General features: G+C 44.7%; 6 protein-coding genes and 1 non-coding gene across 7 annotated transcripts in view; 2 read left to right on the top strand and 5 right to left on the bottom strand.

Annotated features, from left to right (window-relative positions):
* The window catches only part of LOC138952668 (protein FAM98A-like), a 46,875-nt gene extending 26,842 nt beyond the window's left edge, over positions 1-20,033 (top strand). The window contains exons 8-11 of the mRNA XM_070324366.1: positions 292-391; positions 1,970-2,046; positions 15,997-16,099; positions 16,774-20,033. Coding sequence (XP_070180467.1) covers positions 292-391; positions 1,970-2,046; positions 15,997-16,099; positions 16,774-17,198 — 705 coding nt within the window. The 3' untranslated portion in view covers positions 17,199-20,033. The remainder of the gene's footprint in view (positions 1-291; positions 392-1,969; positions 2,047-15,996; positions 16,100-16,773) is intronic.
* Positions 20,034-23,605: 3,572 nt separating this feature from the next.
* LOC138952667 (nuclear RNA export factor 1-like) lies at positions 23,606-59,495 on the bottom strand. Its single transcript, XM_070324365.1, has 12 exons — positions 59,356-59,495; positions 58,554-58,752; positions 57,735-57,906; positions 57,302-57,493; positions 56,624-56,854; positions 54,842-55,059; positions 48,059-48,095; positions 47,030-47,336; positions 45,778-45,896; positions 34,195-34,237; positions 25,793-26,141; positions 23,606-25,390 (listed from the first exon to the last, which is right to left on the bottom strand). Exons 1-12 carry the CDS (start codon positions 59,417-59,419, stop codon positions 25,291-25,293), a joined length of 2,031 nt encoding a protein of 676 aa, XP_070180466.1. The 5' UTR covers positions 59,420-59,495; the 3' UTR covers positions 23,606-25,290.
* A 177-nt stretch (positions 59,496-59,672) lies between these two features.
* Positions 59,673-69,258, top strand: LOC138952669 (ADP-ribosylation factor 6-like). Its single transcript, XM_070324367.1, has 3 exons — positions 59,673-60,092; positions 67,423-67,554; positions 67,965-69,258. Exons 1-3 carry the CDS (start codon positions 59,819-59,821, stop codon positions 68,123-68,125), a joined length of 567 nt encoding a protein of 188 aa, XP_070180468.1. The 5' UTR covers positions 59,673-59,818; the 3' UTR covers positions 68,126-69,258.
* Positions 69,259-69,613: 355 nt separating this feature from the next.
* On the bottom strand, positions 69,614-125,021 carry LOC138952665 (DNA helicase MCM8-like). The gene is made up of 28 exons (XM_070324364.1): positions 124,907-125,021; positions 122,725-122,903; positions 122,114-122,245; positions 121,096-121,178; positions 119,972-120,032; positions 119,671-119,759; positions 119,135-119,300; positions 118,573-118,673; positions 117,144-117,185; positions 114,788-114,873; positions 114,204-114,286; positions 113,095-113,386; positions 101,023-101,053; positions 100,475-100,537; positions 100,105-100,173; positions 98,013-98,090; positions 96,244-96,384; positions 95,730-95,773; positions 95,225-95,311; positions 93,333-93,396; positions 92,051-92,106; positions 90,154-90,190; positions 87,879-87,989; positions 86,639-86,704; positions 85,197-85,366; positions 84,320-84,404; positions 83,833-83,922; positions 69,614-71,684 (listed from the first exon to the last, which is right to left on the bottom strand). The coding sequence occupies exons 2-28, from the start codon at positions 122,882-122,884 to the stop codon at positions 71,571-71,573; spliced, it is 2,601 nt and encodes an 866-aa protein (XP_070180465.1). The 5' UTR covers positions 122,885-122,903; positions 124,907-125,021; the 3' UTR covers positions 69,614-71,570.
* Positions 78,252-78,370, bottom strand: LOC138953990 (5S ribosomal RNA). Its single transcript, XR_011451661.1, has one exon. It is a non-coding gene; the product is annotated as a 5S ribosomal RNA (ribosomal RNA).
* Positions 81,334-83,255, bottom strand: LOC138953399 (P2X purinoceptor 7-like). The gene is made up of 4 exons (XM_070325198.1): positions 83,082-83,255; positions 82,729-82,824; positions 82,314-82,451; positions 81,334-81,573 (listed from the first exon to the last, which is right to left on the bottom strand). The coding sequence occupies exons 1-4, from the start codon at positions 83,234-83,236 to the stop codon at positions 81,411-81,413; spliced, it is 552 nt and encodes a 183-aa protein (XP_070181299.1). The 5' UTR covers positions 83,237-83,255; the 3' UTR covers positions 81,334-81,410.
* A 15,530-nt stretch (positions 125,022-140,551) lies between the features above and the next one.
* Positions 140,552-144,179, bottom strand: part of LOC138952399 (cleavage and polyadenylation specificity factor subunit 2-like) — a 357,958-nt gene continuing 354,330 nt past the window's right edge. The window contains exon 21 of the mRNA XM_070324066.1: positions 140,552-140,946. Coding sequence (XP_070180167.1) covers positions 140,857-140,946 — 90 coding nt within the window. The 3' untranslated portion in view covers positions 140,552-140,856. The remainder of the gene's footprint in view (positions 140,947-144,179) is intronic.

Raw genomic sequence — 144,179 nt, 5'->3', positions numbered from 1 at the left:
GCCAGTTTGAAACAATGTCTGTTGAAGTTGAACAGTTGTTGACAAGCCTTGCTGACAGGTGTTGATGTTGGTGACACTGTGTGTTGTGTTGTATGTTAGTGACACTGTGTGTTGTGTTGTATGTTGGTGACACTGTGTGTTGTGTTGTATGTTAGTGACACTGTGTGTTGTGTTCTATGTTAGTGACACTGTGTTTTGTGTTGTATGTCAGTGACACTGTGTGTTGTGTTGATGTCAGTGACACTGTGTGTTGTGTTGATGTCAGTGACACTGTGTGTTGTGTTGGTGCAGGGCAACCAGAATAAGATTGCCAAGGTGTACCAACCAGTCCGCGAGACGCTGACAGCAAAGTCCAAGATTGGTGTGGCAGAGATCCTGGCTGCTAGGGACGGTGAGAAACTTCACTCATTTTACCCTAATTTTTTTCTTGACTCAGAATTCAAAGTTTAAAGTGCTGTTTTGGGTTTCTTGTTAGTCATAGCAAGTGTATTTATAAGGCCTTGTATACCCACCTAACACCTGAATGAGGAGTTGATTGTTACAAATGTATGCAATCAAAACCAGTGAAATCCCTCTGTTTATTAAATTGTATATTCATAATTCATGTGACGGAGATTTCTGTGTTTTGTTGGCTTTGCCTGATGATGACCCTTTCACGCATGTGGTTTCTACAATCTCACACTCAAACACACATGTCTACACACCCAGTCATACACTCTCACAGACTTTCGGGATTAGAACACGCAACCAGACAATTACAACAGCAGGAAAACACAGTAACGTTTAAAATGTTCACTATTGAAAGAAAAAACAACATAACACAAACCAGTTCAATATGACATTAAAGATTGAAACCCTCTCACCATTGTTGAGAATATCAGTCCAGCAAATACACAAGAACAAAATGATAGAATACATGTACATGTAGCAGGCATGGGAATTGAAAAAAGTAAAAAAGGCTGAAAATTAGTCAGGAATAGCAAAGTCGACGGCGCAAAGCGCCTAGCCTTACTAGGGGGGTCCGGGGGCATGCTCCCCCAGAATTTTTTTTTCTCTCCAAAGAACCCAAATGGTGCAATTTGGTGTCATCTGAGCTCCAAGTTGCCATTGAATTCAGTTTTTAGAACCTTTTTTGCCTCCCCCACTTATTTTTTCGGCGGACACTTTTGCTTTTTCGGCGGACCAAAAACATATTTCGGCAGAAATTTGCCTTTCGGCGGACAATTCCCATGCCTGATGTACACACAATAAATGGGAAATTTACTGGTGCCGGAGAAAAAAAAACCACCCAAACTCCACTATAACGAAGTCCCTTAAGACCATCTAATTCCCCCCCCCCCCCCCCCCCCCCCTCACTCCCAGCTTTCTCAGATTTTCTGTTCATAAGGTTCAATGATATAAAGTAAATTTTAAGACGCTGTTTCAAGACATGATTGTCCCAGATTTGTTCAGGTCTTACAATAGGAATTCGGGCGGGAATGTAGCTCAGTCGGTAGCGCGCTGGATTTGTATCCAGTTGGCCGCTGTCAGCGTGAGTTCGTCCCCACGTTCGGCGAGAGATTTATTTCTCAGAGTCAACTTTGTGTGCAGACTCTCCTCGGTGTCTGAACACCCCCGTGTGTACACGCAAGCACAAGACCAAGTGCGCACAAAAAAGATCCTGTAATCCATGTCAGAGTTTGGTGGGTTATGGAAACACGAAAATACCCAGCATGCTTCCTCCGAAAGCGGCGTATGGCTGCCTAAATGGCGGGGTAAAAAACGGTCATACACGTAAAATTCCACTCGTGCAAAAAACACGAGTGTACGTGGGAGTTTCAGCCCACGAACGCAGAAGAAGAAGAAGAAGACAATAGGAATTCCACTGTATCTATGTAAAACCTTCAAAACTACTTATCCTTCCCCCATTCCCAGCCCAGCCCAGCCCTGCCCAAGTGTGATGTTAATGGGGAGTGTGGTGTGTGTGCAGACTTGACGCGCATCCAGAAGACCAGCTCCGGGGACAGCAGGAAGGAGTGTACCATCAACAAGATCCTCATCGGGCGGGTGAGTTGCTTCCCCTCACACTGTCACATCTCTCTACCTCACCTTGCTCTTCTAGGCCACACCACAAATGTCATTACTTTATTTGTGTGTGTTTTTTAAGCAGTCATTATGTTGAATAGCACACCCAAGTTCAGACACTTGACCAGAAAGTCCTCATCAGACACTTGACCAGAAAGTCCTCATCAGACACTTGACCAAAAAGTCCTCATGAGACACTTGACCAGAAAGTCCTCATCATACACTTGACCAAAAAGTCCTCATCAGACACTTGACCAGAAAGTCCTCATCAGACACTTGACCAAAAAGTCCTCATCAGACACTTGACCAGAAAGTCCTCATCAGACACTTGACCAGAAAGTCCTCATCAGACACTTGACCAAAAAGTCCTCATCAGACACTTGACCAAAAAGTCCTCATCAGACACTTGACCAAAAAGTCCTCATCAGACACTTGACCAAAAAGTCCTCATCAGACACTTGACCAGAAAGTCCTCATCAGACACGTGACCAAAAAGTCCTCATCAGACACTTGACCAAAAAGTCCTCATCAGACACTTGACCAAAAAGTCCTCATCAGACACTTGACCAAAAAGTCCTCATCAGACACTTGACCAAAAAGTCCTCATCAGACACTTGACCAAAAAGTCCTCATCAGACACTTGACCAGAAAGTCCTCATCAGACACTTGACCAGAAAGTCCTCATCAGACACTTGACCAAAAAGTCCTCATCAGACACTTGACCAGAAAGTCCTCATCAGACACTTAACCAAAAAGTCCTCATCAGACACTTGACCAGAAAGTCCTCATCAGACACTTGACCAGAAAGTCCTCATCAGACACTTGACCAGAAAGTCCTCATCAGACACTTGACCAGAAAGTCCTCATCAGACACTTGACCAAAAAGTCCTCATCAGACACTTGACCAGAAACAAAATGTGTAGATGTGGAAATCACAAAACAGAGAGACTGCTAACGTTCCAACATTCAGAATAAAAAGATAAAAAAACAAAAATGAAAGAATATCAAAACATTCTTGTTTTTTGATTGCGTATATGTTTTGTTGTTTCTTTATGAAGCTTGGTGTAGAGAGTTGTAGAGCCATTGCAGACACAAAAATGTTGACATCAGTTTGACTCATGACTGCATCTTGCAGCGAGCAATACGTAGTGCAGACAGGGTCATATTCAATATAAAGATTATTGCTAATGTCAGACATGGGATTCAGAAAAAGTGATAATTAAGGAAAAAGAAGGTGGGGGACTGGGGGCCGCAGAAGGCCCCCAGTAGGGTCCAGGGGCGATGCCCCTGGTCGGGGTCTGGGGGCAAAGCCCCCAGAAGCTGAAGGTTTTTAGTGTTTTAGACACACAAAAATGGCCCTGAAATGCATATTTCAGCTTAATCATAGCCCCCCCCCCCCCCCCCTTTCTCTTCCTTCCCATGTTTCTCAAATTAATTTTACGCTAAGACTCAAAATAAGGAGGAGAAAGAGAGAGAGAGAGAGAGAGAGAGAGAGAGAGAGAGAGAGGCGGGGGGTGTGGGGGGAGGGGGTGGTGGCGTGTGACGGTGTGGTTTCAATGTTCTTACCTTGTCGGTGCCAAACGACCCCAGTGACTGATTACCCGACTGGGTTTTCAGGATAGTCAGGTGCTTGTTGCTTTTCAAGTGGCTTTTGAGGGCAATCTTTCCATTGGAGCCGTAGTTGATAACATTAACATCGTTGCACAAAGTGCACTGAACTTTTCCCGGCAAGTTGATTTTAGCAAAAGCATCGCCAACTTTCAGTTTCACGTCTTGTGTCTTCTGGCCTTTCTCGTATTTCCAGCTCAATGATACAACTTCAGCGAGCCAGTCGAATCTCCAGAGATTTTTCTTGTACTTCTGCTGGTCAATTTCCCGGGCTAGAACGGTTTCGTCTCGCTTTAGCTTCCTCATCATTTTGGCAGGTGGCTCGAAGCGATGTAAAAATGGCGCCGAATCATTCTCATACGGTATGCTTATACTGAATCCCCGATAGCTACGTTGAAACGGTGACTGTAGGAGACAAAGAGCGCGTTCCCATACGGATCGACCAGCAACAGTCTGACCGTTTTAGGAACCAACCGTTCAAGAATAGTATGGAATGGAGCGTCGCGATCAGCGGACCGGCCGAAAAACTTGGGTCTATACCTACATATACCCCAAAATTTTCTCAGCGGATTTGCACGAATCTCAAGAATGATCCCTGGAGCCTAAAAATTTACGGAATTCCGTAAATTTACGGAAGAATCCCATGTCTGTAATGTGTATGTTGGTGCTTAGTAGATTTCTAAGTGATGGAACATAGGCATCAGTCTAGGTGATGGAACAGAGGCATCAGTCTAAGTGATGGAACAGAGGCATCAGTCTAGGTGATGGAACAGAGGCATCAGTCTAGGTGATGGAACAGAGGCATCAGTCTAAGTGATGGAACAGAGGCATCAGTCTAGGTGATGGAACATAGGCATCAGTCTAGGTGATGGAACAGAGGCATCAGTCTAAGTGATGGAACAGAGGCATCAGTCTAGGTGATGGAACATAGGCATCAGCCTAGGTGATGGAACAGAGGCATCAGTCTAAGTGATGGAACAGAGGCATCAGTCTAGGTGATGGAACATAGTGTCACGTTTCAATATATCACTTAAGGTGATTATGAACCGGTTAATTACTACTAATTAACTAACCACACCACGATCCACTCTCGCAGTCATACAATTAAATAGAGTCAACAAAAGTATAAGTTTCAGACGCCTGTTTATGTATAAACTCGCCACCTCCCTCGAGCCTTCACTCAAAATATGTTCCTTTTACGTTCTCAACACGTAAAAAACCCGTGGTCACTGACAAAATGCCAGTAGTATATAGAAAATTATAGTAACACGCTGAACCCGTGTAAATACAGTCAAAATGAGAATGTTCTGTTCAAAAAGCTCTAGTTCATGCAGGTGTCACACACCCCACGTTGTCACTACTCCAAGGTAATCACAGATAAGAAAAGACAACGGTGGTCAACGGGGTGCGTAAGACATGGTGCACTTAGCTTTCTTTCTGTATGCTGGTTAGCCGGTATGCTGGTTAGCCGGGTTGCTGGTTAGCCGGTTTGCTGGTTAGCCGGTTCGCTGGTTAGCCGGTCTGCTGGTTAGCCGGTTAGCGTAGTTTCCTCAGGTCCCAGCTCCAACGTCTGCAGCTAGCAGTGTCCCGTCAAAGGCAGCCGTGCAGCGGTTACAGGAAACCGAAAGAAACGAACGAAGGCTGCAAACAGAAAGCATCGGTGCACTAAACATGTCAGCTACCCCTCACCCACCACCTTAAAACATGTCATCTTTAAATATCTCATCGAGCACGTGGGCCTGCACAAAACGGACTTTTTACAACAACAAAACAGCCATTTTCCGTCCTTCTCTCCCTATCTGCAAAAACCATATACAGATTAGTATTTTAGCGTCACAGAGAGTAAATTATGCGCTAACCTGGAAAGAACAACAGAGAGTATTTCATTCCCCAACACAGACTCATCAACAGCGTTAAATAATGATTTATTACCTCAAAAGCCTATGATTGTACTCTCAATGGAAGCAAAGTCCGCCTCCTCCCTGGAACAGCCTCTGTTCGTCAACAGTGACCAAAAACCTCCAGAACCCCTTGTCGAATCCTTATGCGAAAGCCATCGCCGACGAAGGAAAGTTGACGACTTGTCCTCAGCAAAGTACTGGCAGTGAGACAGGAAAAACTAGTGGAAGCTCCCCTAGAGTGCCGAATACAATATTCGGTGAAAAACCATCATACTCTAGAAACTGTGTATTAGATCCTTCCCCTTCTGCCGCTGGGTGTCAAGTGCCCCGTGCTTGTGTCTCTCTCAGACAACCTAGCCAATAACACGTGACTGACCTTGTCACAAAACCAGTCCAGCTATACACAATTCTGCCTCCCAAGCAGAAAAAAGACACGAGAAACTTAATCCCTGAAAATCCCGTGCGCGCTGTCAGCGAAAAACCGTCAGCCCTGTGACAGCAAAAAACCCCACTGTGAAACTCGTGCGCTACAAAACATCCGTGCTGATTGAGCACTGTCAGCAAACTCTGCTGTAGCCCAATATCACGTACAGGCGCTTTCTATCATAATCGACCAAGAACAGGCACTCCACTGAGTGACACTTTCTTGGTCTCTGTCACCCGATCGTGACACACCTCCCCTCTTCAAGACGAAACCTCGGTTTCGCTCACAGTCATGTTCTCCTCTCCAGCCCGAGAGAGAAAGTCAGCTCCAACATTGTTGGCGCCCGGAATGACGCGTACCGTGAATTGGTACGGTTGGAGAATCAACGCCCAGCGCATAAGTCTGGCGTTTGCCAACCTTGCAACCTGAAGATATTGCAGAGGTTGATGGTCTGTTTCCAGACAGAAAGGTCGTCCTCAAGAACGAGCAACCCCTCGTTTCACCCCTGATGACTGCAACCTTCTCTGTCTTCTTGTCTTTGTTCTTCTGGTCTTTGTTCTTCTCCCCGTAGGCTGTCCTCTCTATGTAGGCGCGCAGCAGGTTGGCATGGTACAGGCGTGCTTTCCCGTTCATGACGAGCCGGTAGTCGTTCTGGCCCACCTTCGCTGTCACCTCAAAAGGTCCTTGCCACTGCAGTTGTAGCTTGTTGTGTTTGACAGGTAGAAGTAGCAACACCCGTTCTCCAATCTTGAAGCTGCGCGGCCGTGCCTTGCGGTCGAATCCTCGCGCGTAACGCTGTGCTGCTCTTCCCAGGTTCTCTTGAGCCAGTTTGCAGGTCTCTTCAATCCTGTTCCTGAGTTCTACGATGTAGGTCGCTGTCGTCTGCACCTCCTCGTCAGCTTCTTCGTCTGTCCAAGCCTGACGCAGGATAGCCATGGGACCGCGTACCTGTCTGCCGTACAACAGCTCGAATGGGGAAAAGCCCAAGCTCTCCTGAGGAACCTCGCGGTATGCAAAAAGCAATGCTGGGATGTACCTGTCCCACGTGCGTGGTTTCTCCTGAGCTAGTTTCCTCAGCATGGTCTTCAAGGTGCCATTGAACCTCTCCACCAGTCCGTTGCACTGAGCATGGTAAGGAGTGGTGAAGTGCTGCTCCAGTGATAGCAGTCGTGCTGCCTCCGCCATCACTCCTCCCGTGAACTGCGTGCCTCTGTCGGTGAGTACCTCTGATGGAATTCCCAGCCGGGACCACATAGTAACCAGAGCCTCAGCTACTCGCGTGGCTTCAATCGATTTCAGAGGGATCGCCTCTGGGTATCGAGTAGCGTAGTCCACCATGGTCAAAATGTATCTGTTTCCGTCCTCAGACGCAGGCAAGATGGGCCCGATGATGTCCACTGCCACCCGACGAAAGGGTTCGTCGATGAGCGGCATCTTCTCTAAGGGGACCTTCCTCACCCTTCCTTTGGCAACCACCTTCTGGCACTTATCGCAGGACGCGCAGAAACGTCGGACATCCGTGCAGATGCCTGGCCAGTAAAAGTGGCGCCAGACACGATCCGTGGTCTTCTTGGTGCCAAGATGACCTCCCAGAATCGAGTCGTGTGCCGTTGCCATGACACCCTCGCGAAACTCGCGAGGCACGACAACCTGTTTGAATGCACCTTCCTTGTTGCTGAACTCACGGTAGAGCAACTTCTTGTCCCTGAGGAACTTTGACCTCCCATGCTTCCCGCTCAGCTTCACCTTCCCCGACTTCGCGTGCTCCCGAGGAGTCGCTAATGTCGGATCAGATGCCTGAGCCTTCGCGAGAAGCGCGGGGGTCACGTTCCCCAGGGCAGCTCGTGCAGCAGGTAGGGGTTTGAGAGGTTTGTCCTCTCGCTCCGCCTGTGCCCGCGTGAGCACTGAAATGACGTCGGGAGACCGATAAACGGGAACCTCCCTGGTGACGCCGTCCACAAACTGAACCCGGTTTCCGATGAGCAGGTCGCATGGAGGATCGTCCATGACGACGGCCACAATGGTCCCCGTGAACAACGGTGTTACGACCTTGATCACTGCCGTGTTCAAGTCGTAAGCGTGAGATGCCTCGGCCATTCTCACTCTGATGCTGTCTCCTGTGTAGGCCATAGCTGGAACTAGACTCGCCCGAACCACTATCATGTCCGCCCCTGTGTCCCGCAGACCTTCGCCCTTCACTCCGTTAACGTAGACGTTGCAGTGGGGCTGGAAATGTTTCCTGGAGCACGGAACGCAGAGTTGTGGAATTGTGCATGAGCTCGTGACGTCCCTTAGCTCCTCACTGCCAACAAAGTGTACGCCCTTCTGGTCAGCCTGTCTCCTGTGGCAGTCCTTCTTCACGTGGCCCCGCTTGTTGCAGTAGTAACACTGGATGTCAGATCTGGAACTTGATCCCTTGTGTCCCTGATCGTCCTTCCCGTCCTTGGGTCCTGAAGAACCTGAATTTCCCGATTTTCCCGGCCGTGAGCCTGAAGATTTGCCGGAGATCGCCTGGGCGTCCTCGTGTACTCTGATCCAGTCGGCTGCCTCCTGAGTAGTCTTAGGCTGGTGCTCCTGCACGAAGGTCACCACCTCAGGTCGCAGGCTGGACATCAGTTGTTCCATGACTATGAGGTCGGCAAGGTCGTCGACGGTCCAGTTCTTCTCGGCCATCTCCACCCAGCGCCGCAGGTAGAGATTAAGGCGTGCCACAAACTGATGGCTCAGCTCGCCGCTCAGTCTCTTGCTGTTACGCAGACGTCGTCTGTAGGCTTCCGCAGTCAGGTTGAAGCGCTGGAGTAACGCCTTCTTTAGTGCCTGATAGTCTCTCGCCTCGTCGTCATCCAAAGCGTTGTAGAGCTGCAAAGCACGTCCTTTCAGGCAGGTGCTAAGGCGGCTAGCCCACGTGGCCTCTTCCCACTTCTGGTCAGATGCAATGCGCTCAAACCGGCGTAAAAAGTCGTCGAGCTCGTCCTTGTCATCGTCGAACGTCGGCAGTCTCGTACGGTCGGCAACAAACGTCGGCGCGCTAGCCTGAGTAAGCGTACCTTTCTCGGCCTGTAGCCTAGCCAGTTCTAGCTGGAGATCGCGATCCGCCTGCTCTTTCTCTTTCCGTTCCTGTCTGTCACGTTCGGCCTGTCGTTCGGCCTGTCGTTCCTGTCTCTCAAGCTCGTCTTTCTTATCCTGACGGTCACGTTCGGCCTGTCGTTCTCTTTCTTGTCTGTCAAGTTCGTCTTTCTCTTTCTTGTCCTGTCGGTCACGTTCGGCCTGTCGTTCGGCCTGTCGTTCCCTTTCTTGTCTGTCTCGTTCATCTTTCTCTTTCCGTTCTTGTCTGTCACGTTCGTCTTGTCGTTCCTGTCTCTCACGTTCGGCCTGTCGTTCTTGTCTGTCAAGCTCTTCTTTTCTCGTCTGTCGCTCTATGTCTTCCTTACGTTCTAACTCCTTGCGCTTAAGCAAACTACGCGCTCTAACGCGTGCGTCTCGCTCTGTCTGTTCCTCGCTACCAGGAGTCTCAAAAGTTATTCTCCTCGTAGGAGATCCCCCTGTAGCCATGGTTAGTTTTAGCAAAGCTTTATTACCAAAGTAAGTCTAACGCAGCTATAGCTAGAACACGCGGTGATGAAAGCGATGGATACAAAAATCCAGCAACCGGAAAATGCAGAAGAAAAATCCAAACGGTGTAGAACAAATCGCGTAGCCTACTTTATGGCTGCTTTTTGCGGTGAAACAAAGTGTTTCCCACAGCCGTGGCCTACTTTATCGGCTGCTTTTTGCGGTGAAACAGAGTGTCTCCCACAGCCTTGGTTAGGACAGAAGTCCTCGGACCCTTCCCCCCCAAAATTCCAACAAAGTCAAAATATGGAGAAAAATCCAAGTAAAACAAGACGGTAGAAATGTAACCTGTTACAGAATACGAAACAACAATGTAGAGAAAACTGAGTAAAACGAATAACAAATCCGCTAACCCCGCTCGGCTCTCTGCAACGGAAAACTCTGAACGTACAACAACAAAGATTCACAAACAAAGGAAAGGGAGGTAATCACAGTTAGCGCATACAATAACTCACAAATTACAATTTACATTTCCTGCAAGATGTGAATCGCTTAAGGTGTGGTATATGATCAAAACTACACAAAAAAGGGTAGCACCAAGCAGAAAATAAGTCGAGCACTGACGAGATTATCTGCTCTTAGTTATCCTTAATTGGTGGGTCTTTATCAGTTGGAAATTAACTGAGTAGATCCCGGCTTGGCCCCCATGTGTCACGTTTCAATATATCACTTAAGGTGATTATGAACCGGTTAATTACTACTAATTAACTAACCACACCACGATCCACTCTCGCAGTCATACAATTAAATAGAGTCAACAAAAGTATAAGTTTCAGACGCCTGTTTATGTATAAACTCGCCACCTCCCTCGAGCCTTCACTCAAAATATGTTCCTTTTACGTTCTCAACACGTAAAAAACCCGTGGTCACTGACAAAATGCCAGTAGTATATAGAAAATTATAGTAACACGCTGAACCCGTGTAAATACAGTCAAAATGAGAATGTTCTGTTCAAAAAGCTCTAGTTCATGCAGGTGTCACACACCCCACGTTGTCACTACTCCAAGGTAATCACAGATAAGAAAAGACAACGGTGGTCAACGGGGTGCGTAAGACATGGTGCACTTAGCTTTCTTTCTGTATGCTGGTTAGCCGGTATGCTGGTTAGCCGGGTTGCTGGTTAGCCGGTTTGCTGGTTAGCCGGTTCGCTGGTTAGCCGGTTAGCGTAGTTTCCTCAGGTCCCAGCTCCAACGTCTGCAGCTAGCAGTGTCCCGTCAAAGGCAGCCGTGCAGCGGTTACAGGAAACCGAAAGAAACGAACGAAGGCTGCAAACAGAAAGCATCGGTGCACTAAACATGTCAGCTACCCCTCACCCACCACCTTAAAACATGTCATCTTTAAATATCTCATCGAGCACGTGGGCCTGCACAAAACGGACTTTTTACAACAACAAAACAGCCATTTTCCGTCCTTCTCTCCCTATCTGCAAAAACCATATACAGATTAGTATTTTAGCGTCACAGAGAGTAAATTATGCGCTAACCTGGAAAGAACAACAGAGAGTATTTCATTCCCCAACACAGACTCATCAACAGCGTTAAATAATGATTTATTACCTCAAAAGCCTATGATTGTACTCTCAATGGAAGCAAAGTCCGCCTCCTCCCTGGAACAGCCTCTGTTCGTCAACAGTGACCAAAAACCTCCAGAACCCCTTGTCGAATCCTTATGCGAAAGCCATCGCCGACGAAGGAAAGTTGACGACTTGTCCTCAGCAAAGTACTGGCAGTGAGACAGGAAAAACTAGTGGAAGCTCCCCTAGAGTGCCGAATACAATATTCGGTGAAAAACCATCATACTCTAGAAACTGTGTATTAGATCCTTCCCCTTCTGCCGCTGGGTGTCAAGTGCCCCGTGCTTGTGTCTCTCTCAGACAACCTAGCCAATAACACGTGACTGACCTTGTCACAAAACCAGTCCAGCTATACACAATTCTGCCTCCCAAGCAGAAAAAAGACACGAGAAACTTAATCCCTGAAAATCCCGTGCGCGCTGTCAGCGAAAAACCGTCAGCCCTGTGACAGCAAAAACCCCCACTGTGAAACTCGTGCGCTACAAAACATCCGTGCTGATTGAGCACTGTCAGCAAACTCTGCTGTAGCCCAATATCACGTACAGGCGCTTTCTATCATAATCGACCAAGAACAGGCACTCCACTGAGTGACACTTTCTTGGTCTCTGTCACCCGATCGTGACACATAGGCATCAGTCTAGGTGATGGAACAGAGGCATCAGTCTAGGTGATGGAACAGAGGCATCAGTCTAAGTGATGGAACAGAGGCATCAGTCTAAGTGATGGAACATAGGCATCAGTCTAGGTGATGGAACAGAGGCATCAGTCTAAGTGATGGAACAGAGGCATCAGTCTAGGTGATGGAACATAGGCATCAGTCTAGGTGATGGAACAGAGGCATCAGTCTAAGTGATGGAACAGAGGCATCAGTCTAGGTGATGGAACAGAGGCATCAGTCTAGGTGATGGAACATAGGCATCAGTCTAGGTGATGGAACATAGGCATCAGTCTAGGTGATGGAACATAGGCATCAGTCTAGGTGATAGAACATAGGCATCAGCCTAGGTGATGGAACAGAGGCATCAGTCTAAGTGATGGAACAGAGGCATCAGTCTAGGTGATGGAACATAGGCATCAGTCTAGGTGATGGAACAGAGGCATCAGTCTAGGTGATGGAACAGAGGCATCAGTCTAAGTGATGGAACAGAGGCATCAGTCTAAGTGATGGAACATAGGCATCAGTCTAGGTGATGGAACAGAGGCATCAGTCTAAGTGATGGAACAGAGGCATCAGTCTAGGTGATGGAACATAGGCATCAGTCTAGGTGATGGAACAGAGGCATCAGTCTAAGTGATGGAACAGAGGCATCAGTCTAGGTGATGGAACAGAGGCATCAGTCTAGGTGATGGAACATAGGCATCAGTCTAGGTGATGGAACATAGGCATCAGTCTAGGTGATGGAACAGAGGCATCAGTCTAGGTGATGGAACAGAGGCATCAGTCTAGGTGATGGAACAGAGGCATCAGTCCCTGCTACATGCTGTGCACAGACAGCTGGCATTTAGTTTCTGGATATACCAGACACAGAGCTTTAGCTCTTTTAAGGTCAGATGTCTTCAGGGATAGCCAAATCGCACAAATTCATCTCGCGAGCCTGGAGAGTAACTTTAGTGAGTCTGAATGGTGCCTGTAAACGATGTTGGTAACACCTGTGATGTGTGTTGTACAGATGCCTGTAAGTGATGTTGGTAACACCCGTGATGTGTGTTGTACAGGTGCCTGTAAGCGATGTTGGTAACACCCGTGATGTGTGTTGTACAGGTGCCTGTAAGTGATGTTGGTAACACCCGTGATGTGTGTTGTACAGGTGCCTGTAAGCGATGTGTGTATGTTGGTAACACCCGTGATGTGTGTTGTACAGGTGCCTGTAAGTGATGTTGGTAACACCCGTGATGTGTGTTGTACAGGTGCCTGTAAGCGATGTGTGTATGTTGGTAACACCCGTGATGTGTGTTGTACAGGTGCCTGTAAGCGATGTTGGTAACACCCGTGATGTGTGTTGTACAGGTGCCTGTAAGCGATGTTGGTAACACCCGTGATGTGTGTTGTACAGGTGCCTGTAAGCGATGTTGGTAACACCTGTGATGTGTGTTGTACAGGTGCCTGTAAGCGATGTGTGTATGTTGGTAACACCCGTGATGTGTGTTGTACAGGTGCCTGTAAGCGATGTTGGTAACACCCGTGATGTGTGTTGTACAGGTGCCTGTAAGCGATGTTGGTAACACCCGTGATGTGTGTTGTACAGGTGCCTGTAAGCGATGTTGGTAACACCCGTGATGTGTGTTGTACAGGTGCCTGTAAGCGATGTTGGTAACACCTGTGATGTGTGTTGTACAGGTGCCTGTAAGCGATGTTGGTAACACCCGTGATGTGTGTTGTACAGGTGCCCGTAAGTGATGTTGGTAACACCTGTGATGTGTGTTGTACAGGTGCCTGTAAGTGATGTTGGTAACACCCGTGATGTGTGTTGTACAGATGCCTGTAAGCGATGTGTGTATGTTGGTAACACCCGTGATGTGTGTTGTACAGGTGCCTGTAAGCGATGTGTGTATGTTGGTAACACCTGTGATGTGTGTTGTACAGGTGCCTGTAAGTGATGTGTGTATGTTGGTAACACCTGTGATGTGTGTTGTACAGGTGCCTGTAAGTGATGTGTGTATGTTGGGAACACCTGTGATGTGTGTTGTACAGGTGTCTGTAAGCGATGTGTGTATGTTGGTAACACCCGTGATGTGTGTTGTACAGGTGCCTGTAAGCGATGTGTGTATGTTGGTAACACCCGTGATGTGTGTTGTACAGGTGCCTGTAAGCGATGTGTGTATGTTGGTAACACCCGTGATGTGTGTTGTATAGGTGCCTGTAAGCGATGTTGGTAACACCCGTGATGTGTGTTGTACAGGTGCCTGTAAGCGATGTCGGTAACACCCGTGATGTGTGTTGTACAGGTGCCTGTAAGCGATGTTGGTAACACCTGTGATGTGTGTTGTACAGGTGCCTGTAAGTGATGTTGGTAACACCTGTGATGTGTGTTGTACAGGTGCCTGTAAGCGATGTTGGTAACACCCGTGATGTGTGTTGTACAGGTGCCTGTAAGTGATGTTGGTAACACCCGTGATGTGTGTTGTACAGGTGCCTGTAAGCGATGTTGGTAACACCTGTGATGTGTGTTGTACAGGTGCCTGTAAGTGATGTTGGTAACACCCGTGATGTGTGTTGTACAGGTGCCTGTATGCGATGTGTGTATGTTGGTAACACCTGTGATGTGTGTTGTACAGGTGTCTGTAAGCGATGTGTGTATGTTGGTAACACCCGTGATGTGTGTTGTACAGGTGCCTGTAAGTGATGTGTGTATGTTGGTAACACCTGTGATGTGTGTTGTACAGGTGCCTGTAAGCGATGTGTGTATGTTGGTAACACCTGTGATGTGTGTTGTACAGGTGCCTGTAAGTGATGTGTGTATGTTGGTAACACCTGTGATGTGTGTTGTACAGGTGCCTGTAAGTGATGTGTGTATGTTGGTAACACCCATGATGTGTGTTGTACAGGTGTCTGTAAGTGATGTGTGTATGTTGGTAACACCCGTGATGTGTGTTGTACAGGTGCCTGTAAGCGATGTGTGTATGTTGGTAACACCTGTGATGTGTGTTGTACAGGTGTCTGTAAGCGATGTGTGTATGTTGGTAACACCTGTGATGTGTGTTGTACAGGTGTCTGTAAGTGATGTGTGTATGTTGGTAACACCTGTGATGTGTGTTGTACAGGTGCCTGTAAGTGATGTGTGTATGTTGGTAACACCTGTGATGTGTGTTGTACAGGTGTCTGTAAGCGATGTGTGTATGTTGGTAACACCCGTGATGTGTGTTGTACAGGTGCCTGTAAGCGATGTGTGTATGTTGGTAACACCTGTGATGTGTGTTGTACAGGTGCCTGTAAGTGATGTGTGTATGTTGGTAACACCCGTGATGTGTGTTGTACAGGTGCCTGTAAGCGATGTTGGTAACACCCGTGATGTGTGTTGTACAGGTGCCTGTAAGCGATGTGTGTATGTTGGTAACACCCGTGATGTGTGTTGTACAGGTGCCTGTAAGTGATGTGTGTATGTTGATAACACCCGTGATGTGTGTTGTACAGGTGCCTGTAAGCGATGTTGGTAACACCCGTGATGTGTGTTGTACAGGTGCCTGTAAGCGATGTGTGTATGTTGGTAACACCCGTGATGTGTGTTGTACAGGTGCCTGTAAGCGATGTTGGTAACACCCGTGATGTGTGTTGTACAGGTGCCTGTAAGCGATGTTGGTAACACCTGTGATGTGTGTTGTACAGGTGCCTGTAAGTGATGTTGGTAACACCTGTGATGTGTGTTGTACAGGTGCCTGTAAGCGATGTTGGTAACACCCGTGATGTGTGTTGTACAGGTGCCTGTAAGCGATGTTGGTAACACCTGTGATGTGTGTTGTACAGGTGCCTGTAAGTGATGTTGGTAACACCTGTGATGTGTGTTGTACAGGTGCCTGTAAGCGATGTTGGTAACACCCGTGATGTGTGTATGTTGGTAACACCCGTGATGTGTGTATGTTGGTAACACCCGTGATGTGTGTATGTTGGTAACACCCGTGATGTGTGTATGTTGGTAACACCCGTGATGTGTGTATGTTGGTAACACCCGTGATGTGTGTATGTTGGTAACACCCGTGATGTGTGTATGTTGGTAACACCCGTGATGTGTGTATGTTGGTAACACCCGTGATGTGTGTATGTTGGTAACACCCGTGATGTGTGTATGTTGGTAACACCCGTGATGTGTGTTGTACAGGTGCCTGATCGAGGAGGTCGAGCCTGGGAACTGGAGCCCCCGCCCCCCGAGATGCCGTTCTTCATGAAGCGCGACAACGCCCCACAGGGACACCGGCCTCAGAGTCAGTACTGTCCACACAACATATTGCTACTGTTCCTCTTTTCTGCTGCCGTTGTCTGTCCTGTTTCTTGTTGCAATCTCTTTTTGTGCGTATATGATAAGTGGCAGTCACTGCAGCATGAAAAATATTGTCACTGCTTTCTTTGTTTCCTATGAATGTTAGCAAAATTTATTCTTTATTCTTTACCAAGAACACGACAGAGAAGGAAAGATAAGATAGAAGAAAGGAGAGATGAGATAGGATAAAAGTAAACATGTGTATTCACGCGTGTTGTGACTTAAACATTCAATTGTGCTCTTTTCCATCCAGCCCTCAGAGAGGGACAGAAAGAAAGATGGAAAGAATGTGAGCAATTGAACTGTCACTGTCACTGTGCTCATAGACTGAGTTTTTAAGACAGAAAGAGTATGCATTATGCATGCAATACAAACTTGGTGTAAAGGAATCAAGTATGCAAACCCCCCACCCCCACTCCCACCCCCCCCCCCCCACCACTACAAAGGAAAGTATGTCATATGTTTGCTCATCTTCTTTCAGGTTAGAGGAAGTACATGATAAAAAGTTTTATTCAGAAAAAAAGAAAGAGGGCTGTTTTGATAAGCAGTGAAATTGAGTGTGTTGGGGTGTCGGTGGTGATGCTGCCTGCAGTACAATGCATGCATTCCTTTTTTCAGGTGGTCGAGGTGGTGGCGGTGATTTTCGTGGTGGAGGTCACGACAGGGGTCGTGGAGGTCAAGACAGGGGTCGTGGAGGTTATGACAGAGGTCGTGGAGATCGTGGAGGAGGTCGCGTGCAGGGCGGCTGGGGAAATGCCAATACTCAGAGCTACGGCACCAGCTGGGACCAAGGCGGAGGCGGCTACGGGAGAGGGGGAAGAGGAGGCGGCTATCGGGGTGGTGGTGGCGGCGGCTATCAAGGGGGCGGTGGCGGCTATCAAGGGGGCGGGGGACATCAAGGGGGTGGTGGCTATCAGGGAGGCGGTTACCAGGGTGGGGGTCAAGACGGCAGTTATCAGGGTGGGGGCGGTGGTTACCAGGGGGGAGGAGGGGGGCAAAGAGGGGGAGGAAGGGGGAGAGGGGCGCGTGGGGCTAGGAGATGATGATGATGATAATCACTTCTGTGTTATTGACAATGATGTTATGTTTTGTGTGTGTAACTTATGGGCATCGAGTGCTTGCCTTGATGCATGTTGGACAAGAGAAACCTAGGCTGTGTGCGTAGGTATAACTTGTTGATAGATTTGTGAAATTGACCATGTTTGCTCGAGATGCTTCCATGCGTGTATGTTGCTTGTCGTTGCCAGCTGGGCAGATGTCTGGGTATTTCATACATGTGCTGGAGAAAGAGCACCTTTGCTTGTTATTTTAATGACAATGTTCCCCCAACCCACTGCAGTTCTCTGGTCAGGACATTTCCTAGTTGGTCAAGTCCCATCATCTGTATTCTAACCTCTTGCTCTGTGCAGTGGAACCCCTTCACAATTTTTGGAAAAGCAGTGTCTTAAAAAGGAGGGAGTTTTAAAATGGGGGTAAATTTACAGCAGTTATGAACAGGAAAAGGAAGCGAGTTTTAAATTTGGGGGGTTTGAAAAGGGGGTTTCACTGTAGTAAGGGTTGTGAGACGGTACAAAGCCTACCACAAAGCCATGCGTCAGTAGTTAGGGTTGTGAGACGGTACAAAGCCTACCACAAAGCCATGCGTCAGTAGTTAGGGTTGTGAGACGGTACAAAGCCTACCACAAAGCCATGCGTCAGTAGTTAGGGTTGTGAGACAGTACAAAGCCTACCACAAAGCCATGCGTCAGTAGTTAGGGTTGTGAGACAGTACAAAGCCTACCACAAAGCCATGCGTCAGTAGTTAGGGTTGTGAGACAGTACAAAGCCTACCACAAAGCCATGCGTCGGTAGTTAGGGTTGTGAGACAGTACAAAGCCTACCACAAAGCCATGCGTCAGTAGTTAGGGTTGTGAGACAGTACAAAGCCTACCACAAAGCCATGCGTCAGTAGTTAGGGTTGTGAGACAGTACAAAGCCTACCACAAAGCCATGCGTCAGTAGTTAGGGTTGTGAGACAGTACAAAGCCTACCACAAAGCCATGCGTCAGTAGTTAGGGTTGTGAGACAGTACAAAGCCTACCACAAAGCCATGCGTCGGTAGTTAGGGTTGTGAGACATACAGTACAAAGCCTTCCACAAAGCCTTGCGTCAGTAGTTAGGGTTGTGAGACATACAGTACAAAGCCTTCCACAAAGCCATGCGTCAGTAGTTAGGGTTGTGAGACAGTACAAAGCCTACCACAAAGCCATGCGTCAGTAGTTAGGGTTGTGAGACATACAGTACAAAGCACAAAGCCATGCGTCAGTAGTTAGGGTTGTGAGACATACAGTACAAAGCCTACCACAAAGCCATGCGTCAGTAGTTAGGGTTGTGAGACAGTTGAAAGTGAACAGCGTTTCACAGTTGATCGAGTTCCCATTCTACCCTCTTGTTCTACTAACGTGTTGCCAGTAGTTAGGGTTGTGAGAGAGCTGAAAGTGGACAGCGTTTCACAGTTGATCAAGTCCCCATGTCTGCATTCTATACACTTATTGCCAGTAGTTCAGGTTGTGCGCCAGTTTCAAGATGGCATTGCTTGCTGTTTGAAGATGGCACAGTGAAACCCACAGAGGGTCAAGTTTGTCCGCAAATCATAACTTTTAGAAAAAGAAGAGTTTTATTTTCTCTTACGTGTGCAATAAGAATCATTACTGTTACCTACCTCATTGTAGCCAGGCACTGCAAAGTGTAACAGTCAGATGAAGAAGAAAAGTGGTGTCTGTCCTGTAGTGTGGGGACAGGAGGCAGTGGACACACCAACATCATTATATTTGCGACAGCGCCTTGTTTTTTGTGTGTGCACCGTCACGTTTGATTGCTTCACACCGTCAGTTTGAGGCTCATTTTTGGGACAACAGTGTATGGGAATGAATATAGAGCACAGGTACTTTAACTTTGAATGACATGTCTTTTTATGTAGAAATACAGGGCCAGGTTAAGCTTTAGATGGCGACACTCCTTTTCCTGCATATTTTGTGAAGATGTCTTCACTGCTATCTGTCCATTTTAGTGCTGTCTTTGCACAAACAGTGCTGATGTCGTTCTGATAGTCTGAATGAATGACATACATGTACATCTGAGGTACAGGTTTCTGTACTAAATGTTTGTCTAGTTACCCTGTCGAGGTACCATGTGTGTTGAGGTACCATTATTGTGTGTTGAGTGTACCGCCCTACCCGGTTCAGTTTTCTGTGTGAAATGTATGACATAATGATTGGATAGTCTATGTGCTTATTGGTCACAAATGTACCATTAGTAGATACATTGTGCAAAATGTTTGGGTAAAAGAGCTGTCCTATGGTGTTAACCCACGATTTGTAGAAATGTAAAAACATTTGACAAATCGTATTCTGCAAAGTAATGCATCCTTTTCCTCCTCACTTTGGTTGGTACATGCCTTACACATTACAAGGCAAGTTATTTGCCAGCTTGGAATATGCATATTGTTTAAATTTTGTTGTTGTCTGAATGACTTTGGTTTTGCCGACCTTTTGATATGTAGACAGCTTTAGGGAAAGACTGAAATATTTGTGCTGATACTGCGTACATATGTAGATGTTCATGTAGAAAATGAATTCCCTGCTTGTTCAAGATCATTGCTGAAATTGTTGGATAAACTGAGTGTGTCAGGGGGGATAACTTCTTTCTTTGTATCAAGATGTAGTATCAAGATGTAGTGTCAAGATGAGATCTTGGTTGTTACCCCTTGTATTCACATCTCGGCAAATGAACAAAAATAATAAATAAAAGTTATAAATTGTCTTTGGCATCTCTTCTGTACCCCGACATGAACGAAGCTATTATGAACAAATTACAAGCTCATTCCCGGAGGGACTACATGTGTGTGTTGGTTACAAATTGTGTGTGTGTGATATTTTTCTTCAAACTTTTTCACTTTTCTTCTTTGTTTCACTTGTTTATTCTCGGAGCCGATTTCGCCAAATACCGTACTTTCGTTTGCCTGGTTGTTTTGATTGATTGACACGATCCGATTATATTTTTTTCGACGGCGGCTAATATTGGGACGTAATCATGTGCCAAAATACTGGATCGGCTTCAGGATGGGCTTGTGAAGAAAAGTAGTCTAGGAATTTTTCTCGTCGTATTTTTTTCCCACTGACCGTACTGAGCGTATTCTCGACAATCATGCGTACAAAATACGGCGAAATCGTATGGGTTCCCAGGTCTGTACATGTCATGATTGTAACCTTTGTTAAAATAAACTTATGTTTAAACCAATGGAAATTATCATAGTTTACACAATTTTGTGCCATACTATCACAGGTTGAACATTACAATTCACTACTTGACCACAGCAATGGGAGCCTCCACCACGGAAAATGAGGACAAATCATGTCCATTCCTTTACTCTCATTTATCCCTGATCACAAGTTTAATGGGTGAAGAAGCCCTTTCTCTTGAGAATTGTAAATGTAACGTCTTGTTTTGTATTGTCAATAATAAATGTTTGTTTTTTTATTCTGAATTTTAGAATATTAGCAGTCGATCTGATTTTGGATTCTTGAGAGAAAAAAAATTGTCAAAAAAAGAAAAGAAATATAGACTTTTTATCGTAGATGCTGCTTTAAAGCAAATAGATGGCTAAATCTCAAAAGTTAACGCATCTGACTATACAATGGTACAAGAACATTTTGACAGAGATGGGAGTTGGGAGCCTGACACTTGATCAACAAAACTTGTGCAAAGACCTTAACATGCTACATTCTCCAGACGTTAAAAACAAGCAACCCTTTCAACTGTCATTATGCATCAAAGTGTTGACACCAGTTGCACCCATTCAAAACAAGCAACCCTTTCAACTGTCATTATGCATCAAAGTGTTGACACCAGTTGCACCCATTCAAAACAAGCAACCCTTTCAACTGTCATTATGCATCAAAGTGTTGACACCAGTTGCACCCATTCAAAACAAGCAACCCTTTCAACTGTCATTATGCATCAAAGTGTTGACACCAGTTGCACCCATTCAAAACAAGCAACCCTTTCAACTGTCATTATGCATCAAAGTGTTGACACCAGTTGCACCCATTCAAAACAAGCAACCCTTTCAACTGTCATTATGCATCAAAGTGTTGACACCAGTTGCACCCATTCAAAACAAGCAACCCTTTCAACTGTCATTATGCATCAAAGTGTTGACACCAGTTGCACCCATTCAAAACAAGCAACCCTTTCAACTGTCAATATGCATCAAAGTGTTGACACCAGTTGCACCCATTCAAAACAAGCAACCCTTTCAACTGTCATTATGCATCAAAGTGTTGACACCAGTTGCACCCATTCAAAACAAGCAACCCTTTCAACTGTCAATATGCATCAAAGTGTTGACACCAGTTGCACCCATTCAAAACAAGCAACCCTTTCAACTGTCATTATGCATCAAAGTGTTGACACCAGTTGCACCCATTCAAAACAAGCAACCCTTTCAACTGTCATTATGCATCAAAGTGTTGACACCAGTTGCACCCATTCAAAACAAGCAACCCTTTCAACTGTCATTATGCATCAAAGTGTTGACACCAGTTGCACCCATTCAAAACAAGCAACCCTTTCAACTGTCAATATGCATCAAAGTGTTGACACCAGTTGCACCCATTCAAAACAAGCAACCCTTTCAACTGTCATTATGCATCAAAGTGTTGACACCAGTTGCACCCATTCAAAACAAGCAACCCTTTCAACTGTCAATATGCATCAAAGTGTTGACACCAGTTGCACCCATTCAAAACAACTCTTTCAACTGTCATTATGCATCAAAGTGTTGACACCAGTTGCACCCATTCAAAACAAGCAACCCTTTCAACTGTCATTATGCATCAAAGTGTTGACACCAGTTGCACCCATTTAAAACAAGCAACCGTTTCAACTGTCATTATGCATCAAAGTGTTGACACCAGTTGCACCCATTTAAAACAAGCAACACTTTCAACTGTCATTATGCATCAAAGTGTTGACACCAGTTGCACCCATTGACAACAAGCAACCCTTTCAACTGTCAGTATGCATCAAAGTGTTGACACCAGTTGCACCCATTGAAAACAAGCAACCCTTTCAACTGTCATTATGCATCAAAGTGTTGGCACCAGTTGCACCCATTCAAAACAAGCAACCCTTTCAACTGTCATTATGCATCAAAGTGTTGACACCAGTTGCACCCATTGAAAACAAGCAACCCTTTCAACTGTCATTATGCATCAAAGTGTTGACACCAGTTGCACCCATTCAAAACAAGCAACCCTTTCAACTGTCATTATGCATCAAAGTGTTGACACCAGTTGCACCCATTCAAAACAAGCAACCCTTTCAACTGTCATTATGCATCAAAGTGTTGACACCAGTTGCACCCATTCAAAACAAGCAACCCTTTCAACTGTCATTATGCATCAAAGTGTTGACACCAGATGCACCCATTGAAAACAAGCAACCCTTTCAACTGTCATTATGCATCAAAGTGTTGACACCAGTTGCACCCATTCAAAACTAAAAACAAGAAAGCTGGTTTCTTTCTACACACTGACAAAATGTAAACTACGAAACAAGGCCAGCAAACAAACACAAAGGAAAGAAAAGCAGTTGTTCAAGACAAGCACTTGAGCAGACTGGAAGCGACTACATGTGCAAGCAAGCAACAAAACAACAAGGAAATACTGCTGTTGAGCATTGCTTAGTCATAACAGTGACCCTGAACCAAACTTTCTAACCAACTGAGGATCATGAAAAGCCATACTTGTGCACAGTTTGAAAGATCTAGCTGCAATATTTTCTGAAAACAAAACTTTTGTTCAGGAATTTTTCTGGTTTAACCTTTTAGCTGCTATTTGACACTGATGTGATCTTGACAGACAATTTTTTTCAAGTAAACCTGTGACCTTGAAATCTGATGAGGATCAACCACATTTTGGTTATAATGTGAAAGTCATCAACCCATGGAAGCATGCAGTTTCAAAACAAGCTTTGAAAGTGTTGTAAGAAATTAAACATTTTTGATGGTTAACCCAAACTTAACACTGCTGTGACGTTGACATCTGAAGAGGGTTAATTCAGCTTTCCGGTTCTTAACCCAAAGCAGACTTGCAGTGACCTTGAAATTCATCAAGGGAGAACCAGACCTTAACCATGACTGGAGGTATTCGAACCCTGGAAATGCGTTAAGTAGCAAAACCCTCACGTTAAAGAACTAAAAATAATTTTTATTTATTTAAGTGGCACTAAAACCTACTAAAACTTTGTCATGCAACTTTCTAAGTGTCTTGAGGTCAATAGCAAGTCTTTCCACCTACAGATGAATAACACAGCTACATTCTATGACTCGGGGGGGGGGGGGGGGGGGGGAATACACAGCGAGTACAAACTGTCCATCCAACTTTCAGAGAATTGAAACAAATGGCACTTTGACTTTCGTGCTTCATGCCAACAATGCATTCACACTTTCATTTTATTAATATCATCAAATCAAACACATTCGAACGCACACGTATACATCTTCTAAAACAATTTCAAATAGAACAGCAAATGCTTTTGCAACTCTCCCTCGTTATATGCAATATAAATGAGAAACAAATCATACGTAACTCTAGCTCAATGAACAGTCAAGAAAATAATAATTTCCTTCTAATTGTCTGAAATTAAAATCCACTATGACCTTGACATTAGACCAGGTCAACCACTGCCATGTCTAGAGGTCATCAAACCGTGGAAGTGTGTGATGTTACAAAGATCTTGCTTCAAAACTATTCAAGAAAATTAGTTCTCCAGTTTGTTTTAGTTTTTTTTAATCTTCAGCTCAGCCCCTCTGTGACCTTGAAACTTGATGAGGGTTTAACATCCTTGGGTTAAATCTGGAGGTCATCAAACACTGACAGTGTGTACATTTTCAAAAGTCTAGCTTCCAAAACTTAGAAAAAATGACCTAACGACACCTTTCTGACCTTGAAATGTTTGGGAAAATGGTAATTTTTTCTTTTTTCGTTGCCCAAACATGACCCCACTGTGACCTTAAAATTTGATGAAGATGAAGTAATCAATCCGTGGAAATGTGTGAAGTTTTGAAAGATGTTTCTTCAAAACCGTTTTTAAATAATTGAGACTTTTTTAAATATTTCGTTTGACCCCAAACGTGACCCCACTATTACCTTGAGATTAAATAATGGTAAACAGAATTTTGAAGATGATTAAAATCTACCAATGTGTGAAATTTGGAGGCTCCAAAATATCTTTGTTATACATTGTATTTGTGTACTGCTCATTACAAAAACTATCCTGATTACTTGGGTGAGTCAAAAAGCATGTCATAGGAGCTATACACCTATAAGTCAGTTTCTCTTCACTTTCACATGTACATCACTTTGTAATATGTAAGTTGAATGAAAACATACTGTTAACATAAAAATGTTAACATTGACAAAAATCATGCGTCTCACAAGAACACAGTATCCAAGTCCAATCCTACTTGACCTATGTATGGATATGGTGGTCGACAGCTCAATGTTAAAGAGATCATCTGACCAGAAAACCCCTGTCAAACACTCACTGTCTGCTGTGCCAAGTTTTGTTGTCAATTTGACCTGAAAGCGTCCAAGGGAAAATGGCCATAAAGTAAATGAAACACATGAGCAATACATGTAGCTCGTTTGAAATGCTCCCTAGTTACTGTCATCAAATGCTCCCTAGTTACTATCATCAAATGAATAGTGGACCTCAATTAGTCAAATCCATTAAGTTCACCTGCCTAGCACGTACCTTGCAAGTGTGTTGTACCACATGTCCCGTTTTCCCCAAACGTTGTGATAAATCTATAAGTGCTATTGACAACAATGTGCGATTCATAACAATGTGCGATTCATAACCCTATTCACAATCTGGAAACACAATGTTTTTTTCTTTCACACTAGCGTTACGCTCACAATTTGTGCAAGCTGCTGTTGACTCGGAAGCAAACACTTTGACGAGAGTTTCCTTCCAAACAGTCAACAAGCAAGGCATTACACTGTATCACAGAAGAATTGCGAGTCAAGTCTTGGCCTGTACTGGGCGTGTGGCGACGGTGATTCCTGTGGAAGTCTTGAGAAGAATGGTTCACTTGGCAAAGGCTTCAGGGGGAACCTTGCCTTCAGCCTGAAGGTTGAGGAACATCTGACCGGCCTTCACGTAGTCCCAGGCGTTGTCCTCCAGGCACCTGCACAACCACCATCAACAAGCATTTCAATCATTATTACATACATCAACAAGCATTTCAATCATTATTACATACACTTTTCATTTTCAACAAACTGTGATGCAGAGTTTCAGTATGGATTAAGGATTAAAATGCATGCTGAAAAAATGAAAAGGTTTCCCCAGTTACTTCACACAAAACGCAGGTTAAAACAAACTAATAATGAAAACACAAGCTTTTCTGCCTGGTTTTCTGCCCATGCAGTGTATAAAATAAACCACTGGGTCATTCTCTCTGCACCAGTCACTGGAAATATATTTGTCATCTTGAGATGTTGACTCCTACATGGGACATACTGCATGATAATAATGTGAGCGCAAGTCCAAATTGCTGCAGCAGGAAGAAAGACAGCGAGGTGGTTACCTGAAGGAGTAGATGGGGTTCATGTTGGACTCCTGGCAGAAGGCGAGCACCATCTGTTGACGTTGGGGCGGCAAGCTGTCCAGCTGTTGTTGGGGGGAGGACTCAGGGAGGGGGGAGGGGACAGGGACGGGGGAGGGGACAGCGCTGGTGCCGGGCACCGGGGGGTTGGAGGAGACGGGGCTGGAGGAAGGGGTGGGGCCGGTGCTCTTGAAGGCAGCGCGCTGTTGTTGCGGGGAGGCGTTGGTGATGGTGAGGCAGTCGTTGGTCACCAGGACACCGCCCGCTGCCGGCACCGCCGTGAAGCACCGGCTGAACGCACGGATCGGGGGCTTGTCCGCCTTGTTGTCAGCTGTACACACAATGAATGACACACTGTAACTATTGCTTGTCATGTTTTAATTCACAGTCAATACTGAACACACAACACAGTCACCTATTGTTTTTTCATGTCTTCAGTCACAGGCAATACTGAACTGTCAATAATAGCTTATGCTATTTGGGTCTTGTTCTGTGTCAAATGTTATATTTGGATCAAAAATTGACACATATTAATCAAAAGGTAAGGAAAGCAGCAAAGCACAGTAACTGACTTGCTCCATGTCCCAATTGTGCTATGTTGGAGGATGATAACACCAAAACATAATGAAACTTGGTCTCTCATTCACTTTTCTGCTGTCACTACATTCTAGAGTCTGTCTAAATCAACTTTAACAATACATGTACTTGCTTACTGCTGTCACCACATTCTAGAGTCTGTCTAAATCAACTTTAACAATACATGTACTTGCTTACTGCTGTCACCACATTCTAGAGTCTGTCTAAATCAACTTTAACAATACATGTACTTGTTTACTGCTGTCACCACATTCTAGAGTCTGTCTAAATCAACTTTAACAATACATGTACTTGCTTACTGCTGTCACCACATTCTAGAGTCTGTCTAAATCAACTTTAACAATACATGTACTTGCTTACTGCTGTCACCACATTCTAGAGTCTGTCTAAATCAACTTTAACAATACATGTACTTGTTTACTGCTGTCACCACATTCTAGAGTCTGTCTAAATCAACTTTAACAATACATGTACTTGCTTACTGCTGTCACCACATTCTAGAGTCTGTCTAAATCAACTTTAACAATACATGTACTTGCTTACTGCTGTCACCACATTCTAGAGTCTGTCTAAATCAACTTTAACAATACATGTACTTGTTTACTGCTGTCACCACATTCTAGAGTCTGTCTAAATCAACTTTAACAATACATGTACTTGCTTACTGCTGTCACCACATTCTAGAGTCTGTCTAAATCAACTTTAACAATACATGTACTTGCTTACTGCTGTCACCACATTCTAGAGTCTGTCTAAATCAACTTTAACAATACATGTACTTGTTTACTGCTGTCACCACATTCTAGAGTCTGTCTAAATCAACTTTAACAATACATGTACTTGCTTACTGCTGTCACCACATTCTAGAGTCTGTCTAAATCAACTTTAACAATACATGTACTTGCTTACTGCTGTCACCACATTCTAGAGTCTGTCTAAATCAACTTTAACAATACATGTACTTGCTTACTGCTGTCACCACATTCTAGAGTCTGTCTAAATCAACTTTAACAATACATGTACTTGTTTACTGCTGTCACCACATTCTAGAGTCTGTCTAAATCAACTTTAACAATACATGTACTTGTTTACTGCTGTCACCACATTCTAGAGTCTGTCTAAATCAACTTTAACAATACATGTACTTGCTTACTGCTGTCACCACATTCTAGAGTCTGTCTAAATCAACTTTAACAATACATGTACTTGTTTACTGCTGTCACCACATTCTAGAGTCTGTCTAAATCAACTTTAACAATACATGTACTTGCTTACTGCTGTCACCACATTCTAGAGTCTGTCTAAATCAACTTTAACAATACATGTACTTGCTTACTGCTGTCACCACATTCTAGAGTCTGTCTAAATCAACTTTAACAATACATGTACTTGTTTACTGCTGTCACCACATTCTAGAGTCTGTCTAAATCAACTTTAACAATACATGTACTTGCTTACTGCTGTCACCACATTCTAGAGTCTGTCTAAATCAACTTTAACAATACATGTACTTGCTTACTGCTGTCACCACATTCTAGAGTCTGTCTAAATCAACTTTAACAATACATGTACTTGTTTACTGCTGTCACCACATTCTAGAGTCTGTCTAAATCAACTTTAACAATACATGTACTTGCTTACTGCTGTCACCACATTCTAGAGTCTGTCTAAATCAACTTTAACAATACATGTACTTGCTTACTGCTGTCACCACATTCTAGAGTCTGTCTAAATCAACTTTAACAATACATGTACTTGCTTACTGCTGTCACCACATTCTAGAGTCTGTCTAAATCAACTTTAACAATACATGTACTTGTTTACTGCTGTCACCACATTCTAGAGTCTGTCTAAATCAACTTTAACAATACATGTACTTGCTTACTGCTGTCACCACATTCTAGAGTCTGTCTAAATCAACTTTAACAATACATGTACTTGTTTACTGCTGTCACCACATTCTAGAGTCTGTCTAAATCAACTTTAACAATACATGTACTTGCTTACTGCTGTCACCACATTCTAGAGTCTGTCTAAATCAACTTTAACAATACATGTACTTGTTTACTGCTGTCACCACATTCTAGAGTCTGTCTAAATCAACTTTAACAATACATGTACTTGCTTACTGCTGTCACCACATTCTAGAGTCTGTCTAAATCAACTTTAACAATACATGTACTTGCTTACTGCTGTCACCACATTCTAGAGTCTGTCTAAATCAACTTTAACAATACATGTACTTGCTTACTGCTGTCACCACATTCTAGAGTCTGTCTAAATCAACTTTAACAATACATGTACTTGCTTACTGCTGTCACCACATTCTAGAGTCTGTCTAAATCAACTTTAACAATACATGTACTTGCTTACTGCTGTCACCACATTCTAGAGTCTGTCTAAATCAACTTTAACAATACATGTACTTGCTTACTGCTGTCACCACATTCTAGAGTCTGTCTAAATCAACTTTAACAATACATGTACTTGCTTACTGCTGTCACCACATTCTAGAGTCTGTCTAAATCAACTTTAACAATACATGTACTTGCTTACTGCTGTCACCACATTCTAGAGTCTGTCTAAATCAACTTTAACAATACATGTACTTGTTTACTGCTGTCACCACATTCTAGAGTCTGTCTAAATCAACTTTAACAATACATGTACTTGCTTACTGCTGTCACCACATTCTAGAGTCTGTCTAAATCAACTTTAACAATACATGTACTTGCTTACTGCTGTCACCACATTCTAGAGTCTGTCTAAATCAACTTTAACAATACATGTACTTGTTTACTGCTGTCACCACATTCTAGAGTCTGTCTAAATCAACTTTAACAATACATGTACTTGCTTACTGCTGTCACCACATTCTAGAGTCTGTCTAAATCAACTTTAACAATACATGTACTTGCTTACTGCTGTCACCACATTCTAGAGTCTGTCTAAATCAACTTTAACAATACATGTACTTGTTTACTGCTGTCACCACATTCTAGAGTCTGTCTAAATCAACTTTAACAATACATGTACTTGCTTACTGCTGTCACCACATTCTAGAGTCTGTCTAAATCAACTTTAACAATACATGTACTTGCTTACTGCTGTCACCACATTCTAGAGTCTGTCTAAATCAACTTTAACAATACATGTACTTGTTTACTGCTGTCACCACATTCTAGAGTCTGTCTAAATCAACTTTAACAATACATGTACTTGCTTACTGCTGTCACCACATTCTAGAGTCTGTCTAAATCAACTTTAACAATACATGTACTTGCTTACTGCTGTCACCACATTCTAGAGTCTGTCTAAATCAACTTTAACAATACATGTACTTGCTTACTGCTGTCACCACATTCTAGAGTCTGTCTAAATCAACTTTAACAATACATGTACTTGTTTACTGCTGTCACCACATTCTAGAGTCTGTCTAAATCAACTTTAACAATACATGTACTTGTTTACTGCTGTCACCACATTCTAGAGTCTGTCTAAATCAACTTTAACAATACATGTACTTGCTTACTGCTGTCACCACATTCTAGAGTCTGTCTAAATCAACTTTAACAATACATGTACTTGTTTACTGCTGTCACCACATTCTAGAGTCTGTCTAAATCAACTTTAACAATACATGTACTTGCTTACTGCTGTCACCACATTCTAGAGTCTGTCTAAATCAACTTTAACAATACATGTACTTGCTTACTGCTGTCACCACATTCTAGAGTCTGTCTAAATCAACTTTAACAATACATGTACTTGTTTACTGCTGTCACCACATTCTAGAGTCTGTCTAAATCAACTTTAACAATACATGTACTTGCTTACTGCTGTCACCACATTCTAGAGTCTGTCTAAATCAACTTTAACAATACATGTACTTGCTTACTGCTGTCACCACATTCTAGAGTCTGTCTAAATCAACTTTAACAATACATGTACTTGTTTACTGCTGTCACCACATTCTAGAGTCTGTCTAAATCAACTTTAACAATACATGTACTTGCTTACTGCTGTCACCACATTCTAGAGTCTGTCTAAATCAACTTTAACAATACATGTACTTGCTTACTGCTGTCACCACATTCTAGAGTCTGTCTAAATCAACTTTAACAATACATGTACTTGCTTACTGCTGTCACCACATTCTAGAGTCTGTCTAAATCAACTTTAACAATACATGTACTTGTTTACTGCTGTCACCACATTCTAGAGTCTGTCTAAATCAACTTTAACAATACATGTACTTGCTTACTGCTGTCACCACATTCTAGAGTCTGTCTAAATCAACTTTAACAATACATGTACTTGTTTACTGCTGTCACCACATTCTAGAGTCTGTCTAAATCAACTTTAACAATACATGTACTTGCTTACTGCTGTCACCACATTCTAGAGTCTGTCTAAATCAACTTTAACAATACATGTACTTGTTTACTGCTGTCACCACATTCTAGAGTCTGTCTAAATCAACTTTAACAATACATGTACTTGCTTACTGCTGTCACCACATTCTAGAGTCTGTCTAAATCAACTTTAACAATACATGTACTTGCTTACTGCTGTCACCACATTCTAGAGTCTGTCTAAATCAACTTTAACAATACATGTACTTGCTTACTGCTGTCACCACATTCTAGAGTCTGTCTAAATCAACTTTAACAATACATGTACTTGCTTACTGCTGTCACCACATTCTAGAGTCTGTCTAAATCAACTTTAACAATACATGTACTTGCTTACTGCTGTCACCACATTCTAGAGTCTGTCTAAATCAACTTTAACAATACATGTACTTGCTTACTGCTGTCACCACATTCTAGAGTCTGTCTAAATCAACTTTAACAATACATGTACTTGCTTACTGCTGTCACCACATTCTAGAGTCTGTCTAAATCAACTTTAACAATACATGTACTTGCTTACTGCTGTCACCACATTCTAGAGTCTGTCTAAATCAACTTTAACAATACATGTACTTGCTTACTGCTGTCACCACATTCTAGAGTCTGTCTAAATCAACTTTAACAATACATGTACTTGCTTACTGCTGTCACCACATTCTAGAGTCTGTCTAAATCAACTTTAACAATACATGTACTTGTTTACTGCTGTCACCACATTCTAGAGTCTGTCTAAATCAACTTTAACAATACATGTACTTGTTTACTGCTGTCACCACATTCTAGAGTCTGTCTAAATCAACTTTAACAATACATGTACTTGTTTACTGCTGTCACCACATTCTAGAGTCTGTCTAAATCAACTTTAACAATACATGTACTTGTTTACTGCTGTCACCACATTCTAGAGTCTGTCTAAATCAACTTTAACAATACATGTACTTGTTTACTGCTGTCACCACATTCTAGAGTCTGTCTAAATCAACTTTAACAATACATGTACTTGTTTACTGCTGTCACCACATTCTAGAGTCTGTCTAAATCAACTTTAACAATACATGTACTTGCTTACTGCTGTCACCACATTCTAGAGTCTGTCTAAATCAACTTTAACAATACATGTACTTGCTTACTGCTGTCACCACATTCTAGAGTCTGTCTAAATCAACTTTAACAATACATGTACTTGCTTACTGCTGTCACCACATTCTAGAGTCTGTCTAAATCAACTTTAACAATACATGTACTTGCTTACTGCTGTCACCACATTCTAGAGTCTGTCTAAATCAACTTTAACAATACATGTACTTGCTTACTGCTGTCACCACATTCTAGAGTCTGTCTAAATCAACTTTAACAATACATGTACTTGCTTACTGCTGTCACCACATTCTAGAGTCTGTCTAAATCAACTTTAACAATACATGTACTTGCTTACTGCTGTCACCACATTCTAGAGTCTGTCTAAATCAACTTTAACAATACATGTACTTGCTTACTGCTGTCACCACATTCTAGAGTCTGTCTAAATCAACTTTAACAATACATGTACTTGCTTACTGCTGTCACCACATTCTAGAGTCTGTCTAAATCAACTTTAACAATACATGTACTTGTTTACTGCTGTCACCACATTCTAGAGTCTGTCTAAATCAACTTTAACAATACATGTACTTGCTTACTGCTGTCACCACATTCTAGAGTCTGTCTAAATCAACTTTAACAATACATGTACTTGCTTACTGCTGTCACCACATTCTAGAGTCTGTCTAAATCAACTTTAACAATACATGTACTTGCTTACTGCTGTCACCACATTCTAGAGTCTGTCTAAATCAACTTTAACAATACATGTACTTGCTTACTGCTGTCACCACATTCTAGAGTCTGTCTAAATCAACTTTAACAATACATGTACTTGCTTACTGCTGTCACCACATTCTAGAGTCTGTCTAAATCAACTTTAACAATACATGTACTTGCTTACTGCTGTCACCACATTCTAGAGTCTGTCTAAATCAACTTTAACAATACATGTACTTGCTTACTGCTGTCACCACATTCTAGAGTCTGTCTAAATCAACTTTAACAATACATGTACTTGCTTACTGCTGTCACCACATTCTAGAGTCTGTCTAAATCAACTTTAACAATACATGTACTTGCTTACTGCTGTCACCACATTCTAGAGTCTGTCTAAATCAACTTTAACAATACATGTACTTGTTTACTGCTGTCACCACATTCTAGAGTCTGTCTAAATCAACTTTAACAATACATGTACTTGCTTACTGCTGTCACCACATTCTAGAGTCTGTCTAAATCAACTTTAACAATACATGTACTTGCTTACTGCTGTCACCACATTCTAGAGTCTGTCTAAATCAACTTTAACAATACATGTACTTGCTTACTGCTGTCACCACATTCTAGAGTCTGTCTAAATCAACTTTAACAATACATGTACTTGCTTACTGCTGTCACCACATTCTAGAGTCTGTCTAAATCAACTTTAACAATACATGTACTTGCTTACTGCTGTCACCACATTCTAGAGTCTGTCTAAATCAACTTTAACAATACATGTACTTGCTTACTGCTGTCACCACATTCTAGAGTCTGTCTAAATCAACTTTAACAATACATGTACTTGCTTACTGCTGTCACCACATTCTAGAGTCTGTCTAAATCAACTTTAACAATACATGTACTTGCTTACTGCTGTCACCACATTCTAGAGTCTGTCTAAATCAACTTTAACAATACATGTACTTGCTTACTCCTCATCTGTCTTTGGCTCGAAGTAACTGACAGGACTGGCTAACACTGACAACTAAGGGCTTGAAGTAACTGACAGGACTGGCTAACACTGACAACTAAGGGCTTGAAGTAACTGACAGGACTGGCTAACACTGACAACTAAGGGCTTGAAGTAACTGACAGGACTGGCTAACACTGACAACTAAGGGCTTGAAGTAACTGACAGGACTGGCTAACACTGACAACTAAGGGCTTGAAGTAACTGACAGGACTGGCTAACACTGACAACTAAGGGCTTGAAGTAACTGACAGGACTGGCTAACACTGACAACTAAGGGCTTGAAGTAACTGACAGGACTGGCTAACACTGACAACTAAGGGCTTGAAGTAACTGACAGGACTGGCTAACACTGACAACTAAGGGCTTGAAGTAACTGACAGGACTGGCTAACACTGACAACTAAGGGCTTGAAGTAACTGACAGGACTGGCTAACACTGACAACTAAGGGCTCGAAGTAACTGACAGGACTGGCTAACACTGACAACTATACACACTCCTAATGCCTGGCCAGTTAACCAATACTGTGTCAAGTGCAACAACAATAGATACTTACACTCTTTGAACAGGCCATTGACCACAAAACTCAGGACAGTGCTCTGGAAAAGATCAAACACACTTGTTAACACACAAAACTCAGGATAGTGCTCTGGAAAAGATCAAACACACTTGTTAACACACAAAACTAGGACAGTGCTCTGGAAAAGATCAAACACACTTGTTAACACACAAAACTAGGACAGTGCACTGGAAAAGATCAAACACACTTGTTAACACACAAAACTAGGACAGTGCTCTGGAAAAGATCAAACACACTTGTTAACACACAAAACTAGGACAGTGCACTGGAAAAGATCAAACACACTTGTTAACACACAAAACTAGGACAGTGCTCTGGAAAAGATCAAACACACTTGTTAACACACAAAACTAGGACAGTGCTCTGGAAAAGATCAAAGACACTTGTTAACACACAAAACTAGGACAGTGCTCTGGAAAAGATGAAACACACTTGTTAACACACAAAACTAGGACAGTGCTCTGGAAAAGATGAAACACACTTGTTAACACACAAAACTAGGACAGTGCACTGGAAAAGATGAAACACACTTGTTAACACACAAAACTAGGACAGTGCTCTGGAAAAGATCAAACACACTTGTTAACACACAAAACTAGGACAGTGCTCTGGAAAAGATCAAACACACTTGTTAACACACAAAACTAGGACAGTGCACTGGAAAAGATCAAACACACTTGTTAACACACAAAACTAGGACAGTGCTCTGGAAAAGATCAAACACACTTGTTAACACACAAAACTAGGACAGTGCTCTGGAAAAGATCAAACACACTTGTTAACACACAAAACTAGGACAGTGCTCTGGAAAAGATCAAACACACTTGTTAACACACAAAACTAGGACAGTGCTCTGGAAAAGATCAAACACACTTGTTAACACACAAAACTAGGACAGTGCTCTGGAAAAGATCAAACACACTTGTTAACACACAAAACTAGGACAGTGCACTGGAAAAGATCAAACACTTGTTAACACACATAACATTGTAAAACAATCAATGTGCCAGCAGAGAAAGTTGTACACAGGAAGTTCCCTAGGCAGACATGCCTACCCCAAAATGTATAAAAGGGGAACACAAAATGTGAAAATCAGGAACATGCCTCAGAAAAGAGGAACATCTGAGTATTCAAGCTGAGCGCAGCGAAGCGTGTTGGTGAAGGCGCGTAGCGCCCGAACATGCTAGGGGGGTCACACACGGCCAGGTCGTCGTATATTAGGCGCGTAGCGCCCGAACATGCTAGGGGGGTCACACACGGCCAGGTCGTCGTATATTTCTCACAGAAATGCTGAATCCAATTCTTCTTCTTCTTGTCAACCCTTTTCTTTTTAGCAGCCGGCTTTCTTTTCTGAACTTGTTCCTCCTCGCGATCATCAGTTTCATTGTCACTTTCTGACAGCACGCGCTTTTTAGAAGTACTCGCCATTTTGAAGTCTCGATTCGAACAAGGAGAAAGGCTTGATTGGAACAAGGGCCGGAAGTTATCGTTCGTTAATTTCCGTCAGTGTAATTCTCGGCTGCTGATTGGCTCCCAAACTTCGGCAATTTCCAGATGGAAAGTAAGGTACGTGAAAGTGACCAAAACTCGTCATTTTTATTTTTTCCGGAACGCTTTGGGAAAAACTCGGAATTATCGTAACAAAGTCTTTTTTTCATGATTTTCCGGAACAAATACGGCTATTCCGTATGGGTAGGCATGTCTGCATTCAGCAAAAAACCCATCTAGGCCATGATAAAAATCACACATCTTTAACAATGATCTCGTACAAGCATGGAACTAATTCTCTGCATGTACGCAGCAACAAAAGAAACATTTACATCTTTCTCTGAAGCTGTCTTATGTTAATTACAGATTAAATCAAAAGGTTTGCAAAACCATTGTAAGTGGTTGAAATGAAAAGGAAACAATAGCCATACAACAAGCTGGCAAATGCCTTGTACAACACCCCTTTTAAGACTGCCTCCTTTTTACAATCAGTCAAGTTTTGACTAAATGTTTTAACATAGAGGGGGGAATCGAGACGAGGGTCGTGGTGTATGTGTGTCTGTCTGTCTGTCTGTGTGTGTGTGTAGAGCGATTCAGACTAAACTACTGGGCCGATCTTTATGAAATTTGACATGAGAGTTCCTGGGTATGATATCCCCGGACGTTTTTTTCATTTTTTCGATATACCTTTGATGACGTCATATCCGACTTTTCGTAAAAGTTGAGGCGGCACTGTCACACCCTCATTTTTCAATTAAATTGATTGAAATTTTGGCAAAGCAATCTTCGACGAAGGCCGGGGTTTGGTATTGCATTTCAGCTGGGTGGCTTAAAAACTAATGAGTGAGTTTGGTCATTAAAAATCGGAAACTTGTAATTAAAATAATTTTTTTATTAAACGATCCAAAAACAATTTCATCTTATTCTTCGTCATTTTCTGATTCCAAAAACATATAGATATGTTATATTTGGATTAAAAACAAGCTCTGAAAATAAAAAAATAAAAAATTATGATCAAAATTAAATTTCCGAAATCGATTCAAAAACTATTTCATCTTATTCCTTGTCGGTTCCTGATTCCAAAAACATATAGATATGATATGTTTGGATTAAAAACACGCTCAGAAAGTTAAAACGAAGAGAGGTACAGTAAAGCGTGCTATGAAGCACAGCGCAATCGCTACCGCGCCAAACAGGCTCGTCACTTTCACTGCCTTTTGCACTAGCGGCGGACTACGTTCAGTTTCATTCTGTGAGTTCCACAGCTTGACTAAATGTAGTAATTTCGCCTTACGCGACTTGTTAACACCTTGTTTTCTCACACTTTCTCTTCATAACCTCAGGAATCCAGATTACATCCCTTTGAACTTCGGTGGCACAATTTTACAAGAAACTGAAAGTCATAAACATCTTGGTATTATTATTCAGAATAACGGTAAGTGGGAGTTACATATTAAATCTGTTATAGCAAAATGCCGTACGCTAGTAGCTTGCTTACGATCTTATAAATATAGACTAGGCAGAAAAGCTTTAGAAACAATGTATAAATCCTTCATATTGCCACATTTTGATTATGCTGATGTTCTCTGGGACAACTGCCCTAAGGAGTTAGCCACCGAGCTCGAAAGTATTCACTTAGATGCAATTCGAACCATTGTTGGAGCAGTCCGCGGTACAAGCCATCAAAAATTGTACGATGAGTCAGGCTTTATTTCATTACTAGAGAGGCGAAAACGTCATAAATTGATATTATTTCACAAGATCGTTCACCGCAAGGTGCCAAACTACTTATTAGCGATATTGCCACCATTGATATCAACTAATAACCCATATCACCGGCGCAGACCTCTAGACAGGAAAGTTCCATCGTTTAAAACTGAATTATATAGAAACTCATTTCTCCCATCTACTACACAACTCTGGAATTCTTTACCAGACTATATAAAACTTAGTGATTCCCTAAGTGAATTTAAGCACTTTTTGTCAAAAAATGTATTTTTTACAAGTAAAATGACTATTTCTAAGAATACTCACCTCAATTTAACTAATAGGAGTTACCTTACTTACGAGTGCTAGACTGAGAAGCGTCCTATGTTACCAGTACTAGACTGTAAACAAGGTCGCTAACTCTAGATTTCCGTCGGTATACCATTTAGGGGAGTAGTCTCCCTTTGTTGGTAGTACCTCTCTGCGCATGTGCCAATGCCCATAATCCCCAGTTTCAATTCGAAGCTATTAAGTCAATAGCGGGGTTGGTGGGAGGGTCTCTGGTTAAATTGAGGTGAGTATTCTTAGAAATAGTCATTTTACTTGTAAAAAATACATATTTCTTTCGAATACATCACCTCAATTTAACTAATAGGAGAATAGATAACAGGCTGGAGGGTTGACTTTCGATCGGTAATCTAGTGTCACCTCACCCGACTCAGCCCATTTGTCCGGAATCCCCCCTGTAAAATCGGGGGAAGAAAAGGATAGATCATCGGACTGAGAAGCAAGAAATCCTGAGTCGGGCGAGTGGCAAGTTGCATTGTTGCCACTGTGTCAACTTGCTCCAGAAAGGGACAATCGAAAGAAAGTCCCACCTGTCAATGTAGAGCTGGTTTCTACTCGATGGTCGTTACTATTCCTCTGATCACTTGTCTTTATCAATGTTGGGTTATGGTTATGACTTGCCATTATGCGCCTTGAGCGACCCAACTTCCCAGCAACGTAAAGTTCTGCAGGCGGATCAGGTGAACGACCTAAAAGACGAGGAATGGTCAGAGATAACAATTCCTCTAATACCTTGAACTTATCACCAAGGTGCGTCTCTGCGACTGATCCTCCATTTAAGGGAGATTGACAGAGTTTCCAGAGATCCTCTAGAATTCTGGTCTGAGGCACCACTTTCCATGGCAAACAATTGTGCCAGTCGCATGAATGAATATATATATCCTCTCTGAATTTACCTCTCTAATGAGGATGGTAGGCACAGATACCAGTGTAAATTCAGGCTGACTTAGCTGTTCCTCCTGCGTGACAGGAAGTAAGCGCAAGTGCGCTCAGCAGTACGGTCACTGTCTGCACCTTACCTGTGCCTGTCTCAACGCATGTGGGGGCTATAAGCCTACCCTTAATGGTTATAGGTACCATTTGTCCTAGAATAGCCAGTGAAAGACAGCCAGCTGTATTGCCTTTACCCAAGGGGAAAACCTGCTTCTTACTTTGAAATTCCACACTTATAGCGTGAGGGGGTCCCCAGTGACCATGGGCATCTCTGAGCCCTTATTGGCTGAATGACCGCTCTTGTCTTACTCAAGAGGGTGCCATGCCTGGCATGCAACTCACTGAGAGGTCCCATTTGTGATTTCAGCAGGACCGTTTTCTGGCTTGATCAGCCAGGTCCTTGATCTAGGTTTTCTGTAAACATGGTTGTAGGTGGCATCTGCTGGGTTGTCTGCCCAGCATAGGTTTTGTGGGTTCTGGGACACTCCAGATTTCTGTAGAGCTCACAAGTTCTTAGATGACTATGCAGTGATGTTCTCCGGCCTATGGCCGAAGGTGCACTATCTTGGGCTGATGCAAAGTTCTGCCCCCTGGTAGTTGAACTCACAAAGATGTCTTATGTTGTGATCTCAGTAGTACTTCTGCCTAGATCACCCAAGTCCATATCTGGATTTTCAGTAGGCGTGGCTGTGGGCGGCAAGTGTTGCATTGTCTGACCAGCATAGCTTTGTGAGCTCTGGGGCACTTCAGCTGTTTGTGGAGCTGAGCTCTAGGGTGACTATGCAGAGTTGTTTTCAGGCCCCTGCCTGAGGCAGGAGGTGTACTCTCTTGGTCTGATGCATAGTTCTGACTTGACAAAGGTCTTAGTCAGCACCCGAGTTGCCACGTTTCTCGCCCAAAAACGACGCGTAGCCGTAGACTGGGAGTGAGTGAGATAGGCTGGTGTGGTATTCCTGGCTCCAGCTAGGATCTCACTGTGTCTCTACCTCAGGCTCTTCGAGCGAGGGAGAAAAGGCTGGTGTGGTATTCCTGGCTCCAGCTAGGATCTCACTGTGTCTCTACCTCAAGCTCTTAGAGTGACACAACTTATACTCACCCAATAACCTTGTGTCACCGTAGACTGGGAGCGAGGGAGATAGCCTTGTGTGGTATTCCTAGCTCCTGCTAGGATCTCACTGTGTCTCTTTCCTCCAGCTCCTTTAGCTTTTGAGTCCAGGCATTTTAGAGCGCCAGTTGTAAGAGGCAAACGAAGCTTGTCCAATTCAAGGTTCGGTTGGAAGGGGTGGCTGAGCCTTCCCAAATCCAAGTGTGTCTGTGGCCGTACCCAATACCCCTAAAGGTAGAGGAAGCTCTTCTTGTTCCAGGAAAATTTGACTCAATGATGGAGGGACGTATGGTTTACCCAGTCCAAGATGTCTGGCAGCACTAATCAATCCGCATGGGCTGAGAGGTCCTCCTTGATCTATGAAATCTGGCCCATGGATCTCATAGTGCGGATGGCTGGCCAGACCTCAGACTATCTCTCAGTGTCCTTCCTGGAAAGTCCATGGAAAAACGGGCGGAGTCACCTCGGGAGACATTCCCTCTTTAGTCAAGTCTGTCCGTCTCTGAAGCATGACGTAGGTTGAGTGCTGTCCCTGTTGAAGGGTTTTGCCTTGACTTGGTTTGTTTGTTTGCTTAACGCCCAGCCGACCACGAAGCGTCATATCAGGGCGGTTCTTGACTTGGTCCAAGGATGATAACCATGAGGTTTTGTAGCCTAAGGACTGCCTGACCCTGGGGTAGGTTGTCTTCCAAAAGCTGCTGATCATCTCAGGGGCACCTGTCCAGTGATCTTAAACGGCCCATCCCTTCTCTAGGACGTCTACTGTCGTCTCTCCTGTTGATGCTTCTGCCAGAGTTGTTACCATTATCAGTCGAGATGTGACCTGTTACAGGTGTCGGACATCCTCTGTTGAGTGTCGACTGTGCAATCTGACATTTCTATCATCATCCCCTGGCTGATGCGGGTGTCAGATGACATTCAGGAAGAAGGGGCAACTCTTACAAGTTGTTACGCTGAGTCCGTCCACAGGTCATGAAAGCATTCTGTACTTGACGATCTCAGAGCACTTCTTCCCCCGTCTCTGCGTTATCTCCAACAGCTCCCCGCCTTGTGATGTAGCCTGAACATGCTCACCCGTGTTGCCCGACGCTTGTATGGCAAGATTCTTGGGCCTGTTACCCTGTTGAACAAGCTCCACTCCAAGTGTGAGTGATCTTCAGAGTCGTTTCCTCAGGCAAATGTATTGAGACACTTTGATTCCTCTTATCTTGGTACGCAGTGTCTGTCTTGTAGCTGTGTATCCGAAGGAGACATCTAGAGACCTCAAGAGCTTGCAGTATGCATGGAAACTGATGTGACTACTATACCCTGTTCAGTTGTCCACCGCTGTTTGACTGGTGATCTGTATGCAGATTGCAGGTGCCATCTTGTTACTGGTAGGGCGGCTCCCCGGTGTGAAGGTTGTAGCCTCTAACCATTAGCTCTCCATTCCAGGTGATGAAGATAACTAGGAGGCTCTAGGCATTCTCCTCACACTCCCAGACTTCTGTGTAGCCGGGCACTGCTGAATATGGTCAGGCCTGAAGTGTTGGTCTAGTTCCAAGAGCGTTAAACATTAGGTCTTCCTCAGTCCGTCAGGAGGTGGTAGACAGGCAATGGGGGGCGGGAGCTGTCCTTCTGGTGCTGAAGCATCGCTACAGGCAGTTTGCAGCACTGAATACTGGTAGTCAAAATGCATGAAGCCACCATCATGATGGGGAACCCTGGCAAAGATAGTGGTGGGAGGGGCCCAGTCCTGTCAACAGCCGTGTTTCGGGGTCACCTCAAGGGAGAGGTTGCAGACGAGGCTGTAGCTACCTCAGGGAGATTCTACTCATGTTACGCCCAGTGGACGTCTTGCCTGACAGCTGGAGGGTCTGTCATAAGCTGTCGCAACGATCCAGGGAGTTATCAGGGCGAAAAGGAAGCCTGTCTCTTCCTGTGCTTACTGGAGGTATTCCCCCAGAGCGCCCGACATTGTCTGTTTGGTAATGTCTACGTATATATAAATACATGTCAATATGACTTAATTCCCCCTCGTACTGATAACGGCATGGATGTGCCAAGAGTTTATCCAGTACCTTTCTCATGAGAGTAGCCGCTCTGTCTAGGAGGCATAGTTAATTGTGTGTTGTAACAACATCCGTTTAGCAAATATGTTATAATTTCCATAATATGAAATGATAAACATTGTATCCCTTGTATGAACCTGACTAGAGCCAGTGTTATTTAAGGGCGGCCTCTTATTGTTAGGTCCTGTTGTCTACTTCTGAGAACCTAGTCGTAGGATTAGGTGACAACAGTAGAGATGTGGCCTTGTTAAAGGTCAAAGGCTTAGGTTTTGCCTACGAACCAGGAATAAGTAGAGGCATGACAACATTATAGGAAGCTCCCCTGTGAGTACAGTACAAGTACCTGCCATATCCGGTCACCCATTAGTCATTGCAAAGGTGACCGCAAATATCAGGTGGCCGTTCATTACAGGCCCCCTCCTCCTCCAAAAAAACACGATCAAGTTTTCATGAAGAAAAGAAAGCGATCATCCACGAGCCGCCGATTCATTGTCTCTGTTAGTTTTGCTTTCGTTTATACATCTTAATTATTTGCGTGTTTAACTCGATCGTCTTGGCTAAGCTATTGTTTCGTATGTTTCTATGTGTGTTGTTTGGATTATTATATATGTATTTGAGTGTCAGATAAACAAGTGTTTCAAACTCACATCAGCTGTGATCGATCCGGAAGTGACTGCCGTAAATGTACATGTATGCGCATGTCTGTATTTACAGTTTGCGCATGCGTAAGTATTCATGTCGTCTGCTCGTGCTGTGCCGTCTGTGCACACAACACACACACACACACACACACACACACACACACACACCACAGGCGCTCGCCCGCGAAAGTGACAAGTGGCCGTTAAGTGGCCGCTCCTGTCGAGTAAGAGGGGCACCTTAGGGCAAAAATCAGTGACCGTTGACCGCGTCAGACAGGTTAACGGCCATTAAGAGTCAATTATAGAAGGAAAACTCATTAGTCATGGGAAAGCTGGCCGCTCCGGGTAGGTTCACGCCCACGAAAGGGCCGGAAATGGAAGGGACTACTGTATTATTCAGAGCCTTGCTCGATCTTGCATGTTGTGAAAACTCAGGTGAGTGTAATACTCATGTGTTAACAACCAAGTTTAGTCATGCCCCTAAGGCATGGTTTCAACTGTATATTATTCATAACATGTCATTCAAGTGTAATGTACATCAATTGTGCACTGGAACAGAACATAAGTATAAATATATATGTGTGCAGTCTGTTCTATTTGAAGAGCTGTCTCCTGGCACAGTGGTATGAACAGATTTTAGCTGAGTGTAAATCTCAAAGTGTAAACACTTGAGTTTATCCATACGTTTAATCTTTTACCACTCAGATAGCTGATTTAAACACTCTTCATAAAAATGGAATTTGCAAGATCAGCTGACTTTTTTGATACCCTTTGCTAAGAAAAGGAATATATCCCAATAAAGATGTCCCATCCTGTGTTTGCATACACTTTACTTCTTCCTTGTCAATTTAAAAAAAATTTTTTTTTTTTTTTTTTTTTATAATTTAATATATATTTATATATATATAATGTGTATGTATGCACGCATACAAGTTAATCAAGTTAAGCTGGCAAGGAAAGTATTCTTTATCCAATTTGAAGAAGTACCACCACATGGTCTCTGTGAGTCCACCATGATCATCTGATAAAAATACCAAAACCATAATCTGCCAACCGCAGAAAACATCGTTTCCCAGAAACATAGGAGAGAGAATTACTTGCCTTTCTCTGAGAGTAAAGGAAGTTCCCTCCGTAATATTCCCGGAGGCGCATATCTCAATCTCAGTGTTTGGTTTTCTTTCCAAGTGGGCGAGGTTTGTTGTTGTTATTCTTCGATACAACCCGCTTTCAGTTCTATCAGCGTTCAAGCGTACTGCGGTCCGTATCTACGCTGCCCGCAAAAGTCATCGCAGTTTGTAATGACCGAAGTATTCATACGCCATATGTAACATTCGCGGGCGCTCTGTGCCTTCAGATCAATCAGCGTTCAAGCGTACTGCGTTCCGTATCTACGCTGCCCGCAAGAGTCATCGCAGTTTGTAATGACAGAAGTATTCATACGCCGTATGTAACCTTCGCGGGCGCTCGGTACTTTGTACGCCTAAAAATTCGGATCAGAAATGCGCTTCCGGTCGGGATAACGCGCATGGTAAACCTCGCTGTAGTCGATAAAAAGCTGTTAAAACGCAAAAAACTTCCGGGTAATTTCGAAGTTGAAGGTCTTGTTCGTATTCCTACATTGATGTGTAGGGTGACCTGCCGTTGCTTTCCATTGAAAGCGGCAAGGTAAGTTATCGTTCGCGGAGTTCTATTGCGCCAATGAAACCGGTCCAACCGCTGTAAATATCTGTTCGACATTCGTAACGACTGAGTAAAGAATAGTTGTCGTTCAATTGCATGTTCACTAGTTAAAAAAGACAAGTAACGGAGCCTGTTAGGCTCTGTGTGTCAACAAGGTATCATTGATGATTGAAGTACCTTCTACTTATGACCAAGTAACTTTGTTACATTTTAAGCCGTTTCACTTTCATTTTCACGGTTCGTTACGTTGTTCAACGTGATGAATCATTGAATGTATACGGGCGTAGTAATCGCCCTTAAAAAGGAAAGCCCAAACCGTGATTGAAGGTGAATGTTGTAGTTCCTGTGAAGGAAGTCTTCTTAGACGGGAAAGGTCTAAATACACGTCTAGCTCCCCGTAGCAAGAAATTGAAACTGGGGATTATGGGCATTGGCACATGCGCAGAGAGGTACTACCAACAAAGGGAGACTACTCCCCTAAATGGTATACCGACGGAAATCTAGAGTTAGCGACCTTGTTTACAGTCTAGTACTGGTAACATAGGACGCTTCTCAGTCTAGCACTCGTAAGTAAGGTAACTCCTATTAGTTAAATTGAGGTGATGTATTCGAAAGAAATACGATTTAAGTCCGCCGTGTTATTTTTATTCTGGAGATCGCATGTCACAAATAATTCACTGTAAGCTCAGGTTATATATAAGTGATCTCAATAACGATCTAGTGAGACGTCACGTTGCTACAGATGCATCTTGTGACTGTGGATTCCCGTCCGAATCCGTACAACACTTCATATTCGATTGTCCAAATTATCGCGAAGCACGTCAGGAAACTATACATACCCTCCCTAATCACACAATTCACCTCCCCCACCTTTTAAACGGAGACAGACAGTATTCTTTAGATTTGAACAGGAAAATTTTTTCCACCGTACACTCGTTCATTGAACGTTCAGGCCGCTTTGGGTAAGTCAGAATAAATGCTCTACAAGCCGGACAACAACTTAAACTTCTGCACATCTCCTACCCATCCCTCTTCTTTTATTCATCTTCTTTCCCTCCTTCCTTCCTTTACTATCTTTCTTTATAATCATTATGCAACGTTCATTACGTTATTAATGGATTTGGTTTATTGAGACAAATTTTTCACCCGTTACCGCCTTATGTTGTAATGTCATGCAGGAACACCACTATAAGCTTCTAGCTTGTTGCTGTTTCTGTGAACTTTGTATACATGTCATGATTGTAACCTTTGTTAAAATAAACTTATGTTTAAACCATAACCTCAGGCGTTTACAACTATTTTAGGATTTGCGCCCTATAGATACCCTTATTATTATTATTATTATAACCTCAGTAAAATTACCCATATTTTAAAACACTCCTTTTTTAAGACCGGATTTTCTCCGATTTGTGTAGAGGGGGTTCCACTGTATCACAATGTACAAAGGTCAAGAGGGGGTCACTGTATCACAATGTACAAGGGTCAAGAGGGGGTCACTGTATCACAATGTACAAGGGTCAAGAGGGGGTCACTGTATCACAATGTACAAGGGTCAAGAGGGGGTCACTGTATCACAATGTACAAGGGTCAAGAGGGGGTCACTGACCGACACGAGGTTGACATCTACGACGAAGGAGTTAGCGTCGTGCGTTGTTCTGGGCAGCGTGCTCAGCTCAGACACAACCTGCAGCTTCCCCTTCTTCAGAAGCCGGTCCTTGATGCGACCTGCACACGTAAACCACACTCAGCTCAGACACAACCTGCAGCTTCCCCTTCTTCAGAAGCCGGTCCTTGATGCGACCTGCACACGTAAACCACACTCAGCTCAGACACAACCTGCAGCTTCCCCTTCTTCAGAAGCCGGTCCTTGATGCGACCTGCACACGTAAACCACACTCACTTCATTGTTCACCGCACACACTATCATCTTTTCTTACCTTTCTTTTCCCCCGGATCTTAAATATACATTCACAAAGAGATCAAATAAAAAAGATCAAATAGCAAAACACAATGAAGTAAAAAACAATTTCAGTCCCAAAAGCTTTAGCTCCGTATCACTGCCAATCTGACAGTCAAACATTCTTTGAAAACAAACTGAAAAGCAACACTGCTGAGCCTGAAACTTTTCACTCAAGTGCACTGAAGCTAAGGACAGTGTCATTTATTTCAACCTGGAAAGAGAATACATGCAACTACAAATTAACCACTTTGAGTTTTATCATCCCCATGTTTGCTTTAGCTTTACAGTGCAGATGTGGACAGGTGAGAGACAGGTGAGAGACAGGTGAGAGAGTGGGGAGAGACACCACTACAAAAGAACTACTGTGAGTCTTAATCATCCCTATGTTTGTTTCAGCTTTATAGTATGAGAGACAGGTGAGAGAGTGGAGAGAGACACCACTACAAATGAACTACTGTGAGTCTTAATCATCCCTATGTTTGTTTCAGCTTTATAGTATGAGAGACAGGTGAGAGAGTGGAGAGAGACACCACTACAAATGAACTACTGTGAGTCTTAATCATCCCTATGTTTGTTTCAGCTTTATAGTATGAGAGACAGGTGAGAGAGTGGAGAGAGACACCACTACAAATGAACTACTGTGAGTCTTAATCATCCCTATGTTTGTTTCAGCTTTATAGTATGAGAGACAGGTGAGAGAGTGGGGAGAGACACCACTACAAATGAACTACTGTGAGTCTTAATCATCCCTATGTTTGTTTCAGCTTTATAGTATGAGAGACAGGTGAGAGAGTGGGGAGAGACACCACTACAAATGAACTACTGTGAGTCTTAATCATCCCTATGTTTGTTTCAGCTTTATAGTATGAGAGACAGGTCAGAGTGTGGAGAGAGGTACCTTTATCGCGCTCATCTCTGCCTCTGATTCTGAGGTCGTTCCTACTGATGGAGAGATAGTCGGCCAGCGAGGGCTGCTTGTTCTCGATGGCAGGGTTGGAGGCAACGGAGAGGGAGAAGATGGCGTTGTCGTGGTAAGCGTCGATGAGCGGCTGGCGGTTGTCACAGTCGTAGATGGTGTAGTACTCCTTGAGGAAGCGCACCACCAGCTCCTGAACCTCCGCGTTGACAAAATACGAGCCCTGCGACACCGGCACCACAGCCGTGCTCACGTCAAACGTGATGGGGGGAGGCAACTCCTTGCCGTCCTGTAGAGAAAACAACGTCACAGTTACTGCCACGCCAACCTGCTTTCCTCCAAGTCAAGGTACCACTTGCATCGTAAGGTAAAGTTAACCATAGCGCATGTTGTGTGACCTGTTCAGCAAGTCAAGGCACCACTTGCATGGTAAGGTAAAGTTAACCATAGCGCATGTTGTGTGACCTGTTCACCAAGTCAAGGTACCACTTGCATGGTAAGGTAAAGTTAACCATAGCGCATGTTATGTGACCTGTTCACCAAGTCATGGTACCACTTGCATCGTAAGGTAAAGTTAACCATAGCGCATGTTATGTGACCTGTTCACCAAGTCAAGGTACCACTTGCATCGTAAGGTAAAGTTAACCATAGCGCATGTTGTGTGACCTGTTCACCAAGTCAAGGCACCACTTGCATCGTAAGGTAAAGTTAACCATAGCGCATGTTGTGTGACCTGTTCACCAAGTCAAGGCACCACTTGCATCGTAAGGTAAAGTTAACCATAGCGCATGTTGTGTGACCTTCACCTCTTGCTCTTACTTCACCTTTCAATTCGGTTTTTCATTTTCTTTAGGTATGTGTATGAGGTTGCCCCCCACCCTTCCCCCATTTCATTTTGGCATTTGTTTTCTGTTGCAAGAAAAGCCTGTCTATTCAACGTAAGCAGAATGAAGTGTTGCAATGTACAGAGGCCAGTGGGCCCCATGGTAACCAGAAGAAAGGGTAACTCACCAGCTTGACCACCTTGGGGAAGCGTTTCCTGACAGCACTGGAACACAGTCACCACGTCGTCACAGGGACAGAAGCACAAGGCAGCAAAACATTGGTCAACCATAAACAACTACACCAAAAATGCCACATACTGCAAGCAGTACCGTTCTCAAATCCTTCCTGCCACAGCCATGCATTCAACATCCTCCCACTGTCGCTCTATAGACCAGTCATGGCTTCTTTCAAACACCACAACCATACATCTTTACATTACTCATGCTTAATTATTAAGGTAACCTGGTAAAAGCCTCCCTTCTTCAGACGCAAGACGTACCTGAATGAAGTCGGCAGGTGAGTGTGAAGTAAAGGGCACAGCGAGACAGACAGAAACAAGTGTGGCAGCAGACAAGGTGAGTGACAGCAGACAAGGTGAGTGACAGCAGACAAGGTGAGTGACAGCAGGCAGACAGCCAGGCTGACAGTGACAGCACCACAGTCACAGCTTGCACTGCCTGTAGCATGGCTGCTAACCTGGGCTGGCGGCACTGCCTGTAGCATGGCTGCTAACCTGGGCTGGCGGCACTGCCTGTAGCATGGCTGCTAACCTGGGCTGGCGGCACTGCCTGTAGCATGGCTGCTAACCTGGGCTGGCGGCACTGCAGGGAACACACTGGAGCTCTATGCAAGCAGCTTGGACACAGACTGATGCGTAGACAGCCAGAGGCTAACAGCAACCTCCTCTCACGCGCAATAGGCCACGTAGACAGCCAGAGGCTAACAACAACCTCCTCTCACGCGCAATAGGCCACACACACATGACACCTGCTCTGAGGTCTTACAAGAAATGAAGAAGAAGTTCTTTCTTTCTTTATTTGGTGTTTAACGTCGTTTTCAACTGTTCAAGGTTATATCGCAACGGGAAGAAGAAGTTGCCAAGCTTGGAAGTGCAGCCTCTAACAATATCACACTGAGATGAGGCACGACTCTCGTCAAATTACAAATTGACTAGCCTCAGCCTAACTCTGACTTCCTCTTCCATGAGTTATCATGAGACAACCCACAAACCTCACCTGACTGACAAGATCAAACTGACACGGACATCAACTTTCCCATGCAATTGCAGCCTCAGACTCAAAGAATCAGTTTCTGCCAAGATCACAATTTCTGTTGCTAGTATGCTAACCCGCGTTCAAATGCAGTTCTGCTTCACGCTCAACTTTGAGCACTGAAGTGGGGCTTGAGAAAGAAGCAAGAAGCGGGAGAGTTGTTACAGACAGCAACATACGTGTAGTAGTGACAAGATGAAAAGAGGAACGGTACAGTTGACATTATTGAGTACAGAGTGGATAGCACTCCCACAAGTGACAAAAGGAGCCTTTAAAGAGAAAAGGAGTAAAGGTGGGTGGGGAAGGATGGGCCACAAACCTCACTAACTTCCTATGAAAGTCTTCTATAAAAGGGAAACTTGACTATCACACAAACACAGATGAAATTAACTGCATTTAAAAAGCAATCAGACCTGACAACGCTGAACAAATCAGCCCTCACAGTGCTAGAGCAAATGGTTTTGGGTATGCCGCCCAACTTTCCTCTTACAATTTGACACAACAAAAAACTTTCACCTTGCATAGGTTTGCATAAAAGCATGTTGTCAAAACTTTAAACTAGGCTACACTGACAGGAACCAGTCTTTAAGCAGATTGAAATTATACATGCACACACACAAATATGCTGACGTACGCACTCACAACTATGCAGACACACACATGGACCCCTCTTCCCAGAAGTCAATCATGACGTTTAAAATATTCAAGTACCAGTGATGCTACCCAAACAATAAAACTGTAAGAGCACATTTGCTTCATTCATGTACAGCCAACATGTTGCCAAGCTTTTCAAACAATCCTTCCCTCCGCTCAACCCACTTCAAATGTCACCAAGTCTAATTGGAGTAACAAGGATACAGTGGAACCCCCTTTTAAGACCATCCTTTTTCACATGTCCTGTTCAACATCGAACGCAGAAGAAGAAGAAGATGTCCTCTTCATAACCTGTGTAAATTGACCTCCATTTTAAAACTCCCTTCTTTTTAAGACCTCATTTTCTCAGATTTTGCAAGGTCTTAAAACGGGGGTTCCACTGACACACACACTCATGTCTCAACACCAGGTGTCATGACAAGGAGTGCAGTGGGCGCCACAAGCCACACACTTTACAATCAGCTTGTGCCTGCTGTTTGCCCAGGTCATGGTAAGCATTCCACACCATCCTCACTCTCAGGCCTTTGTGCTTCAGCGCACTAGCACCGCTTATGTGCGTTGGTCGCAAGATAGTTTTTGAAAGACCATGTTACCAGCATTCCTAAATGCCGTTAAGCAAGTTATTGGCAAACCAATTTATAGAAAAATAAGAGAAAAAAAACCAGTCCAAAATAATAGCAAACTACAGCCATGTAAACATTTTCTAATTATCCTTATACAGCACCCCGTCACAATGCGTTGTGCTTTTATGTTTTCTTTCTCTACCTTCAGCTGTGACGAATTTATCAATAAACTTAACACTGCACCCCGTCACAATGCGTTGTGCTTTATGTTTTCTTTCTATACCTTCTACAGCCATGTAAACCTTTTCTGAACTTCTTATAGAACACACATCACAATGCGTTGTGCTTCTGTCTATACAACCTACAGATATATAAATATTATCTGACTATCTTAAACAGCACCCCGTCACAATGCGTTGTGCTTCTGTCCATACAAACTACAGCCATGTAAACGTTTTCTAATTATTTTATACAGCACACGTCAACATTTTCTAATTATCTTTTATGGCACCCCATCACAATGCGTTGTGCTTTACATTTTCCTTTTACACTACCATCTACAGACATGAAAACCTTTTCTGAACATATTATACAGCACACGTCACAATGTGTTGTGCTTCTGTCTATACAACCTACAGCCCTGTAAATAGTTTCTAATTATCCTATAAAGCACACGTCACAATGTGTTACAAGTGCCTCTGTCTATACCGCCTGTACAAATTCTAATTATCAGATGCAGCACCCCGTCATAATGCGTTGTGCTTTATGTTTTCTTTATATACCAAATACAGACATGCAAACATTTTCTGAATATATTATACAGCACATGTGACAATGCGTTGTGCTTCTGTCTATACAACCTACAGCTATGTAATCATGTTCTAATTATGTCATACAGCACCCCGTCACAATGCGTTGTGCTTCTGTCTATACAACCTACAGCTATGTAATCATGTTCTAATTATGTCATACAGCACCCCGTCACAATGCGTTGTGCTTTTCTTCTCTGGCATATATTCCACAATGTACATACAACTTCTCTGCTTTCTGTCATAAAATGCAGCACACTGATGCAATAAATTGCGCGTCTGTGTTTTCTTTTTTTTCTTCCTCCTAATTATTTATCTAAGCACAGCGTCACAATGCTTTGTGCTTGATCTTTCTTTCATTTCTTCATTATCACTATCTGCATCCCATTATGAAGCGTCACATGTTCAATGTGATGGTGAAGCATCGAACAGAAAACACAATCTGTAACCCTTTCCATATATTGTAAGGCAATAATCTAACAAAAGCTTGACAATACAAACTGATATGTCTTTCCTAGGTTAATTAGATCATGATCAAACAACTATGATTAAAATCACTTGAGCACAATGTATACTGTTCCCTATATGACTTATCAAGCTCAGTACCACAATTGGCCTAACCAATCAAGGACAAAAGATAATGACAAAAACAAAGTGACTATCTACTGCATGTCAGGTTTGCTTTCATTCTTTTCAAAGTCCTAACTAAACTGCATGGGACTTTTTGCAAACCTAACATGGTCCCAGTCTTGTCCAATCAATACAATAATGCATTGTGCTTCACAAAATACCCGAGACGTTTATCAACGTACAACTAAATAAAACAGGAAATAACACCCTTCCTAAAACTGTCACAACACAATAAATGATCAAGTTGCACCCTGACGCAATGCGTTTTGCATTCTGTGCGGCAGTATGCCAGCGAACAAAGCCACATGTACGTGTTTGTCACCAGCCTGCTTCAGTGCACCTGCACTCAGTGGTTCAATCATTGTCAACATCAACAAAAACAGAAAATAGGGACCAAAGTAAGAATGACAAACAAAAATAAAAAGTAAACTGGGATTCCAAGAAGTGTGGAAGTGACCAAGACTTCAAGTAGACTTCTCAGCCAGAAGGTCAAGTGACTGTCACAACACTGATCTTTTGCTGTCAAGCCAGCCCAGCTCCTCTTTTTTACTAATATTTTTTCCCATTTAAGTTTGTCATTGTGGATTTGGAAATGTGGATGTGAATGGGGGGTGGGGTTGAGTCGGGGTTGGACACACTGAAAACTGACCTAAAATTCAAACCAACAAACGAAATTCATGAGGAAGATATACTTGTGGCTTTCGGGTATCACTTTTCTCAGGCAATGGTGATACCTCTGAACCCATGTTGAGGCCAGCCCTACATCCCTACTGCTATGTGTCCAATGTCCAGAATGATTGAACCATCTCCAGTGCCTGTTGGTGCCAGCTTGTCAGCATGGTGACCACACACACTGACACAGTATGTGCGCATGATGTGTGCCAGACCCCCGAGGCGGTCAGTGTTCCGTGTCCCTGTTAGGCCGTCACCTCACTTGGTGTGAGGGATCAAACCCGTCGTTGGTAACACTCACACTCTGGATGCTTGAACACTTCCCATCACCAGGCCACCACTACCATGATCCAGTGTTTCAATTACAACACACAACCAGTTTATATACCGCATCAAATCAAGCAAAATCGGTTCAGATAGCTGTTATCTACTTCTTCATAAATCCCTCAACAGTCAAATGTAATTTATCTCCCCTAGGCCCCCCCCCCCCCCGGGAACACATACACTCACATTTACAGCCAAACACACTGACAGACACACACACTCACACACAATCAGACATACAACGGAACATCTGTTGGTCTGATACTCATGGAAGGAACGTCACATACCTACAGAGCTCAACCCATCCGGTTTCCTCCAGTGTGTGATGTTACTTCCATGTGTCACAAGCACAATCATGCTGCTTGTTCTCTTATTTCACTGATCAAATTGTGTGAAAATGTACACAACTCATTCTCTGGTCCACATTTTATCCCCCACCCTGCCAATCCTTTCTGCACAAACCAGGGCAAGATCTTTCTTTCTTTATTTGGTGTTTAACGTCGTTTTCAACCGTTCAAGGTTATATCGCGACGGGAAACCAGGGCAAGATGGCATCAACTCAAAATGGAATCCGTCTTCTGGGAAATATCCCTTTCTGCTTCTGTATTAAAATATTTTATTGATCACCAAAATCATATGCTATAGAACTGTGGTACTGGCAGAGAGAAAACGGACGATAAACTAATGTATATATAAATATTAAAAAATTTAAATAAAGAAAGACGGAAAAAAGAATAAAATAAAATAAAATATGTGTATATTTTGTCCTCATGAACATATTAAGGGCACCACAGTGGACGCCAGAAAAACATATCGTCAAAAGAAAAAAAGAAGAAGAGGTATCGGACTAGCCGGCAACAAGCACCAGAGGCCAAGAGAAGTCTAAGACACCACAGACCAACGCATCCTGCTATAATTAAATAGACTCCATCAAATTCAACTTTCAATTCTGCATTGGAGTAAATGCTCCAAGCTTTGACTCCTTATTGCATGGGTGCAACATGGAAAATTCCAAAAACCTGCAAAAGTTGGGGTCCAGGGGCCTGGGGTACAGGGGCAGCGCCCCGTTGGGGGGGTCTGGGTGGTTAAGCTGAAGCTTTTTTAGTATTTAAAATGCCAAAAAAAACCTTCCTCCGTGACAGGAGAGCGCAAAAACTACGATCGGCAAACGAAAGAGAATCGGTGAATGTTGACCGATTTTAACGCGTTTTTTTTTATTATCGTCAACTTTTCAAAAATTGGCACTGCCGGCAGCCGATGAAACCAAAAACCGGCTGCCGGCGTGTAGCCGGCAGAGTTGCACCCATGTTATTGTAGCAAAGCAAAGGCCTTCCTTAATGGAGACTGAAGTCTTTTAGTGAAAATCAGTGCCAATACTTTATGCAGCAAGCTTCGTGAAGTGGACTTTGCCCAGTTCATATCCGTGTTGACAAACAGCACTGTCAAGTTGAGCATAGAAGACCTGAGCTAAAAACCCAGCATACAAGCTAAACACATGAGACTGGCCAGAAAAAGACAAGGACTAGTAAGACGGCCGAGGAAAGGGATGAGTGTTGCCAGGTAAAGCAGCATCAGATGTCAGTGCAGTGATGTGGAAGCAGAGAGCGAGGAAGCAACCGTGATCATCAGCCTTCCTCACCGCCCCCAGCTCCCAGCCTGCTGCTCACACAACCACACAGCAACAGTACACCAGTTACAACCCCCTACACTTCTTCATTTACACAATAACAACCTCCTCTACAATCTCTTACCACAGCAGCGTGCTTTTGAAATTAATGTTCCTGAAAGTGCCTTTTCTTTTTAAAAAGTCGATTGTCTTTTGTAATGACTGACGAACATGGCATAAAAACGGGGATCCCCCCTACTCTGTTTGATAGTTCTCTCAATGTTGCTGTGAAAGTTGGTAGTGCACAATATAACAGGGGAGTACATGGCTCTCCTCCCTTCCTTTACCCTGGCCCCACTGTAATAGCTCTCAACCCAACAGGTAACTGTCAAATTTGTTCTGTCGACTCCACCTTTGATCAAGTTATGGGCGGACAATACCTGACATATTCAGTCTGGCCGTGGATCCTGTCGCAGAGCGGGTTTTTGTCGAGCACCAGCTCCGTCAGTTGCCAGCCCTTCAGCTTGTCCAGCTCCTCCACGGCCCTCAGCTGGTTCTTGCTCAGGTCCAGCGACACAACGTTGGGCGCCCGCTGAACCATCTCCTGCACCGAGCTCAGCGACAACATGCGGTTGCTGCTCAGGTTCAAACCCACCAGCTGAAACAACAGGCGCCACAAATATGTTATCACGTGTAAGACACCTGTGTGTAAAAACATTTCAACCGATGAAACAACAGGCGCCACAAATATGGTATCACCTGTGTGTAAAAACAGCTCAACAGATGAAATAACAGGCGCTACAAATATGTTATTTCATTTGAGAAACCTGTGTGTAAAAACAGCTCAACAGATGAAACAACAGGCGCCACAAATATGTTATCATGTATGAAAAAGCTGTGCGTAAAAACACCTCAGGCACCACAAGTGTTAGCATGTCTTTGGTATTTGGATCATATCGTCCTGTGAGCTTACCATCATGTATTTGGATCATATCGTCCTGTGAGCTTACCATCATGTATTTGGTATTTGGATCATATCGTCCTGTGAGCTTACCATCATGTATTTGGTATTTGGATCATATCGTCCTGTGAGGTTACCATCATGTATTTGGTATTTGGATCATATTGTCCTGTGAGCTTACCATCATGTATTTGGTATTTGGATCATATCGTCCTGTGAGCTTACCATCATGTATTTGGTATTTGGATCATATCGTCCTGTGAGCTTACCATCATGTATTTGGTATTTGGATCATATTGTCCTGTGAGCTTACCATCATGTATTTGGTATTTGGATCATATCGTCCTGTGAGCTTACCATCATGTATTTGGTATTTGGATCATATCGTCCTGTGAGCTTACCATCATGTATTTGGTATTTGGATCATATCGTCCTGTGAGCTTACCATCATGTATTTGGTATTTGGATCATATCGTCCTGTGAGCTTACCATCATGTATTTGGTATTTGGATCATATCGTCCTGTGAGCTTACCATCATGTATTTGGTATTTGGATCATATCGTCCTGTGAGCTTACCATCATGTATTTGGTATTTGGATCATATCGTCCTGTGAGCTTACCATCATGTCAATTTGGGTTGCTTTCTCACTGGGGAAAGGGAGCTACCATACAGTACCACACTACCCACATTTTTCTCTTTTTTTTCTGCATGCGTGTATGAAAGACTTGTGAGAAAGAAAAGCTCAACAGCTGAAACAAGCAGCACATATATATACTGGTCAGAAGACTTGCAGTATGACCACTGTCTCCACCCAGAGCTAATGACAACAACAGCAGTGTCAAGTCATTTGACCCTTTAACAAAGCCCTACCCTACTAAGTCAGCTGACTTCAGGTACCTGTAGAGAACAAACCAGCCGCACAATCTGGTGCGTTGAACCTTAAAACGACAGCCTCTGAAAATCCCACATTACCTGAAAGGACCTACGCTTGTTTGCATATTGAACCTAATGGTCTGACCCCAGCAATACAAGTATATATATATATATAGCCTATCAAGTGGTGAGCGAACCGACCTCTGGTATATTCTGCTGGATGATCTGACACCAAGCTATACAAGTATATCCTATCAATGATCTGACACCAAGCTATACAAGTATATCCTATCAAGTGGTGGGGGAACTGACCTCTGGTATATTCTGCTTGATGATCTGACACCAAGTTATACAAATATATCCCATCAAGTGATGAGGTAACTGACCTCTGGTATATTCTGCTGGATGATCTTGGCGACGCACGTGGCGATGACAGGCCTGTTGAGGGGCAGGTAGAGTCCCTCCTGCTGCAGGGCGCGGTCCTCGTACAGCGACGTCAGGTCCAGCGTCTTGATCGAGGGGTCGTAGCGAGCGCTCATCACAACCTTCAGCTTGTCCAAGTTCTCCTCATTCATCACCGGGAAGGGGGGGCTACTCATGTTCACATTGATGATCAGCTGTACACACACAAACACTACATTGATCATCAGCTGTACAAGCACACAAACACTGGGGCTCACTGCATACACAGAGTACATCCACTCCAGGTAAACACTGGTGAAAGTTTGGATGTTGCAAGACACATTTCACAATCCATTCTTTGTCGAGTACAATCCCAATTGTAAAATGTCATTCCCATTATTTTTCTGTTGTCACTCAAAATTCTAAGCGATCTTCAAATATTGACTTATGCTTCGATCGTTTACCTCATGACAAATCTATTTCCAATAAATGTAATCACCCTCCTCCTCGACCTCTAAGTTTAAGCAAGTAAAAGGAAAAAACTACCAAGCTACATTGTGCAAATTCTAAAAAGAAAAGATAAGGCAGATTCAATCACCTAAACCCTCTCCCACCGTCAGAGAAACCCTCCTACAGTAAAGTAGAATGACCAAGACACACACCTTAAAGTTGGATCCGGGCAGCGTGATTCTGCGGCTGACGCCCCGCATGAGGTTTGCCACATCACGGTCGTCCAGATAGAAGACGGCCATCTCCCCCTTGTAGCCAAACTGAATGGGGCGGAAGTTGCCTGGAGCGTGGTTGCCTAGCAGCGTCAGCAGTGTTGCCTTGTCCGTCTCTTTGGCATGGGGGATCTGAAAGCACATCACACTTTCATACAATGCATACAATGTGTAAAAACCATGTTCCTGATCTTATGCTTTTTTGGGTCAATCAAATGTATCCTGCAATTAGAAAGTACCGTCAAAGCATCAACGCTGAACCATTAGTTCTTTTCAGATGGAAAACATTGTTGTTTTACATGCTTTAGGTTCAGGCTATGTATTAGGAAGAACACAGACAGTTCCCAAGATAAAAAAGATATGAGAATCTTACGGAGACTTTGTACCAAGTCTTGCTTCCAGGGTGTGAGTGTGAGGAGGGCAGGAGAGGTCGAGTGGACGGCTTTCCCCCGGCACCACCGCGCTGACTGTTGTCTCTGGGGTACCTATGGTACTGGTCGCCTCGCTTGCCACGCCGTGATTTGGGGCGACCACCATACGGGTTACTGCGCAACAAGGAACAACACAAATCACTGTGGCAGTGTAACTCAAGTACTGGAACGACAGCTTGGGAAATACAAGCATGTGATGTTAGTGTATGTAACCGCAAAACAAAAGCTTCTGTGCTACCTTTCAATGTTCAAAACTACACTTGCGAATGCAGTCACTTGACAGCAAAGAAGGATAATGGCAAGCTTTTACGGCAGCAAGACTTCCTCCTTCATTCAACACAACTGTCTCCATTTCATATAACATTGCAGCAAACACTTTAACAGAAACACAGAATGTTCAAAACATGAACTTCATTTGGGTGGAAAATACATCATGCGGTGATGTACACAGTGTCATTGAAAAGTGCTACAAACATAAACTTTGGAAAATCTTTCAAGTTTGAAAGCAAGCTCTCATTGATAAACATTGATGATCACAATTAAAACGAAATGCCCTGACAAAAGCAATACCTAGTACCTGAGATACTACAATGTTCCCGACTTCTAGTTCTTCCCCCTGAATAATTACTGAAAAATGTATTTATAACTCTAGCAACAACAAAAATCTCACTGTGATTTTGAGGTATAACTATAATTATGCATAAAATTGATTATAAGATTTATAACTTTAAGTAAAGGTATTATGAAACAAGGACACTTACAATCTTGGTTGAGAACCATGAGCGTGCTCAGCATCCCCGCCCATCATGACGTCCCCCTCTGTGTCCACAGGTCCGCCAGCCTGGTTCTTGTAGCCTCCGCCCTGCCCCCTGCCGCGGTACGAACCTCGACTCCACGACTTGTTGTTGAACTTGCGACGGTTGTTGCCTCGCCCTCGCGGAGCCCAGCGGTCATCATGATCTGCAGCCATAACATGCAGTGAAACTTTTGTCACTATCAGCACAGCAAAATATCTTGTAGATGTTGTCCAACCAATACACATGAATTTCTCAAATAGATGCTCCCGTCTTTATCTAGGCTAGGAGGAGTAGGACATTACTAGTAATTAATATGCACAATGAATCATTCCTTAAAATTAACTAATCGAAGGTTGCAAGAGCTTTAAATATCAAATGGGGGTTTCATTTAGTTTTAACGATACTCTCTTCAATTTCAGACCAGGATGTGGTTTTCTGTTTCTTTCAGTTTCACTTTCAGAATTCCGCATGCAGGGAAAATCAGCAAGCACATCGATTCAACGATTGATTGAAAGATTCTCAAAATACTTCTAAGAAATGACGTTACTTCTACAACATTGCCGGTTCATATTACTAGTTAGTTACTATTGAAATTCCCGATTTCTTTTTCTGGACTTGACACTTCATCCACAAAATTGACCACGAACTCAGTCAGATCTACTTAGGTCTTATCTTTCTGATAGACTGTCAGTTGTCAGGAACGACATATTAAGAAGTTTAATCACGACTTGGTTGTTTTCAAATTCCAAATTTCTTCATAATATACCTCCAAATGAGCGGGATCCATCTCTACCAGTTGTAATGGCAAATTCGTTGGCAGAACGCTGCATGTCCGCGTGATTTCTTGAAGTTCAATCAAAATGGCGATGGACAATAGTAATCATAACTCCCTTCTAAAAGAGTGAGCAAAGGAATGACACCTCGTCTCCCCTCCCCCGAAAAAATATGTCGGTCCACTTTCATTCACAAGAGTTTCTAGTCGCGTGACTTGTTATAATTTAGAATAGTACCTCACAAAAATCTCCACCTTTTTTTTCTGCAATGATTACTTTAGAAAGCAAAAACGAGAGACGCAATGGCTTCTCCCTCCATAACTGGAGTTAACTCCCTTGAACACCATTGCGTCTGCTGCTGCTATGGATGGCAAGCACACAATAATTATGAGGACATGTTTTTGGTGAAAAACTGACGAAGAGGGCACAGAGTACAGTTCTTTTTGTAATAATGGTATGGGTGCATACGTCTGTGGAGTGAGCAGCGGTCTAGATGTATCTGAAAACTGCGTCAAAATCCTGGTGTTGGGTTTTAGTAGTGTGGGAAAGACTTATGTGGTGTACTCTTGGTCTTTGGGGGTGAGCAACATGGTGAAAACGTTGCCTACTGATGCTGCTATGTTCAACGTGGAGAAAATCTATGGGCCAACATCAGCTCTTCCCATGTACATGTGGGACATCAGCGGAAAGATGATCCACAGGCGCCGGAGTTATTACTTGGGAACACAAGGTATAAATCGAAAATTTTATTGTAAATTTTCATTTAATAAATATACCTACCCGAATCACATGTAGCATTGACACAATCGGAGATGCTAGGTTCTGAAAAGGCTAACCGTCTAAGGGAAGCAACCCCAACCACAAAAAGTGTAAACGTAGCCTTGGTAATGACTCCGACAGGACAACGCTGGAGTCTCGCCACTCTACAAAGAAGGCTCCTTACACAGCGACAGCACCTCCAAAGCCAAGATACTGCTACAACAGTTCCAGTCCGTCTTCACGAAGCGTGATGACTCTCCTCCACCAGAGTTGAAAGGCACCCCAGTCCCCCCGCTTGAGAAGATTACCATCACTACCGAAGGTGTTGCAAAACTCCTGAGGAACCTCAAGCTCAACAAAGCATCGGGACCAGACGGCATACCAAACCGCATCTTGAAGACGTGCGCTGACTCCATTGCCCCACCCCTGACGGCGATATTCACCACCTCCATCGAGTCAGGCGAGCTCCCGAAAGACTGGCTATCAGCGAACATATCCTCTGTCTACAAGAAGGGAGATAGGAACAAAGCTGAAAACTACCGCCCAGTATCCCTGACCTCGGTCGCCTGTAAGCTCCTTGAGCACATCATCTGCCACCATCTTCACAAGCACTTCGAACAACATGGAGTGCTATCCAGCCGCAACCATGGGTTCAGGACCGGCCACTCATGTGAAACCCAGCTGCTCACCACCATGCAGGACATTCTGTCATCCCATGATGCTGGCCACCAAACTGACGTCGCCATCCTTGATTTCAGCAAGGCCTTCGACACTGTCCCGCACAAGAAACTACTCCACAAGCTGGCCCACTACGGTGTGCGGGGAAGTGTCCACAACTGGCTGACCAGTTTCCTGACCAAGCGGAAGATGAGGGTTGTACTGGAGGGCGAGGCATCTGAAGAGGTAGAGGTCGAGTCCGGCGTCCCGCAAGGCACAGTGCTGGGTCCGTTGTTGTTCCTGTGCCATATCAACGACCTCCCAGACTCAGTCCAGTCGTCTGTCAGACTTTTTGCGGATGACTGTCTCCTCTACCGCCAGATCCGCACCTTTCAGGACCACCTTACGCTACAGGCAGACCTAAAGAGCTTGGAAGAGTGGGCAAACCAGTGGGGGATGAGGTTCAACGCTAAGAAGTGCTACGTCCTCTCCACCAGATCCACATCCCACTACTTCTACAGCCTCGGAGACACCATCCTCCAACAGGTCGAACAGAACCCGTACCTCGGCATACAGATCTCAGCCGACCTGAAGTGGGGCCCCCACATCACCAGTCTCTGCAAGAGGGCAGGATCTATCCTGGGCTTCTTACGCCGGAACCTCCGGAACTGCCCACGTGAGTGCCGTCGCCTTGCCTACATCACTCTTGTCAGGTCCACCCTTGAGTACGGGGCGGTGGTCTGGGACCCCTACTACAAACAAGACGTTGAGAGACTCGAACGCATCCAACGCCTAGCCGCTAGGTTCATCATGAAAGACTACGTGTCCAAGGACCCAGGCTGCGTCACCAAGATGCTAGAGTACCTCCAACTCCCTACACTCCAGGAACGCCGTCAGCAACTTCGCCTGACGATGCTGTTCAAAATCATCAATGGACTTGTACCTGCCTTACCCCCTGACTCCTTCCTCACCCCGGTGAGCGTATCTCGGCGCCGAGTCAAGCCTAAAGCCTACGAGGGGTATGAGAGCCAAAACATCCTCCAGAGACAGGCAACCAACAACAGCCGCTGTTTCAAAGCTCCTACCTCAAAGACTGATCAATACAGGAACTCGTTCTTTATAAAGACAGTGATCGAGTGGAACAATTTGAGCGAAGCCACCGTCACCCTGACCACGCCCAGCGCCTTCTCATCGGCGTTAGGGGGGCAGAAACCAGTGTGAGAGCCTCAGTAGTTTTTATCCAGTTTTTAACATTGTAACATAGCATTTTTTAACTGTGCTTGAAAAGCCTACATTCTAGGGCAAACGGACTAAAACCGCAAGTACAGCAGCAAGAAGACCAGCTGGAGTTGTACACTATATCCACCTTGTGTACAGTGAACTTTTAAGACTCTTTTAGATGCGCACACCCAAAAAAAACGTCACGTTGATAGTCGTCGTCGGCTTCTGTGGCGCACCCGCCAACCACCAACCCAGGCGGGTTATCCAGATCCAGATCCAGATCCAGATCCAGAATGACCATACACCCGGGGAGTTACCTCCCATCGTGCATGCCATGTCACTACTGCTACTGAACACGTGGTTCATATCATTCGACCTAAAGAATAAATTCTCCAAATCAAAAGCGGGGTTGGCGGGAGGGAATATACTATGTGATTCGGGTAGGTATATTTATTAAATGAAAATTTACAATAAAATTTTCGATTAAATTACATATTCCTACTCCGAATCACATGTAGCAGATTACAAAAACAAGGCGGTGGGAAAGAAAAATCTAACTCACTCAAAAAACCTTGCCAAAAACCTGGACCGCTGCCAAAGAATCAGGGCGGTCCCAGTGGGAAAGAAAATCTAACCCACTCAAAAGCCTTTGCCAGGGCTGGCCCACTGCCAACAGGCAGTGAGGGAACCAAGGAAAGTCCTGATTGACAGCCGAGAAGTATCTCAGGCAAAGCGAAAGAGACAACCTCAGAGATCCAGAAAGCTGTGCTCAGCACTTCTTCCAATCTCCTAGCCGTAAAAAACAGCACAGGAATAGACCCAAGCCTTGGATTAATAACCCTGGCGAGCCAAGGGAAAGACAAGCTCCCCCCCCCCCCTTTTCTGGAAGGAAATGCTAATGTCCTGAGAAGATCCGTGCGTAAGGTTGTCCCCTCAACTGAGAAGGACGAACCCCCGCGGTGACCTTAAGACAACCATGCCAAAGTCTGCAAACCTTGGGATGTAGTAAAGCCCAAAAGGCTTGTGAGAAAGAAGTCAGCTCAAAATAAGAGTGACCAATCCCCACGAAAGAGCGAGAGAGAGACATCCAAGCACTAAGTACCAGAGTCCACCTCGAAGAGAAAACTCACAAATAGAAGGTCGCCAGTTATCCCCTACCAGTCCCTGCGAACGCAGGGAGAGAGGTAGCACCCGACAGCAGCCACTTACGACTGTGCGTAAGCTACCGGAAGTGAGGACCCACGGTGGTCAAAAACCGATGTGACTGGCAACCATAAACAAAATGGCTAAAAGCCAGAATGTTCCCAAAACAGTCTGCTTGACGGTAATCGAGAGTGAATCAAAAACCGAAAGCAGAAAACCAAGACTGGTAAACGTAAACCGTGAAGCCAGCCAGCCATAAGACTCCCGAAACCAGAGTTCTCAGGGAAAAAACAGGCAGTTAACTTCCTAGCCAAATCAAGAGCCTACCTGAGTTTGGCCAGAAACCCAGAGCGCGTCTGTCCCTGTCTGAAGACAGAGTCCAACGCGGAGAAAAACGGACAACCGCCCTAGACAAAGTTGCCTTTTGTAGCCGGGCGACTGTAAGGAAACCCGACCCGACAGACGTCATCCGGACTCGCCTCATACTAAGATGAGGAAGAAGAGAGGAAAGGCCCAAGACTGAAGTCACAGGAACCGAACCTTAACTAAACCTCTGCCCGAAGGAGAAGAGTAGCCAAAACCTGAGAGAGGGGAGGAAAGCCACAAAGAACTACTCCTCAAACATCCATTGTCCAAGACAATGCCCCCTCAGGAAAACCTGAATGTAACTTCCGAGGCCAACTCAAGTGAACCTTAAGTTTGGACGAAACACCAGAACGCGTCTGATCACTAGAGAAAGACAGAGTCCGACTCGATGAAAGACAACAAGGACCAAAGTCCGAACGTTTGTGGCCAAACAGGGGTAACCTGAAGCCAGAGAACCCCACAAGCCACAAGAAACGGGAAGGCAACAACCACCATCGCCGCAACGTGGAATGGCTGTTGCCCGGCCAAGGCTGCCTATTGGCTGCCAGCTTAGCTTAACCAGAGGAATGAGCATGCTTCTGCTAAGCATGTTTCTGAGTATGCTAGCCCTACCTTCCTTCAACCTTTGTAAAGCAGTCAGAGACCTGGTGATCTCTACTCGACTGAATCTCTACTGCAGGCCAAGTTTAAGCGACTCTCTTTGACTGTTCAGGGAACTGAGAATGCGAAAGAAACGAGTCCCTCCGACACCCGCCGTACGAGCGTAGAGAAGGAAGGGCAGCCTCATCTGCTCCATGCTCACCCAAGCAAGGGCTGGCCAACAGAGTAGAGAAAGGAGGCAAGTTCCAAAGGCTGAATAAGCAAGAAGGAACAAAAGGTGAAGCCCGTGTAGCCGAAGCCAGCCAAGGCTGAGCATGTTCCGGAACTGAACCATAGTAGAAACCGCGGCAGAACCAAAACACTAGAGATACCACCTTCGGGAGGAGATGGCCTAGCCAAAACCTGCAAACCGTGGTACCTACAAAAGGTGACTAAGGAACCGGAAGTAGAAAAACATCCTATCTTCACGGAACGGAAGTCCGACATCGACAACAAGGAAGCCACCAATGTCGATGCACCCAAGGGAAATCCTGAGCCGAAGCTTGAGCTGCGACGGAAATCCAGAACGTGTTCGATTGCTGACTAAAGACTGAGAAACAGAATAGCTCAGCTACGAACGTAAACCGAAGTCACAGTTGCTGGTGGTAAACTGATGAATGAGATGACCGGAAACCGGAAAACCATCCAACCGGAAAAAGACCTGACTTATCCCCCTACTGACGGTCGTGAATAGGGGAAACGTCCAGGGCCACCCGAACTGACTAGGCAGTAAACGCAACACCCAACAGGTAAAGTGAAGACTGCCCCGGCTGAGGCTAAAAGCCTAAATGCCCGTAGGCCAGCCGCTGTTCCTCACCCACCGACCTCCGAAGGAGTGTCAGGGAGAGGAGAAGTGTATCCGAACAGAGCCGGAAATGCAGCAGACAAAACCGCGAAAAACGGAAGCGAAAGATGCATAGAGTAGACTGAGGCCGGAAGCCCAAACGCCCGTAGGCCAGTCCTCTGTCAACTCCAGTCAAAACCGCAACGTGTACTTGAAATGGAGGACTTATGCTTCCAGTAAAACCGGAAACACCACGCCGACAACGGCTGCCGCACTGGTGAAACACAAATGCCCACGACGGAACAAGAGTGAGACAGAACAGAAGAGGACTGGGGCCGGAACCCGAACGCCCGTAGGCCAGTCCTCGGTCAACCCCAGACAAGCCACTACGTGCGCTTGTGATGGAGAACCTATGCTTCCAGACAGGAAGTGTAGGAGGCCGAAGCCCCGCCCGGGAAAACCTTCGACGTGACCTCTGCCGCAGCTTAGAGGACAGCGTTAAGCCTTTTTCCCAATAACCAGCACGTGTGGAATCGCTGACGACAGACTGAATGTCCGACACGACCGGCGAAAAAACCGAAGTCCACGTACTGGTGGAAGGCCGGTGAAACGGCATAACCGGAAAACCGGAAATCCGTCCCCCCCGACGTCGTCCTAACTCATGCCTCGATCAGGCTAAGAGAGAAAAGACGGCAAGTCTGCAGCTGCAGGAACCGGAACGGCAGTCGACGCGACAACCGAAGGTTGAAACGCTGACTACATCGGCCAGAGCTGAGACACCACCTGCCCGAAGGGCTGGCGTTGCTCCTCAGCTACCGACATCCGGGAGGAAGTGGAAGCGAAAGGAGCAGTAAATCCGGGCGGAGCCGGAAAGCACCAGACGAGACCGCGAAAAGCGGAAGCGCCGAATGCGAGGACGGAGGCCGGAAGCCCGAATGCCCTAAAGGCAACGTCCGGTCAACCCCAGAAACGACCACAGCGGGTGCGTACGTCAGAGGACCTATGCTTCCAGCGAGTGCCGGAAGCGCAGCGCCAGAAACGGCTACCGCCATTGCTCCGCCACACAATGGTCTTCGAGGAAGCCAGGGTGTGACTGAACAGAGGACGAATGCCCGGGGGGCAACGTCCGGTCAACCCCGGAAACGACCACAGCGGGTGCGTACGTCAGAGGACCTATGCTTCCAGCGAGTGCCGGAAGCGCAGCGCCGGAAACGGCTACCGCCACTGCTCCGCCACACAATGGTCTTCGAGGAAACCAGGGTGCGACTGAACAGAGGACGAATGCCCGGGGGGCAACGTCCGGTCAACCCCGGAAACGACCACAGCGGGTGCGCACATCGGGGGACCTGGTCAACCCCGGAAACGACCACAGCGGGTGCGTACATCGGGGGACCTATGCTTCCGGCGAGTGCCGGAAGCGCAGCAGTCGGAAACGGCTAGACAACTCCGGAAACGACCCCAGCGGGTGCGTACGTCGGAGAAGTAGCCGGAACCAACTGCCGCCATTGCTCAGCCACACAATGGTCTTCAGTGAAGCCAGGGTGCGACCGAACAGGGGTTTGCGGGTCGTGAACCCGCCGAAAAGAGCTGTGTCCCAGCAGGGACTGTCCGACGGCCTCACGAGGGCCTGTGGACCAGCTCGACTTACTTGAATCGCCCACCACAGCGGTAGAAGACGAAGAAGCAAAACATCCGCCCTAGACAACGTCTCGGCCGGAAGCGTCAAAGAAGCCTACAAGGTGACGTCGCCCACAGACAGCGGGACCAACGGAAGACGCAGGCTTGGAACGCGAAAAATCAACAACCTGCTCCCTCGAAAGCTGTAAGGTCGAATGATATGAACCACGTGTTCAGTAGCAGTAGTGACATGGCATGCACGATGGGAGGTAACTCCCCGGGTGTATGGTCATTACCAAGGCTACGTTTACACTTTTTGTGGTTGGGGTTGCTTCCCTTAGACGGTTAGCCTTTTCAGAACCTAGCATCTCCGATTGTGTCAATGCTACATGTGATTCGGAGTAGGAATATGTAATTTAATAAGTTGTTTCCCTTGGAACATAAAGTAAACTGAGTGACAATTATGTTGTGGTCACCCAACCTTTTGGGTTTTTTGCCTTCTGGAAGAGAGGGGGCACAGCAAGACGCCAATAACAGTAGCAGGCATCACAGTGAAGATTCTGCTCCAAAGTGGAAAAAAAGGATGCCATGCTTTTACTAGCTTTACAATGGCAACCTTGCTTTGTGATTTGTGTCTAAAAAACCATGTTGAAACCATTGTTACCTTGAAGGAAACGTGGCCATGTATTGAGAAAGATCAAACATGACCTGGTAAATCAGGTCTGGAAAACAGAAACTATACACCAAACTGGAATATAAACAGACAAAAGATGAGAAAAATCCCATATCCTACACAATTTGGTAAATTGTAATGAAATATTTTCATGTCATTCCAAACACTGACTGTTTCTAAAGAGTGCTGGTGTTTGTGCAGGCCTGGTGTATGTGGTGGATGCAGTGAATGGAAACGCCATGGACGCTTTGGCCGACCTGCAGTCATTGGTGACAGACAGAGACCTGAGTGGTCTGCCCCTGATGGTTCTGGTTAACAAAGCCACTGATGGAGGTAAGATCGCTTTGTTAATGTTATATGACAGGTTAAAATAGGTTTAAATAATGTCTCAAAATTACGGGAAAAGAATCTGAAACAGTAAAAGCAAGAGAAAGTTTTCTGACAGTATTTGTTAGACAGCCAAAGCAGCTTAAAAGAAAACTGCAAAGCACATATAGGGTACAGAATTCAGATAAGATATTTGTCCTGAAAAAGGGTATTCGTTTGCTGCGTTTTGTTTTTGTAAAGTACTCGACCTCCAGAATTAAAGTATCCCTTTTAAGTGAGGTGATGCAATATTGTGCATGTATTTGAAGAAATGGGAAAAAAAGTGAAGTAGAGATAGAGTTTTGAGGAACTTCGAAATTTAACTTGTACAAATTTAACATACGTGAATCCTGAATCTGTTTTGTTGGCTGTTTCAGAAACGCTGTCAGCAGAAGGTCTGAAGCCTCAGCTACAGCAGCATGTGTCTCTGCCCCCCAAATGGGCCGTGTGTGACGTGCACATGTTCTCCCAGCGAGATCTCACAGACGCTCTCTTGCAACTGGAAGAAATGATCTGTGATACTGGACCTGCAGCTTAACCCTAGCCGTGTCTTTCTTAGTGTAGTGCTAGACAAGGAAAAGCTCTGAGTAGCTGGTGCTGACTCAAGGATTATGATATTAACACCAACGTACACCTTCCTGTTCCAAACAGGTTTAACTGACTTTTACATTTTTGGCTTAGACACAGAAATATGTGTGAGCTCTGAATGTTTCAATAAGTCAGAGGTTCACCTACATTAGAAAAAAAAACACAACTTAATAAGCAGCTTGGACAGTTGAAGAAATATTGCTTTAACCAGTGGAAGTTTTTATAAAAATCAAATAAGGGTTAGGCTTATTTCAAATATCTCAATCTCGACGGGAAGCTGTCAGGCTTTTTATGCATAGTACATGCTAAAAATACAAATGGTGCCCGTAAAATTCTGGAGAGTTTTGTGATAATAATAATAATAATAATAATAATAATAATAATAAATGAGCATTTATACAGCGCAACATCATAACTTTACAATTATGCTCTTTGCGCTTGACACATTTAAAATTAAAACACAGTCATACAAGCATTTACATGATAGTTTACAGAGGGAAATGGCTGTCTTTAGAAACAAAATCAGAAACCTTCACTTTGTTAATTTTAGGTTCTGAGAGAAATACAAAGTGAGCCATGCAGAGGAGCTGGTTGGTACTGGTGAAAAATAACATGCAGTGAAAGTTGTGACCAAGAAATGGATGATAGGCCTTACTTCACATCTCAGGCACTTTGGTAAAGCTACATATCTACACTCGGCTTTCGCACTTCCTGTGTGACCGCTACCTATTTATTGTTTAGTACATTGACACTGACCGACATGCACCAACGCATGTGCTTTCTAAACGGTGAAACCTTTTCATGCGTTTGTAATAATGTTCAAATGTATGTATTCGTTCATTCCGTCCCGAGCTTGATGTATTACGATAGCTTGTCTGTTCTGTGGTACAAACCTTTTGTCAGGAAACGTTTTCTTTGGTTTACTTGTGTATGGTTGTTATCTCGTTTTATGTCACATTTTGTGATGATTTTAATCAAACAAAAAACTTTGCTGTTACCTTGATTATGTAAATAACCTTCAATTCTTTTCTGCACATAAATATAGAGAAACAAAATGTGGCTTGTGTCTTTGACCACAACATTGTGTTCATTATCCATTGCAGTTTTGCTTTAATGTAGGCACATCATTTGAGTCACGTAACGGCTTATCCAGCAATCATTGCATTAATGACCCATACACACGGCCAACTATTTTCAAAAGACAGTATATTCTGCCCACACGCACATATAAACTCTCTTATGCAGACTTTGTTAACATGATGTCAGTGTACAGTCGTTAGGTTTGAAAACCGCCACTGCTGCTAAATGCTCCTTTTCCTTGGTGGCTAAAACATGGTGAGAGCACAGTGAGCTACCGCTGTGACTGCAGGGATAGAAAGTCAAGGAAAAAACAACCCACAAAGAACACCAAGAGAACAAAATGTCAGGAAGAAAGAAACAATGAAATAAAGTTTATTTACAAATAACAATGAAATAATGTTAATTTACAAGTTACATGAAAACAGTATCAAACAAGTCGCGTAAGGCGAAAATACAACATTTAGTCAAGCTCAGTCGAACTCACAGAATGAAACTGAATGCATTGCATTTTTTCCGCAAGACCGTACACTCGTAGCATCGTCTGTCCACCGCTCGTGGCAAAGGCAGTGAAATTAACAACCCAGAAAAGCGCGGTAGCGGTTGCGCTGAGGAGGATAGCACGCTTTTCTATATCTCTATTCTTTTTAACTTTCTGAACGTGTTTTTAATCCAAACATATCATATCTATGTTTTTGGAATCAGGAACGTACAAGAAATAAGATAAAAATGTTTTTAAATCAATTTCGGAAATTTAATTTTAATCATAATGCTTATATTTTTAATTTTCAGAGCTTGTTTTTAATCCGAATATAACATATTTATATGTTTTTGGAATCAGAAAATGATGAAGAATACAATAAACGTAATTTTGGATCGTTTTATAAAAAAATAATTTTAATTACAATTTTCAGATTTTTAATGACCAAAGTCATTAATTAATTTTTAAGCCTCCAAGCTGAAATGCAATACCAAAGTCCGGCCTTCGTCGAAGATTGCTTGGCCAAAATTTCAATCAATTTTATTGAAAAATGAGGGTGTGACAGTGCCGCCTCAACTTTTACAAAATGCCGGATATGACGTCATCAAAGATATTTATCTAAAAAATAAAAAAAACGTCTGGGGATATCATACCCAGGAACTCTCATGAAAAATTTCATGAAGATCGGTCCAGTAGTTTACTCTGAATCGCTCAACACACACAGACACAGACACACACACGACCCTCGTCTCGATTCCCCCTCTATGTTAAAACATTTACCGGGTAGTCAAAACTTGACTAAATGTAAAAAGACAGAATATGGAAAGAAAGACATATAACAGAATTTTGAATTTTATCATGAATCTTGCTACAACAACCAGTTGCTGATTTACATTTTTTTTCCAGATGTTTTGATCATTTTTCCAATATAATACTGGAAACATCTGGTTAAAGGCACAGTAAGCCTCCCGTAAACCATCACAGATACTGTCAGGCTTTTACACACAGTACAAACACCCTTTCGTTTAAACACTCACCGAACGGGAACATCATAGGTGCCCTACGTAAAGAGCGAGCAATTTTTAAAGAATGAATTTTGCGGATTGTCTCTCAGACAATCGAACCGTGGTGCGTTTTGGCGCTAGACCTAACTTTTAAAATCTAAATAATAAATTGACAGCTTGTTACACAAACATTCTTAAATCATAAAAGAATTCTTTTTTCATCAAGACAAGATCAGTACAATTCAAAGTTTTGAAAGTTTGAAAAAAGAAAAGCCCGGAAGCAGGGTCACGCAAGGTCGTGGTTCTCGTAGCAGACGGTTTATGCCTATCGCCAGTTCCTCTGAACAGTCAAAAGCCATTGCTAGAGTTCTTGTGAACTACAGTATACAGCTGTTTGTTTCGTGCATAGTTAGAGGTACATAATAACGTGCTATTGCAGATAAGCTCACATCGAGTCGCATTCAAATTACTGACGACTACATTGTGAAAAAGGGAAACTGGATCACACGGGTTCACGATGGTTCAGGGGTAAGATAAACCACGCAAAAATAAATTCTTTGAAAATTGCTCGCTCTTTACGGAGAGCACCTAGGATGTTCTCAAGCAGTGAGTGTTTAAATGAAAGGGTGTTTGTACTGTGTGTAAAAGCCTGACAGTATCTGTGGTGGTTTACGGGAGGCTTACTGTGCCTTTAACAAGACTCCTATTCCCCATATCTGTGGAAGAATCTGGCCTCGACCCAAACTCTGCTTTTCTCCACAGGCTATGAGCACAGCTAGAATGGTATGGCAGTAACAGTGCCCTGCAGTTTCCCAGCCCCACAGTAGATGGTGTCAGTATCCAAAGGTCTGGAGCTGGTAGACCTTAGTCCCCTTCTTCAGCAGGAAGCCCTGGTTGTTGAGTGACGTGATGAAACCGTCAAAGTCCATCATCTGCAGCCCGATGTCCTGTACGCAACGTAACGTCAGTTAAGGACAAAAACACACAGGGAAACGAATCTCGGATAAAGCACAGCCTAAAAACTAAGCACCCCTTCCTATCATTCTGAACGTAACAATCTCACGAAACCTGAAGCAGCAGCCAATGTATCATTTTACAAAGATTGTCCACTGAGTTTGTTTGCTGGCTTTTCTTGTTGTTGTGTTTTTGGATTGCATTCTGTTCCTTGCTGGAAGTTACAAAGCTTGGGTCCTGGTTTGCATGTCCCTTTCAATGGATGGAGTTGCCTCAACAGTCAACACACAGAGCAATGGTGCCAAGGTCAGACAATCAACACACACAATCCTAATAATAATAATAATAATAATAATAAATAACTTGTCTATAGCGCGTCCCATCAATTGCTGAATTGGCTCCAGGCGCTTTACAATTTCAATTCTAAAACAAATGAGCAAATATTTAACCAGCATGCAAATTCGAAATGGGTCCATAGTTCTTTAAACACTGTGTCCATAGTTCTTTAAACACTGTGTCCATAGTTCTTTAAACACTGTGTCCATAGTTCTTTAAACACTGTGTCCATAGTTCTTTAAACACTGTGTCCATAGTTCTTTAAACTGTAAGGCTTCTTTTTAAGCCTACTGTCTATATGATACTTACCGAGACAGTACTATTCTTGCACATTATCTATTATAGGCCGAAAAAATTGGACAAAACGCTGAGTGGGTACAATTATCTCCCATAACCATGCGCCACCGTGGATCCCAAGCACTGTCCGAGTGCTTCCCCCTTACAGGATGTAGGTGGCGCGTCCTCTTTCTTTATGAGCTGCAGACCCTCAAAAAGCCCATAACATATCAAGAGGGGAGGCGGGAGGGAAACTCTAATAGTACTGTCTCGGTAAGTATCATATAGACAGTAGGCTTAAAAAGAAGCCTTACAGTCAATATAACACTTACCTCGACAGTACTATTCTTGCACAGAATACCAGAGTGGTGTGAGGGTGATATGTAGAGTATTAAACTCCTTAATCAAAATCACTTAAATCCAAGGATTAAGATACCCAGGCAATTTTCGAACAGTACTACCGTAAAAGAAAATATACCCAAGAAACATACCTTAGACTGACGTGACCATGCTAGCAACCACTGCTGTGTGGTGAACTCAATGTCAAAGTCCAGGCCACTCAAAGCTTGAATACCACTGAGTCTACGGCAAGTGGCTAAAGCGATGAGGAACAATTAGTCTTAAAAATCAGCAACTTGATACTGATGCCTGCCAGGGGTTCAAACTCATTGCTACGCAGGAGTTTGAGGACCAGAAAGACATCCCCCTTGGGAAATGAAACCCGAGGTTTAGACACCGCTGCATTGCTAATACCCGAAAGGACATTAGCGATGAGGGAGGACCTGATCAAGTGTTCAGTTCTGCGACCAGTAGCGGCCGCAATCGTGGAAGCGATGGCAGATCTGTATCCAAGAAGAGTCTTAGAAGAAAGACTCTTCTTTTGATACACTTCCACCAGGAAGTTGGCCAAGTCCTGTGTTGAGGGATAAAGCGGCTTTATCCCCTTGGACAAGGCGAAGGTGGCCCAAGCTCTCCAGCGTAAGTCGTAGAGCTGATTAGTTGATCGCCTCTTAGCGTTCAAGGAAAACTCTACTGAACTCTTGTGCAATCCTAGTGCAAGCAGTTTGGAGCGCACAAGAGCCATGCGGTCAAGCACAGACTCTCTGGACGTGGATGAGGGAGGCATGATCGAGGCTGGAGCAGACCTCCCCCGTCCAGATCCAGAGGTAGAGGGTCTACGTGGGTGAGACCGCAAAGATCTGGAAACCACGGAGCTGTTGGCCAGTAAGGCGCGACCAAAATCAGTCTTGGTCGTTCCTGCAGATATTTTGCCAGCACCCTCGGAATCAGAGATGTCGGGGGATAGGCGTAAGCATCGAGGAGCCTCCACAAGAGAGTGAATGCGTCCAAGTGGAACGCATTCATGTCTCGAAAGGGGCTGACGTACCTGGGAAGCCGAGCGCTGAATCGAGTTACGAACAGATCGATCAGAGGACGGTCCCACCTTGCCCACAGACGCTGTAGAACGTTGTGAGCGATGGTCCATTCTGTGGAGAGAACCTGATCGCCCCGACTGAGAATGTCGGCCAGGGCGTTCAGTTTCCCCGGAACGAACTGGACTGACATCCGGACCTGATTGGTCTGGCACCAGAGCAGAATCTCCTCCGCCAACAGGGAGAGGGACCGAGAATTGGTGCCCCCCTGGTGGCGAAGGTAAGCTAAGCATGTGGTGTTGTTGTCCCCGTTGAAAATCAGAGGGGCCAAGGACAGGCCGAATGGGAGGGCCCGAAACTCGAACACCGTGCCCTCCCAAACGAACCGGAGCAGATGTCGGTACCCCGGGGCCACCAGGATGTGGAAGTAAGCATCCTGGAGGTCCCAGACATGGCCCAATCGTTTGGCCGGATGGCCAACCGGACCGACGAAGGGGTTTCCATCTTGAACTTGCACCTGTGAAGGTACAAGTTCAAGGTGGAGAGGTCCAACACCGGCCTGAACCGGCCGTCCTTTTTGGGGACGGTGAACAGGCGGGAGCAGAACCCCAGAGAAGGCTGAGAAAGGGGGTAGACCGCCTTCTTCTCGACCAACGAGTTCACCTCGTCCTGAAGAGCCTGCCATCTGGCAGGCTCTCGAGGAGGGGGGAACGTCCAAGGTAGAGCGGACAATGGAGGTTGTGACGACAGCGGTAGAGAAAACCCCGACCACACCACCCTCAAGAAAAACTGGTTGGAGACCAGTCTGCCCCACATGCCGCGGGCCCGAAAAAAGGGAACCGACGGACGAAAGAGGGGCAACTTGAGGGGGCGTCAACGTAGGGCCGGGACTCACTGAAAATTCTGCTGGCGGGCAGGCGCAGGCTTGCGACCACCCCCCCTGGTGGTGCTGCTTCCCCTTACCTGTCTGAGCACCCTTCCTCTTGCTTGGGAACGCAACAGGCGCCTAAGAGGAGGAAGAAGGAGGCAGTGAAACTGGCTTCTTCTTCTTCTTCTGAGGCTGGGAGCTGGAGGTGACTGTAGCACTTCTCTTACTCCCCGCCGCCGTCGCCGAAGCAGCGAGGCCAACCATCAGAGAATCAGTGTTCCTCTGGCGTGTGGACTCCACCACAGAACGAACAGTGTCCGGATGAAAGAGGGAAGAAGGCTGAGGAAACGTGTTCCTCAGACTCTTCCTCATATCCGGAGGCACTATAGAAGTAGGCAGAAAATGATCACGGAACAGGGCCAATAAAGTGGACCCGTGTTCCAATGGCCAATTCTGCCGCAGACGTCACGCACGATCGCACGGCATGCAAAGCCCGATCCACTCGAACCGTGTCAAGGACCCGAGTGGAATCGGACTCTGCCCGATCGGGAGGGTCCAACAGTGTGGACAGCGTGCTCATCCATGTCAAGGCCTGTGATTGGGCCTCGACTGTGGAAGAAACGGTGGCCTCAAGATTGTGGAACGAAGCAGAGCTCAGTTCCACCTTCTTGACCGAAGGCACCTCCCCAACGAACACATCACCGTCAGCCCCACCCTAAACACTCGAAGTCTGGAAAGGGAGAGTTCGAGAGTCAAAGGGAAAAGGGAGGGACGAAACAGATTGGACACGAGGAAACAGTGGAGGTGCGCCTCCCGAAGGAAAGCATGGCACTGAACCCGCGTCCTCCCGAGGAACATAGGTCGCGTTTGCACGTGAATCTGTACTCCTCAGGCGATGTGCTGCCGCTTCCACCGTGGCACTTAGACTAGGGTGGAACGCGAATTGCCGGCGGCCGGATCGTTCATAAAACGAGCCGCCGGCAGACGCGGCGTGAGCCTCCCGCGCCCGGGCCGAAGCGGACTCAAAGGACGAGAGGGCGTCTCAGGGAAGGACGTCCTGAAACTGTTCAAACGTCCTTCTAGCTGTGCGAGGACGAGCCTCCTGCCTCTCGTCCTCAGACCCCGGGTCCACGTCCTGTGTGTCAACACTAGACGACAGACGCTTAAGAGAGGCATCCGTGACGTCAAGACGCCGCGTGATGTCTGTCATGTACTGTTGGAAAGTACGAAGCATAGCTTCGGAAGTTCCATCAGAAACCGGCAAGGGTAGAGGTTCAGTGTTAACCTCAGGGCGACCCTGATCCTCCTCCCTATCGTCCTCCGACTCACTCTCCTCTTCACTTCCCGACAACTCCTCAAAAGCAGGAGTGTAGGGAGCTTGAGGGGGAAGAGCCGAAAGCGATGAAGCAGGCTGTGAAGAAACGCCCACAGAAGCAAGAGGCCGCGAAGACCCCTGCCCCAAAGACGAAACGTCTCCAGCAGCCGAAGGGGGAGAAAAACAACAACCCTGCGACTGTTGGGTCAGCCCAGCCAACGAACCCCCGCCATTTATAGACTGAACAGGAACCCATCGGGTCTGATCAGAAAAGAAATGGTCCGGTCCGGTCGGGGGTGCCGATCCGGTCCGGTAGGGTGGTCCGGTCCGGTGCCGTACCATCCGGAGGTCCCGTTCAGCACCGAACCATCGTACCCACAGAAGTGTTCGGGTGGTTAGGTCCGGACGTGGACATACCGTACCATCCGGACCCGTAGGTCCGGTGGTCCGGTATGGTCCGGTTCGGTGCCAGACCATCCAGACCAACAGAGGTGGTCGGGTGGTCCCGCACCGGACCATCCGGACCCGTAGGTCCGGACCCGTAGGTCCGGTACCATCCGGAGGTCCTGTTCGGCACCGAACCATCCGTACGCACAGAAGTGTTCGGGTGGTTCGGTCCGGGCGTGGACGTACCGTACCATCCGGACCCGTAGGTCCGGTTCGGTGCCAGACCATCCGGACCAACAGAGGTGGTCGGGTGGTCCGGACCGGTCCGGTAGGGTGGTCCGGTGTTCCGGTCCGGTGTTCCGGTCCGGTCCCGTACCATCCGGAGGTCCCGTTCGGTACCGAACCATCCGTACCCACAGAAGTGTTCGGGTGGCTCGGTCCGGACGTGGACACACCGTACCATCCGGACCCGTAAGTCCGGTATGGTCCGGTTCGGTGCCAGACCATCCGGACCAACAGAGGTGGTCGGGTGGTCCGGTCCGGACCGGACCACCGGTCCAGCACCGGACCATCCGGACCCGTAGGTCCGGTCCGGTCCCGCACCATCCGGAGGTCCCGTTCGGCACCGAACCACCCGTACCCACAGAAGTGTTCGGGTGGCTCGGTCCGGACGTGGACATACCGTACCATCCGGACCCGTAGGTCCGGTTCGGTGCCAGACCATCCGGACCAACAGAGGTGGTCGGGTGGTCCGGACCGATCCGGTAGGGTGGTCCGGTGTTCCGGTCCTGTGGTCCGGTCCCATACCATCCGGGGGTCCCGTACGGCACCGAACCATCCGTACCCACTGAAGTGTTCGGTCCGGACGTGGACCTACCGTACCATCCGGACCCGTAGGTCCGGTGGTCCGGTATGGTCCGGTATGGTCCGGTTCGGTGACAGACCATCCGGACCAACAGAGGTGGTCGGGTGGTCCGGTACCGGACCATCCGAACCCGTAGATTCGGTCCGGTCCCGTACCATCCGGAGGTCCCGTTCGGTACCGAACCATCCGTACCCACAGAAGTGTTTGGGTGGCTCGGTCCGGACGTGGACATACCGTACCATCCGGACCCGTAGGTCCGGCATGGTCCGGTTCGGTGCCAGACCACCCGGACCAACAGAGGTGGTCGAGTGGTCCGGTCCCGACCGGACCACTGGTCCGGTACCGTACCCTCCGGACCCGTAGGTCCGGTGTGTTCCGGTTCGGTGCCAGACCACCCAGACCAACAGAGGTGGTCGGGTGGTCCGGTCCCGACCGAACCACTGGTCCCGTACCGTACCATCCGGACCCGTAGGTCCGGGGGGTCCGGCAAGGGCCAGAGGTACTGTCCCGCACCGGACCCTAAGGTCCGGTACGGTCCCGTACCATGGGTCCCGTCCGGACCAAACCCGGAGGTCAAGTCCAGTCGGGACCCGTGGGTCCGGTTCGATCCCGACCCGTAAGCCTGGAACGTTCCGGACCCTTGGTCCGGACCATCCGTCACCCGAACACCAGACGCTAAGGAATGGCGTGGGGTCAAGACGGTCCGGTCGGAGGTGTCGGTCTGAGCAACAGAAACAATGTTCCCGTCGCCCTGACCATTCGACAGAAGTACCACGTTCTGTCGAACACCTCCACGTCCAGTAACTAGTCGGCCGGAGCGTTTCAAGAGGGACAGCCACCAGTCACACGGACGTCAGAGGGAACCGTAGTAGCAGTGGTCGTAGGCACGAAGCCTGAAACCCCTGCCCCCACAGGACCGCCCTGAACGGGGTCAATTCGCATCCCAACCCCAGCGGGGAGGGAATTCAGAGACCCCGTCATCTCCTCCGATCTCCCCCCCCAGGAGGCCGAAACTACTGTCAAAACAGCAGCAGACGACCCAGCGAGGGAGTTCAGAGGAGGACCCGTGTCCCTCCTGGCTTCCACAGCGGTGGAAACCGAGGAGGGCACAGGAGAGGCACCGGAAAAGGAAGATTTTAATGCCAACTGCACCCGGTGTTCCCAGGCGGTCACCCATCCAAGTACTAACCGGGCCCGACGTTGCTTAACTTCGGTGGTCGGACGAGAACCGGTGTTTTCAACGTGGTATGGCCGTTGGCTGTCAAAACCTGAGTCTCTCCAGTAGCCCCTAGATCGGATTCACCAACCCCCAAAGAGGGTTGGGAATCGACCTGCCCCCGGATTCGAGCCAGGGGGGAGAAGGAAACCTTCCCCCCAGGCTTGAAACCGGGAGGAGCTGAAGCCTGAGACTGAGGGCCGGACAACGGCGTCGAAGGGGGGGAAGCCTGTTCCACTGAAGGAGAAGGAGAAAGAAGCTTTTTCTTTCCCCTCGACCTTCCCCGAACCTTCGACGGCGCAGCCCCGCCCGAAGTCCCAGGCTCAAGCCCAGCCTGTTTGAGCAAGCTCGCATTGAGCTTGCTCAAACAGGCTTTCTCCGCCCTCCCTCGCCGCAAACGCAAAGCGTTTGGGGAGGGAGAGTCGGAGCGCCGAAAGATCCCCTTCTCCGTGCGTAAAACATGACGCTGGGCGCCCGGAGAAGGGTTGCCCCCGGCAGACTCTGGTTCCGTAGAACCAGAGCCCAAAACAGGACGAGACATCCTACCTCGCCCTGTACGTACCCTTAAAGACCGAGAATTAACAAAATTCAAAGAAAATTTAGGTCAATACTCAAGTGAATGCGGCGAAACGAGAAGCAGACGACCGGTCACCACGAAGTAGGACGGGAGGCACGCCGAGTCCGCCACACAAAAACGGAGGCACAAGTTGAAGGAAACACAACGTAGCCTCAAGCCAGAAGTGGAATAACACACAATAATCCAACAGGTGATAGTCCACACAGAAAAGGAGCCTCTTAGTCCAAAATAATCCGGGAGCGTAGCAGAAACACAGCCGGTCTGACACGCGCGAAAAAAGAAAGAGGACGCGCCACCTACATCCTGTAAGGGGGAAGCACTCGGACAGTGCTTGGGATCCACGGTGGCGCATGGTTATGGGAGATAATTGTACCCACTCAGCGTTTTGTCCAATTTTTTCGGCCTATAATAGATAATGTGCAAGAATAGTACTGTCGAGGTAAGTGTTATATTGACACTGTGTCCATAGTTCTTTAAACACTGTGTCCATAGTTCTTTAAAGTGCATCTAAACCCAAATTTTCAAACAAAAACTCTTATTACCAATGCAAACATACACTCATATGTGTTCCATCCCCACCACTCAAAAGGCCCAAAGACGCGAGTAGCTCACGCAGCGAGTGGGAAAACCCCGTCAAAGCTACCAGCGTGCCAGCCTTCTGCTGAAACAAAACGATGATGCTAAAAATAGATTTTCTCCACTGATGACGTAGTAAGGGGAGCAGCCGCCACAGCTGCGAGCACTTGGTCTTGGATCAAGCTGCCAGTGGTGTTGTTTACGGCTGTAATATTACCTCGGCAAACAAGCAAGGAATAATTAAAGTACTCAGGGGTTTTCTAAAGCCCCTCACTGACATAAGGAGAGCTTTGATTAACTTTGTGAAAACTTCCAGAAAAGATTTTTCACAACCAAAAGACAACCAAGTTGTATGCGGACAGCATTTTGCCGACGATGCATTTGCAGACGAGTTCACAGCACCCTTGTTCGAATTCGAACTCGGTTATCGTCCAAAACGGAGGTAGAAGGAGGATGCTGTCCCGTCAGTGATGCCACTAACGTGCATCGATGTTCAGAAGAGATTGAATGCAGCAAAAAAAGACAGTGGAGACGGTTGACGTAGAATCCAACCGGAGAAAGAGGCGACAGAAACGAGAAGTTATGAAGGCAAGTGCGGCTCGATTTGTTTGTGTACCCCAAACACACCTCCTTCTCATATACTTGGGAATGTACTGCAGGTAAACAATGCTCTTCTCTAAAGATGGGTGAAAGTATGAGATAGACAGAGAGGGTGAGGGAGAATCAGAGACAGGAGGGAAGAAATGGTACATTATTTATAATATATGAGGTTATACATGTATAAATGTATACAAGTTTTGAATTTGAAAGTCATTGATTCAGTGCCTTTGAATTGTTGTCGTGTTTTCAGGCTGTTCCTTGCAGCTCTGCATTACAATGAAAATGGGGACATAGGTGATGCGCTTGATGAACGAGGAAGGAAATCCACATGTGATAATGTATATGAACATCTAGGGTTGTTTTCAGTATTGTTGATAACATGTTTTGTTTGATTAAGGGTATTCAGCTGGTATTTCCTTGTTTTTCACTACCTTTTTTTATTCATGTTTTTGATATGCCTTGACCGACGAGGTAATTTTATAGACGAAAAGGAATCGGTGTTTTATTTGTATAACTGTGTTTTAATTTTAAATGTTTCAAGCGCAAAAAGCATAATTGTAAAGTTATGATGTTTCGCTATATAAATGCTCATTTATTATTATATTATTATTATTATTCCCAAAAGCAAAGAAAGGAGAGTACAGTGTGAGAAAGTCCAAAGGGCCACCAACTTACGGTAAGTTACACGCAGGGTAACTACAGACTGCTGTTTTTTAGCACACACACACAAGTAAAGATACTAATCTTTTCTCATACTCATATTTTTGTTCAGAATTCTGGAAATGTGCACAGTATGTAAACACACACACACACACACACACACAACTGCAGAGGGGAAAAGGCACAGAGAGAAAGATTACATTTACAGACTATCAATATTTTCCCAGTTGGGTATCCCCTATAACTGCAGCATTCTTCTTAGTTTATGCATTTCTGCAAGCATAAAAACTGAACTTGGTTCAGTACTGATAATGTCTTTTCACGACTATCTCATCCTGAGCTATTCATCGTTACATTTACAGGTTACGTGTCAAGACTGTGTCAACATCTCTGAGAAGCTGACCGAGAATCCAGGGGACTCACAAACTTCTCTCCCTGCGAAATTTCGTGACATACCTGACTCTTTGGCCGCTGCATACCACCACCCATTCAGAGAAAAAGCTGCTGCTACCTACAGTACAAAATACTCTAATTAACTGATCCCACATTTTCCCACCGCTGTTGACATCAACCACATACAGAACAAAATTCACTTGAATGGGATTACTGTTTTATTTTATAAGTGATGCATTTTATTCTAATTAAAACATACATTTTCATTTTACTATTTTCATGGAAGCTCGGGCCACTCAAATCCTCTGTAAGTATCCTCGGAAGGAAATGCATTTCTGATGGCCCGTACCGCACATGAAGGTAGAGGTATCCTGACTTTCCTCCCCAGCACACCATGACACCACCTCACCAACTGTCGGTATCCTATGTAGCGGTTCTTCCTGGAAAATAAAAAAAAGAATCTGTGACATTAGGGTTTGTTGTGTACTCCAGCAGAGGGTTCTTAAAAATTGTGTGGAGAGTGGAGGGAGGAACACTTGTTCCTTGTGTATACAGGATTGACTAATGAGGGAATGGCTTGTTTCATGGTTGTGTGTGCGTGTATGTGTGATATTGTCTTTCATGACAAGATCCCTGTAAATCTTTAATGTTACCTCACTTCTATGTTTATAAACTAATAAAGATATTTCCAAAAATGGTGTTTTCTTTCCAGCATTAAGTTTATCTTGTTTCACACAAAGAGTATAAACACTGATTCACTTGTGGACTTCAGTGTAGAAAGATCTCAGGATACAATTTTCATTTTTACTGTTGATACTGATGAGTGTTGTGTATACTATTTCTGCACATGTTTGTTTGTTTTATAATTTGATTGTTGTTGTCCTTGTTTTTGTAATTGACCAACTTCCAACTTTGTCATTTATTAAGAGACGAAGATCAAGGATTGCTTTACACCTGCTAATTTAAACAAACAATCTTCTGTCACCTTCTTCTTCAGGCGTGTGAATGAATGGATGAATATGTTTGTATGTCATGTGGAACAAACCTAGAAGTGTCTGCCACAACATTTTAGAATTTCCAGAATAGTTTTTACAATGTCACAAGTAGAAATAACGTTAATCCCAACTCATGAAATTAAAAAGCACATGTTTGGTAAAGAAAGATAAGATTTGTCACTTACTCCTCAAGAGTAGCCTGGAAAGTGCCATGCTCCTGTCGGTACTGGTAATATGCTGTCTCCAGCACATCTGTGTTCAGGCAGACGCTTTGAAAGGCTGGGAGCTGCGTGATGCATGTAATGCCAGGGTCTTTGAGAGGTCTGCAAATATAACACTATTGTTATAACTTATTTTTAACTATAAATTAAGTATAAGAATTAAACTTCTAAACGCCACGATGAAGTTTAAAGGCTTTACAGACTAGTACATGTACTAGTAATGAATAGCCATTAACCTCTACATCTATATATATATGTTAAATTTACAAAAGAGTCACACCTTCCCTTTGCTCTTTTCATAACATGTTATAATAAAATTAAATAATGATAGCCTCATTCTTCCAAACCAATAACATGCCAAGTGAAAAGATATACATACCTGCGACTGTTCAGCTTCTCCATGATTTTAGTAGACTCAGTGCAGCAGTTGCATTCCTCCACTTTCTCCATCACCACACAGTTGCCACATTCACACCTGAAAGTAGCACAAACTTCACTTGAATCATTCGTCTCCATTCTTCGACTAAGTATTGTGAATGTGCACATGTGGGAAGTATTCTTAGATTTCACTTGAAAGAAACAATAAGATTAATTCCAAAAATGTAACTTGCCACTGCTCTCTTCAGAAAGAAAAAAACACCGCTAGAAACGTAAACAATGAGACTTTCGCCTTCGTATCATCGTATGACTTACCGAGTCAATCTACACGGTAAACGTGAATTCGTTACTCACCAGTCTGTGTTCCCAAGGAGATATACGCCGTTTTTGTCAGCAAAATGATTATTTTCCTCCACATTCCTCTCATGTTCTTGTGCTGGAGGCTCGAACTGATACAGTACAACGCGATTGTTGTTCCACAAGTTGCCTGCACCACGAGTGTCCGCCATTTCGGTCTGTTCCCCTCAGTACGTCACAAGTTACCAGCTGGCGCTTCGGTAGTTCTCGGGTTTTCTCGGCAAAGTCCGGATTAGCAAATTTAGCTCGCATGTCGGTGGGCGTTTCCTTGCGAACGACTAAGCTCTGAGCGGTTTCAGTGCCGAAAAATGCCATAACTGGAAACCCTATTCACACACTCAAAACTTTGTTTGGAGGGTTTAGACGCACTTTAAACACTGGGTCCATAGTTCTTTAAACACTGTGTCCATAGTTCTTTAAACACTGGGTCCATAGTTCTTTAAACACTGTGTCCATAGTTCTTTAAACACTGTGTCCATAGTTCTTTAAACACTGTGTCCATAGTTCTTTAAACACTGTCTAGGCCTGGCTTTTTCAGGTGCCAAGGTCAGACACTCAACAGGCAGTGTTATTATAATGCACATGCATGCACCTCCTTTTCTCCGAAGCCAGTCACTGAGTAAGGACCTTTCAAATGAACAGGCCACACTGACAAGGAACTCCCATGACAGCAAAGTGTTAAATCATGGTACATAAATCGTCAAGGCAGAGAGATATGTTCCTACTACAAAATAAAGAGACTACTCACATTTGCAATCTGTCGCATCTGTTGCACGGTGAAGATGGAGTTGTAGGTCTGTTCTGCCACCCGCTGCAAGGCTGCCACAAACTTCTTGGGCTGTGGGTGCAAAAAGAAACAATTCATTATACTTGAGTTCCTGTTCAAGTGGTGTGTCATCTTGTCTTTTGACAAAGAGAGAGAGTTAGCTCAAATCAGACTAAGGCTTAGATTACATGCTGTCAGAGTTGAGAGAATTGTTAAGTTTGTATTATAACTATCGGTTATATTCCTTCCATGTTCACTATTGTATTGCTAAATGTAGAGCTGTGTAGCGGTAGGAATTCTCATACTATTTTTATTTTGGTTTTGTGTTGTGATTGTGCTCTATCAAAATGTCCCCAGCTGTAAAGAAACATGCTCAGAAGGCACACTCCTTGCCATGATTGTGTGCTGTAACATATCTGCAACAGCCCCCTGCTCCCCAAGTGAAATTACAAGCTGTCCCTTGTCTCACCTTTGATCGTCCACTCATACCAGAGCCGTGCTGTGACCGCTGGAAATCCAGCACTCCGAACTGGTCAGTGAACACGTCCACCATGCTGCAACACAAAGCAACACACATTGGTTAGTCTCACCATATCAACCATACTGCAACACAAAGCAACACACATTGGTTAGTCTCACCATATCAACCATACTGCAACACAAAGCAACACACATTGGTTAGTCTCACCATAGCAACCATACTGCAACACAGTGCAACACATTGCTGTCACACTGTCAGTCATTGGTCTCTACATTGCTGTCACACTGTCAGTCATTGGTCTCTACATTGCTGTCACACTGTCAGTCATTGGTCTCTACATTGCTGTCACACTGTCAGTCATTGGTCTCTACATTGCTGTCACACTGTCAGTGATTGGTCTCTACATTGCTGTCACACTGTCAGTGATTGGTCTCTACATTGCTGTCACACTGTCAGTCATTGGTCTCTACATTGCTGTCACACTGTCAGTCATTGGTCTCTACATTGCTGTCACACTGTCAGTCATTGGTCTCTACATTGCTGTCACACTGTCAGTCATTGGTCTCTACATTGCTGTCACACTGTCAGTCATTGGTCTCTACATTGCTTTATCAGCACATTTGACTTTTTGCGCCTTCCGTTACCATTTTCAGCACTCATAATTTACAAGCACTTTGTTATTAGATTCCAATGAGACAGCCTGTCTTTCTGTCATTTGTTTATCCAAGACTAGAAATGATGTCATAAATGACAGCACAGGCACCACTGCTTGTGTGTAACCTCCAAAAAGGCAAAATACATGTTGACATGTGTTACTAGAATACTAAACTCATTCCTTCAGACAGTTGTGTCTGTGACCTGTTACCTGTACTTCATGATGTCGATGACGTCCTGTGCATCACTAGGGGTGGCCACTTCCCTCAGCTCCAGCCTGGCGCGTGCCTCCGTCAGGCGTATCAGAGACTCCAGCTGTCGCGTGGTGATGGGCGTGCTGTCCTTGCTGTGGTGCTGTCGCCGTAGTGACAGGTAGAAACTCTAAACACACACACACACAATGCAACGTGTCAGGAACACAAATTATCATCATTACTTGGTGTCACAACTCAATTTGCCCTTCCCCGCCTATGCATCTCCTTTTCTGGAAAACACAAGATGTTTCGCCTTTTCATTCTAATTAAAAAAATAGAAGGAGACGGAAGGTTTAGGATCCTTGTTTCTTTATAATTTCAGACATAAATATTTATTAATTTTTACATCCTTGATGCACTTCCCAGCAGTGAACTGTGCATGATAGCACTGACCACAGTGCATACAGTGTGACAGGGGAGGCTACCGCTCCTTTCACAGCAGACTCTGCACCCGAGTTGTTGGCCTTTAGGTCAACACCCGTGGTTTGTGGAAATCTGTTTGTGATGGGGTCTGGTGGTTTCCGATTGTCTGTATGTGCATGGAAACCTTCGGGTTTGCATAACAGTTTTTATAGGGGTAAGAAATTAGCCCTAACATTTTCAATCCTGTTTGACTGCACTTCGCTTCCCGAGGTGATCGTTGTTTCGGCACACGGTTACATCTGGCGCTGCGAGCAGGATTGGGACTCGGCATGATATGTTCAGGTAATGGCATAATATGACCACTGAACATTTTCGTGCTGTTCCCATTCTGCGAACTTGGGATGGACAGTGGTTCCCCGGTTCGGAACTTCGGGACGAAGTTCATTTCAAACGGGGGCGATTGTGACAGGGGAGGCTACCGCTCCTTTCACAGCAGACTCTGCACCCGAGTTGTTGGCCTTTAGGTCAACACCCGTGGTTTGTGGAAATCTGTTTGTGATGGGGTCTGGTGGTTTCTGATTGTCTGTATGTTCATGGAAACCTTCGGGTTTGCATAACAGTTTTTATAGGGCTAAAAAATTAGCCCTAACATTTTCAATCCTGATTGATTGCACTTCGCTTCCCGAGGTGATCGTTGTGTTTTGGCACACGGTTACATTGACCACAGTGCATACAGAGTAAGACCCTTCCCAGCTGTGAACTGTGCAGGATACACTGACCACAGTGCATACAGAGTAAGACCCTTCCCAGCAGTGAACTGTGCAGGACACACTGACCACAGTGCATACAGTGTAAGTCCCTTCCCAGCAGTGAACTGTGCAGGATACACTGACCACAGTGCATACAGAGTAAGACCCTTCCCAGCTGTGAACTGTGCAGGATACACTGACCACAGTGCATACAGAGTAAGACCCTTCCCAGCAGTGAACTGTGCAGGACACACTGACCACAGTGCATACAGTGTAAGTCCCTTCACCTGCAGGACTTTGGCAGCATCAGGACCAATCTTGGGATGCACGTACTTCCTGGCGTATCCAATGTACTGCAACAAATCACAAGTACAAAGTAAAGTGAACATGCTGCACTGAGACAAACATGATGAATCTTGATGTGTTATATTGTTGCACCCAGTATCACTGCATACTTGACAGTATCCCTGTATTTGTGAAGGTATCTGTTTTTATGCTGGCACAATGCTTGTTGATCTCTTGCTTGTGTCTTTCATCCAGCTCCATTTTGTTTTTACATTCCTGTCTGTAAAAGGTTTTATTGTAGGGACTGGTTTTGGCTACATTTTGAGAAAAAACCAAAACCCACCAACCACCCATAGCCAGGCAACAAAGAGTGGAACACACACACCCCCACACACCTGACACCCACACACACCTGACACCCACCTGACACCCACACACACCTGACACCCACACACCTGACACCCTCACACCTGACACCAACACACCTGACACCAACACACCCACTCACCTGATACACTTACACCTGACACCCACACACCTGACACACTCATACCTGACACCACACACCCACACCTGACACCCACACACCTGGCACCCACACACCTGACACACTCACACCTGACACCCACACACCTGACACCCACACACCTGACACACTCACACCTGACACCACACACCTGACACACTCACACCTGACACCCACACACCTGACACACTCACACACCTGACACACTCACACCTGACACCCACACACCTGACACACTCACACCTGACACCCACACACCTGACACCCACACCTGACACCACACACCTGACACACTCACACCTGACACCCACACACCTGACACACTCACACACCTGACACCCTCACACCTGACACCCACACACCTGACACCCACACACCTGACACACTCACACCTGACACCACACACCTGACACACTCACACCTGACACCCACACACCTGACACACTCACACCCCTGACACCCACACACCTGAAACCCTCACACCTGACACCCACACACCTGACACACTCACACCTGACACTCACCCCTGACACCCACACACCTGACACACACCTGACACCCACACACCTGGCACCCACACACCTGACACACTCACACCTGACACCCACACACCTGACACCCACACACCTGACACACTCACACCTGACACTCACCCCTGACACCCACACACCTGACACACACCTGACACCCACACACTCCTGTGTCACCCTACACACCTTGCGTAAGAGTGGTGCAGGAATGGGGTCAAAGGACTCTCCCTGTCGCACTTTGAGTCGCTCGCTCAGTGGACGCTCAGCCTCCCACTGAGCCTGGGAAGTATTGGGTGTCTGCAATACACAACACAGCATTGTCCCTGACATTCACAACACTCCACAGTATGTGCATATGCCCCTCAAATGTTAGAATATGCTAAAACATCATCCTAAAGTTTCAATTACCTTAATCAAGATGGATACACATCACACACACACACACATCACACATCACACACACACAGAACAAAAAGTGAAAACAGTCAAGCCCAGACAATGCAAGAAGAGAGGGGACATAATCTTAATGAGTTGTTCTTCAGTACTGGTGACAGAAAGGGGGAAAAGTGGTCAAAATTCAAATCTCTAGTTTTGTTTTTGAAATATAGCTTTTCATAAAGCAGAAATACTGTAGTATCTGATGTACATAAGAAAAAATCACTGGTTCACATGGTTCTTACATAATCTAACTTTTAAAGCTGGTTCTTGTGTGTCTGTGTGTATGTTTGTATGATGACAATAGGACCCGAAACGGCTGCACGGACTGAGACAGGAATTGCAGAGAATGTTCTTTGCCACTCGAGTCGTGTCATAGGGTACTTTTCGAATAGTTAAAAAACGGCGGAAAACATTATATACCCTGTGAGCTATCGAGGATCCTCCCCGTCTGGGCTGTCGAAACATGGGGAGATACACTCGAACTCGAAGCACATTTAGCGAAGTTAGTTGCCAAATCATCAAAGATCAACATTTCACTACACGGATCGATGCACACAGTCGAAATAGATGTGACTTTCACACGACCGAAGACTACTTACTAGCAGACGACAAGATCTAAATATCTAGATCAGTGAGAGGAATCCGTTGAAGAACAGTTACTCCGCTTATTCGTCTTCAGTTAAGCTTATTTCCCCTGCCATAAGTTTCCTTGCAGATCTGCAGTCGCGTAGTGAAATGAACTAGTGTCATCGGAAGATTCTTCTCAGTCAATGATCAAAGCACAGTAAGTTCTATGCTGACAAAAGTCACTTTCGGACAACACGACCATTGACTTCATTTATGAGCCCAAAGGTAACACTATCGACAAGAATGTACGTATTTGACATTAAATGAAACATTCATAGACAGTTTCCAACTCACTAGATCTGCCAAAGAGCCGTCATTCGTGAAAAAACGATGATTTTAATCAGACAGGTATCGGAAACAAGTCGATCTTGGTCACCTGCGTTATTCCTTCCGACGCGACGTGACGGCGCCACATTTGTTTGTTTATGGCTGTTTATCGCGAAACAACACAGTTGAAATTTGTGTGTAAAATACCACAAATGTGTGGTGAATCAGTTCGTCATCTGCGTTTCGATGGTAATTCAGTCAGATTGGAGTTACTTTGAATCGAAGGCCAGGGTAACCTGCGTTATTTGTGTGACGGCGTGAACAAATTTGATTGCAATATTTTATACAGAAAGTAAATTTCAATGATTCTGGCTCAGACTTGTAGATCTGTTATGCAGTGTTTTGGTAGTGTATCTGCTTTTCTGCTATGAAGCTCATTTGGAGTGATACGCTGATCGAAGTGGGGTACCCTAAGTGGGACATCAGCCGTATGCAGATTACGCCTCAGAACACTCTCGCATTTCACAAAGACAACAATAATTTGCAACATTTCAAGAACTGCATCAGTTTTATTAGATACTATTTCAACAAAAACAGCACAAACACGACTATTATCAACAACACAGAACGGGAGGTAAGTCTTCAAAGACGCACCAAGTGTGCGTTCCCATTTTTGGACGCCATTTTTGCTAGCATTTTCACAGTAAATCTTAATATTTCCATATCTATTGAATGATTTTGGTATTTTCTTTGATTGTGCTGATTCTCCTATCTCTCTGGCATGTACTGGGTGCTTTGTGACCAGTTTCTCCCCTAGACTGTATTGAAAAATGCGTCCGTGTGAGCTGACCCCCACTTGTGACCAGTAGCAAAGAACAACTCACATACAAAAATAGGAACTACAGAGTTATCAGTTTCCATGGTCATCAAATGTTTTTAACATCATGCTGAGGACTTCAAAGTTGATCTTTCAATCATGCTCTCCGTCATAAACTATTGCTCGTAAAAATGATACACAGAGTCCAATTTACACGATGAACTACTTGCAGCTTGACAGACTGACATACTGACTTGGCATATTGTCATGTTCCCTTTTAGCACAGATAAAACACACAAAAGCTGTGCTCACCAGGTCATTGCGGGTCACAGCGGCACCGGCCATCAGACTGAAACAGAGTGAATTTGCGTTTTGGTATCATATTGATAGTACTTCAGTCTTCATAGCTAAGTTGCATGGGTGGGACTGAAAAATGTCATGAGTCCTCAACCTCCACCGAACCCAAAAAAATCAAAACATTAAAAAAGAGAGAGAGAAAAAAAAGAGGCCATAATTGAAACAGGATTTCCGGCATATACCGGAAGAATCCCACCCATGTAAGTTGGTTCTGTCACTGAGCATTTATCGTTTTTTGCTGTAGCTGCATGTGTGTTCAACCATGTTTGCATCTTCACATGAATTTATATGTGAGTGTGCACCTGCGTTTTTACTTTATAGAATTTCGTTTTTGTGTGTGCCAATTACCACAGACAGAATAGCCATACAGCAGTCCCTCTCATCAACGGACACCCTTGGGCCATAGCAAACCTGTCCGTACATTGCAGGTGGCCGGTCACGGGAGGGGTGACCACACCACCCCCTCCCCCATACACTCACACAGACACACACACATGTTTGAGTCTATGCTAACCACTTCTTGTGGTTACTAAACGATAACATCCAACTCCTAATATTTTGTTAAACGTTCTGCAAAAAATGATTTGTATGAATGGTGTTGAAAAGAAGAGATAAAAATAAATCCTCAAGGCAGTGAACGCACTCACCATGCACTGACATCATACGAAAGCAGCCACACAAACACAGCACAGAGGCAGGTGTGCAGATGCTTTGTGAGAATAAGCGTTGAAAACCAGTTTGAATAAAAACCAGCAGATAGAGCCGCATGTCATAATCATTCTTCTTGTCTGGCTTTATTGACTGCATGCCGATCTTGTGGCAGTGACTTTTACTCTTCAGTGGGAAATACACAGTACACAACACCACTCTCACTCTCCCTCACTGACTACCCCAAGCCCAGACAACTGTGAACTGATCCTTGGAAATTGTTTGGAAGAGTACACATCTCTATTTCTCTCCAATGCTCTTCCTGCTGACATGCAGTGACACTGGACACCCCACTGAGTTTAGCCAGCTACCCCCCCCCTCTCTCTCTCCCTCCCTCCCCCCAGCCATGTACTATTTGGTGCTGTGGCCAGAGAGGTGTCACCGGCTAATTGAGGCCAGCTGCACTGTTCACTCAAAGCAAAACCAGTTGACTGTGTCTAACTTTTGACAAAGCAAGACAACTGAAGGGTTCACAGATTAGGCAACCGACTCACTGGTCAAGGCTGCGGGGAACAAGAGTATCTTGTCAATGAAAGAGGTTACACACAGACACGCGATGCTGAGAACGGTGGCCGATTTTTCACTCTCTTTCTCGGAGGGCCTTTATCGACTGTGGCTTCTGTTGCTTACGTCCAACAGACAAGAATAAAGAGCATAGTGCAGTTTCATGTTGGCATCTTCGCATTTGAAAGCAAGAAAGTGCGTGTACTCCACTCCTGACCCAAATTAACCCCCTCCTGATGGGTACACGTGCACCCAAGTTAACAGAGACTGTCATCACGCCTTTGCAGCTGTGACCTTTGTACCAAGAGCCGGACTGCTCTGTTATCGATATTGGTGTGGTGAAAATTTGACGATGGTCTGTCCGTACTTTGCAGGTATGACCTGCTGTTGGGACCGAAAATTAGTGTCCGTGTCCGGGAGCAAATATAGAAGGAAAACACTCCGTGCCGAGCAAATGTGTCCGTACATGTCAGGTGGCCGCTCACGCCGGGGGCCGTACATTGCAGGGACTGCTGTATAACCATTACATGTTCCAAGACATTTAAAGAAAATATTTAATTCCATAAATATCACACCAACAACTAACTGAGGTGGAATGACACTCTACATGCATAGAAAGACACTGCACAAGTGTACCTACCCTTTGCGACCAGCATGTAAAGCCATCACATGCTCTGACAGCAGGCAGTCCATTTCCTCAACAGGGAGTTGACAAAAAACAAGTTGTTAACTAAGTACACACACTTTACACACAAGCATACATCATTGACATAAAGTACACACACTTTACACACAAGCATACATCATTGACATAAGTAGCAAAACAAACAGAGAGAAAGAGAAATATTGAGAGAGAGTGTGTCATTTCTGTTAAGAGCACCAAACTTTGAAAATAAAAGAGAATGGGCTACGACAGAGATGATACAATGTCAAATGTTTGGAAGAAACCAAATGTACATATCATTTATCCCCGAGTACGCTAGTACTTGGGCTCAGCAGACTTTAATCGTGTGTCTGTGTGTGTGTGAGTCTGTGTGTCTGTCTGTCTGTCTTTCTCCACTTAACAGCTTATTGCTGGGAAGCTACTGGGCGCAATTCGTTCAAAAGTTGATACACTAACTTGATAATAGGTCCGATTGATCGTATTAAAACTTCATAATATTACCTGGGACCTAAATGCGAAATAATCCACAAAAACGACTCTTGGCGGTGGGCGCAATTCGCGGTGGGATAGAACTGCTGTTCGGCTAATAGAACAGCCAGCGACACCAGGCTTTGCGTGCGTGTGCCACTTCGCGTGCTTGCGCGACCTGAACGAGCAAAGTTAGCACCCTAGGCATTTGAGTTCACTGGCAACATTGTCAGAGTTGGTGGCTTGGTGGAAAGCACGTCCGCCTATGGCCAAAGTGATCCGGGTTCGATTCCCGGCATGGGCGATCTATTTTTTTATATTTTTTTTTTATTAAATTCTTGTTTACTATTGTTTATTATGAACGTTTTAATGTTTTATTTTACTCTAATAATTTTTTTAATTGTGTAAAATATTTTTTTTTTCTTTTTTAAATCCACGTGCACAAGACAAAAACTTTCATACTGGGGGAGCGAGCCAGTCTGAAGAGTACTCGGGTCCAGCGCGAGCGTTTTTTATTAATTACGTATTCAAGTGACTAATATTATAATCCGTCTTCAAAGTAGTTTTTGTGAAAATATAAACTGACCACTTTTACAACCTTTCTAGCATAGAATTTTAAGGAACTGCAGTTGCTAACAACACTGTTTTCTACACTTTATGCTTGCAAAATGGGAATCTTGATAAAGGCAGAAGCTTTTTTGTTTAACCCTTAGAGAGTTGATTCAGAACTGGCATGTGACCCAAAAACTGGCAGGGGTCAAAGTGTGTATGTTATGGATATGACACTGACCTCGTCTGGCCGGTCCAGCATGATGAAGACCAGGTCAAAGCGAGACAGCAGGGCACTGCCCATCCTGAACACACAACACTTATAACATGATGAAGACCAGGTCAAAGCGAGACAGCAGGGCACTGCCCATCCTGAACACACAACACTTATAACATGATGAAGACCAGGTCAAAGCGAGACAGCAGGGCACTGCCCATCCTAAACACACAACACTTATAACATGATGAAGACCAGGTCAAAGCGAGACAGCAGGGCACTGCCCATCCTGAACACACAACACTTATAACATGATGAAGACCAGGTCAAAGCGAGACAGCAGGGCACTGCCCATCCTCAACACACAACACTTATAACATGATGAAGACCAGGTCAAAGCGAGACAGCAGGGCACTGCCCATCCTAAACACACAACACTTATAACATGATGAAGACCAGGTCAAAGCGAGACAGCAGGGCACTGCCCATCCTAAACACACAACACTTATAACATGATGAAGACCAGGTCAAAGCGAGACAGCAGGGCACTGCCCATCCTGAACACACAACACTTATAACATGATGAAGACCAGGTCAAAGCCAGACAGCAGGGCACTGCCCATCCTGAACACACAACACTTATAACATGAAGACCAGGTCAAAGCGAGACAGCAGGGCACTGCCCATCCTGAACACACAACACTTATAACATGATGAAGACCAGGTCAAAGCGAGACAGCAGGGCACTGCCCATCCTCAACACACAACACTTATAACATGATGAAGACCAGGTCAAAGCCAGACAGCAGGGCACTGCCCATCCTGAACACACAACACTTATAACATGATGAAGACCAGGTCAAAGCCAGACAGCAGGGCACTGCCCATCCTGAACACACAACACTTATAACATGATGAAGACCAGGTCAAAGCGAGACAGCAGGGCACTGCCCATCCTGAACACACAACACTTATAACATGATGAAGACCAGGTCAAAGCCAGACAGCAGGGCACTGCCCATCCTGAACACACAACACTTATAACATGATGAAGACCAGGTCAAAGCCAGACAGCAGGGCACTGCCCATCCTGAACACACAACACTTATAACATGATGAAGACCAGGTCAAAGCGAGACAGCAGGGCACTGCCCAACCTCAACACACAACACTTATAACATGATGAAGACCAGGTCAAAGCGAGACAGCAGGGCACTGCCCATCCTGAACACACAACACTTATAACATGATGAAGACCAGGTCAAAGCGAGACAGCAGGGCACTGCCCATCCTAAACACACAACACTTATAGCATGATGAAGACCAGGTCAAAGCGAGACAGCAGGGCACTGCCCATCCTGAACACACAACACTTATAACATGATGAAGACTAGGTCAAAGCGAGACAGCAGGGCACTGCCCATCCTGAACACACAACACTTATAACATGATGAAGACCAGGTCAAAGCGAGACAGCAGGGCACTGCCCATCCTAAACACACAAAAGCACAACACTTATAACAGTCAATATACCAACAGTGATATTATCACAACACTAACGACACTCAACATACCAACACTGATGTTATCTAACTTTTATTAACCCGTTTGCTGCCAGTAAATATTTGTATACAAAGCATTACCTGTATCTACCAGAATTGATAACTTACAATGTGCCCTTCATGTACAAATGATTCCATTCTGAGCGCTTTGTTGCCCCTTTTTACATGTTACCCAGGGTTAAACATGCTTTAACAAGCTTCATTCTTTATTTTTACAAAGACTTTTGCACAAATGAGACTCATCAAAATTCCATGAAATTCTTCCACCATACATATGTATTGGACTGATAGTTAGGAATACAAAATCAAGACCAACATATGGGTGAAGACAGACAGTGGTTGACGGCCACTTACTTGAGGTTCTCGGACACGGTCTTGCCCTTGTTGTAATGGCCGCCAACTGGATTGGCCGCTGCCAGGATGGACGTACGCGCTGGCAGGCTACAACACCACAATAGTCTCTGTGTTAACTGCACATTTTACATGTGGGTTTTGTTTCATGCAAAAATACTACAAAAGAAATCGCAAACAGGTCAGCCGTAATGCTGTTTACAAAACCTAAGCCATTGCTGTTACATGTATTACTTTGTAGTTCAAATGGTCGTCGTTACCAAGTGACAGGTTTCTGTGGGTGATATTCTCATTGTTGTTTAGGTAAATACAAGTTTTCAAAACATCTGGCGCAATCATTGTGCAAACAAATTCCTTGTGTGTCTTTAAAGATCCGATGTAAGTTGTCAAACAAACTTCTTCCTGATGACCTCATCCTCTCTCGCTATGTTTCTAGTTGCGTATCTAACACCATTTTGCAGGTAGTTCAGAAGTGAAACGCAAATAGATGTTGGCTAAGTCAACTTGCCTGCAAACAATTCCTGCTTTGGCAATGCTGATGCTTTGTTGTTCCTGCAAACATAAACAGATTGGATTTCAATTCAATTTCTCTGATCATGACAACTCTTAAGGTGACATCCTAGAAACCTACATACTGAATATTAACTCTTTTCCCTCAAACTCAAACATAAAACTTCATAAGCAAACAGCAAAGCTATCAACCCCCATGACCATGTCTGCTGGCAATGCTTGTTGCAGGCACTGCGATAGTCATCCTGCGAGAAGCAACAGCCTTGGGTTGTAAGCATTACATACATTTATCTTTTTTCAGCAGAGATACACAGACAGAAAAAAAGGTGAAACATTTCATGGCAAGGCTTCTAGCTGGTTTCACACCTTGCCAAACTCATTGAATGAAGCAAAAGCCTGAGCTAGCAGCTCAACATTCATATAACCAGCTCTTTTTTCAGCAGAAATGTAAACATGCATATACACAAACAGACAGAACAGACAGAACAGACAGAACAGACAGACAGACATACCATGGCCTCTAGCAGTGCTTGATGCTGGTTGCCCATCTTGTCAAACTCGTCGATACAACAACAGCCCTGGTCGGCCAGCACCAAAGCGCCAGCCTCCAGGGCAAAGTCTCCCCCGGAACCAGCGTCCCTGGTCAGGGTCACCTGTCACACAAACAACAGGAAGGCTTGGCTAACCAGTACAAACAACAGGAAGGCTTGGCTAACCAGTACAAACAACAGGAAGGCTTGGCTAACCAGTACAAACAACAGGAAGGCTTGGCTAACCAGTACAAACAACAGGAAGGCTTGGCTAACCAGTACAAACAACAGGAAGGCTTGGCTAACCAGTACAAACAACAGGAAGGCTTGGCTAACCAGTACAAACAACAGGAAGGCTTGGCTAACCAGTACAAACAACAGGAAGGCTTGGCTAACCAGTACAAACAACAGGAAGGCTTGGCTAACCAGTACAAACAACAGGAAGGCTTGGCTAACCAGTACAAACAACAGGAAGGCTTGGCTAACCAGTACAAACAACAGGAAGGCTTGGCTAACCAGTACAAACAACAGGAAGGCTTGGCTAACCAGTACAAACAACAGGAAGGCTTGGCTAACCAGTACAAACAACAGGAAGGCTTGGCTAACCAGTACAAACAACAGGAAGGCTTGGCTAACCAGTACAAACAACAGGAAGGCTTGGCTAACCAGTACAAACAACAGGAAGGCTTGGCTAACCAGTACAAACAACAGGAAGGCTTGGCTAACCAGTACAAACAACAGGAAGGCTTGGCTAACCAGTACAAACAACAGGAAGGCTTGGCTAACCAGTACAAACAACAGGAAGGCTTGGCTAACCAGTACAAACAACAGGAAGGCTTGGCTAACCAGTACAAACAACAGGAAGGCTTGGCTAACCAGTACAAACAACAGGAAGGCTTGGCTAACCAGTACAAACAACAGGAAGGCTTGGCTAACCAGTACAAACAACAGGAAGGCTTGGCTAACCAGTACAAACAACAGGAAGGCTTGGCTAACCAGTACAAACAACAGGAAGGCTTGGCTAACCAGTACAAACAACAGGAAGGCTTGGCTAACCAGTACAAACAACAGGAAGGCTTGGCTAACCAGTACAAACAACAGGAAGGCTTGGCTAACCAGTACAAACAACAGGAAGGCTTGGCTAACCAGTACAAACAACAGGAAGGCTTGGCTAACCAGTACAAACAACAGGAAGGCTTGGCTAACCAGTACAAACAACAGGAAGGCTTGGCTAACCAGTACAAACAAACAAACAGACAACATTGAAGGCAAATGTTTAACCTGACAAACCGCTACACAGCCCTGAAAGTTGCGAGTATTTTACTCGCCATGGCGAGTAGAAACATGTAACAGGCGAGTAGAAATGTTCATCTACTTGCCAAATGCAAGTAAAGTTGCTGAAACAAATTGATGATTTGCCTAGTAAAGTTTGCTCTCTGGCTAGTACATTTTTAGAATCACCAGCCAAAGGCTAGTGCACCATTTTTTGGACTTTCAGGGCTGGGACAGACAAACAGGATAAAGACTCAAGATGTGAAAGACACACAGACCTTTCATTATTATCGGAAAATTAAATGTTTTGATCAGAAAGAGTTATAACTAAGGTATTGCCTCTCCAGCCAAGGTAGCTACACAACACAGTAGCTTTTATGGCAGGCTGTTATAGCTAGCCCATGCAGTGTTTTGTGCTTCATGTCACTAACCATCCCAGTGCCATGCAAGTAGGAGAGTATGATGAAAGCAGTACTGACCGTCAAGCCTGAGGTGGTGGTGGTGTTGCCGCACACGTACACACTGCGCGGGGCGATGCACGACGCTGCCTGCAGCATCTTCACACAAATATAACACGTTGCAAATGTCAAACAACACTTCACACACAGATAACATGTTGCAAATGTCAAACAAAACTTCAAAATCACAAACTCAAAGCTCTAAACAAAATACATCATCCAGACCTATTTACCCTAAACCCGAGGCAAGAGTACTTTCCCAAAAAGTTGAGTGTATTTTTCAAAAAGTTGGTGTACTTTGCAAGCAAAGCCATATGGGCTAGGGAAAAGGTACGCGTGGGTGCAAACGTGTTTGTGTAAGAATAGCATGTCTTGTGAACACCTTCAGAATGTAACTCCTTCCAATACAACAGGGATAAAACAATTTTATTTACCTGTCAGTTTGTAGCATTATAACCAGTGTCTTCCAAACAGATTGATAATGAAAAGATGAAGTTCGTGAAATAACATCTGCGGTTGACAGTGGCAAGTTCATTTTTACAATCATCTCAGAAAACATTGCTTCAGCACGGACTACAGCCTTTTCTTCTGGCAGGATTTGCTTTGCGGGAATGAACTTCATAATTCCTTGGCAGCTTTCAGCGGATTTCTTTGCAGCAACCTTGTCCAGGTGAGTTTTGGAACTGCAGTGTCGTTCGATGTCATATTTCCCAGCATGGGCAACGGAGAAATCTGATTTACAATACTTGCAGTGTGCATGACTTTTTCCCACAGTAGACTCCACAATTCCTGGCTCTTTCTTATATTTCTCCAAGATAATCTGCTGCTTCTGCTGTTTAGACTTGGTACAGTCATCCGAAACTGGCACATTTTTCCGCTTCATTTTGCCACGATTGTCCAGACGATCGCACGTGCCAACAACTGAACGAGGTTTCTACAGCTGAAGACTCGCTGTCAGGGTTATCTCCCTTAGACCGAAACCGGTATCAGTTGTACCATCCCGTAATCAGCACACCAACACCAGAAAACGTATTCTAGATTTTTTCTTAGTCGTATTTTGTGCGTGTGTTGCGTATTGTCGTACCGATAATAATTAGGCGTACAAAATACACCCAAATCGTACTATAAACAGGTCTGATCATCCCCTGTCATTTGTAATGTTACACACAGGAAACTCTTTTTTTTTGTTTAGATTTTGACCACCCCCCCCCCAAGTTAAGACCCTCCTAACACTTAACTTGCCCCCTTTGGCCAAGCTTTCTCTGATTTTCCACCAGTAAGACCTATTATTGTACCTCTATTTTAAGAATCACTCTCTCATATTTGCTGAGGAGGGTTTAACGTTCAATTCACAAGCTGATCCCAATGAAGATGCTTGGATGTTGTGCTGACCAAAGACTGATAAGAGTGAAGCTTAGCACGGCTACACACCAACACTCCTGCTTATAGTTATAACAACAACTACACAGCACTTTTCACTGGCTGACCCCTACTTGTAACAACAACTACACAGCAACACTCAGTGAGTGACCCCTACTTGTAACAACTACACAGCACTTTTCACTGGCTGACCCCTACTTGTAACAACAACTACACAGCAACACTCAGTGAGTGACCCCTACTTGTAACAACAACTACACAGCACTTTTCACTGGCTGACCCCTACTTGTAACAACTACACAGCAACACTCAGTGAGTGACCCCTGCTTGTAACAACAACTACACATCACTTTTCACTGGCTGACCCGTACTTGTAACAACAACTACACAGCAACACTCAGTGAGTGACCCCTACTTGTAACAACTACACAGCACTTTTCACTGGCTGACCCCTACTTGTAACAACAACTACACAGCAACACTCAGTGAGTGACCCCTGCTTGTAACAACAACTACACAGCACTTTTCACTGGCTGACCCCTACTTGTAACAACAACTACACAGCAACACTCAGTGAGTGACCCCTGCTTGTAACAACAACTACACAGCAACACTCAGTGAGTGACCCCTGCTTGTAACAACAACTACACATCACTTTTCACTGGCTGACCCGTACTTGTAACAACAACTACACAGCAACACTCAGTGAGTGACCCCTGCTTGTACCACTGACCTGACTCTTGCCCAGCCCGGGGTCACCCACCACCAGAATGTGGGGGTCGCCTCTCACCGGGATGCGGTTCTGAAATCAAATGCAATCATTACATTCATGGTGGTTGTTGACCACTAAACGTTTTAATTTAAACCACTTTGTTCTAAGATCACTGACATTTTTGATGTTGTTGTTGTCAACCCCCTAAATCAGGTTGATTTTGAACCTGAATTAAGCCCTCGGTGCAAATCACAACCTATTATAAGAGTACTCATGAAGTAAATGTGCATTTTGAAGAAAGGAAGCGTTTTTTCTCAAAGGTACTTGAAGTGTTTATTGTGTGTCGTGTAGCCGTTTGAACAAAAACCATGTTTCCAAACGAGACACTGACCTTATCATTGGCGAACTTCTGGCTGCTGCCAAAGAGACCCAGGACCAGCCCTGCTTTCACCAGCTGCAACATAAGGATAACGAAAAGATTTTATATAGTCCTGCGAGTTGACTCGCATGGAAATTCGAACAGCTTTCTCTCTGGGAAAAGCGAGTTGCCATACAGTACAGAGATACCCTTTTTTTCTCTCCTTTTTCCGGCATGCGTGTATGCATGTTTCCAAGCCATGAGACTTTCGCTGTGAACTCTGGTTCTTAGCTTTTATGCAATATGCAGACACTTGGCAAGGATCAAGTACAGATATATCTAAAGAAGCGCAGCAGACAGGGATACTTGTCCTGCTGCAAGCAGAAAACATGTTTCATTAGTGATTACCCCGACTGTAACGTCAGGAGAATTCAGAGAGAGGAATCCAAAGTAGATGTTGCATCAAGGCATGCAGACAAGCTTCTTTCAAAACATATAACTTACTTAAAGGCATCACACAAAACACACTACTTTCACAATGACTCACGACTTCTCACATAACACTTGCAGGTGCCACTTACCTCATGGCCATAGATAGCTGGGCACAGAGACCTGGAACAACAAGTTGTACAGTTGTTGAGTGTTTCAAGGACAAGAAGTTTCCATGTTAAATAGGTCCGCTGCAAAAATGCCTCAGTGTAATGCAGTAATGGACGCATTGTATGTCAACACTTTTTTTCCCTCCACAAAACATTGGAAGTAAGAAAGACAAGCGCACAGTAAGAAAGACAGGCACACAGTAAGAAAGACAAGCGCACAGTAAGAAAGACAAGCGCACAGTAAGAAAGACAAGCGCACAGTAAGAAAGACAAGCGCACAGTAAGAAAGACAGGCACACAGTAAGAAAGACAAGCGCACAGTAAGAAAGACAAGCACACAGTAAGAAAGACAAGCGCACAGTAAGAAAGACAGGCACACAGTAAGAAAGACAGGCACACAGTAAGAAAGACAGGCACACAGTAAGAAAGACAAGCGCACAGTAAGAAAGACAGGCACACAGTAAGAAAGACAATCGCACAGTAAGAAAGACAGGCACACAGTAAGAAAGACAAGCGCACAGTAAGAAAGACAGGCACACAGTAAGAAAGACAGGCACACAGTAAGAAAGACAGGCACACAGTAAGAAAGACAGGCACACAGTAAGAAAGACAGGCACACAGTAAGAAAGACAATCGCACAGTAAGAAAGACAAGCGCACAGTAAGAAAGACAGGCACACAGTAAGAAAGACAGGCACACAGTAAGAAAGACAATCGCACAGTAAGAAAGACTAGCGCACAGTAAGAAAGACAGGCACACAGTAAGAAAGACAGGCACACAGTAAGAAAGACAATCGCACAGTAAGAAAGACAAGCACACAGTAAGAAAGACTAGCGCACAGTAAGAAAGACTAGCGCACAGTAAGAAAGACAAGCGCACAGTAAGAAAGACAGGCACACAGTAAGAAAGACAATCGCACAGTAAGAAAGACAGGCACACAGTAAGAAAGACAAGCGCACAGTAAGAAAGACAGGCACACAGTAAGAAAGACAGGCACACAGTAAGAAAGACAGGCACACAGTAAGAAAGACAGGCACACAGTAAGAAAGACAGGCACACAGTAAGAAAGACAATCGCACAGTAAGAAAGACAAGCGCACAGTAAGAAAGACAGGCACACAGTAAGAAAGACAGGCACACAGTAAGAAAGACAATCGCACAGTAAGAAAGACTAGCGCACAGTAAGAAAGACAGGCACACAGTAAGAAAGACAGGCACACAGTAAGAAAGACAATCGCACAGTAAGAAAGACTAGCGCACAGTAAGAAAGACAGGCACACAGTAAGAAAGACAATCGCACAGTAAGAAAGACAAGCGCACAGTAAGAAAGACAGGCACACAGTAAGAAAGACAGGCACACAGTAAGAAAGACAATCGCACAGTAAGAAAGACAGGCACACAGTAAGAAAGACAGGCACACAGTAAGAAAGACAATCGCACAGTAAGAAAGACAAGCGCACAGTAAGAAAGACAGGCACACAGTAAGAAAGACAGGCACACAGTAAGAAAGACAATCGCACAGTAAGAAAGACAGGCACACAGTAAGAAAGACAGGCACACAGTAAGAAAGACAGGCACACAGTAAGAAAGACAGGCACACAGTAAGAAAGACAAGCGCACAGTAAGAAAGACAAGCGCACAGTAAGAAAGACAGGCACACAGTAAGAAAGACAGGCACACAGTAAGAAAGACAATCGCACAGTAAGAAAGACAGGCACACAGTAAGAAAGACAGGCACACAGTAAGAAAGACAGGCACACAGTAAGAAAGACAGGCACACAGTAAGAAAGACAGGCACACAGTAAGAAAGACAGGCACACAGTAAGAAAGACAATCGCACAGTAAGAAAGACAAGCGCACAGTAAGAAAGACAAGCGCACAGTAAGAAAGACAAGCGCACAGTAAGAAAGACTAGCGCACAGTAAGAAAGACAGGCACACAGTAAGAAAGACAAGCGCACAGTAAGAAAGACAAGCGCACAGTAAGAAAGACAAGCGCACAGTAAGAAAGACAAGCGCACAGTAAGAAAGACAATCGCACAGTAAGAAAGACTAGCGCACAGTAAGAAAGACAAGCGCACAGTAAGAAAGACAATCGCACAGTAAGAAAGACAGGCACACAGTAAGAAAGACAGGCACACAGTAAGAAAGACAATCGCACAGTAAGAAAGACAGGCACACAGTAAGAAAGACAGGCACACAGTAAGAAAGACAGGCACACAGTAAGAAAGACAGGCACACAGTAAGAAAGACAAGCGCACAGTAAGAAAGACAAGCGCACAGTAAGAAAGACAAGCGCACAGTAAGAAAGACAAGCGCACAGTAAGAAAGACAGGCACACAGTAAGAAAGACAATCGCACAGTAAGAAAGACAAGCGCACAGTAAGAAAGACAGGCACACAGTAAGAAAGACAAGCACACAGTAAGAAAGACAAGCACACAGTAAGAAAGACAAGCGCACAGTAAGAAAGACAAGCGCACAGTAAGAAAGACAAGCACACAGTAAGAAAGACTAGCGCACAGTAAGAAAGACAAGCGCACAGTAAGAAAGACAGGCACACAGTAAGAAAGACAATCGCACAGTAAGAAAGACAGGCGCACAGTAAGAAAGACAAGCGCACAGTAAGAAAGACTAGCGCACAGTAAGAAAGACTAGCGCACAGTAAGAAAGACAAGCGCACAGTAAGAAAGACAGGCACACAGTAAGAAAGACAATCGCACAGTAAGAAAGACAAGCGCACAGTAAGAAAGACAAGCGCACAGTAAGAAAGACAAGCGCACAGTAAGAAAGACAAGCGCACAGTAAGAAAGACTAGCGCACAGTAAGAAAGACAAGCGCACAGTAAGAAAGACTAGCGCACAGTAAGAAAGACAAGCGCACAGTAAGAAAGACAAGCGCACAGTAAGAAAGACAAGCGCACAGTAAGAAACACAAGCGCACAGTAAGAAAGACAAGCGCACAGTAAGAAAGACAAGCGCACAGTAAGAAAGACAAGCGCACAGTAAGAAAGACAAGCGCACAGTAAGAAAGACTAGCGCACAGTAAGAAAGACAAGCGCACAGTAAGAAAGACTGGCACACAGTAAGAAAGACAATCGCACAGTAAGAAAGACAATCGCACAGTAAGAAAGACAATCGCACAGTAAGAAAGACAAGCGCACAGTAAGAAAGACAATCGCACAGTAAGAAAGACAATCGCACAGTAAGAAAGACAAGCGCACAGTAAGAAAGACAATCGCACAGTAAGAAAGACAATCGCACAGTAAGAAAGACTAGCGCACAGTAAGAAAGACTAGCGCACAGTAAGAAAGACTAGCACACAGTAAGAAAGACAAGCGCACAGTAAGAAAGACAGGCACACAGTAAGAAAGACTAGCGCACAGTAAGAAAGACAAGCGCACAGTAAGAAAGACAATCGCACAGTAAGAAAGACAATCGCACAGTAAGAAAGACAGGCACACAGTAAGAAAGACAAGCGCACAGTAAGAAAGACAATCGCACAGTAAGAAAGACAGGCACACAGTAAGAAAGACAAGCGCACAGTAAGAAAGACAGGCACACAGTAAGAAAGACAGGCACACAGTAAGAAAGACAGGCACACAGTAAGAAAGACAGGCACACAGTAAGAAAGACAGGCACACAGTAAGAAAGACAATCGCACAGTAAGAAAGACAAGCGCACAGTAAGAAAGACAGGCACACAGTAAGAAAGACAGGCACACAGTAAGAAAGACAATCGCACAGTAAGAAAGACTAGCGCACAGTAAGAAAGACAGGCACACAGTAAGAAAGACAGGCACACAGTAAGAAAGACAATCGCACAGTAAGAAAGACTAGCGCACAGTAAGAAAGACAGGCACACAGTAAGAAAGACAATCGCACAGTAAGAAAGACAAGCGCACAGTAAGAAAGACAGGCACACAGTAAGAAAGACAGGCACACAGTAAGAAAGACAATCGCACAGTAAGAAAGACAGGCACACAGTAAGAAAGACAGGCACACAGTAAGAAAGACAATCGCACAGTAAGAAAGACAAGCGCACAGTAAGAAAGACAGGCACACAGTAAGAAAGACAGGCACACAGTAAGAAAGACAAGCGCACAGTAAGAAAGACAGGCACACAGTAAGAAAGACTAGCGCACAGTAAGAAAGACAAGCGCACAGTAAGAAAGACAAGCGCACAGTAAGAAAGACAAGCGCACAGTAAGAAAGACAAGCGCACAGTAAGAAAGACAGGCGCACAGTAAGAAAGACAGGCACACAGTAAGAAAGACAATCGCACAGTAAGAAAGACAGGCGCACAGTAAGAAAGACAAGCGCACAGTAAGAAAGACAGGCACACAGTAAGAAAGACAGGCACACAGTAAGAAAGACAGGCACACAGTAAGAAAGACAAGCGCACAGTAAGAAAGACAATCGCACAGTAAGAAAGACAAGCGCACAGTAAGAAAGACAAGCGCACAGTAAGAAAGACAAGCGCACAGTAAGAAAGACTAGCGCACAGTAAGAAAGACAGGCACACAGTAAGAAAGACAAGCGCACAGTAAGAAAGACAAGCGCACAGTAAGAAAGACAAGCGCACAGTAAGAAAGACAAGCGCACAGTAAGAAAGACAAGCGCACAGTAAGAAAGACTAGCGCACAGTAAGAAAGACAAGCGCACAGTAAGAAAGACAAGCGCACAGTAAGAAAGACAGGCACACAGTAAGAAAGACAGGCACACAGTAAGAAAGACAATCGCACAGTAAGAAAGACAGGCACACAGTAAGAAAGACAGGCACACAGTAAGAAAGACAAGCGCACAGTAAGAAAGACAGGCGCACAGTAAGAAAGACAGGCGCACAGTAAGAAAGACAAGCGCACAGTAAGAAAGACAAGCGCACAGTAAGAAAGACAAGCGCACAGTAAGAAAGACAGGCACACAGTAAGAAAGACAAGCGCACAGTAAGAAAGACAAGCGCACAGTAAGAAAGACAGGCACACAGTAAGAAAGACTAGCGCACAGTAAGAAAGACAAGCGCACAGTAAGAAAGACAAGCGCACAGTAAGAAAGACAAGCGCACAGTAAGAAAGACAAGCGCACAGTAAGAAAGACTAGCGCACAGTAAGAAAGACAAGCGCACAGTAAGAAAGACAGGCACACAGTAAGAAAGACAATCGCACAGTAAGAAAGACTAGCGCACAGTAAGAAAGACAAGCGCACAGTAAGAAAGACTAGCGAACAGTAAGAAAGACTAGCGCACAGTAAGAAAGACAAGCGCACAGTAAGAAAGACAGGCACACAGTAAGAAAGACAAGCGCACAGTAAGAAAGACAAGCGCACAGTAAGAAAGACAAGCGCACAGTAAGAAAGACAAGCGCACAGTAAGAAAGACAAGCGCACAGTAAGAAAGACTAGCGCACAGTAAGAAAGACAAGCGCACAGTAAGAAAGACAAGCGCACAGTAAGAAAGACAAGCGCACAGTAAGAAAGACAAGCGCACAGTAAGAAAGACAAGCGCACAGTAAGAAAGACAAGCGCACAGTAAGAAAGACAAGCGCACAGTAAGAAAGACAAGCGCACAGTAAGAAAGACAAGCGCACAGTAAGAAAGACAAGCGCACAGTAAGAAAGACTAGCGCACAGTAAGAAAGACAAGCGCACAGTAAGAAAGACAGGCACACAGTAAGAAAGACAATCGCACAGTAAGAAAGACAATCGCACAGTAAGAAAGACAATCGCACAGTAAGAAAGACAAGCGCACAGTAAGAAAGACAAGCGCACAGTAAGAAAGACAATCGCACAGTAAGAAAGACAAGCGCACAGTAAGAAAGACAATCGCACAGTAAGAAAGACAATCGCACAGTAAGAAAGACAAGCGCACAGTAAGAAAGACAAGCGCACAGTAAGAAAGACAGGCGCACAGTAAGAAAGACAAGCGCACAGTAAGAAAGACAGGCACACAGTAAGAAAGACAAGCACACAGTAAGAAAGACAAGCACACAGTAAGAAAGACAAGCGCACAGTAAGAAAGACAAGCGCACAGTAAGAAAGACAGGCACACAGTAAGAAAGACAAGCGCACAGTAAGAAAGACAGGCGCACAGTAAGAAAGACAAGCACACAGTAAGAAAGACAAGCGCACAGTAAGAAAGACAAGCGCACAGTAAGAAAGACAGGCACACAGTAAGAAAGACAATCGCACAGTAAGAAAGACTAGCGCACAGTAAGAAAGACAGGCACACAGTAAGAAAGACAGGCACACAGTAAGAAAGACAGGCACACAGTAAGAAAGACAAGCGCACAGTAAGAAAGACAAGCGCACAGTAAGAAAGAAAAGCGCACAGTAAGAAAGACAGGCGCACAGTAAGAAAGACAAGCGCACAGTAAGAAAGACAGGCACACAGTAAGAAAGACTAGCGCACAGTAAGAAAGACAAGCGCACAGTAAGAAAGACAAGCGCACAGTAAGAAAGACAAGCACACAGTAAGAAAGACAAGCGCACAGTAAGAAAGACAAGCGCACAGTAAGAAAGACAGGCACACAGTAAGAAAGACAAGCGCACAGTAAGAAAGACAAGCGCACAGTAAGAAAGACAAGCGCACAGTAAGAAAGACAAGCGCACAGTAAGAAAGACAAGCGCACAGTAAGAAAGACAATCGCACAGTAAGAAAGACAATCGCACAGTAAGAAAGACAAGCGCACAGTAAGAAAGACAAGCGCACAGTAAGAAAGACAAGCGCACAGTAAGAAAGACAAGCGCACAGTAAGAAAGACAAGCGCACAGTAAGAAAGACAAGCGCACAGTAAGAAAGACAAGCGCACAGTAAGAAAGACAAGCGCACAGTAAGAAAGACAAGCGCACAGTAAGAAAGACAAGCGCACAGTAAGAAAGACAAGCGCACAGTAAGAAAGACAAGCGCACAGTAAGAAAGACAAGCGCACAGTAAGAAAGACAAGCGCACAGTAAGAAAGACAAGCGCACAGTAAGAAAGACAAGCGCACAGTAAGAAAGACTAGCGCACAGTAAGAAAGACAAGCGCACAGTAAGAAAGACAAGCGCACAGTAAGAAAGACAAGCGCACAGTAAGAAAGACAAGCGCACAGTAAGAAAGACTAGCACACAGTAAGAAAGACAAGCGCACAGTAAGAAAGACAAGCGCACAGTAAGAAAGACAAGCGCACAGTAAGAAAGACAAGCGCACAGTAAGAAAGACAAGCGCACAGTAAGAAAGACAGGCACACAGTAAGAAAGACTAGCGCACAGTAAGAAAGACAAGCGCACAGTAAGAAAGACAGGCACACAGTAAGAAAGACAAGCGCACAGTAAGAAAGACAAGCGCACAGTAAGAAAGACAAGCGCACAGTAAGAAAGACAAGCGCACAGTAAGAAAGACAGGCACACAGTAAGAAAGACTAGCGCACAGTAAGAAAGACAAGCGCACAGTAAGAAAGACTAGCGCACAGTAAGAAAGACAAGCGCACAGTAAGAAAGACAAGCGCACAGTAAGAAAGACTAGCGCACAGTAAGAAAGACAAGCGCACAGTAAGAAAGACAAGCGCACAGTAAGAAAGACAAGCGCACAGTAAGAAAGACAAGCGCACAGTAAGAAAGACAAGCGCACAGTAAGAAAGACAAGCGCACAGTAAGAAAGACAAGCGCACAGTAAGAAAGACAAGCGCACAGTAAGAAAGACAAGCGCACAGTAAGAAAGACAAGCGCACAGTAAGAAAGACAAGCGCACAGTAAGAAAGACTAGCGCACAGTAAGAAAGACAAGCGCACAGTAAGAAAGACAAGCGCACAGTAAGAAAGACAAGCGCACAGTAAGAAAGACAAGCGCACAGTAAAAAAGACAAGCGCACAGTAAGAAAGACAAGCGCACAGTAAGAAAGACAAGCGCACAGTAAGAAAGACAAGCGCACAGTAAGAAAGACAAGCGCACAGAAAGAAAGACAAGCGCACAGTAAGAAAGACAAGCGCACAGTAAGAAAGACAAGCGCACAGTAAGAAAGACAAGCGCACAGTAAGAAAGACAAGCGCACAGTAAGAAAGACAAGCGCACAGTAAGAAAGACAAGCGCACAGTAAGAAAGACAAGCGCACAGTAAGAAAGACTAGCGCACAGAAAGAAAGACAAGCGCACAGTAAGAAAGACAAGCGCACAGTAAGAAAGACAAGCGCACAGTAAGAAAGACAAGCGCACAGTAAGAAAGACAAGCGCACAGTAAGAAAGACAAGCGCACAGTAAGAAAGACTAGCGCACAGTAAGAAAGACAAGCGCACAGTAAGAAAGACAGGCACACAGTAAGAAAGACAAGCGCACAGTAAGAAAGACAAGCGCACAGTAAGAAAGACAAGCGCACAGTAAGAAAGACTAGCGCACAGTAAGAAAGACTAGCGCACAGTAAGAAAGACAAGCGCACAGTAAGAAAGACAAGCGCACAGTAAGAAAGACAAGCGCACAGTAAGAAAGACAGGCACACAGTAAGAAAGACAAGCGCACAGTAAGAAAGACTAGCGCACAGTAAGAAAGACAAGCGCACAGTAAGAAAGACTAGCGCACAGTAAGAAAGACAAGCGCACAGTAAGAAAGACTAGCGCACAGTAAGAAAGACAAGCGCACAGTAAGAAAGACAAGCGCACAGTAAGAAAGACAAGCGCACAGTAAGAAAGACAAGCGCACAGTAAGAAAGACAGGCACACAGTAAGAAAGACAAGCGCACAGTAAGAAAGACAAGCGCACAGTAAGAAAGACTAGCGCACAGTAAGAAAGACAAGCGCACAGTAAGAAAGACAAGCGCACAGTAAGAAAGACAAGCGCACAGTAAGAAAGACTAGCGCACAGTAAGAAAGACAAGCGCACAGTAAGAAAGACTAGCGCACAGTAAGAAAGACAAGCGCACAGTAAGAAAGACAAGCGCACAGTAAGAAAGACAAGCGCACAGTAAGAAAGACAAGCGCACAGTAAGAAAGACAAGCGAACAGTAAGAAAGACTAGCGCACAGTAAGAAAGACTAGCGCACAGTAAGAAAGACAAGCGCACAGTAAGAAAGACTAGCGCACAGTAAGAAAGACAAGCGCACAGTAAGAAAGACAGGCACACAGTAAGAAAGACAAGCGCACAGTAAGAAAGACAAGCGCACAGTAAGAAAGACAAGCGCACAGTAAGAAAGACAAGCGCACAGTAAGAAAGACTAGCGCACAGTAAGAAAGACAAGCGCACAGTAAGAAAGACAAGCGCACAGTAAGAAAGACAGGCACACAGTAAGAAAGACTAGCGCACAGTAAGAAAGACAAGCGCACAGTAAGAAAGACAAGCGCACAGTAAGAAAGACAAGCGCACAGTAAGAAAGACAAGCGCACAGTAAGAAAGACAAGCGCACAGTAAGAAAGACAAGCACACAGTAAGAAAGACAATCGCACAGTAAGAAAGACAAGCGCACAGTAAGAAAGACAAGCGCACAGTAAGAAAGACAAGCGCACAGTAAGAAAGACAATCGCACAGTAAGAAAGACAAGCGCACAGTAAGAAAGACAGGCACACAGTAAGAAAGACTAGCGCACAGTAAGAAAGACTAGCGCACAGTAAGAAAGACTAGCGAACAGTAAGAAAGACTAGCGCACAGTAAGAAAGACAAGCGCACAGTAAGAAAGACTAGCGCACAGTAAGAAAGACAAGCGCACAGTAAGAAAGACAAGCGCACAGTAAGAAAGACAAGCGCACAGTAAGAAAGACAGGCGCACAGTAAGAAAGACAAGCGCACAGTAAGAAAGACAAGCGCACAGTAAGAAAGACAAGCGCACAGTAAGAAAGACAAGCGCACAGTAAGAAAGACAAGCGCACAGTAAGAAAGACAAGCGCACAGTAAGAAAGACAGGCACACAGTAAGAAAGACAAGCGCACAGTAAGAAAGACAGGCTCACAGTAAGAAAGACAAGCACACAGTAAGAAAGACAAGCGCACAGTAAGAAAGACAAGCGCACAGTAAGAAAGACAGGCACACAGTAAGAAAGACAGGCACACAGTAAGAAAGACAGGCACACAGTAAGAAAGACAGGCACACAGTAAGAAAGACTAGCGCACAGTAAGAAAGACAAGCGCACAGTAAGAAAGACAAGCGCACAGTAAGAAAGACAAGCGCACAGTAAGAAAGACAAGCGCACAGTAAGAAAGACAAGCGCACAGTAAGAAAGACAAGCGCACAGTAAAAAAGACAAGCGCACAGTAAGAAAGACTAGCGCACAGTAAGAAAGACAAGCGCACAGTAAGAAAGACAAGCGCACAGTAAGAAAGACTAGCGCACAGTAAGAAAGACAAGCGCACAGTAAGAAAGACAAGCGCACAGTAAGAAAGACAAGCGCACAGTAAGAAAGACTAGCGCACAGTAAGAAAGACAAGCGCACAGTAAGAAAGACAAGCGCACAGTAAGAAAGACAAGCGCACAGTAAGAAAGACAAGCGCACAGAAAGAAAGACAAGCGCACAGTAAGAAAGACAAGCGCACAGTAAGAAAGACTAGCGCACAGTAAGAAAGACAAGCGCACAGTAAGAAAGACAAGCGCACAGTAAGAAAGACAAGCGCACAGTAAGAAAGACAAGCGCACAGTAAGAAAGACTAGCGCACAGTAAGAAAGACAAGCGCACAGTAAGAAAGACAAGCGCACAGTAAGAAAGACAAGCGCACAGTAAGAAAGACAAGCGCACAGTAAGAAAGACAAGCGCACAGTAAGAAAGACAAGCGCACAGTAAGAAAGACTAGCGCACAGTAAGAAAGACAAGCGCACAGTAAGAAAGACAAGCGCACAGTAAGAAAGACAAGCGCACAGTAAGAAAGACTAGCGCACAGTAAGAAAGACAAGCGCACAGTAAGAAAGACAAGCGCACAGTAAGAAAGACTAGCGCACAGTAAGAAAGACAAGCGCACAGTAAGAAAGACAAGCGCACAGTAAGAAAGACAAGCGCACAGTAAGAAAGACTAGCGCACAGTAAGAAAGACAAGCGCACAGTAAGAAAGACAAGCGCACAGTAAGAAAGACAAGCGCACAGTAAGAAAGACAAGCGCACAGTAAGAAAGACAAGCGCACAGTAAGAAAGACAAGCGCACAGTAAGAAAGACTAGCGCACAGTAAGAAAGACAAGCGCACAGTAAGAAAGACAAGCGCACAGTAAGAAAGACAAGCGCACAGTAAGAAAGACAAGCGCACAGTAAGAAAGACTAGCGCACAGTAAGAAAGACAAGCGCACAGTAAGAAAGACAAGCGCACAGTAAGAAAGACAAGCGCACAGTAAGAAAGACTAGCGAACAGTAAGAAAGACTAGCGCACAGTAAGAAAGACAAGCGCACAGTAAGAAAGACAAGCGCACAGTAAGAAAGACTAGCGCACAGTAAGAAAGACTAGCGCACAGTAAGAAAGACAAGCGCACAGTAAGAAAGACTAGCGCACAGTAAGAAAGACTAGCGCACAGTAAGAAAGACAAGCGCACAGTAAGAAAGACTAGCGCACAGTAAGAAAGACTAGCGAACAGTAAGAAAGACTAGCGCACAGTAAGAAAGACAAGCGCACAGTAAGAAAGACAAGCGCACAGTAAGAAAGACAAGCGCACAGTAAGAAAGACAAGCGCACAGTAAGAAAGACAAGCGCACAGTAAGAAAGACAAGCGCACAGTAAGAAAGACAAGCGCACAGTAAGAAAGACTAGCGCACAGTAAGAAAGACAAGCGCACAGTAAGAAAGACTAGCGCACAGTAAGAAAGACAAGCGCACAGTAAGAAAGACAAGCGCACAGTAAGAAAAGACAGGCGCAAAGAAAGAAAAAACAATAACAAAGACAGAAAGACACTGACAGAAACAAATTATCAACCATATCAACATTTGGAAGAAAGACAAACAAGAAAGAATTCAAGACAAACAGCAAATGACATCAAAGAAAAATCAGCCAATTCACGCTTAGAAAGAAGGAAGGAAAAGCATAGGGAGGGAAGGAGAAAATGGCAAGGAAAAAAAAGCAAAGCCAAAAGAAAGGTGAAAGGTGAAAGGTGAAAGGTAGGCTGGGACAAAAGTGTGAATGGTTAAATGTACCCAACCAGCAGCTGGAAGAGGTTTGCTTCACTCTGTATCTCCTGGATAGCATAGAGCTCCTTCATGCTGAACTCCATGGCCAGACCCCCACCACCACTGCTGTTACTGCCGCCGTTGCTGCCGTTACTGTCCTCCTTGCTGGCCCGGGTGGTCTTGTTGTTGCTGAGAGAGTTGACGTGGAGGTAGAGCAGAAACATGCACTTCTCTTTGTTCCTGCCGCGACCGTCGTCAATACTGTTGACCTTGACCGTCCCTGACACAGTAACTATGTCGCCCGGCACACACGTGTCCACTGAAAACAAGCACAATGCATGAGGTACCAGCAGACCTGGGAACCCCTGTTTTGCACTTAGAGTATTCTCAAACAAACTTGGTGTATTTTCAGAAAAATGAGCGTACTCCACACAGCATTTGAACATCCATGATTCAAACATGCTTCACACGCGACCGCCACATCGTTAATTAAGTTTACCTATACATGTACATTTAAAACAAATCCTTTTTTCAATTTTTACTGACAAAAACTGTTATCATGTGTCAAAATACTGGATCGGCTTCAACATGGGATTGTGAATAAAAGTAGTCTAGGAATTTTTCTCGTCGTATTTTTTTCCCACTGACCGTACTGATAGTATTCTCGACAATCATGCGTACAGAATACGGCGAAATCGTATGGCTTCCCAGGTCTGTACCAGACTCTGTTGAATGTATGGGTGTATGTGGAGATGACATGACAGCAGAAAACCCATTTTGTTCTCCTTGATTAGAGAATACATTCAGCAGAAAGCATTCCAGTTGAACTGCTCATTCTTTCCAGTTGAACTGCTCATTCTTTCCAGTTGAACTGCTCATTCTTTCCAGTTGAACTGCTGATTCTTTCCAGTTGAACTGCTCATTCTTTCCAGTTGAACTGCTCATTCTTTCCAGTTGAACTGCTCATTCTTTCCAGTTGAACTGCTCATTCTTTCCACTTACAAAAGCCTAATCAAAATTATATCTCAGCAAAATCTGAGGTGGGGTATTCAAATTAAATAAAAGCATTAGAAGAATACATGTTTATTTCACAGGTGAAATCATGGTGTCAAGAAAGGCTTAAGAAATGCAGGTACCTAGATCACAGGTGAGTTGACAGTCCACAGTCCTGGGGATCCTGCCCGCCTCCTTCTGGTTGTCAGCCATGATCTCCTGCACCCTGAAAGACACAGTACCCAACATCAACACACCGCCGCATTCTTAACTATACACTAGCAATGTCAGCCAGCTACAAAGAAAACATATCAATAATAATGAGTGAGACTGAGCTACAACTATCTCAACTAGCTAAGGGTGACAGTTTCAGCTCATATAATGACTGTGGCCACTGTTGGAAGCACATCTCACTGCTTTGGCTCAAAGGAATTTCTTCATCTGACAAAATGACTGATGTTCTCAAACCTTCCTCATGGTTTCTTTGGTCAAAACCCCTTCACTTGAAAAATGAGCTTTCCAACTCACGAGAACCCAGTACAAAGACAAAGTTTATGTCAAAGTTCACAAAATCACCACCCTTCAAACTCAGTCTAGATTGAAACATCACCTTACATCCGCAAAATCTCTGTTTCTTTTGTGTAGTTTGAACTGTTTAGTGTTATCAAAATTGCAAGCACTGCTTTCTATGACAGGAAAAGAAAAGACTGGATTCAGCTGTTGTTACCTGACGGTTTGCCAGTCTATGGTCTCAGTCAAACTGGAGCTGCGCTTGGGGACAAAAGTTTTTCCACGACAGTTTTCTCCTGGGCACTGAAACAAAACAAACAGAGTATATATGGTGAGGTGATGTAAATAATGAGAGAAGGTTGAGTGATGCAAGAAAAGCAATATATGCACAGACAGCCAGAGCACAGACAGCCAGAGCACAGACAGCCAGAGCACAGACAGCCAGAGCACAGACAGCCAGAGCACAGACAGCCAGAGCACAGACAGCCAGAGCACAGACAGTAAGAGCACAGACAGCCAGAGCACAGACAGCCAGAGCACAGACAGTAAGAGCACAGACAGCCAGAGCACAGACAGCCAGAGCACAGACAGCCAGCAGGAGCACAGACAGTAAGAGCACAGACAGCCAGAGCACAGACAGTAAGAGCACAGACAGCCAGAGCACAGACAGCCAGAGCACAGACAGCCAGCCAGAGCACAGACAGTAAGAGCACAGACAGCCAGAGCACAGACAGCCAGAGCACAGACAGCAAGAGCACAGACAGCCAGAGCACAGACAGCCAGAGCACAGACAGCCAGAGCACAGACAGCAAGAGCACAGACAGCCAGAGCACAGACAGTAAGAGCACAGACAGCCAGAGCACAGACAGTAAGAGCACAGACAGCCAGAGCACAGACAGCCAGAGCACAGACAGTAAGAGCACAGACAGTAAGAGCACAGACAGTAAGAGCACAGACAGTAAGAGCACAGACAGCCAGAGCACAGACAGCCAGAGCACAGACAGCCAGAGCACAGACAGCCAGAGCACAGACAGTAAGAGCACAGACAGCCAGAGCACAGACAGCCAGAGCACAGACAGTAAGAGCACAGACAGCCAGAGCACAGACAGCCAGAGCACAGACAGCCAGAGCACAGACAGTAAGAGCACAGACAGCCAGAGCACAGACAGCCAGAGCACAGACAGTAAGAGCACAGACAGCCAGAGCACAGACAGCCAGAGCACAGACAGCCAGAGCACAGACAGTAAGAGCACAGACAGCCAGCCAGAGCACAGACAGCCAGAGCACAGACAGTAAGAGCACAGACAGCCAGAGCACAGACAGCCAGAGCACAGACAGCAAGAGCACAGACAGTAAGAGCACAGACAGCCAGAGCACAGACAGCCAGAGCACAGACAGTAAGAGCACAGACAGCCAGAGCACAGACAGCCAGAGCACAGACAGCCAGAGCACAGACAGCCAGAGCACAGACAGTAAGAGCACAGACAGTAAGAGCACAGACAGCCAGAGCACAGACAGCCAGAGCACAGACAGCCAGAGCACAGACAGTAAGAGCACAGACAGCCAGAGCACAGACAGCCAGAGCACAGACAGCCAGAGCACAGACAGCCAGAGCACAGACAGTAAGAGCACAGACAGTAAGAGCACAGACAGCCAGAGCACAGACAGCCAGAGCACAGACAGCCAGAGCACAGACAGCCAGAGCACAGACAGCCAGAGCACAGACAGTAAGAGCACAGACAGCCAGAGCACAGACAGCCAGAGCACAGACAGTAAGAGCACAGACAGCCAGAGCACAGACAGCAAGAGCACAGACAGCAAGAGCACAGACAGCCAGAGCACAGACAGCCAGAGCACAGACAGCAAGAGCACAGACAGCCAGAGCACAGACAGTAAGAGCACAGACAGCCAGAGCACAGACAGCCAGAGCACAGACAGTAAGAGCACAGACAGCCAGAGCACAGACAGCCAGAGCACAGACAGCCAGAGCACAGACAGCCAGCCAGAGCACAGACAGCCAGAGCACAGACAGCCAGAGCACAGACAGCAAGAGCACAGACAGCAAGAGCACAGACAGTAAGAGCACAGACAGTAAGAGCACAGACAGCCAGAGCACAGACAGTAAGAGCACAGACAGCCAGAGCACAGACAGCCAGAGCACAGACAGCCAGAGCACAGACAGTAAGAGCACAGACAGTAAGAGCACAGACAGTAAGAGCACAGACAGCCAGAGCACAGACAGCCAGAGCACAGACAGTAAGAGCACAGACAGTAAGAGCACAGACAGCCAGAGCACAGACAGCCAGAGCACAGACAGCCAGAGCACAGACAGCCAGAGCACAGACAGCCAGAGCACAGACAGCCAGAGCACAGTTGAACCTCCCTTTTAAGACCCCCCATTTTTAAGCCTGATTAAATGACATGTTTGGAAGCCTTAAAAGGGAGGTTCCACTGTATGAAGATGAAAACATGGAAAGAGACAAGGGGGAGGGTGTGGGGGTTGATGGTGAGGGTGGTGGTTGGAGGGGCGACAGACAGACAAGGAAGCAGGGAGGAGCACAGGTCAAGCTGACCTTGGTTGGAGTGATGTACTTTCCGTCAGGCAGAGCAACACTCTGAAAAGGACAAATTCAAATCCATGTCAACAAATACAATGACTGAAAGCTGCAGGACATCAGTAAAACAAAGTAGACATAATGAAGTAGGCATGATGGGACTGATGCAACTATGATTGACGTCACAATCATGATGGGACTGATGCAACTATGATTGACGTCACAATCATGATGGGACTGATGCAACTATGATTGACGTTACAATCATGATGGACGGATGCAACTATGATTGACGTTACAATCATGATGGGACTGATGCAACTATGATTGACGTCACAATCATGATGGACTGATGCAACTATGATTGACGTCACAATCATGATGGAATTAAAAATTAGGATACCTCATGTCACCTTTTTCAGTTCAGGTTAGTGACCAGCAACATTTAGCATTACACTCCCCTCCCAACATCACCACTCCCCTCCCAACATCACCACTCCCCTCCCAACATCACCACCCCCCTCCCAACATCACCGCTCCCCTCCCAACATCACCACTCCCCTCCCAACATCACCACTCCCCTCCCAACATCACCACTCCCCTCCCAACATCACCACTCACAGACCTGATTACCACTAACATTTCCTGGTGTACAAATGAGGCTAAAAATGTGTACAATCAGAATTTTAAGGTGTACAATTCATTCTCGCGGTACACACTGTGCTTTATTCCCCCCTCAAACCCCATTATTTAAAGACTGTAAATACATGTAAGAAAGAATTTGTGCTGAAAGTAAATTAAAACATTTTTGTTGAAAACAAAAACCCATACACTATTAGATATTTGAAAATGTGACACAAAACGAATGATAGAAAAACATAATTTTTATTTTTGACCTCTGAGGAAAATTTGCATCAGCTGCTGTCAGCAGTATTGAGTCAGCCCTTCATTTCTGTCACTGCACTGGTCAGTATTTTCTGGTCTCACACAGTCCTCTTTACACATTGCTTTCTAGGCTCACACAGTCCTCTTCAGACTTATATATTTTTTATAATGTTTTGTTATAATTTTTTTTGTTTTGTTTTGCGTATGATTTTAATGTCTGGCGTATAATCGTACAGCGGTCTTCAATTTCGTAAGATTGTACGCAAATTTCGTACAGTAACCAGGTCTGCACTCCCCTCCCAACATCACCACTCCCCTCCCAACATCACATCACCACTCCCCTCCCAACATCACATCACCACTCCCCTCCCAACATCATACTGAAAGCAATTTTATCTTCAAAGATTTAGAGTTTGATGTATCTTTTTGACTATTATTGGTTCCAGGAGAGAGAGAGACAGAGAGACAAACAGACAGACAGACAGACAGACAGAGAGACAAACAGACAGACAGACAGACAGACAGAGAGAAAAAGTGACAGAGGGAGATTACTGATTGTTACCTGTTGTGCCTGGCAGGTGATGCACTCGAAGGCGAGCGTGGTACACATGGGTTTGATGTTACTGACTCGCACCACCGTCCCCTTCACACTCACAAACTTCCCTGCAGGCAGAGGGAAACAACATCACATGACACAACAAACCACACTTTTCAAGGTGTAAATTGTATACTTAACAAACCAACCTGACTTTCTCTAAAACAATAACAAACATTTTAATGTCCATTAACATGGAACATTTTCTTCGACTCATCTCACCTGCCTGTCAACGATTCTAAAACTCACATAAGCATTATTAAGAATGAAAATAAGTATGGGATTATTGAAAACAAAAACATTCTAGCTTAATTACACAAAAGAAGAAGAAATTCTTGTCTGTTACATAACTATTGCCTTTGTTCTGACAGCTTTCAACTCTTCCCTGAAAAGCTATACTGATAAAGTTGTCAAGACAATGAGCAGTCCCTGCTGACCATAGTAGTTGGCCTTGAGGTGTTTGAGCGGCAGGGGGGCGGCAAAGTGTACACTGATAGAGTAGCAAAGACAGAGAACAGTCCTTGCTGACCATAGTAGTTGGCCTTGAGGTGTTTAAGCGGCAGGGGTGTGGCAACGTTGAGCAGCCTGGCCCGGATGAGGGGAGCCACGTAGTTCTCCTCCCCGCTCTCGCCAGACGTCTCCCCCAGCTCTCGCGCCAGTGCTGCCGCCTCCTTCCTGCGGTGGTGTGTCACCAGCTAGGACAATACCGTCACAGTTCACATTAGCTAGGACAATACCGTCACAGTTCTCAACATTAGCAAGCTTCATATCTGGCGACATTACTTTCTCTCCCAATACTGAGTTTATGATATCAACCAGTAAGGCTGAACAACTGTCAATTCTGCTTCTAATATCCCTTTTCAGATGTTCAGCGTGTAAAATGTCAATTACTAGTTTATAAGATACATGTACCTTACTGTGGATCAGTACCCAGATATCGTTCAGCTTTAGAACTTACACATGTCGTTTGCTCTTAAAACATTAGCAAACTGAAAGTTACAGATGAAAGAAACTGTGAGCACTTTAAAAAAAAATCTTGACAATAAATGTACAATGCTACGGTACCTGGTGTATAGCCAGCCCCAGACAGGCCAGCACCGTGCCCGGCTTGTCTCTCAGCTCTGTGTCAAGGCCTGGGCAACCCTCCTGCACAACTGAAACAGCAAAGGCAGTAGCAGTTTGTATTCTCTCTTTTCTGGAAAATCACAGAGACAAACATCGCCAATTAAAAGGTTGTACACCTCTAAGGGAAATATTGCTAAAAAAAATTCTCACCGACACAGAAAATACATAATTCAAAAACGTCTTACAAAGTTCAGTAGAGGCAGAAAACAGGGAAACACTGTCTTTAGTGTGAAAAGGTTACCTGGGTCTGATGCGAGTTCCTTGTAATCCACCAGCACAAAGCCCTTCAGGTCGATGCCCTCCTGCACATGTCAACACCAACAGCTTGACACACATCCAACAAACACAGGCATGGAAGCTGACTGTTTAGAGCAAAGTGTGTGATGACTAGTACATGTTTTAGCAAATGAATGAAAGAGGTCCCATGTTCTGGGGGTGCAACAAAGGCAGAGAAGAGAAATGTCGGGGTTTCTGCACAACAGTTACCAGCACTTTCTGCACAACAGTCACCAGCACTTTCTGCAAATCAGATGAAGGATTTAGAAAGATTTGGATTGTGCAATATTGCTTTTCACTTTCTAGTTTCAGTATCTCTGATTATCAAGAAAGACTGTCTCAAGTGTGAAGGATTACCATAAACACACTGAGACACCATGTTGTACATAGCACTGTGGCTGTGAGTGTAGGATGGCAGCGTGAAGGTACTGGAGAAAGATAGTGTGGTGTGATGACACCATGTTGTACATAGCACTGTGGCTGTGAGTGTAGGATGGCAGTGTGAAGGTACTGGAGAAAGAGAGTGTGGTGTGATGACACCATGTTGTACATATCACTGTGGCTGTGAGTGTAGGATGGCAGCGTGAAGGTACTGGAGAAAGATAGTGTGGTGTGATGACACCATGTTGTACATAGCACTGTGGCTGTGAGTGTAGGATGGCAGCGTGAAGGTACTGGAGAAAGATAGTGTTGTGTGATGACACCATGTTGTACATAGCACTGTGGCTGTGAGTGTAGGATGGCAGCGTGAAGGTACTGGAGAAAGATAGTGTGGTGTGATGACACCATGTTGTACATAGCACTGTGGCTGTGAGTGTAGGATGGCAGCGTGAAGGTACTGGAGAAAGATAGTGTGGTGTGATGACACCATGTTGTACATAGCACTGTGGCTGTGAGTGTAGGATGGCAGCGTGAATGTACTGGAGAAAGAGAGTGTGGTGTGATGACACCATGTTGTACATATCACTGTGGCTGTGAGTGTAGGATGGCAGCGTGAATGTACTGGAGAAAGATAGTGTGGTGTGATGACACCATGTTGTACATAGCACTGTGGCTGTGAGTGTAGGATGGCAGCATGACGGTACTGACCAGGTTGTAGAGCGTGTTCCAGCTGACAAAGTATTTCTCAAACACCTGCACCTTCTGCACTGTGGGGGAGTGGTCGGAATAGCCTGCAACAACACACAGTGCATTACACATGCACTCAATTACTAATCTTTCTTGTCAATTACGTTTTGCTGAACTCAATTTGGCTACAGTTTTTGTTCATACTTAATTCATCAGTGATACATAGAGAATACTACATGGCTTGCTGTGTCGTACCAGATTTACACGAGTTTTTTTTAAAATATTGAACTGCGAGCGAAAGCGAGCTGTTCACTATTTGAAAAAGCAACGAGTGTAAATCTGGTACGACACAGCAAGCCATGTAGTATTCTATTTATCCTACATACTGTACTTATGTGTATTTTACTGAAAATTTCTTGCAGTCGAGGCAGCTAAATTGAAGACGCTTGTTTTTGGAACCTCGATCTCTTCTAAAGCCTCGTGCAATCTATTACGTCAAAGCAAAGAAACGTCACTCTAAAAGTGTGGCGTGACGTGTTACTTCTAAAGATTCATCGAGGGTAATTAGCGAGCGCAATTTATGTTTCTATAATGACGTTTGTCTCGGTGACTTTGGCATCATAAGCAGTGGAAAAACAGGTCCCTGTCAGACTTGCTTGACATGACCTCATTTACATGATATACACACGTGTGATTTGAACGATTATTATCTCACTGGTGTCTCTCTCACGTATGTAGGATAAAACATATATATCAAGGTACAGTATTTATCAATTAAAGGAGATTGAAGTGCATCTTAATATATGAAGCCCCAAGTGCAACTGTCTAATTGAAACTCATTTATTATTTTAAAGATTTAGTTGTGTTATTTCCAAAGTTGACATTGAACTGTAGAAGAACAAACTGCAATGCCTAAATAATCAAAACATTAATTCTAACCTTATGAGGTTCATTAGAAAGAAGAAGCAACGAGCAATGCAATACATGTAATAACCTTGACAAACAAAGCAGATGTTAAAGTGATACAACACTGACAAACCTTCCTCAGGGAAGTAGAGCCTCCAGCCAGTGTAGGGTGAAGCCACTTCAATGCGTGTCTGGAAGAGGTGTGGGTGTGGTTGTGGCTGTGATCGGTTGGCCGCTGGGTCCTCCATCAGCATCAAGCCGCGTCCTTCACACCCACAGTCACAATCGTTGTCACATGTGTTCTTACAAAACATTTTTCATCAATCTATCAAATACAATGACCATTTTTTAAATTTTGTTCAATAAAAGAACAGAAATCTTCAGAATTTTTTTGTTCTTAGTTGAGCTAAGCTAAAACTTGAAAATAATATCCAATTTCACTTGCACAACTTTCTTAAACAAAGCAGCCCTTCCAATCGGTAGAAGGTCAACTACACCCAGTGACAGGTAATCAACAAGTGTTAGTTTGAAACATTTCTTCAAAAATAACCACACAAAAAGGAATTTAATTGGTCACGGTAAGTTCTCACAAATGCTACTGCCATTACAGACCTATTCATACAGTTTCAGTCATTTACTTTACAAATTGAAAAAAAATCCCTGAAATTGAAAACATGTATTCTGAACTGTTAGCTTTTTTAATTTTTTATTTTATTTAAGTCTTACATTGGATTTGGAACTTACCTCTGCCACTACCACCACCACCACCTTGGTAGTTGTTGTTCTGACCCTGACCTCCTCCACGACCACCTCTGCCTCGCCACCAGCCACGACCTCGTCCCCATGACCCTCGACCTCTGCCTCGCCATTGCTGACCCCCTCTCTCTCCTGCTGACTGACTCATGGTCGTGTTTCACAGAGTTCTGAAAAGGATTTCAGAATTCAGACACAAACTTTACATTTATGCCAATAAATTGTGAAATGTAACTTTTGGTGGACATGAAAAATTGAAATGCAGAATAAGAAAGAAAAAAAAGGCAACAAGTATATGGAATTTGAAAACCAACAGTCTGTCTTTGCCTCGAATTGCAACTAATTTAACCTATTGACCCGGCCGATCGTATACATGTTTGTTTTTGTTGTTGTGATGGAGGTTATACTTATAGTTGGTGAAATAAACCCCTTTTTGAAAAAGAAATGCACTACTTTTTTCTTACCACACACTCACTCATGACGGCAGCATGTGTCATGCCAGTAGCGCGACATTCCACAGGCATGACATATCCACTGGCGCAACATTTTCAGTATTGGCGTTAATCGGTAATTACCGGTATTTTACCGGTTGAAATGAGAAAATACCGGAAAATAATTGGCTGCCGGTATTTAACCTACCGGTTGATTTTTAGAACTACCGTTTTTTTCGCTGGTAAAACAACTAAACCAGTACTCTGAGTTGGACTCTTACTGGTTCCAATGACCAGCCTTCCTTTTTTTTCTGGATAGTTATAAAAAATTAACCACCAGTGTGACATTTGAACACATACTGTCAGGAAGTGTACGTTTGTGCATTTTTAGTGAGGTTGTGTGCGTGCGTGTGTTTGAGTGAGCATGTGTTCTGTCATTGCAACTGTAAACACTGTCTCAGTGTCTGTAGCACTAGCAGGCCTAGCCCTAGCAAACTTACTTGACCGTCTGTTGACAGATATCTCACTTGGGCTGATGGGGTCTATGTCGACCAAAAGAGTGGGATTCCCTGTAATTGGAGTTCCTGCAGGGGGATTCCCTGTATACACAGGGTGGAGTTTTTCAATAGAACTTGCAAACCATACTCGAATTTCTAAGAAATATAAAAAAAAGATTAAAACAAGAAGAGCAAACGCTCGATCGAGTCACTTTCGCAGTTCTGAATATTATATGAGGCATCAGATGGACAGGAAGAAATTGCTATTCACAACACAATGAGTCACGTTCACATAAAATTTGAGCCCGGTCACTTTTATAGTTTCCGAGAAAAGCCCAACGTTAAGTTGTGTGTTGCCGAACAGAAAAGGCTAGTTATCTCCCTTGTTTTTCTGATAACGTTCGTAAAAGGCTACAGATGTAAATACTTTGATGTAAAGAATAATCCTACAAAGTTTCAATCACATCCGATGAACTTTGTCAAAGATATAAAATGTCTAATTTTTCCTTTGACGCTGACCTGTGACCTTGAAAAAGGTCAAAGGTCAACGAAACCATCGTTAAAGTGTAGAGGTCATTGGAGGTCACGACTAAACAAAATATGAGCCCGATCGCTTTGATAGTTTCCGAGAAAAGTCCAACGTTAAGGTGGTGTCTACGGACGGCCGGCCGGACAGACTAACACTGACCGATTACATAGAGTCACTTTTTCTCAAGTGACTCAAAAAACCATCAAATTCTACCGATGTCGCAAAGCATCACGTGACTTTCAGCGATATCAGCGAAACGCTACAGGAACTACACCCTGTGGTATTCCCTGTATACAGGGAATCATCCTACAGGAACTCCACCTACAGGGAATCCCAATCTTTTGGTCGACATTTTTGTTTGTTTGTTTGCTTAACGCCCAGCCGACCACGAAGGGCCATATCAGGGCGGTTTTGGTCGACATAGACCCCATCAGCCTCACTTGGCCCATTCCCATATTCATTAGAGCACTTAAGGCATTAGAATCGCTAATTCATAACATTCTACCACATGTTATATGCTACTGTCGCAACAACCGGAGAAAGCATCAATGTAGATTCAAGAACACTATAAGTAGAACTCTGAAGTAGAAGTAGAAGTTTTGCAGACCAGCGAAAGAACAGCGGAAAAGCTGGTGCAGACGATTCAACTTTCAAGTCGAAACAACACTTATAAAGACATTAACTATGATAACATTCAATGAATCAAAAGCACTCACCTAAACTAGATTCCTCGGCAAAGGTGGGAATAAGCCCCGTCGACGACATTCGTTGAATTGCTCTCACTGAATTTTGTTCATTTTCTAGCGATCACATTTGGCGCCCATCTTGGATGTAAGGGGAATAATTCTCCAGTGAACTGTTGCGACCCATCTCGTCATCGGCGCTTTTCCGGAAATGACCTGCGCTTTGTTGGAATTCCAACAATGGCCGCCATTGTAGGAATTCCAACTTTGCGCTACGCAATTCTAGAAATGTACCGCGCGCATAGTGAGAATTCTGCTCTTTCTTAGAATGCGATGTAAAATGAAACAAGTCATGATGGCCTATGATGATCCTTGTGTTTTAAAGTGATCAATGCTTAGTCTTGAAAAAGCAGATGCATTGTATAACGCACCAAACGGCAACCGAATTACAAAAAGCAAAAACACTTTTGATAACTTCGGCGGGCTGTAACAACACAGTTCAACGACCCATCCCACTCGACCAAAATGCACCAATTTTACGTAATTTTTAACGTTTCAGATCTTACATTTTACAACAACAAAAACACAACAAGAGTGTTCCGATATAACTTTTCACTGGTAACTATCGATTGTAATAATTTTTTACTCAGTCTTAACTGGTTATAATATATTAAACTCACACAGTCTCTCTGGGCTGCAGAGACAGCATTACGTCCCTTTACTGAGTAAGCCGCTCTTGTCACTGCATGGTAATCTAGGCCGCTCTTGAAACGTAATGTGCAAGTCTGTGCGCTATATTGATGTGATTGATTGTTGCAAAATGTTGATTCAAATTAAAGATGATTTCAGCCTGTTGTAACAAACTAACACTCTACTCTGAGAAAAAAAATCATTGTGTTCAATATAGATCGAGACAGCAGCAACTAGCTAGCTGCATGCCGCGCTGGGTGTCACTGAGAGAATTGTTACACGGTGTACCCCCACACCCCCAATTCAAGACTTCCCCTGTATAAGACCTTGCTTTTTCATATACCTTATTCATGACCTGTGAAAAGGGTATACTTTTTTGTGCCAGTCGAAGGGTTGTCATTTCTAGAACGAGGCAGCTCGTTTCCGGAAATGCGGCGCTTTGTTGGAAATCAAATGAGGTTTCGGGAAATCCCGATTATTCCAACTCTGCCCCGGATTCTTACTTTGCGCCCAACATAACTAACTGTAGCCGCGATAGCGCACTGTCCGTCTGTTTGGAAAGGTTCAGTCTTCTTTTCAGTTCTCACCATAGATTTCTTCTCCTGTCTGCGGTCCTCCACATGGAATTTAGTAAAAAAAAACATACTAACTGCGCACGTCTCAAACTTGACAGAATCTCGCGTATTTCAGTTAAAACCCAAAGCACATTATATCCACGGACTCATTGTAACTGAACCAGTACTGAACCAGTGATGCAAAATTGGCTCCACTATTGTAAAACAAAAGCTCAAAAATCAACAGGAACAAAAAACAAAAACAAGCAAACATATTAACTATAGTGTTTGATGATGCTGTAACTCATGTTTTATTTCACTTGCTCGTTAAATTTGTTCGCTGAACCCAGTATTCAAAACGGAGACGCGAAAGACAGACCGTGAGACATAACAAAAAGTTATCTTCCGTAAACACGAGTTACCCTGATCTACCCTGGTAGCAGTGAGCGCCGTGTCTTTTCTGCAAGCTGACCAGTGTTTTCACTGACCATTACGTGCTCTTATTCTTGTTCCTACAACACAGGTGCTCGGTATAAATGATTGTGTCTGTGCTTTTCCACAACTACCCGATGATTTATGCAACTTGCAAAAGTTAATCTATTTTGGGGCAATCAGTGATCATCGGGGAATTTTGAAGAGAGGATTTATTCAAAAGAATTAATAGATTGTTGAATGAAATCAATAACTGGCAAGCTTAACCAAAGTCAAGTTAAAGCAAAGAGAAAATAAGCAGGACATAACATTATTTTGCTTCGTGTACCTGTAGTCTGCAGAGGTCACGACCTCTGACAACTATTTCCAGAATGTCTTTGTGTCGCTTTCAGTCGTTGCGTGCATACGGCAGTGTCATCTTTTGTCCTTTATTGAAACACTTACTGTTGATGTGGATTGCGCCATGGGTGTGAGAAGTGTCGTCGCGCTGTCTTTGCTGGGGTTGGTGTGTGGTCAAGGTGTGTCATGATGAACCACCATTAACATCATACTGTAATTAACCACCATTAACATCATACTGTAATTAACCACCATTAACATCATACTGTAATTAACCACCATTAACATCATACTGTAATTAACCACCATTAACATCATACTGTAATTAACCACCATTAACATCATACTGTAATTAACCACCATTAACATCATACTGTAATTAACCACCATTAACATCATACTGTAATTAACCACCATTAACATCTTGTTGTAATAATCATGCTTTTTGTCTTTCCTGGGTGCACTATCATAACTCTGGTTACACCAATTGTTGACTTCAAGAGAGAGAGAGAGAGAGAGAGAGAGAGAGAGAGAGAGAGAGAGAGAGAGAGAGAGAGAGAGAGAGAGAGAGAGAGAGAGAGAGAGAGAGAGAGAGAGAGAGAGAGAGAGAGAGAGAGAGAGAGAGAGAGAGAGAGAGAGAGAGAGAGAGAGACGTTTGTTTCTTTTCCCCCCTCTTTTTAAAAGAAGTATTTGTTTGCTTGGGTTTTGTTTTGTGTGATCTAAATTCAATACTAACTGAACAATACAATTTTATGTATTGTTTTTTCTCTTGGCCACAGGCAACCCGACGTACTACCCCAACGCAGCCAACGCCAACGGCAACGTGAAGACGGAGTCAGCGGGCTCCCCCACCACGGCACAGGGCGGGGGGCTCAGTGGGGCGTGGACTCTCAGTGGGGCTTCGGGAGCACGGCAGTCCCGGTGGGAGCGGGAGGGTTCGACTCCGGCGGGTTCGGTTCGGGATCTGGGTTCACGCTGTCTCAGCTGTCGAGCGGAACTGTCAAGCCGCTTGTTGGCAAGAAATAAGCCAAATAAAACCTGTGACTGTGTTTTAGTCTCGACTCTCCACACCCAACATCTAACCTAATTATAATCTTTAAAAAGTGTACTTACAAAAGTATGAAGGAAGAAGACTGCGTTAAATCGATTCCCAATGTTCCATGACCAAGAGCGTGGAAAACAACATGGAGCTGAATCCGACTGCTCTTTAACCCTGCTCTTCTACATAAAGTCTAAACATTCTAAATTAATAACCCAGTGTAATATTTTGCGAACGTGCTATTACAACCAGTTCCAACACAACAGCCTTATTTCACCGTGAACCGGCACGGTTGGCCTAGTGGTAAGGCGTCCGCCCCGTGATCGGCAGGTCGTGGGTTCAAACCCCGGCCGGGTCATACCTAAGACTTTAAAATTGGCAATCTAGTGGCTGCTCCGCCTGGCGTCTGGCATTATGGGGTTGATGCTAGGACTGGTTGGTCCGGTGTCAGAATAATGTGACTGGGTGAGACATGAAGCCTGTGCTGCGACTTCTGTCTTGTGTGTGGCGCACGTTAAATGTCCAAGCAGCACCGCCCTGATATGGCCCTTCGTGGTCGGCTGGGCGTTTAAGCAAACAAACAAACAAACAAAATTTCACCGTGAAAAGACGTGAAACATCTTTCACAACGCGCGTTTACAACTTGAAGGCACAAACATCCAAATGACACCAGGGAGGTGTGTGTGTGTGTGTTGTGTGTGTGTGTGTGTGTGTGTGTGCGGTGCGCGAGCCGCGGCCATTATCAGTTAAAGATTCACATTTGTGACGACGTGATGTTTGGATTTGTGTCCGTGCCTCGGATAAGATTAGTGTTTTTTTGCACCTAAAGTCACCAAAAACAGAAAGAAACACGAAGGTTGTGGACAAACTATGTAACAACTTAGCCTGGAGTACGTCTTTGCTATTGTGTATTTCGCCGTAGTCCTGCATATGTACACTGGTCACCTGGTTGCTGTATCTACCTATACAAACAACACAATTCTAATGACAACTCAGAATGTGTATCACAACACTTGACTTGGTTTTCTATCCGTGAAGGCCGTCTGGGGATTAACTATCCATCGCAGATAATGATCAAAGTTTGCCCCGACCCGACAACTGCGTCACTTCCGTTAACCTCTTGGTGGCTGATGATGCTCGCAGATGACGGTGTCGGGTGAGTGTGTTTCCCCTGTCAACACTGATGACTGATAGAAGTGTAACTAGCCTTTGATATTGAGTCAACACTGATGACTGATAGAAGTGTAACTAGCCTTTGATATTGAGTCAACACTGATCACTGATAGAAGTGTAACTAGCCTTTGATATTGAGTCAAGACAGATGACTGATAGAAGTGTAACTAGCCTTTGATATTGAGTCAACACTGATCACTGATAGAAGTGTAACTAGCCTTTGATATTGAGTCAACACTGATGACTGATAGAAGTGTAACTAGCCTTTGATATTGAGTCAACACTGATGACTGATAGAAGTGTAACTAGCCTTTGATATTGAGTCAACACTGATGACTGATAGAAGTGTAACTAGCGGGCTTTGATATTGAGTCAACACTGATGACTGATAGAAGTGTAACTAGCCTTTGATATTGAGTCAACACTGATGACTGATAGAAGTGTAATTAGCCTTTGATATTGAGTCAACACTGATGACTGATAGAAGTGTAACTAGCCTTTGATATTGAGTCAACACTGATGACTGATAGAAGTGTAACTAGCCTTTGATATTGAGTCAACACTGATGACTGATAGAAGTGTAACTAGCCTTTGATATTGAGTCAACACTGATGACTGATAGAAGTGTAACTAGCCTTTGATATTGAGTCAAGACTGATGACTGATAGAAGTGTAACTAGCCTTTGATATTGAGTCAACACTGATGACTGATAGAAGTGTAACTAGCCTTTGATATTGAGTCCAGGCACTGATCACTGATAGAAGTGTAACTAGCGGGCTTTGATATTGAGTCAACACTGATGACTGATAGAAGTGTAACTCGCCTTTGATATTGAGTCAACACTGATGACTGATAGAAGTGTAACTAGCCTTTGATATTGAGTCAACACTGATGACTGATAGAAGTGTAACTAGCCTTTGATATTGAGTCAACACTGATGACTGATAGAAGTGTAACTAGCCTTTGATATTGAGTCAACACTGATGACTGATAGAAGTGTAACTAGCCTTTGATATTGAGTTGACTGATGACTGATAGAAGTGTAACTAGCCTTTGATATTGAGTCAACACTGATGACTGATAGAAGTGTAATTAGCCTTTGATATTGAGTCAACACTGATGACTGATAGAAGTGTAACTAGCCTTTGATATTGAGTCAAGACTGATGACTGATAGAAGTGTAACTAGCCTTTGATATTGAGTCAAGACTGATGACTGATAGAAGTGTAACTAGCCTTTGATATTGAGTCAAGACTGATGACTGATAGAAGTGTAACTAGCCTTTGATATTGAGTCAACACTGATGACTGATAGAAGTGTAACTAGCCTTTGATATTGAGTCAACACTGATCACTGATAGAAGTGTAACTAGCCTTTGATATTGAGTCAACACTGATGACTGATAGAAGTGTAACTAGCCTTTGATATTGAGTCAACACTGATGACTGATAGAAGTGTAACTAGCCTTTGATATTGAGTCAACACTGATGACTGATAGAAGTGTAACTAGCCTTTGATATTGAGTCAACACTGATGACTGATAGAAGTGTAACTAGCCTTTGATATTGAGTCAACACTGATGACTGATAGAAGTGTAACTAGCCTTTGATATTAAGTCAACACTGATGACTGATAGAAGTGTAACTAGCCTTTGATATTGAGTCAACACTGATGACTGATAGAAGTGTAACTAGCCTTTGATATTGAGTCAACACTGATCACTGATAGAAGTGTAACTAGCCTTTGATATTGAGTCAAGACAGATGACTGATAGAAGTGTAACTAGCCTTTGATATTGAGTCAACACTGATGACTGATAGAAGTGTAACTAGCCTTTGATATTGAGTCAAGACTGATGACTGATAGAAGTGTAACTAGCCTTTGATATTGAGTCAAGACTGATGACTGATAGAAGTGTAACTAGCCTTTGATATTGAGTCAGACTGATGACTGATAGAAGTGTAACTAGCCTTTGATATTGAGTCAACACTGATGACTGATAGAAGTGTAACTAGCCTTTGATATTGAGTCAACACTGATGACTGATAGAAGTGTAACTAGCCTTTGATATTGAGTCAACACTGATGACTGATAGAAGTGTAACTAGCCTTTGATATTGAGTCAACACTGATCACTGATAGAAGTGTAACTAGCCTTTGATATTGAGTCAACACTGATGACTGATAGAAGTGTAACTAGCCTTTGATATTGAGTCAAGACAGGCGTGCGCTCTCTAGTGTCCGGCAAGGGCGGCGGCTCAACTCGACGTTCACACGAATCATGTGGTTGCGACACTGTCAAGTTGGTCGTTCCACCCGGGATACACTCTTTGGTTCCACCAATACCAGAGCTCATCCACTCTTTGTCTCCACTTGCATGACGGCCACTGTGATATTGTAAGATGCTGCTTTGTGGAGGACTCCCAGCGTAATATTATCAACACGTATACCTTTGAGTTGTGGTGACAACTACCTCAGTATGCCATTTCTGTCTGTCGGTCAGCCTTCCCAGCAAGCAAAACATACTAATAACTCACTTTGCTTAATGATGTTGTTCGTTCCTTCAAATTAATCTTGGAAACAGTGGGAACAAATAAAACTGAAAACCGGAAAAAGGGGCTGATGTGCTTTGTAGGAAAATGTCTTGTTGGGCTCCGACAGACCGGCCAGAAAAAAGTTCTTGTTCGGCTCCGACAGACCGGCCAGAAAAAAAGCTCTTCCCATTTTGCTATATGCTGACAACGTTGTGGTCAGAACATCTCCCGCTCTATCACTACTTCTCATTTTGGTCAAAGTGACCATACATGCTCTGACCAGGGCGTCAAACATCTCGCGCTGACCACGTGCTTTCACAGCTCCACCTAGCGGGACCGGCCTTGATGACATGCAGGAAATGTGACTTGTGTCGCCATCTAGCGGAGGTGGAGTGTCGCACCGTGTCGTCTTCACTGTTCCAATGTTTAACACACTTCCCAGTTTGATGACACGCTTTGATTTGACAGCGTCCAGGAATCGACTTCGGTGTTTCTGGAATCTTGTTCTAGTGAAAAAAAAATGCTGTCTGTTTCATTACACGGTTGTTCTAATGTAATTAACGATTATTTGTATCGACAATAAAGTTCATTCCTAACCTAGGTGGTGGGTTCAAGTGCTAGTCTTTCGGATGAGACGAAAAACCGAGGTCCCTTCGTGTACACTACATTGGGGTGTGCACGTTAAAGACTGATCCCACGATTGACAAAAGGGTCTTTCCTGGCAAAATTGTATAAGCATAGATAAAAATGTCTACCAAAATACCCGTGTGACTTGGAATAATAGGCCGTGAAAAATAGGATATGCGCCGAAATGGCTGCGATCTGCTGGCCGATGTGAATGCGTGATGTATTGTGTAAAAAAAAAATTCCATCTCACACGGCATAAATAAATCCCTGCGCCTTGAATATGTGCACGATATAAATTGCATAAAAAATTAAAAAAAATCCCTGCGCTTAGAACTGTACCCACGGAATACGCGTGATATAAGCCTCATATTGATTGATTGAGTTCATTTTCGGAAGAAAAAAGTCTTAACCATTATCTGAAGGTGACACTTGTTATTACACATCTTCTGTGCTTAGTGCTGCTATAGACACTTGTTATTACACATCTTCTGTGCTTAGTGCTGCTATAGACACTTGTTATTACACATCTTCTGTGCTTAGTGCTGCTATAGACACTTGTTATTACACATCTTCTGTGCTTAGTGCTGCTATAGACACTTGTTATTACACATCTTCTGTGCTTAGTGCTGCTATAGACACTTGTTATTACACATCTTCTGTGCTTAGTGCTGCTATAGACAGTTGCGAATAAACCAGATTCGAAAAAACCCGTCATTACCGATTGACTGACAAATCTTCATCCAAAATTGATCGCATCCAGTGAGTGTCATGATGATGTGCAAGCTTGTTGTCGCTGTTTTTGCTTCCCTCGCCCTTCACTCAGCGGCTGCCCCTTTTCACTCAGCGGCTGCCCCTTTTCACTCAGCGGCTGCCCCTCTTCACTCAGCGGCTGCCCCTCTTCACTCAGCGGCTGCCCCTCTTCACTCAGCGGCTGCCCCTCTTCACTCAGCGGCTGCCCCTCTTCACTCAGCGGCTGCCCCTCTTCACTCAGCGGCTGCCCCTCTTCACTCAGCGGCTGCCCCTCTTCACTCAGCGGCTGCCCCTCTTCACTCAGCGGCTGCCCCTCTTCACTCAGCGGCTGCCCCTCTTCACTCAGCGGCTGCCCCTCTTCACTCAGCCGTGAGTTCGCCAACTTTTTTCATTCAGTCCATCACACGGCACAGGTCTACAGTGATTCATGTACCACGGTACAGCTACATACCTCCAACCTTCACAGAGTACAACCTATTCGATGCCCAAATGGACTCCCCCCCCCCCCCACACACACACACCTGTCTGCATCGCACAAAACAGTCACGCACTCAACTACGTGTAGTTCTTTGACAAGAGATGATCACACCGTGACGATACTTTCACTTCAAACGAAAAACCAAGGCTTGCACCGACTTGTATAAGCTTTTCGCTTTTTAGACAACGTGTCCATTTTTTTTACGAGGAACATTCGCAACCTATAAGCTTGTTTATTAGGTTTTTCTTCTTCTAAAAAACCCAAACATATCACAAGCTATTTGCTAGTGTTGAAATGACCATGGTTTTCAGAAACGAGACGGTTGCTGCACCGCGTGGGACGTCAGTTCAACCCTCGCCAGTTCCTCAACCCCAGCTTCAGCGTGTCGGGCGGTCTATCTCAGATGGCTCAGGGCCAGCAGCAAGCACAGGCCTCAGGCAGCCAGCCAGACCACCACGACACTATCAACAACAGCAACAACGACACCAACACCACTGCTGGCACGCCAGAACCTATAGGGACCAGCCACACAGCGGACCCATGTCCATGTTTGGCGGACAGGTGAGGCACAGCTCTCTTATGCTTACGACCTTTCAACCCGGAAGGGTCATTCACGGCCAACAAGTAGTTACTTCATTGTTTTCATTGTAAAAATGTTTTAAAACCAGCCCAATTTAAAATGTGATTATATTCAAGAGCGTAGGCCTGTTACTAAGTGCTTGCTTTACACCCTGTCAACCTGTGAGGGTCATCTCAAGGTGGTCACATACTTATCAGAGGTAACTGTGTTGGTTATCTCCTTACATATCCCCACCCTCCACTTCTGATCTCATCGACAAATGAACGTTGTGACTATGGGAAACCAACGCCCAGACTTTGCTCTCGTTCTCATGATTCTCTTGCCTTTTCTTCCTGGGTAGAATGGCGGCAACAGCCAGAGTTCCTTCAACTTGTTCCAGCCCGTCCAGTTCTTCATGTCGAACCAGAGACAGCCCATGTTCAACACTTTCTCCTTCTCCTCGGGAGGCTCCTCCCCCTACTTCGCTGTGGGCCTGGCCCCTTTCTCCAACATGATCAGCCTCAACAAGTTGACCAACCACAGGAACAGAGTGGACGCAAACACACAGCTTGGTGATGATAGATACAACTTCAATGCTGCATCAACTTTTTACATGTAGTCAATATTTGACTGAATGTTTTGCGGTAGACCTGGAATCGAGATGGAGGGGAGGGTGAATGGCGTGCATGTGTGTGTGTGTGTGTGTGTGTGTGTGTGTGTGTGTGTGTGTGTGTGTGTGTACAGCGATTCCAAGAAAACTGCTTGAGTGGTTTTAATGAAACTTTGCATACACCATGTATATTTTTTTTAACAAATCCCTACTACACAGTTTAAAAAGAAAAGAAAAAAGTCTTTGATGGCGTCATATCTATCCGTAAAACTGAAAATGGAGGCGGCAGTGTGGTGGCCGCATTTTTAAATCAACTTTATTGAAGCCGGTTTTGGTCAAACATTCTTTGATCTGGTTCGGACTATGGGATTGCAATTCAACTTAGAATCGTTTAATGAATTTGTTTATCAAACTTTGCTTAATACAGAAATCCCAATAGCAGTGGTTCCATTGCATTCTTTGTTATTTTCTGAAGCCAAAAGTGTATAAATATTTTACAGGTGAACTGATATTGTTTAAATTTTTTTCTCCATTTTATGCAAATTACGTTTACAGAATCCCAGATAGTGTTGTCTTGGTCGACGAGATTCGGACAGCCAATTCGAAGTGACATAAACAACATGCTTTCCAACAGCGTTTTAGAATACCGTTCATTTAATACAGAAACCAGCTTATGCTCACTCATTTTTGAAAATGACAGAAAATTTTAACAAAGAATACTGTTCTCAGTTGGAATGTTGGTAGCTGTACCCTTTGAGACTGAGCTCCGCACCAATACCCCACTCTCAATTAGATGCTACATGTACCTCGTCATAACAATCCTCGTCATAACAATCCTCGTCATAACAATCCTCGTCATAACAATCCTCGTCATAACAATCCTCGTCATAACAATCCTCGTCATAACAATCTGCTGTACCAACAGGGCTCGTCGGGAGGAGAGTCCCCGGGCAAGCAGAACTTCACGGGCAATGCGTCGGGGGGGGGGGGGGGGGGGTGCGGACCCCCAGGGTCCTGTGGGTATGACGGGGGACTCGGGTAACGGTCACATCTTCCAGCCCCCGGGATTCTTCGTCAAGACCGGAACCTCCGTCGGACCGTCGGCACCCTCTCCGCTTTCGTCGTGTTCTGTCTGTCCTACCGCCCGTCACGGTCTCTTCCTTTGTCACGTGTATCTCCTCGCCACACTCGTATTTACTGCACAGTATGGGCGGAGCTCAGTCTCTTCCTTTCTCTCGTGTATCTCCTCGCCACACTCGTATTTACTGCATAGTATGGGCGGAGCTCAGTCTCTTCCGTTCTCACGTGTATCTCCTCGCCACACTCGTATTTACTGCATAGTATGGGCGGAGCTCAGTCTCTTCCGTTCTCTCGTGTATCTCCTCACCACACTCGTATTTACTGCATAGTATGGGCGGAGCTCAGTCTCTTCCGTTCTCACGTGTATCTCCTCACCACACTCGTATTTACTGCATAGTATGGGCGGAGCTCAGTCTCTTCCGTTCTCACGTGTATCTCCTCGCCACACTCGTATTTACTGCATAGTATGGGCGGAGCTCAGTCTCTTCCGTTCTCTCGTGTATCTCCTCACCACACTCGTATTTACTGCACAGTATGGGCGGAGCTCAGTCTCTTCCGTTCTCTCGTGTATCTCCTCGCCACACTCGTATTTACTGCACAGTATGGGCGGAGCTCAGTCTCTTCCTTTCTCACGTGTATCTCCTCGCCACACTCGTATTTACTGCATAGTATGGGCGGAGCTCAGTCTCTTTGGCCAAACAAGTTTCAAATCAAGCGAGACTTGAAGTGTCAAGGAGTGGCTGCAGCAGTCGGGGCCCACGATGACTGACTGAGTGTAGTGCCGGTCAAACGGAATCTATGGCAGGCCAGAAAAAGCAACATTCTCTACGTGAAACGCTGACTTACTCTATAGAGGTGTCAGACATGACATTAATGGGTTTTATGTATGAACATGTAGTAATATGAGTAGTTAATTAATGATGAAATTATACTACTATTAGTATGCATTAATTGACAGAAGAAGACTCGTCCCGTAAAAAGCATTATTATTGATTCACATGCCTGTTGGACCATGATTATGGGGCCTGTAGAGCCGAGTCTCCAAATGCTCTCAGTCTGGGAGACTTTCTCCGCCCACACCCATCACTCGGAGAGAAACCGATGATGGTCTTGGTCACCAATTTGTTCACCTCAACTGTTGCGAGCTGGTTCTAGTGTGCTTGCAGCAGACCCAGCACAGCACAGATCCACTTCTGGAATCCTAAGCTAAATGTGTCCCAAGACACATTTTGTAGTCCTGGCATCCTAAAAGGTAGAGGCCCCAACCTACAGGTTTGCTACCATACCAAAAACGCCTCCAGACACGGGAACTTGGGAGCAGAGGCAACAGCTCCGCTTGAACCCCAGAAACCAAATGTGCCTCCAGACACACAGATCCCTTAGACGGCCGAGGCTGTGGCCTCTAAGGTTCTCTTGTACCAAACCGCCTCCTGACTCTGCATCAGATTGCTTGCGCTGGCATCTGCTTACATAGACCCACATTAAGTCTCCACCGAGTGGTAGACACAGACGACATTTGGTAGCACTGACTGCCAGCTTCACGGTAATGCGTACCCATAGCGCGGGTCTGCATGGGTGGGAATGTTCTGAGCAAAACACTATGTGTTACTCCATACCCCCCGCCCTCCATGGAACTTCTTGACCCCAACAAATTGGGGGGGGGGGGGGGAGTTTGCCCAGTCGGTAGAGGCGCTGGCTTTAAAACCGGTTGTTACTATCCGCGTGGGTTCAACCCCCAAGTTCGGCGCGGGATGTGTGTCCCAGAGTCAACTTTGTGCAGACTCTCCTCGGTGTCTGAACACCCCCGTATGCACGCATGCGCACGATAAAGATCCCAGGGTCACAGCGAAAGCCTCAGGCCTCGGAAACACGAATACATGCATGCAAAAATATGAAGCCCGGTCCGTTCGGCCAACAGCCAAAAAAGTAACCATTTCAGCACTGACCCAAGACGACCCAACCAGGTCCCAAGCCCATGTCAGGTCTCCTCTAGCAGCCGGCAGCCAGCTGTCTACATCCCCCCCCCCCCCTCCCCCGCATTTTTATTTTTTATTTTCATACAAAGCCGGGTTTTCCCGTGTAACATGCCCCTAATGGCTTTGCCGTGAGGGCGTAAAACTTTCATTTCACCATCACGCCGAGTCTCCACGCACTCACGTCCAACAGGCAAAAAACCTGAATGTCCATTTTTTGTAAGGTGAGCTGTTAGACTTGGTGTCGTCAGTCACCTTAGCTGTTAGCATCACTTGCCAATTGAACATGTAAGCGGCAAGTGGGGAAGATTCTTTGCTCGCATGCTCAGGTAAACTTTTTCATGATATGTTTTCGCTAAGGAACATTAGTATGATTATGAATAAGCATTCTTATTATTCGCTGTTATGTTAAGTATTACCCCCCGCGGGTTAGGGGGAAGAATTTACGCGATGCTCCCCAGCATGTCGTAAGAGGCGACTAACGGATTTTACCCTTGTTAAGTGTTTCTTGTATAGAAAATAGTCAATGTTTGTAAAGATTTTAGTCAAGCAGTATGTAAGAAATGTTAAGTCCTTTGTACTGGAAACTTGCATTCTCCCAGTAAGGTAATATATTGTACTACGTTGCAAGCCCCTGGAGCAAATTTTTTATTAGTGCTTTTGTGAACAAGAAACAATTAACAAGTGGCTCTATCCCATCTCCCCCCCTTTCCCCGTCGCGATATAACCTTCGTGGTTGAAAACGACGTTAAACACCAAATAAAGAAAGAATGTTAAGTATTCATTGTACTTGTTCTTAATCTGGATATTCTGAATAGTTGTTTAATGTGTGGATAAATAACTCGGACAAGGATGGGAATTAATATTAGTATTGACAGTAGTTATTTAAGAACTTTGTGAACAAGAAACAATTGACAAGTGGCTCTATCCCATCTTCCCCCTTCCCCCGTCGCGATATAACCGCTTCGTGGTTGAAAACGACGTTAAACACCAAAGAAAGAAAGAAAGTTATTTAAGAATTCGTGTGTGTGTGTGTGTGGTTGAATGTGGAGTGTAATTACAGCCCAGGGTGAATGATGAGTGAATTGCTGTGTGTGTTATGCCTATGGAAATACTGACTCAAGAATTACTTTCGCAGGAGTCTTCCCAGACAGAAGATGGAATTCGCGAGAGCTTGTCTGAAGGTCTGGGTGGCCGAATGGTAAACGCACCTGCCTCGGAAGCGAGAGGTTGCGAGTTCGACCCTGGGTCAGGGCGTTAGCAATTTTCTCCCCCCTTTCCTAACCTAGGTGGTGGGTTCAAGTGCTAGTCTTTCGGATGAGACGAAAAACCGAGGTCCCTTCGTGTACACTACATTGGGGTGTGCACGTTAAAGATCCCACGATTGACAAAAGGGTCTTTCCTGGCAAAATTGTATTGGCATAGATACAAATGTCCACCAAATACCCGTGTGACTTGGAATAATAGGCCGTGAAAAGTAAATATTCGCCTTAATTGGCTTGAGATTTACTGGCCGATGTGAATGCGTGATATATTGAGTAAAACATTCCATCTCACACGGCAGAAATTAATATGTAAAGCGCTTAGAGAACGTCAAGCGCTATATAAATCGCCCCATACATACATACATTCAAGCAGACGCATGAAGTAATGAAGATGCACGAAGCAGAGCGACGTGATCTAATAACCGGACTACACGGACCACGCCAGGAGTCACCGCGCCGGCTGGGTGATGGAGAAACACAGATGAACTATACTACGTTGTTCTGGTGATGGGGTAACACATAATTTACTCATCTAGAACCCTGGGCGTATTGTGTATATGTGTGTGAATGCTGAACGTTTGAATATATACATGCTGTACCTGTGAGCTTTATAAACATTTTGAGCTCCACGTATTTTCTTATTGTTGGAATGAATGAGAGGAGAATAACGAATGCGTATAAATGTAATACATAGGCCCTAGTATCCTTCTGACTGTCAGTCGGTATTTTAGATAATTCATTCCTGACAAGAGGTTTCAGTTAACAGGAATCATGCTTCTACTGGTGAATGAAAGTGCATCAACGCTCAGTTACAGACTGTCCATGTAATGATTGCCATTTGAGAAGGACATGCACAAGAGGTTTTCAGCGTTCAGCGGCCATGACATGAAGGAGGACGCCAGCTGATTCAGGGATATGTATTTCTGTATATATTCATGTACTTACCCCGTGTTCAACTTGTTATAAAAAATGATTGAAACTCGTGGCATGTGTGGTGTTTGCGGCGTTGTTCTTGTCAGGTTGATCGATGCTGTAACCATATTACTTTGCCAATGTTGGTCACCTTTCTGAACTAAACTACGAAGCAATCACACAAAATTCACATTACGTCCAGTGAAACGAAAGTTTTCTTTGCTTTGACGCTGCCCGAATGATGTCGGGGTAACAGCTAGGACCGCTGGCCGAATGATGTCGGGGTAACAGCTAGGACCGCTGGCCGAATGATGTCGGGGTAACAGCTAGGACCGCTGCCCGAATGATTTCGGGGTAACAGCTAGGACCGCGTCAGGATTTGTACTGCATCTTGAAACGGCACGCAATCCTAATAACGATGTTTGGGAAGTCTTCAACAGACAGGGGCACAACTGCATGCACATTCTCTGTACAGCACTTGTTCCCCTTCCCATGCTGTCTATTGCTCCTTCTTCTTCTGCGTTCGATGGTCTATTGCTCCGTTCAGAGAGAGAGAGAGAGAGAGAGAGAGAGAGAGAGAGAGAGAGAGAGAGAGAGAGAGAGAGAGAGAGAGAGAGAGAGAGAGAGAGAGAGAGAGAGAGAGAAACTACATGAACAATGAACAAGCGTCTTGGAACTTTATTTTTGTCACATGCAACAGTCACAGAGTCAAACATAAACTTTCAGAATCTCTCGCATGTTTTGCGGCCAATGCCACCATCTCCACTGTCCTCAGTATCCAATCACTGATAGTCATCTCACATATGGATAGCATGTCCAACACATAAAACACAATAAGATAGGCCCTTCTGGCAGTGAAGACAGGCCGCCCAGTGTCAGTGCATGGAATCAGACAATGGCGCATGTCCAACACATAAAACACAGTAAGATAGGCCCTTCTGGCAGTGAAGACCGGCCGCCCAGTGGTCTCAGACAATGGCGTACTGTTCGTAGAGCAGCTCTCTGACCTTGAAGTAATCCTCGCACAGCGTCCCCTCCACCTGGATACGCCCCGACTCCTGAAAGCAAACACACAGCAAAAAACATTTCAGTAAAAACCACTAAACACACGCACAGTAAAAACCACTAAACACACGCACAGTAAAAACCACTAAACACACGCACAGTAAAAACCACTAAACACACGCACAGTAAAAACCACTAAACACACGCACAGTAAAAACCACTAAACACACGCACAGTAAAAACCACTAAACACACGCACAGTAAAAACCACTAAACACACGCACAGTAAAAACCACTAAACACACGCACAGTAAAAACCACTAAACACACGCACAGTAAAAACCACTAAACACACGCACAGTAAAAACCACTTAACACACGCACAGCCAAAAAACACTAAACACACGCATAGTGAAAACCACTAAACACACGCACAGTAAAAAACCACTAAACACACGCACAGTAAAAACCACTAAACACACGCACAGTAAAAACCACTTAGAAACACACGCCAAAAAACACTAAAGACCAAAACAGCCCCCCCCCCCCCCCCAAAAAAAAACAAAAAAAAAAAAAACCCACCCCAAAACAGTTGTTGTACAACTTAACACACGCACTGAAAACAAAACCAAATAAGCACACGCACATCAAATAAACAAACAAACAACAAAAAACAATACTAAACACAATCACAGCACACACAACAAACAACAAAACAGTTAAACATAGCAAAGCTAAAAACAAAAAAACAAACAGAAACAAGAAAACTAAAAACATGCACAGCAAACAACAGGCAACTACACTCAGCATCTAATATCATTGACCGGCCTGCAAAAAACAGTCCCGAAAGAAACCATTAGCCAAATGCCTCCCTTCCAATCTGCTTTCTCATATTACAGGGGGGGGGCTTTTTCTTTTCTTTTTATTTCAGGGGGAGGGGGTGGGGTGCCAATGTCGCAGAGTGCTGGTGCCGTGTGGACCAGCTTGTCGTCACTGAGAGGTGTTGTAAGGAGCCTGGTGGTGGCAGAGAGAACACTATCCAGTCCTTGTGGTGGCAGAGAGAACACTATCCAGTCCTAGTGGTGGCAGAGAGAACACTATCCAGTCCTAGTGGTGGCGGCACAGCGTAATACTATCCAAGTGTTCCTGTCCCCACGCTGTCACCTGACCCTGGTCCTGACGAAGAGTGTCGGTGACACGGGGCACAAATCAGGCGCTGTACTCACACGCCGAACATCAAAGACACTCGCTTCCTCTCCCCCACCATTTCTTCTCTTCCAATGCACTCTTGCTGGGAAGAAAGCGCGGGATCATTTTCAGGGAAACTTGGGAGAGAGAATAATTGCCAGCGGTGAGAGGACTGTTTGATGGCGGGGGGAGAGACATGATGTGGTGGACACACAGGGAGAAACACGTGGACTCCACCACACTGTCATCTCCCTTACGGTCACCCCCACTGCTCTCCCCTGTCTTACTTACCGGCCTTTGACCGGGGGAAAGGCAACGCCTCGCTAATACCTGGGGGATGTCAGGCTGAAAGAGACGTCCTCGTCTGCCACGCCAAGTAAAACACGTACAGCGAATTTACTGCGTCCTCTTTGAAAGCGAGGCTGAGAGAAAAACAAAAGCGGATTCCTCTCATTGTGGGCACGTGGTGAAAGAGAACCACGCACAGTTGTAATGGCAGCATCACGTCGACATGCCTCTTCCACACAATGGCTTCCTTCAAAATGATATGATTGCTGCCGACAAGCAAAGCCAGGGGACTTAACTCAGAAGTTCGGGTCACGCTGACCCCACTCAGCAAACAGGAAGTCAACGTGAGTGACGTCAAAAGCCGGACACTGCATCAAAGGCAAGAGCAAAAAGATGCCAAACAGCAGCACAATCATCGGCCTAATCCCCACACTGAAAACAGGATGCAGGCGGAAGCGAACAAATGAGGACACACTAATTAGGTTCCCAGTCATACTCTTGAAAAAACACCATCAGAAGAAAGATGAGAAGACCTCGTGATTGAATTCAGCCCACTCAGCTAAACAACAAGGAATAGATTCCAAAATGGCGGGAAAACACTTTAAGAGAAAAATAATGTAAGGGTTAGAAAGAAAAAAGAAAGAAACACACATGGACATGAACGCTCCACAACAGAATACATAAAACGACGTAGAAGCAGACAAACAATTGAGGTTAATCACCGCCACTGTCACAAACGAGGGCCCCAAAGGGTTTAAAATCGTGATCGTGATTGGCGTTTTTTGACCTTTCTGTGACCGTGATTGCCGAAATTTCCATTTCTGTGATCGTGATGAGACTTTGCCCGTGATCCGTGATGACAAAAAAATCAAGTCTCGTGATCGTGATCGTCATTTGTTTTCGTGATCGTGATGGGCATTATTGCAAAGCATTTTATTTTCAACGTACATTTTTCACAGCTGTATCACTCTATGATCGTCTATTCGTCAAGGTGTTTGTGATCGTGAAAACAAAAATGAAGGTAACTGTGATCGTGAAAGCTAAAATTTCCCTTCCCGTGATCGTGATGATACCCCCCCCCCCTTTGGGGCGTGACTATTAGGGTTTAACGTCCTCTTAGACCAACTGGTCTATATTGGGACAGGTATTGGTAATACGCTGAAGATATGGTGTGATACTTTGATTCGAACAAGCCCGCTGTGGCTGTCTTCTTCGACACACCAGCATTGGGTTTGTCTCGTCAAAGTATCGAAATACGATCATGATAATCAGAGACGAGAGATGATGCATGCGTGTCTTCGTGTTTTCCAAGCCCTGAGACTTTCGCTGTGAACGTGGGATCTTTTTCGTGCGCATGTGTGCACACGGGGGTGTTCGGACACCGAAGAGAGTCTGCACAAAGTTGACTCCGATAAATAAATCTCTCGCCGAACGTGGGGATCGAACCCACGCTGATAGCGACCAACTGGCTACAAAGCCAGCGCGCTACCAACTGAGCTACGTCCCCGCCCTCACAAACTACATAACAAAGCTTTTTGAGATCTGACAGACATAAAAACAGAGGAGAAGTCAAAGAAAGCGAAGAATGAAAGAAGGTTTTGACAAGAAAAAAGCGGGTCCCGGTGACGCTGGCTTCAAAGGGTACACTCATCATCACTGTTTCAGCTAAACAGCCAACAGGTCCAGCTAAACAGCCAACAGGTCCAGCTAAACAGCCAACAGGTCCAGCTAAACAGCCAACAGGTCCAGCTAAACAGCCAACAGCCAACAGGTCCAGCTAAACAGCCAACAGCCAACAGGTCCAGCTAAA

This window comes from Littorina saxatilis, linkage group LG17, assembly GCF_037325665.1.
Source record: "Littorina saxatilis isolate snail1 linkage group LG17, US_GU_Lsax_2.0, whole genome shotgun sequence".
Taxonomy (NCBI): domain Eukaryota; kingdom Metazoa; phylum Mollusca; class Gastropoda; order Littorinimorpha; family Littorinidae; genus Littorina; species Littorina saxatilis.
Note: the sequence above shows the minus strand (reverse complement) of the source record. Positions and strands in the feature narration are given on the sequence as shown.

Coding starts and splice junctions, on each gene's coding strand:
- LOC138952667 (XM_070324365.1), bottom strand. CDS start 59,419: ATGCAGCGTTCTGCCAACGAATTTGCCATTACAACTGGTAGAGATGGA. Junction 56,855..57,301: donor TGCCCGGATCCAACTTTAAG/GTGTGTGTCTTG, acceptor GTGTGTGTACAG/CTGATCATCAATGTGAACAT. Junction 48,096..54,841: donor GGCCAGACTGAATATGTCAG/GTATTGTCCGCC, acceptor ACTGTGTTCCAG/TGCTGTCAGGAAACGCTTCC.
- LOC138952669 (XM_070324367.1), top strand. CDS start 59,819: ATGGGTGCATACGTCTGTGGAGTGAGCAGCGGTCTAGATGTATCTGAA. Junction 60,093..67,422: donor TTATTACTTGGGAACACAAG/GTATAAATCGAA, acceptor GTGTTTGTGCAG/GCCTGGTGTATGTGGTGGAT. Junction 67,555..67,964: donor TAACAAAGCCACTGATGGAG/GTAAGATCGCTT, acceptor TGGCTGTTTCAG/AAACGCTGTCAGCAGAAGGT.
- LOC138953399 (XM_070325198.1), bottom strand. CDS start 83,236: ATGGCGGACACTCGTGGTGCAGGCAACTTGTGGAACAACAATCGCGTT. Junction 82,825..83,081: donor CTCCTTGGGAACACAGACTG/GTGAGTAACGAA, acceptor TGCTACTTTCAG/GTGTGAATGTGGCAACTGTG. Junction 82,452..82,728: donor GAGAAGCTGAACAGTCGCAG/GTATGTATATCT, acceptor TTATATTTGCAG/ACCTCTCAAAGACCCTGGCA.
- LOC138952665 (XM_070324364.1), bottom strand. CDS start 122,884: ATGAGTCAGTCAGCAGGAGAGAGAGGGGGTCAGCAATGGCGAGGCAGA. Junction 113,387..114,203: donor TCAACTCACCTGTGATCTAG/GTACCTGCATTT, acceptor GCTTGTTTTCAG/TGGACACGTGTGTGCCGGGC. Junction 85,367..86,638: donor ATGCTGCCAAAGTCCTGCAG/GTGAAGGGACTT, acceptor GTGTGTGTTTAG/AGTTTCTACCTGTCACTACG.